The sequence below is a fragment of the Trachurus trachurus genome (assembly GCF_905171665.1).
Source record: "Trachurus trachurus genome assembly, chromosome: 15".
In the NCBI taxonomy this organism is placed as follows: domain Eukaryota; kingdom Metazoa; phylum Chordata; class Actinopteri; order Carangiformes; family Carangidae; genus Trachurus; species Trachurus trachurus.
Genome location: NC_139906.1, coordinates 4,672,659 through 4,816,837, shown reverse-complemented (window position 1 = coordinate 4,816,837; position 144,179 = coordinate 4,672,659).

The following is a 144,179-nucleotide window of genomic DNA, read 5'->3' as shown; positions in this document are numbered from 1 at the left end:
ATTGTTGCCCACGGTGCAGGAGACCCGGGTTCGAAACCCGCTCAGGGCAGGCAAGACAACATCGGTTACATGGTTAAAGCAGAAGTAAGCGGAATATTTGTGTTAATATAAGTCTTAAATAGTTCTATCTTCCGACAGCAATCACTTACATTGAGTGTTTGGTCCGAAACACGGGTCTGTCAGTCACTCTGCTCTGCTCTGAGCCGAGGAGAAAACTTTTATTTTATTTCCTTGTATCCTACAACCTTTTTCCAATGAGGAGAGAGAACGGCATAAAGGGGCGGTCCTCTCTGTGTGTGCAGCCAAGGGATGCGCGTGAATGTGGTGACGTAGGGACGAGGGCGGGGACTGCTAACTCCATCGGCTGACAGGAAGTTAGCCAAAACGACCGGATCGCTTACTTCTGCTTTAATGCAACTGTTCAAACCAAACAACTCATCCAAAGCACAGGACAGGACTGTCATTGTTCTGCAGCTCAGCACTGATGCTGCTTCACCACATATTTTGAGATCTCTCAGACTTCTGAGCTCAAAAGGAAACAGACGACCTTGTTGTTGTTGTTGATCAGAACGAACTCAATCTGTCCAAAAATTATACGTTTTTTCAGAAGATGGGCCAATCAGCTGCACCTCAGTGGACAGCACAATCAGGATCTGGGAGCTTCAATGGCATCAAAACGTTGAATTTTCTCAAAGTTTGCATTGAGATGTGTGAGACGCTGTCGCTCGTTGTGTTGATATTTCTGAAGTTCTGTCTGCTCCTTGAGTGTCTTTTGAAGCAGGAGTGTTTGCTTTCAAAAGCTCACGGTCCACAGCCGCATGAATCTGAGAAAGTGAAGAAAGCGTAGTGGGTGAGGCGGGGACGCTTTGGTTTGTTTCTCCGCTGCAGAGAGTTGTATCCTTGTTGCCACTCAATTGTGACTCTGAATGCTAAAGAAAGAGAAAAGCTAGCAGCCTTCACACTGCAGACTTTTCAATGTGTTTCTGCAGATTTCCCTGTTAGATTTTTAGATGTGTTTTCTTCCAGTGAAAGACTCCTATTGTTCTTCAGTCCACAGTCTAACTGAGGGAGTGGGCCTTGGACAGTGTGTACAACACAAAAGGCCCAAAAAAGAAAAGTAAATCACATTATCCGTGTAAAGAATTTACCTAAATGTGCCGAGGTTATAAATTCAGCTGTTACACAACATACCTCAGCATCTTAAAGTAGTTTTTTTCTTTTGCTTATTTGAATCAGTTGTGTTGCAGTTCTGTCAAAAGATGATTACTTTTAACTCAGTTTACATTTTTAATATTGAAACAAGTGTCTTTAAATGACACCAATGTTACATGCTTATTTGAATCAGTTTTGTTGCAGTTCTGTCTAGTGTTGTCACGATACCAACATTTTGGTGCCGGTATCGGTACCAACATGTTTTTCCGATACTTTTCGGTACTTTTCGGTACTTTTCGGTACTTTTCCAAATAAAAAGAGAACACAAAAAATATGCATCAGTAAATAATCAGTAAATCAGTAAACAGTTACTGCTGCTACAGGATTAAATTTCCATCTGTATTAATCTGATCTCTTCCTAAATTAAAACATTAGTGGTCTGTTTAAAAATGAATATCAACTTGTTTTCTTTGCATTATTTGAGGTCTGAAAACACTGCATCTTTTTTTGTTTTTTTGACCAGTTGTAATTTTTGGGAGAAATTGTTATCAGTAGTTTATAGAATGAAACAAACGTTCATTTTACTCAAACACACACCTATTGTTTCCCACACGTAGACCAAATTGATTCTGCCCCGACACCAATCTATAGCCTGGTTGGCACGACTTTCCAATGTTGATACTCAGCATTGGGTCTGGCCAAGACGTTAAGAGAATCCATTTCTCAAAGCGCATCCTTCAAACCTGGTCTACCCGCCCCCTTCAAATGCCTCAGTCTGCTATTGGTCGAAGCCAGAATAGGCGGTGTCGAAGCTTAAACCAATCACATCGCTCTTTCCTCTGTCCGCTGCTCCATGCTGCTGTTTACAATGAGGTTCCGGTCGCTGCTCACTTACTTGAACACGCCTCTACCCAGAGCCGTTGGAGAGGCTCGACGTTGATTGGCTCTCGAAAAAGAGGGTGGAGTTCCCGAAAATTCGGGAGACAGAAATCCAGTTAATAGCACGGTTGGCCAGACTAGAAGTCAGCAGCGCTTTTGCAAGGCGTGACGTCACTAGTGTGGGCGCGACCAGGCTAACCAATCTAGTACCGGTATACCGAACAACCCTAGTTCTGTCAAAAGATGATTACTTTTATCTCAGTTTACATTTTTAATATTGAAACAAGTGTCTTTAAATGACACCAATGTCACACAAAGGTAATGGTGGTTGCTGTTGTCTCGCAGTCCAAGTCATGTGCTGTTCGGTTTTATATTCAGTCTAATAATGAGGCAACCTGTAGCAATGTTACCGCAGAGCAATAAGGCATCGCTCCGTCCGACTCGGGGCGACGCCTTTCAACTTCCTCAGAGGTGAATTCTTACATAATCCTCCCTCCAGCAGGATCCAGGAGTCCTCATTATGGTCACACGGAGCAGTGGATACGGAGACGAGGATCATTTGTTGATCGCTGCGAGTGAGATAACACTGCAAGTGGGATGCAGTGTAAGAAACGACAACCTTGCTTCATGTTACTTTAATTCTCCTTCTCTGTTTTTTACTTTTTGGGTCTACTGCTGGTTTTTTTTTGTGTGAGTGAGTGTGCTCTGAACCCATCTGTGTGAGCAGCTGGTGTTCTTGCAGGACGACGTTGCCCCTGAGCAGCTCTCAGCTCCTCAGTAGCACTTTTTCAAGATGTTTTTCACATGTTCAGCCCACCCACTGTGATTGGACAGTGTCCTTGAGTTTGAAAAAAAATGTTATTTAAAAAAAAAAAAAAACTTGTTTACTCTATCCAGCTGTCAAATTACATCACATTTGGTGTGGAGAAGGTGTTATTTCTTAAATGTCATCTCTTGCTGCCATTTGCAGCAGCGAAACAAGGTGAATATATTTTCCATTTCGTGATTGTCACACATCTCCGCTTTGAAAACAAAAAGGCCCGGCGTGTTTGCTGTTGTCGTTTAAGCAGCCACAAATCATTTGTGTGCATGCATTCGCATAGCTTTGAAGATAAAAGACTTTCATCTTGCAAGCAACAAAGTCATTCTCACAGGGCTTAAAACACTGCCAGTGTGATGCAGCACTCTCTTCCCCCAGAAGAGGTCTGCACAAGGTCACGCGTTCAGCAGCAGCAGAACAGAGGCTGGCGCCGGCGATGGAACAACCGACGGTAGCGGTGCCACGGACTGAACCCGCGTTGCTGTCACACCTTATCAAAACAGACAGGTGGTCACAGCTTGTCATGAAATTCTGCCTTTGTAGTAGAAAGGCTGCAGGTTGGACCCAACACGACCTCCAACCCCAAACGGCCCGACTGGTTGTTTGTCTCCGCTCCAGGATCAAAACAATGGGAACCAACTGTCAGTCATAAAAGTGGCTCAGGTGGTGGGAAATAACCAACCATGATTTTAACTTATGAAACAAAATGTCACTCTGGTGTCATCATCTTGTATCATCATCTTGTATCATCTTCTTGGGTTTAGCTCCTAGATGAGTCCAGTGGTCTTGGGACAAGGGACAGTCGAGCTTCTGTGGTGGCGACAACAGGGCGTAGGTGACCTGGGAGTCCAGAAACCGTCATCTTTTTAAAGCAGAAGTAAGCGGAATGTTTGTGTTAATATAAGTCTTAAATAGTTATATCTTCCGACAGCAATCACTTACATAGAGTGTTTGGTCTGAAACACGGGTCTGTCAGTCACTCTGCTCTGCTGTAAGCCAAGGAGAAAACTTTCCTTGTATCCTACAACCTTTATCCAATGAGGAGAGAGAACGGCATAAAGGGGCGGTCCTCTCTGTCTGTGCAGCCAAGGGATGCGCGTGAATGTGGTGACGTAGGGACGAGGGCGGGGACTGCTAACTCCATCGGCTGACAGGAAGTTAGCCAAAACAACCGGATCGCTTACTTCTGCTTTAAGTTTCAAGTTTAAAATGGTAGTGGTGGCAGCTCTGGTGAGTGCAGGTGTGACCGATGTTGTCTGGTCTGCCCTGAGTGAGTTTCTAACTCGGGTCTCCCGCACTGCGGACGACACTGCAAACCGTTTCGCCAAGAGGTCAATGACCACTTGGCAAGTGGGTTTGCACGTCTTTTGAGTGAGTTTAACTTCAGTACCGCTAACCACCACACGTCGTCACTTCTCCTCATGGTACCTCGTGACTGTGGCTATACCCACGGACCTCCATTACACAGGTATCAGGAGGCAGTGGCGGACTGGGACAGAAAATAGGCCCTGGCATTTTTGACAGAGAGAGGCCACACATTATATATATATATATATATATATATATATATATATATATATATATATATATATATATATATATATATATATATATATATATATATATATATATATATGTATAGCTTGAAATAACAGCAATATGAATGGAAAGCATAAGGAACATCCAGATCTGGACGTTTCTTATGCTTTCCATTCATGGTATTTAAAAATCAGCTGACAGAGGGAGAGCAGCCTCGTTTGGTGATAAGAAAAACAGGTTCTTTAGGAACATGAGAAAAAAAATGCAGGTTTTCTGTAACATTATAAGACTGCGCCACCTCCCCTCCCCCTCTCATCTCCCTACCCAGGCTGAATGAACAGGCGATTGGGGAAAAAAACAAACAAAAACAATTGCTAGTCGAAGCGGTAAAAGCGTTAAAAGCATTTTGCGTTAACGCGTTAACTTTGACAGAGTGATCATAATGATGAGGAAAGAAAATGGATTATCCAAACTCAGACGGTTATGGAGGGATTCGATCCCACACAGGAGCAAGATTTTTGAACTCAAAGCTAGGTGCTCTACCAGTTGAGCTACATGTTACACTCACTTCTCAGAGCAAGCTTACGCATCTATGGGCAGGCGCATTGTTGCCACCTATTGGTCTGGACATGGAACAACAGTAGATGATAAGCAAGAGAAAAAAAAACTGTGACGGCTGCGCAGCGGCCCGCGGCGGCCGTCCTGCCGCACCGGCCGTTCTGGTATTCTCCAGAACGTCCAGATGGCCAGTCCGCCCCTGTCAGGAGGTACAGGCTAACACCAGGCAAGACGCAGACTTGGTTCTTAATCAAGGGGCTTCATCAGTTCGCAATGCATTGTCGGACTAGTCCTCACTAGTCAGACTGACGCGTTGCAAACTGATGAAGCCCCTTGGATAAGAGGCAAAATGTTTTCCTAGACAAATCCAAGTCCAGTTGCCTTCGACTCAATTTGTTGCCCAGAGATACTTGCTTGTTTGCTAGCTACAATGCTAAAAACTGTGTTTGTGGTATGCTAGCAGCTAGGTTGTCTTTAGCCAGTATGCAAGGGTGATTTAAAACTTAACTATGAGAACGCATAGGGTTCAAACAAACAGTATCTAAAAGAGTACGATAAAACTCAAAGTTAAAACTGGTTAAATATGGCACTTTTTGACAGAGCTTAAGGCTGGATCAGAGTTTGGTTTGGATTGTTTTGTACACTGCTTTCAGCCTTTGGGCTTTTTTCCCCTTCTTTTTTAGCCTACTTTTTAACACTTTGGCCAGAAAAAGCAAAAAAAGACCTTCAGTGAATATGCCATGAAAACACAATAAAGTGAAAATTTCTTGCAGCTGTAGCCTATAGTGTTGGGTGATAAGTCTCTAGTTTATCTCTAAAGCAAAGTCTGCCTTGATTCTGGTAAGAGAAGAAGTGGCTGCTCTCTTAGATTGTGTGTGCACTAGACTAGCCTATAAAGTACAAGTAGCTCAGCCAGTTCAGTGAATGTGTTGGATTCTGGTCAGCATGGGGCCTTCAACTTTACTGACGCTAATGCTCACACCCATTACTGTGTCAGTATGTTGAACGTCCTTAACAGTCTGTAGACAAATCCACAGGTGCTCCTTAAATTCACATCATTTCCGGCTCCCTCAGCAGCTCCCGTCTCACCTCTCCTAACATTTACTTTCACCACCAATGTCAAACTCCCTCCTCCTGCACGTTCGCAGCTTCTCACAGAGCCTTTAGGTGGGCTGCGCTGTTGACTCGGGATGAATTTTAAATCCAAATCCAAAGAGCTAAAAACTAAGAGCAACATACAGATTTTGTTTGATGCACACTAACTTTTTACTGCTTCTGTTGTGCATGTAGATCATATAAACCAACATGAGGTGGTAAAAAAAAAAAAAAGATACAGATTTGTTAGCATTACTTTAAAAGTACAATACAAAAACTTAATTAAATTCAGTGCCTTGTTACGTAGCATTTGACTTTTCAAACTCTTTCATACCCAGGAATAGTGCTGCTGCTGTGACCTTGTTAAATTGAAGATAATAATTAGATTTCACTGCCTGGTTCCCCCTCTCTGTTAAAAAAAAAACGAAAAAAAAAAACCTCAAGACAGATTCAGATTCACGGGATCCTCTGAGGTCGGCTTTATTTAAACTCCCAAGGCAGCTGAGGAGCCTCCTGCAGAGAAACATCAGAAATGTTCCAGCAGCCTCCGTGGGTACAGTGGCAGCCGTGCCCTTAACAAAACTGTGATTTGGAGTCTAGCTTGATTTTTTTTCTTTCTCTTTTTTTTTTCTTCTTCCCTTTCTCTCATTATATCCCTGTGTGACTTTTTTTTCTTTTCTTTTCTTTTCTTTTAACTTGTCTCCTCTGTGCTTCTTTCTTGTGTGAACTTACTTTCACTCCCTCTGTGTCCTCTTCATTTAAAACCTAAGAACGTCACAATCTGTTTAACATGACAGGAGGTTTTTGTTTGCTGTTAATCTGCAGCTATTTTTTGCCTTTCTTTTTCCAGCAGATTTTGTGAGATTTCAAAGATGCCACCACCACAGACCGAGGCCTCTGGCTGAGGAACTTCCTGACCTTAATCACTCTGTGACACTTTAATTAATCAAAGCACACAAGTCCATATGGCTGTTTGCCTGCCTGCCTGCATGCCTGTCTGTGCAGGGAATAGACGGTTGTTTTCAAGTCATTGTTCAACCAACAGAATGAAGCTTTTTCTCCTCTGGTTTCTTGAACCCTGACCGGTGTGGTTGCTGCCTGATGTTGGATCAGTCATTTTGTCCTGCAAGACAAAGAACAGAGGTGTGTTGAACATCTGGATTTCATGATGCTGAGCCCAACAAAGACGCTGATTCTCCACCTGCAGCAGCAACGGGACACGTCGTTAACTGGACTTGGCCAAAAATACATTGAAATGATGACATGTCTGTTTTTCAGTCTAATGCAATATTTAATTGTTTATTTATTTAAAAATTAAATTAGAGGGGGAAACCCCTTGAGATGAGAGTCCTCATACATGAAACAAACAATCAGCAAACATTAAACGACAGCAGACAAGATCGAAATACATGAATAATAGTAATTAAATCAACATAACATCAACAGGACCTGCACATAAGGGTCAAACTACACCTACTACAGCAGTTACACATGTCAGCAGAAGGAAAAGAGAGAAATATAAATATCCAATTTTGAGTGATTTTGCACAAAATGATATGTATTCAAGTTACTTGTAATTTAATGCAATGTATTCACCTTGCAGACAGATGGTGAGCAACAAATAAGCAATGTCGTCAACCAGATAAACTGCCTCATGAGTCATGACATTTAAAATATCTGAACAATGTGTTTTTTAAATTAAATAATGAAAAAATATAAAGAGGTCGGAAAAGTGTATAAGCTCTGTGATGTCGACTGTGTCACCAAACAAACTGGAACAACAAGCTGAGATCAGACTAGTGAAACAAAAAATACTTTAACAAACTAAAAGCATCTTGATATTTAAGTTTTATTTTCCCGTTGTTTGTGTTACTTTGTCAAAGAATCTACTGTATTTGTGAAACTTTTTTTCTTTTACATGCAGAGCACACAACAAGCTGTGGCAGAATAAATGAACAGACTTGGCTGCATGAGTCTTTTTTATGAAGTAAAGGTTAGACATGTTAACATCATAATTACAGAAATCTGACACTCTGACATTATTCTCTGTGGCTTTTGTGAATTCAATTGCAGAACTTAACTACAGTACCTACTATTGTGCTGCTAATGGGTCAAGGGAACAATGCACAGCGAGTGGACTGGACCGGGGGCTTTTTTACAGAGTGACAGCGTTTCAACAGTTGGCCCCATATGCACAGAGCGGCCGACACTTTAAGGTGCTCTTACTTCACCTTCGCCGACAGCTGACAGCTTCAGAGGAGCTGGATGGAGAGGCCGTAACCTCTGGAACGTTCTCCAGCTGAGCGCCGCTCTGACCTTGTTCACTTTTAGACGGTAATTAATTAAACCACATGATTCCTGACTTACCTGCCAGTGTGTGTGTGTGTATGTGTGTGTGTGTGTGTGAGAGAGAGAAAGAGGAAGGATGCTGCCGTCTGAACTTGAGTGTGTGCAGGAAAGACTTTGAGATAAAGTGCGAGTGAGTGAGTGAGTGTGTGTTAGAGTTGCATCAGACTGAGTGATATATGAGGATGTCAGAGTACAGCAGGGCATCATCTGACAACTAGGTCTCTCCCACACACACACATAAACACTCACATACACACACACACTCACACAGAGAGCTAGGTCAGCAGTGAGGGGCCTCTGAGCCAGCAGTAGGTTAAAGTCTTAATGACGGACATTTCTCTCCGGTAACTTCTTTCCATATGTTACGGGGAGCTCCCTCAAATCATCATTTTTCACCTTGTTAGAGGTTTCGGCTTAAGACAGCAAGAAACAGATGAGGAGGAGGAGAAGGAGGAGGAGGAGGCGATGCGACAACAGAAGGGGTGAGTAACAAAAGTGCAAGGAGGAGATGAGAGAGTTGTTTTTTTTGTTTTCACAACCTGTGATTCTTTGCTTTGTCCTCCACACAGATGAAAGGACAAAAAGGTTTTCAGAATTCGCACAAAGAAACATTTTCTTGATCCTTGGCTGGAGTGAAAAAAGTCAGAAAAACAGAGGGATGGAAGGAGGAAGAGGAGGAGGTACAGCTCCTCCTGGTTTTAATCTATATTTTAGCTGCTGTTTCTTTCCGTCTCTCTTTCTTTCTGTTGGGAGCATCGCTGCGTCTCCTCTGCACCTCAGACAGGATTATTCTGACGGATGACGCATCAGAGCATAACACCTGTCACAGAAACAGCTCATCTGACAAAAGCTCATCTGCACAGAGACTGGATCTAACCTGCTGCAGGCTGATCCGCTTGCACACACACAAGGGAGCGCTTTAAGAAAAGAAAAATAATCATGATAATAACACACACACGCGCATACTTTTTCAATTTTATCTCCATGTGTTTGTATAAGTTCACCAAAAAAGAATTGGCGGTGTTCGCTCGCTGCGTCTGGTTGGCAGGTTTTATTCATCCCAGCAAAATCCGGCGCTTGATGATGCAAGCTAGGCCAAAAAAGTGGCAAGAAGGAGACGGTCTCAGCCCCGAGACGTCGAATCATTCTCTTTACCAGAAAACACTGTCACTTTGAAACCAGGGCAATAAAAAAAAGAAAAAAAAAGAAGAAAAGAACTTGATTTGACTGTTTGCTTTCTCATCGGCCCGCGACACGTTCAAAACCAATAATGTCACGCTTTGAGAAGTGCTGAAGAAAGCTGCAGAGGGTAATGTGGAGGATTTATTGGCTCGGTTAAATGGGCTGCAAGAGGAGGAGGAGGAGGAGAAGGAAGAAGAGGAGGGTTTTAGGGTTTTATTTTAGAACGGCGGAGCAGAGCCGTGAGCTGCTCAGAGCTACGCTACGGAGGCTAATGGGATTTCTTGGTTTCCCTCATCAAACTCATCAAATACACAATCCAACAACTCCACAACGCTCTGGTGGACAAGTTGTGACCTGCACATTCACCACGCTATGAGATAATAACACAACGTTACCAGACAGAGTTGTTTTAGAGGTAAATACTGAGACTGCTTGATGAAAAACTGCCCCCGACAGGAATGTGCATCAGCGGTTTTGCATGAATTTCCCTCTAAAACAACTCTGTCTGGTAACGTTGTGTTATTATCTCATAGCGTGGTGAATGTGCAGGTCACAACTTGTCCACCAGAGCGTTTTGGAGTTGTTGGATTGTGTATTTGATGAGTTTGATGAGGGAAACCAAGAAATCCCATTAGCCTCTGTAGCGTAGCTCTGAGCAGCTCGCGGCTCTGCTCCACCGTTCTAAAAACAGCTTGCACCGACAATAAAGGTAACAAACCTACTCCTAAAACTGGTATTGGGCCAATCTGCCAAAATGTTTAACTATCCCTTTAAATCCTTGCATGAAGTTTTTATCTTTGGCCACCAGGGAGTTCAGTGACCCCAAACCAACACATAACCATGTCTGTGGTGTGAACAGATTGATTGAAGATTCATTGAGGACACATTTGAAATTGTATTAGTCAGATCAGTCTGTCCACATTCCCAAATATGTCCTGACCACACTATCTCATTATCAACCAAAACTATTTATTATTACTATTTCAAATGGCTTAAACTTTATTTCTCATTGACAAAAAAGCTGTCTACTGTATCTATTGGCTGAGAACAACATCAACGACACACTTGCTCATTTGCATATAGAGCACGGAGTGAGATCCAAGTTAAAGTGGTCAAATTGAGATGCCATTTAAAGTCTCTCTATGGAAGAAACAACAAACAAAAACATTAGTGTCATGCATCAATGTTTTTTAACAACATTTTATTTCATGCTAAAAGTTCTGGGTCTGATTTAAAGCTGCACCCTGCAGTTATTTTGGGTCCAAGGCCTCAAACACACAGATGGTTACAGTCACTCCGACTCATCACATCCCAACTCAGGCTGAAGCGAGGTGGATATACTGAGGTGGGTATATCTTGGGAACGAGGTGTTGTCTCAAAAGCGGAGCGTGAGAGAGATGTCAATCAAGCCCGGTCGGTCGGTCGGTACACTCCCACACAGTCCTGCAGAGGAAAAGTCTAATTAGGCAACTGAAGTGAAAAAAACACCTGCGTGGGAAGACGGCGAGGTGGGTGACGGCTGTGAGAAATCAACTTGGATGAAGTCACTGATGATTCCTCATTAGGTTTTAGCAGGAAAAAGTTCCTCAAAATACGTGTCAGTCACCTCTGATGTGAAAAACTGATATCATTACTGTCAGGTGAGAAAGTTTTATCATTATATCACTTTAAGTTTGTTTTATTTTGAAGGATTTCACCATTTTGTTTCAGTTCAAGTCTACTAATTATCAATAACACTAAGTGAACCACAAACATTACTTTACGCAGAACAAACAGTCAGACTGAACTCTGCAGCTCTGACCAGGCGAAGCTCAACAAGTCATTCTTTACAAGCAGCTGTTAGAAGGACACACAAAGTGAAGTAAAGTGAAGTTGTTGCTAATTACATCCTTTCACATTAAAATGTGTTTTGTTGTTGTTTTTTTTAAACAAATTGCTCATCAACAGGGTTTAACCTTGAGAAAATCAGCTGTGCACTCAAAACACACACATTCTCTCTCTCTTTTGGATTCATATTAATTGGTTTTAGAAAAAAGAAAGCAAAAAACGAACTCTTGGACACTTCCAAATCGTGTTTTTACCTGAAATTTCAGCAGAGGTCGACTGCTCATGTAGCCTACTGTAGTCAAATCCTGCAGAAAACCCTAAGAGGAGGAGGAGGAGGAAGCAGATCTGTGCAGTAAACAAGAAAACCAGGCGATAATGGAGCAAACACTATCTCCAAATGTTCCCGTGGCCTCTCCAGCAGCGAGGGAGACAAAGTGAAGGCAGAGAATATTATTTTGATGAATTGCCAGTGTTTAATTCCCGAGCACTCTGGTCATGCTTTACTGTACTCAGAGAGATTTCTGGGATGACCCTGATACAGAGCAAAATAAATAAATAACTAGCAAGCCAGAGAGAGAGGACTGTGCGGATTGTGTCTCCCTCTGTGTGTGTTTTGGCCCACACACAACATGTTTGAAAAATAGCCACGATATCATCTTTCTGTGTTAGTTTGCGTGTCACCGAGTCTTTTTCTGCAACAGTGGTGAGAAAGAGAGAAAAAAAAAGAAAAGAGTCTATGAACCCTGAGAATGAGCTGGTTTTCTGCAGCAACTGGTCATGAAACGTGATCTGAGCTCACAGATGTAGAAAAACACAGCGTCGCTAAGCTGATGTTACAGATGCAGTCATGATGCTTTATGTCCTTAGAGGACATTCAGAGGGTCAAACATCCATAGTGCTGCAGGGAAGAGTGCACAACTCAAACCAACATCTCCAGGTTCTGCTCATCAGAACATCCGTGCAGTTCTGCATGCTCGTGTGTTTCCAGTACAAACAGGAAGCTACACTGCAAAAACTCAAAATCTTACCAAGAATATTTGTCTTATTTCTAGTTAGAATGTCGTTTCTAGTCAAAACAAATCTAATTATACTAAAAATAAGACTCATCACATTAAAAAGTAGCTTGTTTTTAGACACTTTTAACTTTTTTCAAGCATATTTTCACTTGAAATAAGTAGAAAAATCTGATAGTGGAGCAAGTTTTTCTTTCTTATAACAAGCACAAAAAACCTGCTTTCATTGGCAGATTTTTCTACTTATTTCAACTGAAAATTTGCTTGAAAAAAGTGAGAACTGTCTAAAAACAAGTACATTTTAAGTGACAAGTCTTATTTTAAGTGGAAAGAGATTAGTTTTGACTAAAATTGAGACATTTTGACAAGAAATAAGACAAATATTCTTGGAAAGATTTTGAGTTTTTACAGTGTAGGGAGGGACAATCACGTTGAATGTACTGTACGTTAAGCTTCATCTCTCTCACCTTCGCACACGCCTGTGGACCTCGGTGATGATGGACTAAGATGATGCTGTCATGGTGACCAACAGGATTTATATTTCAGGGACAGGATGTACAAAAAAAAAACACACAAAAAAAACATTTAGGAATGCCCTCGAGTGCAGGATGAGTCATCAAACGTCTGAAGTCGTTTCACAAGAAGATAAAATACATCAACTTAGATGAAACAATACTCAGATAAAAAACTTTCTGAAAAATTAACATGTGTAAACAAGATTAAAGCTGGGAAATACAATTTTGATTTCATGGAGTCTTTAACTCATTGGCTGCCAGCCATTTTCAGAACAGAGAGCCCCATACTGCCAGCCGTTTTAGAGCATTTTGAACGATCTTATAAGACCCACAGAATATTGTGTTATTGTATGTATGTAAACACCGAAACTACCAAGAGAAAGAGTAGACTCTCTTCGTTCAATAGGAAAAAAAAGTTTGTTTCTACCTTTTTCCGTTCTTTTGTAAACAGCAGTAGAACGTAGGCTGGTTTCGCCAAAAACACCAGTTTTTGACCAAAACACTGAGAAAACAAGCTTTTTGTGGAAAGAAACGTGTCAAGCAGAACAGTGACTTTGACGTTGATATTTTTTGCTTTAGTGACACCTCACACATCTGAACAGTGTTCTCCTTCTATAAAACAACAAAACAACACAGAGAAAGGACTTTTGATGGCAAAATAATAATTTATTTACAAATATCAGTAAAAATATTATAAAAAATATATAAAAACTTTTTTGTACGTTTGTAGCTGTCACATGAACTCTGCCCCATGGTCGACCACTGCTTGATCCACGACCTGTAAATTATAGAAATATATATAATTACCATAAAAATACATCTCTTATAGTTGTAGTCAAGTGTGATGTGGAGTTTTTTTTTTTTAAGCTTTCCGCCGGCGATCAAAGCGATCCGCCCTTCTAGCAGTAAAAGTTAGCTCGCTAGCAAGTTAGTTTATTTTATTTTTTTTACCATTGATGTATTATATTATTACCTTCATGTCTTTCTGGAGCGTGGGGACGGGTCTCTGCTGCTCCTGGTTGATCCGGACGGAACCGCTCATCTGACGAATCCGGGTCACCGAGCCGTCAGCTGCTGACTCTCTCACCGGCCGCTCGGCCCGGCTTGATCGCCGGTGTCCAGCGTCGGTGTCGGTCGTCTGTGTCTTTTTCAATGATCTCCGTCGTTTTCTCACGATCGCGACCCTCTTCCTCTCCGAACTACCGCGACACATACGGTACATAATGTGCCAACGTGCGGAACACATAGGCTCCGATAAGTTTCTTATATCTCTTGTCATCTCGCTTCTTCTCATAATCAATGCTGATCTCTCATCCAAAGAGGGCACTGCTGCCACCTACAGGACAGCTACACGTCTTTACACTAGTTTACAAGCCTGATATTGATGGACAAGCTCCACCAGACCATCCTCCAGCCCCTCCCGTTGAAAAACGCAATTGACGTCTATCGACGTCAATGGCAGTGAACGGTTGTAATTAGATTGACGTCTATAGACGTCAATGGCAGCCAATGAGTTAATGTGTGAAGAATCTGAGTGGACTTTTATTTGCTTTGATGCTTATCATCAATGCCCTGCTGCATCTCCAGATCTAAATTATTATAACCTTTATTTAGACTCAGAAATATATTGAGGTACATTCTGAAAAGACAATCAACATATCAGGCACACATTATTAAATAAAAGCGAAAGTAACAGAAGATCACATTAGAAACAAATTAACAATCAGCAAGATGAGTCAATTGGAAACAGGAGCAGTTGGAAGTAAAATTAAATAAGATTAGGGATTTCAATTTCCCTAATGAAGAGATAAGTTTTATTCATTCTGCATACTGTTCCAAATTGCAGGTACACAGTATAAAAAAACTGGATTTTTAATAATCATGAAAGTTACACAGATCTCCATTATCTGAACTCTCTGACCCTCCATCTTTCTACAAATAATCAGTTTTTGATTATTTTAAGATCCATGTTGTGAGGCCTGGTTGGCTCTAACTCACAACACTAATCTGGTTTCATTTCAACCTCTCGGTTTAAGGCGTTAATACAAACTTTTTTCCAACCTTATTCAATAATGATTTCAATACTGCTTCATTACTTCTCCAACCTTCTTGCTGGCGTAGCTGTTTTCTATGTTTTTCATGTTGAAACTGAACCATCCACCTCTCACAAGCTTCATACAAAACGATTATGGTGGCGTATTCTGTGACGCAACAAACAATTTCTATCACGGTTGAATAGCAACAATAAACACCTCTTGAGGAGGAAAAAAAAAAAACTTGATTGGATTCTGAATCGTAGAGTTTTATTGCCTTATATGCAAATTGGGAGAAGGAGAGCGAGGATGAGAGCAATTCATAATTCAGAGCTCCATCAGACGTCCTGTTGATTGATTCCGCCTGATGGATTCTTGTTTGTTTCACTTCTGACCAGAGTTCAATTATCCCCCTCTCCTTGTAACCGTGACAGTCTTCATTTAGACTTGTTTACTTTCCCCGGCTTGCATTTTCATTCAGCTGACAAACTGCGTTAAACCAGTTTGATTTACATATGGAGGGAAAATGCACCAAAAAAAAGTTAATTAACCAGCAACGTGTACCTCAGAAGCCGCTGTCCTGTGTTGTCACCTCTGTCAGAAAAAGAACAAAATTGAATTATTTGTTTTTGCTCTGCTCCTACTGTTTTGCCAGATACTGTCGTGAGTTTTCTTCTTGTAGGAGTGTGAGGAGTTCAGGTGGATCTGGGTACGGTTCTTCAGTCCACATACACACTCAGAAAAAGCCTCAGTCCACACGGAGATGGATTTAGTTTACCAAAAGTTTAGTTTTGGAAACAGTGTTTTGAGAGCCTTAAAGGGATAGTTCACTCAAAATTGAAATTTCACTCATTATCTACTCACCCTCATGTGGACTAAGGGCTGGGAGAAGTTTCAGAGTCCTCCGTGGCTTCTCTGAGTTACAGGGGGTCTCGGCGTAGCAGTGCATGTCCATATAACGGTTGCAAATGGATACCAACTGTCTTTGTAACAAAAAGACACACCAAAAAACATCCAAATACCTCCATGCTGCTCGTCTGTAATGTCCGTCTTGTATTGATGCCCCGAAATGCGAAATTGTCCCGAAAAAAATTAAATAAGTCTATATTTCAAGCTTGTTTTGTAGCGGAAGCTTCTCGAAGCTCCTCTTCTGTGTCTTTTTGTTACGAAGACAGTTGGTATCCATTTGCAACCGTTAGTTGGACATGCAGTGCTACACCGAGACCCCCTGTAACTCAGAGAAGCCACGGAGGACTCTGAAACTTCTCCTAGCCCTTAGTCGACATGAGGGTGAGTAGATAATGAGTGAAATTTCAATTTTGGGTGAACTATCCCTTTAAAATACTATTTTTTGAAAATGGGTCCCTGAGTGAACAAATCTCCAAACGCCAAGCTAGCATTTTCGTGTAGACAACAAAAAAAGCATCTTCTATGAAACGATGATGTCATAGCCTCACCTCTCTAACCTCAGCCACAGCCCTGGACGTCACGTAACAACAACATCAACAATGGCGGACAAAAGGCTTGTGTTTGTGCTGCAGAATCTACACAGCCTATCAGGAGCATTTCTGATATTCATAACAAACCAAACTGTTTGAAAATTGTAGATTTAGTAGAACATGCAGCATGCATGCACATTCAAGCTTTATGCTGTTCTTCTCTGTTTTTGATGTAATTTTGTGGCAGTGTTACATCGCTGTACATCGCAAACAACTCAATCGTATTTTTCCTGCTGCATTCACATGAAATTGGGCAGACGGCAGGTGAATGCAGCATCAGTGTAACGCTCCATTCCTCCTCACTGCGTTACGCCAGACGCCACCTCGACCTGAGCCGACAGCTCCGGTATATCGGCTTTACAAACAAAGCTGCCCTGCCATATGAACTGCTTATCCTTAAATCTATTTATGGGGATGGACTTAACTATGAACAGTGGTTATTTGCATAGTGTTTAAGTTTCCATCCATCACTTGTAATCTGTTTTCATTCAATATTAGCTCTGATGCACCCTCCGATTTTTCAGACTTCTGCTTTGAATCTAAACAAACTAACTAACAATGGCCACTACATTACCAACGAGTAGCTTCAGTGTCACCAGCTTCCAGAAGCATCTATTTAGTGCGGTTGTGTAAATCAATTTCACTGTGCTGCTGTCTGGGCACTAAAAGACAAGACAAGCCTGTCGCTCTGACACTGTGCAGTAAAAAAAAAGAAAAGAGGGAACGCATCCAGGAAACTGGCTTTTGCTGCCAAACAACAGTTGTGGAAATAAGTCTTTTAAAGATAATGACTTGCAGTAGCTTCATAACATGAGAAGGGGGGGTTTGGTGTTAACACAAAACTAAATGGTTTCTTAAGCTCTTTCTTGTACTCTGCAGAGCATTAAATCCCCTTTAACCTCTTTAACCTCTTGGCTCATCATCTGCAGAGCAGCTCCACACTCATCCTCTCTCTTCTTCCTCTCCTCTCTTCCTCCACCTTCTCTTCTTGCAGCTGAACCCATCCATTGATCTCCATTTGTCTAATCAGAGAAACCACACACACACACACACACACTCTTACACACACTCAGCACTCTGCTCACACACGTAAACTCCCTCTGGTGTGCGGCGGTGATAAATTAACACAATTGTACAATCGACATAATTGAACCATTTATTTGTGTCCATGTGTTTTCTGAAGATGTGCATTTGCATATAAACGTGGAGGGAGTGTGTGTATGTGTATTCAAACAGAACAAATGCAGGTTTGAAAGTATGCATGCATGTGTGTGTGTGTGTTATGAGTTATAGGTGCTCTGTGGCTACAGGTTGTGTCGCAGTGGAATCACACAGTTTAATATGCACAGGCACACCTACACTCAGACAGCCAATTTAATCCATGTAGCAGCACAGTCAGGCGTCTGTAATTTATTGAAATTTATGACAGTATGTTATTTTTGTTTACAGGTCGCCTTTGTTCCATCTGTCACTTCTGCCGTTTGCGGCTTATCAGCAATGAAGTGAATTGACAAAGAAAAATAAAACAAATAAAATGGAAAATGTCTCTGAAGTGCTGCTGCCTGTGCAGACCACTGGGCCAAAACTGGCCTTTGTCTCTGACAGCATGTTTTGTTTTTTAAGGCTGCAAGAGGATATTGACAAGACATCCTGCAGAACAGATGCTTGTCTGCAGCGATGTGCTGATTTGATGTCCGTACATTTTTATGTTGGTCTATCTCTAATTATATAACACCTGCTCTATATGGAGGAGGATGGATGGATCTTTCATGTCGTAATGGCTGCATATGTATATGTACAGGATCCCTGACTTTATGAATGCGCTAACAACAAGTGTAATTGAATTGCAGTTCCTCTAATGGCCACTCGAGGCTGGCTCCATAACCAAGCCAGTCCCCATAATTAAGGGAGTACTGCGTATGTTTGTCACAAGCCAGGGTGCAGTGGAGTCTTGGCTCCACTTAGGCCCCGCCCCTTTTTGGATTAGCCAGAATTGAGGCGGTGTCAGGGACTGGAAAGATTAAGATGGAGTGGGAGCTCACTCAAAGCTAACCTTCAAAATATATGTGTGCCATAATGGAGGCTATGTCTAGTCTGATGTTTAGCCTTTATGTTTTTCTTGCTGTTGTTTTTGAATGTATTTTATCTCTTTGTGTTAATTTCTGTAGTAAACCTGCATAAAAGTTAGCCTCAGCAGTTAAAGATACTCATTGTGTCTTTGGGTAAGATGAGAGCTTCACTGATCATCATAGCACAGAAGTCTCTTTCTTTATGGAAATATTTAGACATTCAGATATGCAAATTTCGGTTCAGGTATAGAACATTTTACATTTTTCTAATTGTGCTATCGGGCCACGATCTGCATGTTAACAGGTATAAAGCTGCTAAATTCATAAATCCTTCCCAGGCTGCTCACATACAAACATTTAAAAAAAAACCAGCGTGCATCCAGATGGTAGCTGTTTTCATTAATATGAAGATATTCTGCTGATTGTGTACATCTGTTACTGACATATTCATGTTGTCTACTATACCCAAATAAATCAAAAATCTCTTTTTTTCTTCTTATTCTAAAACCTTAGTGAAAATGAGGTTGTATGAGCGAGCTTCAGTCTTCAGAGCTTCATGTTGATGATATTGCTTTGGGCGCTGCTAACAGCGCTGCTGAAACTACACAGCTGTCTTATTCCTGGCTTATAATGAATTATGCAAATCTCTGCCTTTTGGGCACATAATGGTATTATCAGCGATGCACTTTGACATGTGTATATACTGCTGCTATAAGGTTCAGCATCCAGAGCTGCTGTTTTACAGGGATGATCTGCTTGCAGGAGGTATTTCGTTGATCACTGACGGTAAAGAAGTAGAATCTTTTTAGATTTTGTTGTACATTATGTCGAGCAGAGGCTTCTTGATATCCCCCTGGAATGTTTAAAGTTCTCTAAAATAGTCTGCAATAGTCTTTAATTCACCTAAAGAAGAAATCTGGACCGGGAAAAACATACATTTTTACCACTGCTTTTTACCACATATTTGACATTAACTTTGTGTTGTGTATTATATTACAAAAAAGCAACATTAAGGCATAAGCTTAACAGGTTCAGCCTATACCCTTTTGATCATTCAAATAAAAAAAGCTAATGAATGTATACATCTGCTTGTATTATTTTGCACATATGATCAAATAAATGAAATGAAAGCAACATTAGAAGACGTGTTAACAAGGTTCGTTGATTTCTACCTTTAAAGCGTTAATAGAGAGAAAGCCATCTCCCTCCTTTCTTTACAATTAGCTTAAATATTTACAGAAACATCTATGGGTTTGGTGCCTGCTGCTGTTGAAGCTGCTGCTGCTGCTGCTGCTGTACAGTGTATCTGGCACATGTGTGACCAGTGGCAGCCAGCGGGGAAAATTATGTACTGGACATAATCTCCCAAAGTCACTCCCAGTGCACTGCTGATGGAACAAAACCATTCAGATGATTGTTCAGTCGTTCAAAAGCCAAAGCGAGGAAAGGTGGCAGCTGCCAAGCGCTGGACAGGAAGGAGAGTTTCAGCCTCTGTGATGAAGTAAAGTCTGATTTTAACGGGACTGATTTTAAATAAAAACCTCAGAACCTGCAGGACGCGTCAAAAGGCAGAAGATAAAAATCAGTCCGACTCACTTCTGAAAGTTTATTTTAGCTTATGTGTTATTTCAAGTCCAAGTCTAACAGCTGTTAATGCGTTCTCAAATGTCAAACACGCTAAGACAGCAAAGGAGGGAAATAATTACTGTGTCACCTCGGTGTCTTTGGAGGCTGTTTCTATGCATTTTAAAATAGAACATCTCTAATTGCAGAAAGAAAAGTGGAACTTGTCATTTTCATTCTTTTATTTACCTGCTCTGCAGCTTTTTTTTTTGAGAGTTGACGGATGATTAAATCCACCTTCTCGTGGGCAGAAATGGAAATACGAGGTGTAGAAATTAATTCAGAATCCTACAATTTCTTGTATTTGTGATAAATGTGAGAGGGAACATTTCATTTACTTGCCATCCTGCCTTTTTAATTTCACCATATTTTCCACCGAGTCGTGAGTGCGCGTATGTGTGTGTGTGTACGTATGTGTGTCGCTGCTTTGATATCCCAGAGAACGGGCCGTCCCGCTCAGCTATTCCCCCGCTGTGCACTGAGCTCGAATGTGTGAGTGTGCGTGCAATGCATGTGTGTGTGTCTCCATATGTAAGACTGCTGACACAAGGATGGATATACGTGTCTGTGTGTGTCGGTTCAATGTGATGTCCTGGGGGACGAGTCACTGTGCTTTCCAATTTCATGTTTATATGTCAGTAAATGCAGAACGGGAGAGGAGAAGGAGAGAGGACGGCCTGGAGGAGGAAACAGGGACACGGAGGCTGAGGAAGATGGTTGGATGCATGCAGAAGGAAAAAAAAAATGTTCCCATGATCCTGTGCAAAAAAAAAAAAGAAGGTTGGATGGAAACCAGAAATCAGGTTAAAGCTACAATGCTACAATGAATGTTTCCATGTTAAAGCTGCAGTGGAACACTGACACTCTTATACAAACAGATACAGACAGTCATGGTTTTCATAATGTCATATAACCAATGTACCAATCATAAATCACCTGTTAGTGGGCGGGGCCAAAGTCGGATCCAGAGTTTCTCTATAAGGAAGTACAAAGATCATCTGCTTCAAGCCCAGAACAAAAGTATGCATCATATTTCATTGTCTTGGTAACTCTGCATCAGGAAAACAAAAAGAGATGGAGGCTGCAGATTCTGTGCGTCATAGTCGACCTCAGTGACCTTGACTAAGTTTCTGAATGTGAATCAACTTAAAAACTCAAAAAACAACAACAAAAAATCATCTAACATGTTCTTGAGGAAATGCAATTAGCAGGTCACTCATAACATTACACGTCCATCGCTGCGTTCTACGGTCCGTTATTTCTGTATAATGACCGTCGTCAAGTATAACAGACTGTTGCTAGGGACACCGCTCTGATCAGCGTAGCACAGAAAAGAGAAACTATGCAGGATATTTACCTTATGTTTCATTTTTACCGTCAGATTCGCTAAATGATCGACGAGTGTCGTATTTTGATCAACATTATGTTTCAGATTAATCATTTCACTCGTAAACCGTGTAATAAGCGTGATAATGTATAGTTGTATGAAACCATACAACCTGTCGGGTTTTATTTCTCCATAACAACCTCTGAACTATACTGTACATTATTCCTCACATAGCCTGTCTCTCAGCTCCAAATCCTGTTCACCTGTTGTTTAAAAAAGAAGGAAGACCAAACTAATATAAGAATGAAGTCTTTTCTCATTGTCCCGTTTAGTTTCAGGTTCATTAAAGTTTAAACTCACATCAGCTTTACAGGCTGCAACCAGTCGGCTGTTGACCACGGCTGCATCTCTACAGTCACCTTCACCTCTACCATCAGTCACAGAGAGAGAGAGGTATTCAAGGTGATGCCTGACATCGTCATGACAACGACGCGAGTCAAATCTGCATCATGTTATTCGAGTGTTCAGCTGCTTTAGTCTTAACCTTTGTTTCACACTCACTTCTTGTGAAGGAGACAAGCCTGTGTTTGTGTGTGTGTGTGTGTGTGTGTGTGTGTGTGTGTGTGTGTGTGTGTGTGTGTGTGTGTGTTTAAGTGGGGGGGTTGGCAGACTGTCAGAGCAGGAAAACGTGGCAAGACAAATGAGGGGATTGTGGGTTCGAGCCCTGGGCAGCGCACAAGCCTGATAGATGGTGAAGACTGACTCACAACGTCTGGGTTATTGATGGTTGCCCGCCGGCGCTAAAAATACAGTAGATTGTAGCACTGACCTGAGCACACACACACACACACACACACACTAGAAAACATGGAAAAGTCCTGTGAACTGTTTCTTGCTTCTACAACTTGAACTTTAAAACGTTTTGAACCTGCTCATGTGATTTAACGTTACACTTTGTGTGTTTGTTTCCCCTCTTCACTTTGTTCCGGCGTATTTTTTTATTAATTATATAATTTAATTTAAGTCTTAATCCTTAATACTGTTGTGTTATAGTAATGTCACCACATTAATCTAATTATTATACACAATACATGACCGTGAGTTCAGCTCCAACATCTGAGACCATAATAAATATTTCTTTACTCTGGTGATGGTAATTATCTGTCATTATTAATAATATTTACTGTTGCTCTTATTGTTCAGCTGATTTTTTATTTTTTATGGTTTAATTGCAGTGAAATGCAATGCCTTAATAAACTCAAACTGTGAATAATGTTTAAAAAAAAGTAGAAATATATTTCAGTTTATTTTCCTGCTCTGTTCCTCTGCACCAAACTATGCACAACCGAGGTAAACAATGATTGCAATGATTACTGAAACTGAACCGAACATGAAGCTCTTTAGAAACAGCTGGATAGATGTGATTATGTTGGTGATTGGTGATGGAATATACATAACTGTCCTTAAATGCACCATAGAAGAATAACAGTGTAGAGACAAACAGTAAAAGTCTGACAGGAACAGAAACCGAAACAGACTGAATTGATTCTGTGTTTTTAGCCTAGAGACACTAAAGTTTGATACCTGACAAAAGTTGAAAACGCTCCACATAAAACACAAAGATGAAAATTAATAACAACCACAACAAAGGAATGGAAGATAGAAATATGAAGAAGAAAACAAAAAGACAAAGAACGGCTTCTTCCATCATGGAGGACGATAATTAAACAGTCGCAGGTGATGTGGGGATGTGAAAAGTGGAGTTTAGTTTGCTTTGACTCTTTGTGACAGGACGTGAATAGAAACAACCGTCACTGAGGTGAAATAAAAAAAACAGAGGAAATTATGAGAAAAAATAATTAAAACAGAAGAAAACAACAATAGAAAAAAGAGAATCAGAGACACAAAAGTGACTTTTTTCCAAGTTTCCAAAGTTTCAAAGGACTCGTGTTTAGAAAACAGGTTTGTTCTGATGCAAAGTTAGAACGACAGGAAACATCTGTATAGATATATGTCTATACATGACCAGCAGTCTATATATAAATATATAAAGTCTCACCTTCTGCACCAGCATGCTTCTATCTTAATATCTGTAATCTGAATAAAACTCTGTTGCTATGACCTAAGCTTTAATATCCAACAGCTTATATTAATCAGCTTTTAAAGCGGCACAGCTTTTAATCTGGCACAAAAAGCAGTGATTATTAGCTTTACCTCAGCACTGACATCTCTATTCATCTATCTGAGAGTGGTGGGCTGTTAGCGGGAGAAGCTAATTGTTAAATGAAAAATAAAGGGAAATCAAAATTTAACATGCAGAGTGCGACCGTTGAGCTTTTTTTTATTTTTTATTTGAAATGTTTCTGGGACACAAAATCACAACCCAGATCATGATGTGAAGGAAGGAACACACACACACACACACACATACACACTTATTAATGGAATCATTTCCCAGTCAGAAGAATTATGGTGTTTTGTGATTTCTCCATCTGACTCGGAGCCTTATTAAGTTATTGGTATTAAGTGGGTCGAAGTGTCGTGGCTAAGAAAGCCAATTATCTCTCCTCGTCCTCTGAGGCCTGTCTTTAATTATCAACTTTTTATAACTCAGGTCTCAGCGATATAGCCGACGGTGTCTCCGACTCACTATTGTGTCTCTGAGCATGTGTGTGTGTGTGTGTGAGAGAGAGAGGTTTGATAACTCTTTTTATCTGACACTATAACCTTATTTTAACATCCCGTGTCTCTACTTCTGCCTGTGCAATCAAAGAAACTGATACCAGCCCCTCGAAAAAAAGAAAAAGAAAAAAGAATTAAAATCATCCTGATAAATAACCAATTTTTTATCAGAGGATATTACTGAAATGTGTTTCTGACTGGAATATTTGTTTCCCTGAAACTACAGGAAGCTGATTTTAAATAACACGGATCGCATAAATTAGCGTTTATAGCCACAGTCATGCTCAATTAAATGTGATTTCCAAAATAATGCCTAATGCGAGCTGCAATTACCCAATTCATTTTGATGGGAATTTGTCACATAATAGAAATACTCTATTTATTTGGATGGTTTGTCTCTCTGTCTATGTATATGTGTGTGTGTATGTGTGCGAACATTTAATCATTTGTTTGCATTTTTCTGCATCCAGCTGTGCGCCAGCTTTAATGTGAACTGTCTCTCTGTGAACTTCCATTACCATGTTCATTTCTGCAGAGATACATCTTCTCTTGTAAACTGTTTTCATCTCTACCTACACAGTGATTCAAAGAACATGACAGAAATGAATAAGAAAACCTTGCTGTCTACTTCCTTCAACGTTTATTCCCTCAAGACATGCTGTAAAATAGGAATATGAACAGAATCAAATTAAACAGAATCACAAAGTGACATATGAATCAATCACTAATGAACATAATATTTCATTAAAGACAAATCAAAAGACAGAGTGTCATGCTTATTGAATAATGTCTGGAAATTAAATACTATTGTAATTTGATTTAAAGGTCACATACAGTATAAAGGTAGATATTTGGCTCCATACATCATAAAGGTAGATGTTTGTGTTAAAGCTCCATACAGTATAAAGGTAGATGTTTGTGTTAAAGCTCCATACAGTATAAAGGTAGATGTTTGTATTAAAGCTCCATACAGTATAAAGGTAGATGTTTGTGTTAAAGCTCCATACAGTATAAAGGTAGATGTTTGTGTTAAAGCTCCATACAGTATAAAGGTAGATGTTTGTATTAAAGCTCCATACAGTATAAAGGTAGATGTTTCTGTTAAAGCTCCATACAGTATAAAGGTAGATGTTTGTGTTAAAGCTCCATACAGTATAAAGGTAGATGTCCATGTGTAGTGTGATTATAAAGCAGCTCTAGGTTCTATATTAATACTGTGAAAGTATCAAAGCCTCAGTCCACAGAGAAATGCACACAGCCTGTATTATATTCAGAAACTGAGCCTTAAAACCAGCCGTCAGGACTTCCTGTCACTTTATGATGTCACAACAAAGCAGTCACACTAAGCCCCGCCCACCACCTGGACCCACAGTCCAACCAACAACTTAGAGGGTTTGGTTTCTTTGAGTGTTTCTGCAAGAAATCTGATCTATTTTTACAGAGAAAAGTTCACTGAGAGGGTTTTTGGTTTTTTCAAACTCCAAACATATCGTCTTATAGAAGTGTCGATTATAAGACCTTCAATTCTTGTAAGGCCTTCAGCTTCATCGTCAATACAGCTTGTAGGATGAAAATTTAAAATCAAAACCGATCTGTTTGGTCAAAGGGAACAAGAATCAGAATCAATACTTCACATCTTTATGATTGAGTCAATTTATTCCAGCTAATATGATCATAAATAGGAAAATGAACTGGTACCTGAGCTACTGACTCCATAAACAATGCTAACGTCACAGGATGACCAGTCAGTGTTGATGTGGCCTGAAACATTTCTGGATGATTTTCTGACATTTTCAAAACAACATCTCCCTCATCATTTTCTTAACTCGCTCTCAGCGTTGCACACGACAGATGACGGCGAGTGGCCTTTTGCTATTTATGTTAGAAACCAGCCAAGCAAACAGCAGAAGGAGTCGTATGTTGCCAACGAGAGCGTTCAACAACGACCAACGTTGTGAGATGTTGCAGTGATTCACCGCCGCTCAATCTGTGTCGAGGATAATCAGCTGGGATCTGTAGCTACGGAACAGGAAACAGAATAGCAGGAAAGGTCGGAGAGGTCGGCCGATTTAGTCTTCCAGCAATTTTCCACATTTAAAGAGCCATGCCGGCATTTATCAGCCAGAAACCAGCGCAGCACGCCCGGACAACCATTGACTGAAATGTTTCCAGACAATGAAACGTAGTGGGTTAACGTGCTGAAATCATCCCCTGGGTTCTGTCACCGTGACGACTGAAGGCAGCCTGCCATCCCACCACCTCATTTCCTGGCAACTGGGGCTAAATCTATCTTGGCAATAAGGAGTGGCGATGTAATCAAAGTGTACTTAGACATCTGGACGGCGCGAGGCGACACATGGAGAACAGTCACTTAACCGGGGGTTTTGATTCGTCGTTATCCGTCTGATGCTGATCAGCTATTGTGGTTCACACTGACACGTCCCGTTTGTTTCAGTCGGACTTTAAAGCTCTTTGGCGCGCAGAATTTTTTTTTTTTTTTTTTCCCTGACACGTTGCCCACGTTTTGCACCTTTCAAGTCGAACGCCAGGAAAATCCTGTGTTCACCCACCAAGCTTCTCTGCCTGCTCTGCCTGTCTGTCTGTGGACAAGAACATGGACTAAATCATTTACATGGCCCTGGAAATGTCACAGATAATTGTAGTGATTTGAAATTTCTTTTTAATGTAATATTTACATACATTTAAAATGCATGGACTATATCTCATTAAATGCAATTACCGTCACTTAAAGGTATAATTCATCTCCATATGTAAATATTTAAAATGGACTGGACCGATGTTACTGTATGTTTCTTTGAGTTGTTGCCAAATGTTTCCACAACCGTTCAAACGTATGAGACATCTGTGGGTTTGCATGGGTTAATATCTAGTTATTACGCAAATTAAACATTTGCATTTAAAATTGTTAGAGAAAAAAAATCATTTGGAGGAGACATCTGTAGATGATTCAACTCCATGTAAAAACCTCCTGAATACTTAAAAAAACAAAATGCTGCTGAACAACTCCCATGCTTTTACATGACATCATCTAATGCCACCGCTGTTGATTTAGTCAGGAGGTTTCACACTCAAAACAAACTAAAATAAGCCAAATAAGCCTTCTGCTTCATATTCCTTTTCTGATAGATTTCAACAGATTATCAATGTGTATTAATGTTCTTATATTGACTTCTAAGCAGGTGTATTATTTGAAATACTTTTGTTATCTTAGTTTTATCACTATGTTATCAGAGAACCGGGGTTACATGAGTGGCCTGATGTTTTATCATTATGTTTTCTAATTTTGTTTTTCCCTTGATTGTTTTATTTGATCTATTTCAATGTATTTCTTCTTGTTTAAAGCAGAAGTAAGCGATCATTTTGGCTAACTTCTTGTCAGCCGATGGAGTTAGCAGTCCCCGCCCTCGTCCCTACGTCACCACATTCACGCGCATCCCTTGGCTGCACACACTGCATCTTTATGCTGTTCTCTCTCCTCATTGGATAAAGGTTGTAGGATACAAGGAAAGTTTTCTCCTGGGCTTACAGCAGAGCAGAGTGACTGACAGACCCGTGTTTCAGACCAAACACTCTATATACGTAAGTGATTCCCGTCGGAAGATATAAGTATTTAAAGGGACAACGAGGAGTTTCGGAAAAGCGAAGCGTTTTCACACTACATTTATGAGCCTCCGCGCGCACCGTACATTTCTTTGACCGGGCGCAAGACGGACTCATGTTTTCATTCATCAATAATTAAAGTCAGAGGTTAAAAGAGGTTCACCTACCACCGTAGTTCCGACCATAAACGGCGATGCGGCTGCGTTATTTTCATGATTCGCCACGAAGGAAACGCTGGTCGGCTCGACCAGCATTTCCGCCACCACTAATAATAACAAAATAACGATAGAGACAGAACGATGTATTTATCGAAAATGGGCCCATTAACAAGTGTGGGTAGCGGAGATTCATCCACATTAACGTGAGACTTTTTTATAACCGAATAGAAACTCCTCGTTGTCCCTTTAAGACTTATATTAACACAAATATTCCGCTTACTTCTGCTTTAATGTGCTCATATTGACTTCTAATCAGGTGTATTTTTTGAAATACTTTTGTTATCTTTTATCATAGTAGTTTTACCACTATGTTATCAGAGAACCGGGGTTATGTGAGTAACCTAATGTTTTATTATTATGTTTTCTAATTTTGTTTTTCCCTTGATTGTTTCATTTCATCTATTTCAATGTATTTCTTCCTGTTTAATCAGTTATTGACTCCTTTATAAGAATAAGATCGTTGCTCAACTGTGATAGGGAATTAAAAACAATACTCTATTTTATTTTACATGACAAACTGGATGAAACAATGTGAACCAGTTACTGCAGGGAATATAATCAAAGCACAACACAGTCTGATCATGTGCTGCAGTTGTATCAAGGGAACAAATGTGTAACTGAATCATGAATGAAACCCTGAGCTGCATCATGTATGAACACGGTTAGTTGAAGCTTTATCTATTACTGACCGCTGAGGACTCGGCCATTCCCCCCCCCCACACAGCTTCAAACTTCTTCTTATTTGGCTTCTGTCTCAACTCGTCTGTGCACCTCTTCCTTCCTCTCTTTCTCTCCCTCTCTCTGCTCGCTGCAGCCTAACGGCGTCCAGCTGCTCTCACTGTCTCCTGTTCGAGCCGCCTCCAGTGGCGTCGCCGGCTCTCAGACGGCCCTGAGGAAGCTCTTTGGCCCCGCAGCCTTGACATTACATGATGATATGTGTCAGTCTCTGCGCTGCCCCGGCCCCCTCCCTCCCTCTGCAGCTCCCCGGCTCCGTCCTGCACAAGGAAATGACTGAGAGATTATTCATTGCTGGGTAACGACGCTACAACAGCACAAGTGCCAAAGGCTGCTGATAGACTGCCAGACATCAGTGTGTGTGTGTGTGTGTGTGTGTGTGTGTGTGTGTGTCTTGTGCAGAATGACTGTCTGAAAGAGTTGGAAGTGTCTCTGGCTGCACTCGAACATGATTTGGAGCTCATTCAGACTCAATTTGCTGCAGAGCGAGAGAGAGAGAGAAAGGGAGCGAGGGAAGGAGCGAGACAAAATGTCAGATAAAGAGGAGACAGAGGAGGAAGGTGGATTTAAAAGAAAAAAATCTTTCGTATGCGACTGATTAAACAGAAGCAGCACCGATCAGAGTCAGATACATCACCTTTTAACAGTGTGTTGAAATAACAGTGACCCTCCGTCTCTTCTCTCCAGGTGATAGAACTGGACGAGGAGCTTCTCTTCTTCATTTTGCAGAGTTCAAGATTTCAAGTGTGGGATTGTTTTCCTCCTGATTCGTAAACACACAGACAAACAGTGGTGGAATGATAAATACTGACACACACGGGTCATCTGCATCATTATAGATCAGCTCTGGTGAACCATTGACTCCATATCATCACTCCAAAAGTCACAAGGTGCGGATGAATCCTGCAACGAGAGGCCGGGCAGTTTATTTTGCCCCTTCTTTGGCCGAGTGGTGAAGGTGATGGACTGCTCATCCATTGTGCTCTGCACGCGTGGGTTCGAATCCCATCCTCGTCGGGACGGAGTTCCCTTTAGCAAGATGTGCTCTTCATTATCATCGATGCAGTGTCACTGTATTTGGAAAGAAATCAGAGAGGGGAGAGCATAAGTCTTGTCAGTGTTGTCAGGATGCGTTCAGGTTCACACTGCTAAAGGAAAGTGGATACATGTGAATCTAATAGAGATGATGCTATATGGAAGATGCAGTTTATACTGTACATTCCTGGGCTGATAAATCAAATAAAAGCAGAATATATTGAAAAACAAGCAGCGTTTGTACCACACTCTCCTCTGGGTGTTGGGTGTTTCCTGTTCTGCTGTTTTCAGGATCTCTGAGAAACTCCAGCACATAAAACTTCTCTCTTCTCCTTCTTCTTATTTGCAGTCCAGTCTGGGCTCTTCTAATAAATCCTGCCGAAATGCCACCGGACACAGCTCGCAGAGGTCAGTGTGTTTGGAGATTTTGATTTAATGAAGTCCACGTTTGGGCCAAAATATCAAGGTGGAGCTCCCCCCTCTCTCTTTCTCTCTCTTGGAGAATATAAGGTCAGTTATGTGGGTGTTTCTCCCTCTTGATGCTGTGCACTGCAAAAAAAACTGTACAGAGAAACCTGCTCTGATGGAGTCTAATCTGCTCTGTGAGAAATTCTGCTCGATTTCGTTTTTGTTCTTAAGAGAGAAGTTAGAGTTGTAATGGAGGAGCTCTCTGGTCTCTGTGCTGCAGAACAAAGGGCAACGCTTAAGCTCAATTTATGGTTTTTACATCCACATGGCTGCAGAGATCTGTGTGTGTCTCTCTGTGTGTGTCATACATTTCATCATGTGTGCACGTCCTTGTGCTGCAGCCAAAACATGTTGTGCAAACACCGCCACATGCACATGCACATGCACGTCCCACACCGACACCACGTTCTCATTGTGCATTAGTCACATGTGCAGCAGATGTTGCGAGGATGCACACAAACGCACACCAACTGTCACACACTCTGTCCTTGTTCTGCCGCCCTGCTGAGTGTGTGACGAGTATAAATAATAAACGGGGGATAATGTGCGGTAAGAGAAACATCTGACCAGGCCTCTCCAGCCTCGCTCTTTCCATTCTTCTCTTCTTGTCTTTATCTCTGCTGCTCTGACACCGGCGCTGTGTCTCTGTGTCTCCACGCCTCCTTTCATATTCTTTCTTCGTCCTCTCACCTTTATCTTTATCTGTTTCCCCTCCTCTCCCCTCTTGCGCTCTCTCCCCCTCTCTCAGTGGGAGGGTAGAGGGTGAATGTAGTGACATCACCTCCTTCAACCCCTAAGCAACCCCATGTTGCCTCCTTATCTTTTCATACAACACACACTGCATTATTTATATACTACATACACACACACACAGTGGAGAGTGGAGACAAGAGCAAGAAGCAGATGGAGGAAGAAGAGGAGGACAAAGGGAAAGAAAAAGGAAATGTGGCTTTGGTTGTAGTTGTAGTCCTATGTCCTGTATATACACACACACACACACACACACACACACACACACACACACACACACACACACATCCTTGTAATGCTATATCTTTGTGAGGACACTTAACGTATTCCCTATAGCCCCTTATACCCTAACCATAACCACCCAAACCTTAAAGGGATAGTTCAACATTTTATGATGAGATAATAACTGAACTTTACCAAGTGTTTTAGAGGTAAATACAGAGACTGCTGCTGAAAAACTGTCCCTGAAGGCAACACGCATCAGTTGTTTTGCATGAATTTACCTAATAATGTAATGAACCTACTACTATGACTATAGCGATTATGGCAATGGGCCAATTTGCCAAGATGTTGAACTATCCCTTTAACCATTACTCTTAACCTAATATAAACCTATAACCTAAAGTCTTAACCCTCAAACAGCCCTTGGAAAAAGTGAGAACCGGCCAAAATGTCCTCACTCTGTTGGTTAAAAACTCTTGCCGGTCCTCACAACGTAGTAAGGACAAGAACACACACACACATACATACAACATGATATATACTGTATTTGTGGTCCTGTGCATACACTCAACACAACATCACAGTTTAATTATGCAGCACATACATGACGTGTGTGGCTTTACCCACATCATGTACATTAAAAAAGACTTTAGACCACCACACACACACACACACACACACACACACACACACACACACACACACACACACACACACACACACACACACACACAGGGTTACTGAGGACATGACAGATACAGGAGAACCACAGTCAATGTCAGAGAACAAACAAAGACTATTGAGGTTAAAAAAACCTAGAATTTACATCTCCAGTTCCCAGGTGCATCATCTAAAATATGAAGCATGTGTGAAATGTCCGTCATAATTGCAGTGTGAGATCTTATTTATAGCTAAAAACAGGTTTGTTTTGTTACAGAGATCTTGACCTTTGACTACAAATCATCCTGTCGATCTTAGTGTGTTAAATGTGAATGGACTGAGGAGTTCTTCACATATTGTGTCAACACTGTGTTTTGTAAGGCCTCCTTGACCTTTGAACCGCAAAATCTAATTGGTTTGTACCATTTATAACAAATAAACAGAACACAGCTACAAACAAACCAATCAGAGCATGGTTACGGGCCAATGGATCAGAAAAAAAGAGAGCTATAAATCAATCAACCAATCAGAATATGGCTGCAAACCAATCAATCAAAATACAACCACAAACCAACTAACCAGACAAAATGCACCTATAAATTTAACCATCCAATCAGAATATGGTTACAAAAGTGTGCCGCTCCTGAGATGTTGCGTTCACATACCTGCATCTAAATCATAGTTTGTCACTGACCTGTTAAGGTTGTGTTGAAGTGGATCACAGATGTAGTGATTAAAGAGTTGGTCTCATGGATCTGAAATACTGAGCACAACAGAAAAATATGTAAAATGATGATTGATTAGACACCAAATCACCATAAACGCACATGAAAATAATTAATGACCTTAAATGCATCACTGTCAACACTGTCAGTTACTCATCAGACACTAAACTCTGCTGCATCGATTACACTTCCTTCCTTGAGCGACATTTCTCCTCCTGTCTCATCATGAAAATGACATTTTCCCTGGTTCATACATGACGTGGAGACTAAACAGTTCCCATGAGAAACATCGTGACCAGTTTGAGCCTCGTTAACCTAACGATGAGTTATCAGGAGTCAAACAGTCAGGGACAATTTCGCATTTCGGGGCTTCAATACAAGAGGGACATTACATACGAGCAGCATGGAGGTATTTGGATGTTTTTAGGTGTGTCTTTTTGTTACAAAGACAGTTGGTATCCATTTGCAACCGTAATATGGACATGCACTGCTACGCCGAGACCCCCTGTAACTCAGAGAAGGAACAGAAAACTCTGAAACTTCTCCCGGCCCTTAGTCGACATGAGGGTGAGTAGATAATGAGTGCAATTCAATTTTGGGTGAACTATCCCTTTAAGTGAAAAAAGTTTGTCAGGTTCGGTTTTGTAATTTTTATGTATTTGCGTTTTTCTAAATCCACTCAGTGCAGGACTGTTGGTGCAGGTCGTGCCGTGCTGCTGGATTTTCATTTCATGTGAGTTTCATTCTGAGTCTGGCCCCTCAGACTGGAGCCGAACCTGTGTTTGTCTGCACCTCTATTGTTGCTGGATTCTGGATAATGCAACTGAAAATCCATTTTTTTATTTTTATTTTTTTTAGCAGCACTCTGTAAATTAAACCTCATGTTCCCTTCAGTGTAAAAACAAAATGTATTAACACCATACTGCGACAGCATTAAACCCAACTCATTAAGATGAGCCGTTCTTTTCAGTATCTTATTTTATACATTAAATGCTTTTAGCACATTTCTGTACATCGACATTTCCATTGCTCTGGTTTTCATTTGATTTGCGAGGCACTTTGTGACGTCTGCTTCTGCACTGTAATACATAAATAAATCTACTTTGATCACCCTCGAGGAATCCTTCCAAATGCATAAATTCATCATACATTACATGTAGCCTAGTTGTACACAGAGGTTGTTCAAGGCAAACACAAACCTCCCGCGTCCTGGAGTAAACCCACAGTCTGACTCTGCTGCTCGGAGAGGCCGGCGGTGGTCGATACTAAATAACACGGCTCCTTTGTGTAAACTCACTTTGTAAATTAACATACTCCTCCTCCTCCACCTCGGCAGTTGGACAGGATCTTTTTTTCCAGCCGGCGGATCAGATAAGAGATTGGCAGGACGGCATGTGAGCGCTGCTGGGTGTGTGGTCGTGGGAGTCAAGCTGAGTGAGGAGCAGCTGCTGAATGTTAAGTGTCAGTCTGTGGAGAGTGACCAGCGGTTACATCAGCATCCATTTTATCCTGTGTTAAACTGTATAATATACTGTGTTAAAATAGAGGAAGTGTTAGAGGCCGCGCATCCACATGAGGTCACTGTGACGCACACGAGGCAAAACATGTCCACTCTCCACTGGTTCAAACAGAATGAGACGACTGCAGAGGAGACACATCGACCTTCAAATCTGCTGCAAGTCCCAAAAAACTAAATAATTCCCAATAACACACAGAAACTCCAGCCCTGTACGAAGAAACAAGTGGATAATACATCACAGGTAGGAAACAGGAAGTTCTAATCTCATTAATAGGCTAATAACCTTTATTAATATAGCACCTTTCTTAAAGGAGAATTCCGGTCATTTTCTAAGTAATGCTCTACAGCTCTAGGTCCCCGAGTGCGGCCACAGGAAAAGACCCGAGAAATGTATGTGCAGCCCGGACCTAGCTCTCCTCCTGCTAGCTGCGCTACGTTGCAGTTAAACAGCAAAGTAATGAGAAGGGTCTGGCTGCGGACAGGGGCGTTCCCGTCATGACACGGGAACGCCTATGGGCGTTCCTGGCTGGTAGCCTTTCATGTGACGTACTTCCGGTTGAAGTAGCATTCTAGCGAGCGGCTAGCTGCTGCTAAACTCTGTAAATATATAACTTTAGCAACATTTGAAACATTTTCAGGCGAGAAAGTGGTCGTTTAGATCCCCACTGTGTTGAAAATCTGACAAAATACCCGCTGTTTACAAATTTGTTCCGACGAAGTCGGCGTTCTCTGGCGCTAGTAAAACTAGCCGTAGTGAGCACTTCCGGTTATTTTCACAAAATAAAATACCCGTTGCCTTTTATCGCTTAGGTGCTTTTACTTTGTAAACAGGAAATGAACCTACCCTCGCTGTAGCTAGCTTGGAGCTGCCGTTTTGACTGCTCTCTCGTCCCGTTAACGGCATTTAATCGTTCAATATGCCACCGGAGAGTCTTGCCAGCTCTGAGACAGGCCTGGTTCGTTTTAAAGTATTTATTTATTTATGTAAATGTGGTGTTTTCTGTGCGTAGACTGACCCCAAGGCAGCACTGCTACTGTCCAACCATGGTTTTTTATTCAAACAAACTTCTGCTACTGCCACAGTTGTTAGATTTCATCAAAGAGACCAACATTTATTCCCTAAAAGAAGTTAAACCAGCCGGTGGTAAACCTCTAAAAGCCATCGGGTAAGTTAATTAGCAGTCGTTTTCTCCCCGGGGTGACGATTGCAGGCTGGCCGGCGGAGCACGTCAGGAGCCGGGCTGCTGCCTCTGTGATGCCGCGGTCACTGCTCGGACCTGGAGCTTCGCTTCGAGGTTAACTTCTAAACAGCCGTCGTTTGGATAAAATAAATATTGGATAAATATGAGCTGTGACCGGGACATCACAGAGGCAGCAACCCCGTCTCCTGACGTGCTCAACCGGCCAGACTACTCCGTCACCTCGCGGGGGAAAACGACTGTTAATGAACTTATCCGTAGGTTTTTAGAGGTAAACCACCGGCTGGTTTAACTCTTTTTAGGAGATAAATGCTGGTTTCATTGATGAAATCTTATTGTGGCAGTTGCATTAGTTTATTTGAATGAAAAGTGAAGCTTCATGTGTGCAGCGTTATGGACACAGCAAGCCTCTATGTAAACAAGTGGTCCGTCTGCAGGAGGCAAAACAATACACGTGACAATATGTTGTATGTCGTATTATTGACCTGACCCACGTTTTACCGTCTTTCTCTCGACTTATGTGACTAAAATGACATTTGGTTTGTTATCAACAGCCGTCTTTCTGACTGCACCACAATGCAGCATTCACTTGCAGTCCTCACTGCACTGTGGTGACCTTTCAGCAGCGAGCTTACCAGCTCCATGTAAATGGTATGAACAGCAAATTCAGAGCTTTCAGAACACTTCAGTTTGTTAATGGGTGTGATTATTGATGAATGAAAAAATATGAACTCTTGGAATACTGTCAAAAAATACTTTTGAATGAAATAAATGATGTTGTGTTTTCAAAACGTGGAGAAATAAACTCTTGAAATGAAATACTGTTTTAAAACAACTTTATTTTCAGTAAGTTACTTATACTGTACAGCTGTTACTGTTGTAACGAATGTGAGCTGGAAAGACTGAAATGCCAACCTGGGAGGAAAGGAAGGTAAATGGAGGTAAGATAGTTGAACAGATGGGTCAAAAGGAAGGATGAAGGAAAGGAAAGAAAAACATGGAGGAGGATCAAAAGAGGACAGAACGAGTAGCCTAGTCAAGACGAAGGGAACAGATTCGGTCAATTTAATCCATTAGGTTAAATCAAGTTAAAAAAAAATCTCGATCGTAATCAAACTGACTATGTAAATCAAACGAAAGATTAAATTAAAATTAACGTTCTTTATCTTGCTTAGCTTACTAATGGTAGCTCTACGCTACCTGTCGTATAAACTGACTAGCGGATGTGGATGTTGACAAGCGCGGGTAGACGAAGAAGAAGGGGAGAGGGGGGGGGGCGTTCCTGGCTGCGAAGGGGGCGTTCCTGGCCTCGACAACGGGGCGACAGTAACGTCCATTTGTGTCCGCAGCCGGACGATATTGAAAGTAATGGGGGCAGAACTTTAAAACCGGGACTTTGGCCTCTATTATGCTCAAAATATCAGTACACATGCTTTGCAACATCCACCAGTTCCTTACCACACAACACTGAGTCTGCATAAACTCTGTCAATATGAGAGAGCAGTGCTACATGTGTGTTTTTGTCGCGTAGCTCTGTTCATGCTAGCATCCTGGATAGACCTCACTAGTCGACTGTCGAGCGTGTCGGTGCAGAAAGTGGAAGAAGGAGAATATGTCCAGATCCGATGTTGAAGAATTGGAAGAACATTTTTAATTTGATGGTCGTGCGTGTTTATTCGAACCATAATATACAGATGAGGAGCAGTCTTCACAGATATGGAAACAGTCCCGAGCCCGACAGTCGACTAGTAAGGTCTACCAAAGAAGCTAGCATGAACAGAGCTACGTGACAAAAACACACATGTAGCACTGCTCTCTCATATTAACTGAGTTTATGCACAGTCAGTGTTGTGTGGTAAGGAACTGGTGGATGTTGCAAAGCATGTGTAGTGATATTTTGAGCATAATAGAGGCCAAAGTCACGGTTTTTAAGTTCTGCCCCCATTACTTTGCTGTTTAACTGCAGTGTAGCACAGCTAGCAGGAGGAGAGCTTGGTCCGGGCTGCATATACATTTCTCTGGTCTTTTCCTACGGTCGCACTCGGGGACTTATTTCGAAAATGACCGTAATTTTCCTTTAACATAGTTACAAAGTGCTTGAAAAGATAAAAAATAACTAATGACAGAATAAAACCCAAGAGAAATCAGTGACAAACAAACTACACAACCAATGAAAAGTATAATAAAAGTTAAATCCTGTGGCCAATTGTGTTTATAACCAAAAGCTTACAGCAGTGATTCTCAAACTGTGGTACGCGTACCACTAGTGGTACGTGGGCTCCCTCTAGGTGGTACGCAAAAGACTCACCGAATTAAACATAAATAAAATGAAATACATTTCAGATGCATCAAAAAATCAGGCAACCGCATATTTTCGGCCGAAGATGACCAAAAATGCATTTGCAGGATGTTGTGACGATACCATAGAATAGAGACTGTATAAATACAAGCAAAAACCTGCCGAAAATGCCGACATCATTATCAGCAAACAAGTCCAGGCACCGCTCCGACCACACGTGTATCTGTTTACCTGTTAGCTCCGTAGCTCCGTTAGCTCTGTTAGCTCGGCTACAGTCCAACTGGAGCGGCTCGTTGAGCAGCGCTTCAAATAACCTGCGTACTTGTGCACTGCGTACGTGTGTCTGTGATGTTAAAGTTTAGTGTTACTTCTCAGAGTTTTATTTTTTACGATCGGGGGTCATATAAACATGAGGCACTGCTAATCTTTTCCGGCCAGTCGTCATGGAAACATGACGCTCTGTCAGTGCTGTGGCTTTTGGACCTGAGTGAAAACAAACGTGTATGAGCTGAAAAATGAAACGACGTATCATTGTATACCACCATTATAATTAGTAATTAGTAGGCTAATTATTATTATTATTAGGGAAGACTGGGGATGGTTGTAACAGCATCACTTTCACCAATAAGGGATAACAGTGTGTAAATGTGCTCAATACCCACTCCCTCCCTGACATTGCATGTGAATTTACATGGCTGTGTCAGTGTGTAGGTTTTACAGCTCAAAAACATTTTTTTTTAGGTCAGAAACTAATATATTTTTTTCAAGCCTAAATTTTGACTAGTATTGATACCGTTTAAGTTTAAATTAAGTAACTTGTATAAGATGAAAGAGCAGGTTTTTGGGTGAAATATGAGTCATTTCTTACATATGAATATATGAATATGATCTTTAAGACAGCTTTCTAATGTTAGGATACACACCACCACCCCCCCCCCCGACTTGGTGGTACTTGGAGAGGCAAGTATTTTCTGGGGTGGTACTCGGTGTAAAAAGTTTGAGAACCACTGGCTTACAGTATAAAAGAGATAAAACCATATAAAATAGGTGCACCACTGGTCATCTAAGGGGTTAAAACCTGAAATATTAGCGCCGCCTTAAGAGAAATGAGCTTTGAAGTGCATGGTCCGGTCAACTCAACGCAGGAGCAGAGTGAAAACACTTGATTTTACCCATGAGCACTTGCTGTAACCCATCCTAACTTTGCCTTATGTGCTTGTTCAGGTTGGAGAACCCATTTCTTTTCTTCCCGTTATTTCTTGGCTGACGACATCTTTGCTCAGGTTCACGTTCGGAGGAGCTGCTGAAAATCTTATCACAGAAGTCAATGTAGAGAGATCCCAATCTGCTCCTACATCCTGATTCTTCAGGTTACCAAGGGAAACCGTGTGATTTCTGTCAGAGCCCCTGAACTCTCTATATATGTTAACAAACTCAGTGTAAATCACTCCTACAGGAAGTCACAGTTTTCAGTCACTTATTATAGACTCTCTATTCCATCAAGTCCTATAGCTACTCTGCGTTTTTATTTGTCTCTTAGTTTTATCTCACTCTGTGCTTTCACTGGATTCTTGTTTGTATTCCTTATTATTACTTTAGTATTTTATCTTCTCCTATAAAACACTTTGTACCTATATGTTTTGAGTTAACGTGCTATACAAATAAAGTTATTACTGTTATTATTACCATCTCAATGCACAGAAGGAGAGTTAGGGAGATACCAATTAAACATCCTCTACAGTGCTGCAGAGGTGTAATCAGTCAGAAACACAGTTTCTCTGCTGTGTGGGATCTTTAAACACACTGCTGGGATGGATCCATCTCTCAGGGACAGAAAATACCTGGTGGGCAGCACAACAGCAACTGGCAGAGTGTTAAAAAATAGAGTAAACATCCAGGAGCTGCCTGGATGGAGGTGCTGTAACACTATAGCGGTAACACAAGTCATAGAAGTCATCATATAAATAGATCAGAGTGAATGTTGCTCCGTCAAATCTGTGCAGGGGAGATAAAACAGCTCCAAACACCAACACGTCCAGGTCCAGCTACCAGCTCTGCTTCCTTCAGGGAACAGAGCGTGTGTTGTAAATCTCAGCGTTCTCCCCCAGAGTTGGTTGACTTCTTGCCCCGACACTTGTCACTCAGTTTGATGAGAACAATGAGCCCGAGGCAACTAATCGGCCATGAAAGAAACAGAGCTAAACACACAGAGGGGTCTGCAGGTCTGAGACCCCACTCACTCAGCTCACTGTTTTACCGACTGCTGCTGCTGCTGCACTATGCTGAGTTATTATCTGATAGGATATTCCTCTAACTCTGCACTGCTGATCATGCCGGTATGAAATATTCAATTTATCCAAATGTATCAAACATCAGAAAAGCCAGCTCAAATCAAACAGGAGGAAAATGTGAATATTTTTTGGCTTGAAATGTCAAAAAAAATTCATGTGGAGAATAAAACAGGTTTGGCATTAAGTCAAAGACGTGTGTGTGCGGCACTGAAGAGCTGTCTCCAGAGGTTAGCATGCTATGAGATTATACAACAGTGTACTACTACCTACTTAGGCTAACACTTGATGCACTATGGGCGTATGAGTGTTTATTCTCATACTAAGAGTTCACAATACAGTACTCTCATGCATACACTTGTGTACTCTCACACATAAATTAGTATTCTCCTACATACACTATACTCTCTAGTATACTCTAATATTATACTCATACATACACACGTTTAATCTCCCACATACACTGCTATACTCTAATACAGTGGTTCTCAGACTTTTTTACATCAAGGACCCCTAAAGTGACACAAATTAGACCACAGACCCCCATTGGACAACATTTTGAAGCAAACACCAGAAATACGCAAATATTTGTTCTGAGACCGAAGAAAATTACTTTTTTAGTAAATGTATGTTCAAATTAGGGCCATTGGCGGGAATTTTTGGAAATATTGTAGGGACATTTTTAGAAATTTGTAAGATAAAAAAAAAAAAAGTTAAAAATTGTCTAGAAAAAAGTGTTAAAATTTCTCAAAATAAAGTTTAAAAAAAATTCTAGAAAAAGTTGTAAAATTTCTAAAAAAAATAAATTAATTAATAATAATAAAAAAAAATGAATAATTTCAAAAAAAAAAAAAAAAAAAAAAGTTTTTTAAATTCTAGAAGAAAGTGGTAAAATTTCAAGAAAAAGTTGGGGAACTCCTTGAACCACTGCTCTAATACAACCAGTAGTATACTCTCATACTCTCACTCTCACACATACATCTGTAAAATTAGATACAATGCTTTTACACATGAACTCGTATACTCTCATACTACGTAGCCTATACACTACTATACTCCCACACATATAGGTCTACTTACTCCTAAAAAACTCTCATACATACACTATACTCACATGCATAAACTAGTATCTCATAAAGTAGTGTTTGTGTGAGTAAGATAGCCTATTACATGTGAAAGCAAGTATGAATCATCTCTAATAGTATGGTGGCAGTTCTACAGACATAAACATCCTATGGAGGATAAAGCTATTCATGATTACAACATTACAGGTTTAAGTTTAATGTGTCTCTTTAGATCAGCGCCTATGAGCGATGCCGTGACATTTTAAAAGGCTTCAAAAAGTCAGTCTCACATTTATATTTAATGGATACACACAGTTTAGATGTGTAAATCTACAGATCTGAGCTCAGACAGAAAACGTGTTATGTTCACAGTGATTACACTGCACCTCACTGAGCGACTGCAGCGCATGAATATGGAGCTTATGTTTAATATCACCATCCCCTTTGATTCAAAGTGTGTATGAGCGCCGATAAGAAAGTGATATTTTAACGGGAAGATCTCTGGGCTTTACGTGGGAGCTTCTCCCAGATATCTACTGTACTGTACACTGGTGTAATTCCGACATGTGGAATTCAATGCATCCCTGTGAACTCGCACGACTTGAAAACCGAGGCTTACTTTTAGCAGAGAAAACCACTGAAAAGACCAAAAAAAAAAGACAGAAATCCCAGTGCAGTATATCCCCCTGCAGATCCTCCAGCCCCTCACAAGCTCCATCTTCTGCAAGATCCAAGATGGATCAAACAGCAGCAGAAGCAGAGAGACGCCCTCACCCTGTCTGACTAATGAAAGCTCTGCCATCCTCTTCCTCTCTCTCTTAGTGAGCCGCCATCAAGCAGGAGGTAATACCGTTGTGTGCGTGCATGTGTGTGTTTTTGACGTGTGTGTGTCTTTCTTTTTCTGTGTGTGTGTGTCCCAGATAATGCCGTAGCAGCAGGTTGTTCAACCTAAAGTGGCTCAACTGTCAAACAACAAGACCCAGCTGCGTATGTATGTATGTGTGTGTGTGAGCATGTGTGTGTTAAGTGATGATGAAACATGGGCAGGGTGCTGCTCCCTTCCACTCCAAATCCCACCAACGCCACACACACACACACACACACACACTCACACACACACACACACACAGCGAGCCTAATTGCTGTCTCTTTCCTGCAGGGTGAGAAAATAGGCTACCTGAAGGCATCTCTCACCCACTCATTTCCTCCCACCTCCTCTTCTTCCTCTCCTCCTGCCACATTCCCCCTCTCTCCTCGCCGATTCTCGCATCGTGCTCCTCGTTTCCTCCTCTCCTCTTGTCTCATTACTCCGACTCTTCTCTCGTCTCCTTTCATACTTTCTCCTCCCTCAGGTTTGCTCGATTTGTCTTTCCTCCACCTCCTCCTCCTGCTCCTCTTCGTCGTCCTCTCTTCCTCCCCTTCCTTCGCTGCCACTTGCCTTCCACCAGAGGATAAATTGAAAAAGATGCAGAGAAAGGAAGGGAAGAAGAGGATGCCTGTCATTGACTCATCAGAAAGTCAAATAAACCCTGAGTTTCAGAGATGACAAAGGAAACAAGGGAGGAAAGGAGGAATTTATTATCTGTTCCTCTTCATCGTCTTCTCTCTTCATCAATTTTTCTCCCTCTTTGCTTCTTATTTTAAAAGTGTTTGAGGAATTAAACCGATATGACAACAAATATAAAAGCATCACCTGCCATTCAATTACTCAACATCATTTGTTCCCTCACATGTTGATTAAGTCGTTGTTTTTCTTTCATTAGCATCAATGTCTTTAGGGATTAAAGTCTTTAATCAGCGTGCATCCTCTCAAACACTATATTTAATATTTAATAAACTCTGCTTCCATCCATGCACCTCCTGCTGGGTCGAAGAAACAACACAATTTCATGTCTATGCCCCCGAAAAAATAATGACATTTCCACAATATCTGCAGAAAATTAGAAAACAAAACTAAATCTTCCAATGGACTACAGTATGAATGAGATATTGACATCATGTTGTTGTTTTTTTTAGTATGGCCAATGTCAGTATACTTGCCATTTCCTGTCGAAATGTGAGCAAATACTCTTCTTCTATGGCAAGCCATTTTAACATTTAAAAGCTAAGTTTGACTGTCCGGAATTAACATTGTAGATATCAACAACGTCTTTCTGACTATTTGTAATTACATTTTGAATAGTTGGATTTTTTATTCAAGATATCTGTAATTCAGTTTTGCCTCGTCAAAAAGAACATTTCAGATATCCACAACTACGTTCTTCCTAGGACAAATGACGTCACTTTTGCCATTCATGTGTATGGGGTTTGTCATTACAGATATCTACAATTCAGTTGCGGATATCCGCTATGTGAATTACGGATATCTGTAACTGAATTACGACTAGTACGAATTCCAGTTTGAGATATCTACAACGTCATTTGGACTAGTCATAATTCCAGTTACAGATATCTACAACGTCATTTCACCTAAGTCAAAACTTAATTTAAGATATCCGAAAAGGGACATGTAGATATCTTAAATTGAGGTGAATTAAAGATATCTTAAACTGGAATTATGACTAGTCAGAATCAAATTGTAGATATCTCAAACTGGAATTCGTACTAGTCGTAATTCAGTTACAGATATCTGTAATTCACATTGCGGATATCTGCAACTGAATTGTAGATATCTGTAATGACAAACCCCATACACATGAATGGCAAAAGTGACGTCATTTGTCCTAGGAAAAATGTAGTTGCAGATATCTGAAATGTTCTTTTTGACGAGGCAAAACTGAATTACAGATATCTACAACACATATCCAGTCTGGCTTTTAAATGTTAAAATGGCTTGCCATATTCTTCCTCTTCTTCACCATGACAACACACACAGAGCGGCTTCAACCTGCAACAACAGAGCTTTTTTGAGCTCAGACTCGTCCCGATGCTGCTGCTGATTACAGCCGAGTGTCACCAGTTAACACCGACTCTTCAGATGTGACGCTTCGTCCTCACTCTGCTTCATATTCAGCTCACACTGACTGTATCTCTCCCTCTCTCTCCTGTCCCGCCGTGCTCTACATTAGTTTTATACTTTGAGAAAGAGAAAAGGAAAGATAGAAGGTTCAGAGGGCTGCCCTCAGGACTACACACACACTGACGTACAGACACACACACACATACACAGGTTATCTCAACTCCCATGCTGGTTTATTTGCTTTGTGGAGTTCATATTCACACAGTCTGTCATCTGACTGATGTAACAAGACGGCAGCAAAAAAAAAGAAAAAAAAAAAAAAAGAGTTTCCTAACTTTTCTTTAGTTGCAAAAAAAAAAAAGTGAAATATTAATTATAATTCCAAAAGAAAACTAAGAAAAATAATAATTACTTATTCTTTGAGATATGTATGAATGTCAAGATTTGAATAATGAGGTCGTCGAGCTCCGCTAAAAACAAACCGACACATGTGAGAAACTTCAGAATAAATTGAAGTCGAGACATTTTAGCAACAAACTTTATAGTTAGAACAACTCAGCTCCTCAGAAGCTGCAACAATGGGCCACAGCGGTACAGTAAAAGTCGACTTTCCCCATTTTCCCCCACTCTCGTGTCTCATTTAAAGCTCTGAGGTGATGGACCACTGCTTCCTTTCACAGAGCCCAGCAGCAACAACAGGAGCATTCAGGGGTCGTGACACCGCGGAGCTACAGTAGAAATGAATGGACGCAGCAACAGAAACGCCCTCGGGTCGTCCCACAGACATGAAACACTCGCAATGTAAAAAGTCTGATTGAAATTCACAGGAAGCCGGATCTCAGAGGGGCGGACATGACTCTCCAACAGCGGAGGAGCAGGTTCGGGCAGGTTTCAGGGGAACGGGCTCAAATACAGAGCAGAACCACTTCAATGCTAAATAATCATTTCAAAGCAAAGCCAAATATGTTTGTCCTGAATCCTAATTAGATGCCTATTTGTTTATTTCAGTGGTTACTGTGAGGTGCGGGTGCATACGCACAGGTATACATACGTAAATAAAATACAAATATCAACTGCAAGAGTGGAGCTGGTTCAGGATCATTCTCTGACTCTTTTTTAAAAGTCTTTAGTTTCGAAATAATTTCATATTTTCTGATAACCTTTATGATAACTTGTGTCTGCATGTCTGCAAAAAAAATTGTGACATTTCCCCATTCGGTAACACTTTACTTGACGCCTATCTCTATAACACATTATAACCATACTTATAATGAGTTAATGCAGTTATAGCACTGTATAACTATAGTTAGAAACACTCATAAATTATCATAATGCTTTATAACAATAATCATAACACACTATAAAGCATTTTATCATGACTTATAAGGCCAGATATTATAATACGTTATAACTGTTAATAACTAGCTGACAATGCCCGGGGTCATTCCTATGTTCCCACAGCCTTATGTTCCCACATTTCTAACTTTTGTTGTCACTGAAAATTAGGCCCTATGTTCCCACAGCACTTTGGTCCCACCATTGGTTGGGTTTAGGCAATGAAGAAAAGAGTTGGTTAAGTTTAGTAAAAAGACCCGGTAGAGGCTAGACAGGCCAGATAGATAGAGTCCAGATAGGTAGAGAGAGTCCAGTGGGAACATAGGGCCCAATTTTGAGAAGAATCTTAGAACTGTGGGAACATAGGGCTGTGGGAACATAAAGCTGTGGGAAAATAGGTATGGACCCCAATGCCCATATCGATAATGCATTATAAATATAGTTACAATGTGTTATAATTGGCTTATAAACGTGTAGAACTATCATTATAATCACTCGTAAATTACCATGAGGCTTTATAACAGTAAGCATAACACATTCTCGACTTTCACTTTCACTTTGACTACGATACTAAAAACAAAGTGCTTCATCTCTCTCCTCCACAGATGTCAGACTCTGTGACTCTGTTGGACATTTTCATGCAGATACGACAGAAGAGACTGAAGGAAATATTCCCTTGGTTGAATTATTGATGCCAACAGGGAGCCTGGGTCCCAGGATACCAAGGTGCATGTATGTATACATCTTAACAGGAATAAGACCCTCAGTGGGACCGTGGGCAGTAGCTGAGTAACTCTGCATGCAACGATAAAACCAGAGTGAGAAACATGGAGGCTTCAGACCTTGTCAACATGCATTACTGATTGAATAGAAGGACATTCAACATGCACACACACACACACACACACACACATACACACACAAACACATAAGTCTGCACTGAATTGACACTATGTAAATGTGAGGGAATGACAGTAAATCCCAGAGAAGAGGAGGAGGAGGAGGAGGAGGAAGACAGACCAAGGCAGAGAGCAGAAGAAAAAGAAGAAAAAAGATGAAGAATGACTCAACATGTTCTTTTCTGTGACTCATCACATTGGTTGGCATGTCCCGCTGTGGGATCCAATCAAAGGATCCGAAAACCAAAAATATTCACAGTTGTCACAGAAAAGCAGGACTTTTTTTTTCTTTTTTCTCTCACCACATCAGCGCTCGGTGACAGCTGTCAATATCAAGAATGAGGAAGAGGAGGAAGAAGAGGAGGAGGTGTGGTGATGGGAGGAGAAGGACAGATGGTTGGAGACTGTTACATCACTGATGCTATGGGACAGCTGTCAATAAAGAGAAGAAATGGGGACGACTGTAGGGGAGGAGGAGGAGGAAGAGGAGGGAAGGCGGCAGCGGTAGACAAGGACAAAGAGTCAGTTACCGAGAGGCAGAAAAGAAAGTGATGAAAGACGAAGAGACGAAGAGATGTAAAAAAACAAAGTTGAGAAAGTCAGTGGAACGTGGTGGTGATGTTATTGTCGCTGTCAGTGACGGGGAGGAGAAGGAAGACAGTGACGTATTTGTCAGACAGCGACAGGTTTTCTGCTCTAACGGCAGCGAAACACTCTGCCAACAAGTACACTCAGCACCGCACAGAGGGAGGACAACTCATACAAATGTGTGTTTGTGCATTTATGAAACTTGTCTACCCCCCCCCAAAAAAAAGCTGGACACTTCCTCATGCCGTTTTGTTGAAAGCTTCATACCTTTCTGAAGGCATGCACTTATTTGAAAAGCACGACTTAACAACAGCCATTTGGTCTCAAATGATTTTTCACTTGAGTCAGTAGTGAATTGATTCGTCCATTGACTTGTCAAGCTATAACGTGGGTTAACTGCACATTTGAACAGTTTCCTTTTGCTTTCTCTTTTTAAAAACTTTGTGGCCACTTAAAGGAATAGTTCAACATTTTGGCAAATTGGCCCATTGCCATAATCCCTATAGTCATAACAGGTTTGTTATATATTTAATTGTCGGTGTAAGCTATTTTGAGAACGGCAGAGCAGAGCCGCAAGCTGCTCAGAGCTACGCTACGGAAGCTAATGTCTCCGTGTCTAATCTTGGTTTCCCTCATCAAACTCATCAAATACACAATCCAACAACTCCACAATGCTCTGGTGGACAAGTTGTGACCTGCACATTCACCACGCTATGAGATAATAACAGAACGTTACCAGACAGAGTTGTTTTAGAGGGAAATACAGAGACCGCTTGATGAAAAACTGTCCCTGAAGGCAACGTGCATCAGCGGCTTTGCATGAATTTCCCTCTAAAACAACTCTGTCTGGTAACGTTGTGTTATTATCTCATAGCGTGGTGAATGTGCAGGTCACAACTTGTCCACCAGAGCGTTTTGGAGTTGTTGGATTGTGTATTTGATGATTTAATGAGGGAAACCAAGAAATCCCATTAGCCTAGTGTAGCTCTGAGCAGCTCACGGCTCTGCTCCACCGTTCTAAAAATAGCTTGCACCGACAATTAAAGGTAACGAACCTACTCCTAAAACTACATAGGGATTATGGAACTATCCCTTTAAAGGAGCAAAACCTTCAACCATCACTGAGTTTAAGAGAATGCTGCTACAGTGACTCGGTATCGGAAAATCCACATGGGCCATAGTTAGGGAAGTTACTAAAGCAGCCAACAGAGCTGGAGCTAGCTGATTAGCATTTTATCAATGCTAATGTTGGCTATGTAACAATGGGGAAAGTTTCCTAATAGCTCATTAAAGAACTTCACAACCGTCTAAAAATGAATAGTTGTGATATTATCAGTTTTTTTGGACACTAGATGTTCACCTCTCCTCACAAAACAGATGCTAACTTCTCTACATCTCCGTGCTAAGTGCATCATATATTAGGTTTATTAGACGTTTGTAACTGAAAACAGCTGCTGCTGGAAGTGAGGATGATTAGTGCGGTGAGACTGAACAATACAGTAACACACAACGTCCACCACACACACTGCAGCAGCTGGAGATGATTCACTGCGACTCTACCCAGTGTGTGAACGTCCATCAGGTCCGTGAGTCATGTATCTCATCTCCCTGCTCTGCTGCCTTAATGTGCAAGCTCTCTGGTTGCCAAAGTGGCTCATATCTCTGAAGCGTGGTATTTTCTTTAGGATGCATATAAACATACTATATATACAGATACAGACCGGTGAGAAATTGAATAAATGAGTCGAGAAACACAACAAATGAAGATGCATCTGCACACATCAACATCATCCAGTCATGCATTGTGGCCTGTTTTCAAAGCTGAACAGGCTATGATTATTCTGCACTTATAGAAGGAAAGAAAATCAGAAATTGTGGTGGATAATTAACACTTGGTGACCATAATGCTTGTGCCTCCCGGTCCAACCTATGCCTGGGTTCTCTGCACTGAGTCTGGCCTCACCCACATGTGGGCGTATTCCAGCTGTTCAGACAGATGTGGACGCAGCTTCTCCTACTCTTCCTCAGGTGATTGGGAATGGCGATCCAGTGCATCCAATTTTACATGGTTTATAGTGTGTCTTTCTGCTGCATATTATTATTTCATTGATTAATTCATTGATAATTTATTATTCTGCCTGCCTGGTATTTTATTCATTCTTTGTTAGGATCACTATGACCGCTGAGACCGGAGTGCTCTGTTTCATTCTTTTTGTTTTACATGGCCAGAATGACAAAAAAAAAATCATTGAATCTTTGAATATTATGGGGTTTTGCAGATCCTATCCTGCTCATTACAAAGACTAGTGCATGTTTCTACCTACGAGTGATTTCTATGACTCTCTTGTCTTGTCTTGTCTCTCTTGGAGTTCAGCCATACTGAGATTTAAAACGAGCGGAGACGGAGAAAGTTAGACGGTTATGTTCAAGTGCAGCCACGACGAGTCAAAACTACCTAAAAAAAATAACAACAAAAAAACTTTCACCATCATGTAAAACATCAGAAAAAGTGGCGGAAACAGAAGCTCGTGTCCGGACGGAGGCATGAAACTAAAACCTGAAGCTGTTGTGTTGGACCTAGGGTTGCAAAATTCTTGGAATTTTCAAAGTTGGAAGTTTTCCATGGGAATAAACGGGAATATATGGGAATAAACAGGAATAAATCCGAAATTTACAAAATTGAAGGTTGGCCCTTAACAGGGAACTTGCGGGGGGGTGGAGGGGGGGTAACATTTTACTCAAAATTCATGTTTTTGTTGTTTAGTAAAATAATTGATTGTTCACACAACAATTAAAACTTGATAAAGTTCTACTCACAAATAAATCTGTTGAAATATCATGTTTTTTAATTGTATTATTTTGCATGGATGTCTGCTTATGACAACACAAAAATTTACATTTATGTTTAGATATGATACAGTTTGTTTAAATTACCCCCAATGTCCAGTTAATTCCCATAATTCCCATAGAAAGTTTCCAATTTGGAATATTTCCAAAATTCCCCAGCTTAACTTCCCACGGAAAGTTTCTGGAAATTTACTGGAAATTTTCCGCCCCTTTGCAACCCTAGATACGACACAGTTTGTTTAAATTACCCCCAATTTCCAGTTAATTCCTATAAATTCCCAATAATTCCCATAGGAAGTTTCCAATTTTGAGTATTTCCAAAATTCCCCAGTTAAACTTCCCATGGAAAGTTTCTGGAAATTTACTGGAAAATTTCCACCCCTTTGCAACCCTTTTTGGACCGCACTCACAACGCACATTGTGATATGAACCATTGTTAACATAAACAACATTGAGGCTGTGACGTCATTATCCGTTAATTATATGTGGCGTTCTTCCCCTAACGACGCTGCTTTTGTTCTGATCCCGGTCCGTCACAGCTGCAGCTCCAACAGCTGACACAGCAGTCGTCAATATTTCATTTGCCGACGCATTTTCTGCCTGTTAACATTGATGGGGCATTCAGTGACTCGTCAGAAACGGCCCTTCATGTTCGCAACAACAATCATCGACAACAACTCTGAATGCATTGAACCAGTGTTTTGCCACTTATCTCTTCGGGGGGAAACTAAAATAAATTGATTTGGAGCCATGTCGTGGCCTCACATGACAGTCTACAATGGGGTGCGGAGCAGACCACCTCCTACGCTGCACCTCCTCATCATCACCAGCCCCCCAACCCCCCCCCCCCTCACACACACACACACACTCTGTGGCTCTCTCTCCAGGGATGAGAGGCTTCATTTTAATAAAAGCTGCTGCTGCGTTACTGGAAGTCTACAGAGAGAGAGATAGAGGAGTGTCGGGATAAACCTGCAGAAACTGGGTCACCTCCCATGACCCTCCACATGCACAATCCATTCATTCACTCACACTCACACTTATAACCCACATTTAAATGTGTTTGATTCATTCAGGTGTTACCCTTCTTTTCTTCTTCCTGTTGAAGGATAATTACTGTTTTCTTTTTTTTACAATCTGGACCTTATTTCTAGCATAAAATACGATCATTTGCTCACCCAGATAACTTTGGTGTCATTACAAGTCGCTCCGACAAAATTAGCTCCAGCCGAGAGCTGCGTATATCCATATAATGGGAGTCAGCTGAATGTAGCCTCTAAATAACACATTATCTGCAGAGAAACTCCTTCATTTCACCAATATTTAGTTCTGATAGGCTAGTGCTATTCCCCTCTGAGTCCGGGGTTAGCTGTTATCAACATCCGGGGTCTGTAGGTTGACCTACGGACCTCTGACCTGGATGATGTCATCTCTGAGCGCTGCGCGGCTCATTCTGATAATAATCATTCCGCTTCGGCATTCGGGTCCATTTTTATCTCAACTAGCCGGAGCTTTAGTGAGTCCAGGTTGAGGAGAGGAAGCCTGTGGAAGCTGAACTTCATCCAGCTGCTCATTTTGTTCTGACAAGTCGGAAACACGCAGAAACGAACCGTAGCATTAGCGGTAGCAACAAGCCGCGCCACACGACGCTCAGAGATGACATCATCCAGGTCAGAGGTCAGTAGGTCAACCTACAGACCCCGGATGTTGATAACAGCTAACCCCGGACTCAGAGGGGAATATAGCACTAGCCTATCAGAACTAAATATTGGTGAAATGAATGAGTTTCTCTACAGATAATGTGTTATTTAGAGGCTGCATTCTGCTGCCCTGTACACTCATTATTTGGATATACGCGGCTCTCGGCTGGAGCTCATTTCGTCAGAACGACTTGTATTGACACCAAAGTTATCTGGGTGAGTAAATGATCATATTTGATGCTAGAAATAAGGTCCAGATTGTAAAAAAAAACTGTAATTATCCTTTAAGGTAGGAGACTCTTCATCAATTCATTTAGATTATATTGTATAAGTCGAGTGGCACATTTAAATGTGTTTGATTCATTCAGGTGTTACCCTTCTTTTCTTCTTCCTGTTGAAGGATAATTACAGGTTTTTTTTTTTTTTTTACAACCTGGACCTTACTTCTAGCATAAAATACAATAATTTACTCACCCAGATAACTTTGGTGTCATTACAAGTCGCTCCGACAAAATTAGATCCAGCCGAGAGCCGAGTATATCCATATAATGTGAGTCTACAGGGCAGCAGAATGCAGCCTCTAAATAACACATTATCTGCAGAGAAACTCCTTCATTTCAGCAATATTTAGTTATGATATGCTAGTGCTATTCCCCTCTGAGTCCGGGGTTACCTGTTATCAACATCCGGGGTCCGGCGACGCTCAGAGATGACATCATCCAGGTCAGAGGTCAGTAGGTCAAACTACAGACCCCGGATGTTGATAACAGCTAACCCCGGAGCTAATTTCGAACGACTCGTAATGACACCAAAGTTATCTGGGTGAGTAAATGATCGTATTTGATGCTAGAAATAAGGTCCAGATTGTAAAACCTACCTTTAAGGTAGGCGGCTCTTCATCAATTCATTTATGTTATATAAGTTGAGTGGCACATCTCATCTCGCCCCGCCACACCTCACTCTCCTGCTCCTGTTATGAACGTTTTTCACTCACCTAATGGTTGTGCATTTGAACGCCTCCATTAAGCCGTCACAGAACATAATGAGCGATGGGACGACTGTTTACCGCAGAGTGCGTTTTGTGCCGGCGTTAAGAAGAGGAAGAATCAGTGAGAGTGTCTCCTTGTGCATGTGTGTGTGTGTGTGTGTGTGTGTGTCTGTGGTGGAAAATTAACCCAAGATCCAATTAAATTGATTGCAATCCAATTACCAGTCCATGTGCGGAGTTGATCACATTTAACAAGGTATAAGCCATTTTAATCAACATGTGGCAACTTTGTTAAAGGAGATGAAATCTCTCTGCAGCAGAGTCGAGTTGTTTTGTGTTGTTTTGTGTTTGTTGTGTTGTGTTTACCTTCTCTTTGGTGAAAGTTACTCAGACTTGCAGAAAAGTGATGATGTGGATGTGGCTTCTGGCTTGATTGCGAACGACATCAACTAAAACCAGGCGAGCAGCTGTTGCCTGCAGTAAAGCTGCTTCCAGACTGACGTAGCTGCGACGGTGGGATGATCTCATAAAACACAGAGATAAGATGCTGACAGTGGGTCGCCTGTAGTTAACATAAAAACACAACAAGAAGCAGAAGCAGCTTGGGTTTAAATCAGGACAGAACAGAACCGGCCAAAGCATTTACAGAGAAAAATAAAAAATAAATGGTGCTATTAGCTCATCACAGGCAGCAGCGTGAGTGTTTGTCGCCGGAGCTGAAGACAAGAGTCTGACTCAGAGACCAAACAAAAAAAATAAGTGCTTTTTTTCTCTTTCATCTCAGGTCGTGACCTGTTAAAATCCAGGAATACTATAAAAATAAAGAAACACAGCTACGATCTCAGACCTGTGACATGGACTTAACCCAAAGTACTCCAAGCTCCACTTGAAAAGTGCTCAGTCAAGACTTTGAGACTTGACTTGCACTCGTATTAAACGCCTCGCAGCCTTAGTGGTCGGCCGCTTGTCTCACCTCACAAACACCTCGGCTCAGACTGTCACAGTGTCGGTAATAAAACAAGGTTCACAAGCTGCAGCCACAAAACTTTTGTTGACCTGTAGACTCTGCAGTTTATGGCTATTGTGGGACCCGAAGTAACAAAACAACAGTAGATACGACTTTTTACTGCTTTGGGGAATAGGTTTGTTTGGTTGTACTTTGATATATCTTCATTGTTCAACAACTTTATTTTTCTGGAGGTTAAACATCTCATTAAGGTATCTTAGGCAGCTTAAGGGAGGTCCAGATGTGTGAATAATGCAAATATGTGATGTATATCTGAGTTTGCAAGTGTAATGATGAAGAGATCGACTGCAGAGCAACTGTAGCCTGCTAAAAAATATATAAGATAAGACTTTTAGATTTACTTGTCACAGTAGCAGAGTATTAAAGAGGAGGTATAAGAGCCAGAATATAAAAACAGAACAATAAGAGGGCATACTGTGTAGTTTTATACAAAGCATCAATAAAATAAATATATAGTGCTGACTGTGTAAGGCTAAAGATTAAAAGCTGGAGATACTGCACAGGTTGAGGATATTGTACAGGGAATAAATATACAGCCTGTTTACAGAATAATACAAAGAAAAAAATAGATAAAGGTAAAAAAAATACAACTTGTTGGAGTGTGATTTGAAAAGAAAACGTGCATAAATGCCAGGTGATTAATGCAAAAATACAAAGATATGGAAGGTCGTACACAGACATGCTGTGATGATGTACGTATGTTTATGTATTTCCAGTATTTACAGAAAAATAAATAAGTGTGCAGCACCGGGACAGACGGATTTATGGAAATGGGATCGTAGACTCTCCTAATGGATGCGTGTCTGTAACACTGTATCTTTGGTTTGTGTTACGGAGGTGAGCGGGGATTATGGGATGAATCAAACGCACCACAACACAAGAAAAACACAAAAGATTTAACAAAAAAAAAAAAACGGTGCAGCGCCGGCATCATTTTCCCAACAAACTTCTCCACTTTTCCGCCTCTGTTTCCACTTCCCACCGAACGGAGATGTGTCGAGACGCTTTTCATTCCATGTCAAATTTCATAGGGAACAAGCTGAGAGGAATCAAGCGCACAATGTGTGTGTTTGACTGTGTGTGTGTGTGTGTGTGTGTGTGTGTGTGTGTGTGTGTGTGTGTGTGTGTGTGTGTGTGTGTGTGTGTGTGTGTGTGTGTGTGTGAGAGAGAGAGAGAGTCGCAGCACTGTGGGTTAGAAATAGCAGAATATGCCCGTGAGCTCTTTCATCCTGAGGCATGTGTCTAGTTTGGGGCAATTCTTCTTCTGATTGACTCCGGAGGTGGCATGTGTGTGCATGTGTGTGCGTGTGTGTGTGTGTGCATTTATCCTAGTCTTCAATTGACTCCATAGGAGACGGCACACACCGCGAGTGTGAATATCAGAGTGTGTGTTTGACCTATTTTGCAGCCGTTTCAGTGTTTTGGAGTGTTTAGTCAGGTTGAGTGGCTGCTGCTGCCGTTGGGTGTCTCTGTTTCCCTCCTGTTGTCTCTCAGCCTCTGTTTGTCTCCTCCACTATCTGCCTCTCCTTTCCCACTCTTTATTTTTATTTATTTATTTATTTATTTCTGGAACACTTCTTTTTTTTCTAGCTCTTAACTTCCTGCCTCTCGCTGTCAGACTCAGGTTTCATTACACATTAAGTCGTCTCCGTACCTGTCAGACACGACAAACTCTCTGCTGAAGAATCTTCTTTAAAAAAAACGTTGCTTTTCTAGACATCTAAACTGGATCATGATTATTTTTGATTGATTGTGTTATTTCGTTTACTGACATATATGTAATCAAAGCAAACCAAGATTAATATTGCGAGCAGTGAAAGTTAATGTTAATATATTTCCAGCTAGAGACAGCTTGCATGTATATTTTACTTAAGAACATGTTGATGATTGAGACATCTGTTGATTTATCGCAAAGGATTCTGGCATACATCCAATGAAAAATTAGAGGTTTTCCTTATTTGTGTCAATCCACCAGCAAATAATAAATATATAGCCTAAATGTAATGTGTAGGCTAGTAGTTCCACATTACGAAAAGGATGATCACCTGCCAGTGCTGTATGGCTGTGGTCACACATGCGACAACCAATTTGGAATATTCTTATTCACTTCCAGTCTACAGTGAAGGGTTGAAGCTAATCCGCATATCAAAGTCAACGTTGGTAAACTTTGACCAGCAAAGTGGACCGCAAACAAGTAGCCTAACATGGATGTCCGATATGTCACATCCTGACCTGGACTGCCATTCAATTCAAAAAACATTAAAGCAGTACTAAAGAACTTTCAGTTTTGGTTGAGTTTGGCGGCGCCTGTGGACCAAAGCGGTAGTGTTTTGCCTGAAGGAAGACTCCATTTCCCATGAACACTAGCGTGAAGCCCTGTAAATATCCTGCATTAAAATTAACAAAAGACATCAAAACTAAGTTTCTGTTTCCAGTGGATCATTTCAAAGTGAAAACACAAACATAATCCATTGCTAAAGTGCTGTTTTGCCTGTTCCCTCCTTGTTGTGACTCGCAAAAGTGAAAGTGAAGGAAGACTCCATTTCCCATGAACACTAGCGTGAGAGCAGGGTTCCTACCATGCTCCTCAAAGCTGCTTAGTGCCAGAGAAAGAGATACAGACCTCCTCAGGCCATGACAGAGGTGTCATTCAACTTGTTGTAAGTCGATGTATCATCACAAAAGTTATGAAAATATTTTATGAAGGTTGAAAAGTTCCTTAGTGTTGGTTTAAAAACAACAAATAGACTATTGAAAAATGAATGAGAGATTTGTGGAGTTAATCAGTAAAGGTTAGACACTAATAATAGGCTTCTCTAGCTACTGCATTCGAGACAACTCAGAACTCGTAATCTCCCAGTTGAAACTGGTTTCTGACTTCAAAGCGTTTGAGACACACCACGCCAGAATAACCAAAAACATGCCAGACCAGGACAAACTTTGCATTCAAAGTGCTTCCCACATTCCCACAAACATTAGGCTACATAGAGCACAAAAACTATTAAAGAAGCATTTGAAAATAATGTGACAGACCATTTCAAATAGAGACATAGAATAAAGAGAAATAACAACATGAATTCACTGTGTTCCACGACATGAGTAGCTAACTGTACCTGCTAACTGTAGGTAAATATTGTATATTTTATCTATTACATCCGGTTTGCCTGTTCACCTGCTGGCTTTAATAGACATCCCTTGTTCTCTTTTAGTTTTTTAGTATGTTTTTATTTGAACTTGTTTTCTGAGTATTTTAAACTATTTATTGCACTCTCCGCATTTTCTCTCTTTTTTCTCTCTTTTCTTTTCTCTCTTGGATAGGCTATGTGTGCCAAACTTGCTAATGTAATGTATGGATTGTGTAAGTATGTTTTACAAGTACAAAGCAGCTGTATTATGCCCAAGACGAATTTCCCTCCCGGGACAAATAAAGTTTATTTGATTTGATATTTTCCCGAGTGGGAGCTCTGACATGAGGTGGCGTTCATTGCACTTTTTCAAGTAGCTAGGAAGTTGGAAAAACCTGCGTTCCGAGTTGTCTCGAACGCAGCAGCTCACGCCCTCAACACACCTCCAGCACGAGCCAATGGCGTGCCCACAACAATACACGCCTTCTTTTTCAAAATTGTGCCGTTAGAGCCAAGATGGCGGATCACCGTACTGGAGTAGCAGCAGCAGTGTCTCGTCTCCCGCCGTACGCTCATCTCTTCAGCTCCGTGCTGATCCTCAACTTTTGAACAAAGTCGTGTGGGATCAATCATGACGTCCTCACCTCATCCTGTGGATTATAAAGTCTCTGGACCCACATCGGGACATTGGAGCTACACCGGGATCGAAAATCTCCCGAGGAAGGTGCAAACTAGCGGCCCGCGTTAAGGTAAGTCCATAAACTGTCGGAGAGAGCCGTTAAATCAAAGATCCTATGATTTGTTTTGTGTGTGTGTGAAGATGAGTTACTCGAACAAGGAAAAAAAAAACTTACTGACCCCAAGATTTTCTTTTGAGGAAGAGGGGACACTTTGAGCAGTTTCATTTGTCTGAGATAAACTGAACTGTTTTTTGTTATTTATTGTTGGTGTGGGACATTTTGAACATTTTGCTTTTTTTTTTTTTGCCTGAAACAACAGGCATTTTATTTGGTGTTGTTTTATGCTTCAATTTCATTCCACTTAACTGTGTTGTCAAGTGGCTTGTTTGCTTGTCATTTTCATGCCCTGTCTTGGTGGTTTGAACAAAGTGATACTGAGTTGGGCATCCTGCTGCTGAGACTATGTGACCCAAAAATAGCAGAGATGGATAATAAACAAAGACAAACTTGATTTTATATTGAAGTTCTGTGAGCCGTGGCTCCATGCTTCCACCTCAGGAATCAGATTTTGTTGCTGTAAATGATGTTGTCACATTCAGGCAAAGGTTGAAAAGGAAATTTTGTTGTTGTTTCTCAGTTGTTGGTGCCACAGTTAGCAGAAGTTGGAGCTCAGAATGACACCATCTCCTAGTTAAGCACTTTCCAGTTGAAAAACAAAGACAAGTTGGAGAAATGTAATTTAATGAAAATAATAATAATAATAATAATAATAATAATACATTTTATTTGGAGGCGCCTTTCAAGTCACCCAAGGTCACCTTACAAAAAAGGAGTGGCAAACAAAAGACAAAAAAATATAACAATTTTATACTCCATATGTACTCCATTGCCAGAGGTTACCTTACAAATTGGCAGTCAGACCTGTGTTTATGTCTACAGCAGCCATCTTGGATTTGGAGGTTATGGTTGGTGAGTTTCTTACAACTTTCTGAGTGGGAAATCTGATGTTCCAGTTGAAATCTCTGACTAGGAGCTCATGTATCCTGACTTACTGGTTTAAATGGAAAACACCATGCAATGTGTATTTAGGTTGTGCTAGCCTAATTGTTTCTGGTGTTTGTTCTTGGTTCCCACGCCATTGGGATATTGCTGTAGCCTATCATATTGTGGCAATCTAGGGTTCTAAGTTATAGCAAACTCAAACAAAGACTACTTCTAGCTTTATCTGCAGCTCCTGTGCCCCATACACTGCTCGACTCCAGGAGATGCCACTTTATTATGCTCTGAACACAGAAAACACATGAATGAAGGGAGGTCTCTAACCACACACATAACCTCACTTATGGTGTCAAGGTGATTTCCTAAAAGTAATTATAACTAAATAGATCAATGAATTAGAACTTAAACAATAAGACAGTAACACTGAAAGTTGCAAAACTGCAAAAGATAACATTTATGGTCGTTTAAAACAGAGGTAACACTAACTTAAACTCACAGACACACTGTCACAAAGCATGCTGGGAAACCCCTACATCTACCCTCCCCAGCACGCTACAATATCTTCAATTAACCAAATACTGAAAACAATATTGGTTGGGCCATTCATTAAAAATGTAAGGCTAATTTTATTCAGGAACCATTCTTCAACATGTTGTCATCAGTTATTTGCTGTGGGGCCTTGAGAGAGAAGAGGCGATCCACCTGTGTGAATGTCAAGCAGTGTTTTTCTTAAACAATTAAGCTTAGTGAATACTCTCCATGTGAATGAAACATAAAAAAACGGGAGTCGACATGCTGGTTGTGTTAAAGTAGGTTACAAACTCAAAATGCGCAGCATCTTTTGACTTGTGTTGGCATAAATATAGACGCTACAAGAAATTCATTTTAGCTGAATCCCATGAGATAATTAAGTCCTCCGCTACTCATTTCTCATGTATGACGTTTTTTACTTATAAATGAATAAACAGCACTCTTATTTGGGGCAATAATTATGAGTTTCCGCACATCGTCAGTAGTTTGCCGAGATGCCGTGCTGCCCTGTGGAAACTCTAAATAGGTTTTAGAGCAGCCGTCAGCGAGACGGAGGTGAAAAATGTGTCCAGACAAGAACTAAATTAGCTAATCTAATTTTGTGTGTGTGCGTGCTCCTACATGTGTGTGTCCTGTCCATGCACATTTGCTGCTGTGTATATTTGCCCCGTGCATCAGCCAATGTGTGCTCGTGCTTTGGCGTACGCCCGTTTCTGCACTTTGTGTGCTGTAATTGAGCCATCGCTTGGCGGATGTTGCTCGAGCACACAACAGCTTTCTAGCGAGCTAAACAGCCGCTATAATTGAAATTAAAAGGTAACCACATTCATCATGCTGAGCCCGGGTTTAATTGAAATGTGTGTTTTGTTTGTGTGTGTGCATGCGTGCATCTGACAGAGGCAGCGGAGAACAAAAGGGAGGGAAAATGGAAGGAGGCAAAGTTGCTGTGAATGTGTATGAGTGTGTGTGTGTGTGTGTGTGCTTGAAAAGGAGAGTGAATGTGTAATGAGGCTGGGAAGCTAAGACTCCATATCTGTACCTGTCTCAGTGATAAATAACACGGGAGACAGATAGCATCCACAAACACCTCCCTCCTCCCCTCCTCCACCTTTTCTTTCACTCTTCACTTTAAAACATTTCTCTGTTTATGTCAAACTTTTCTGCCTCTGCTCTTATATATTTTCCCCTTCTCACCTCAGGTCACATACACAATTCAACATCTGTCATTTTTTTCAAAACACGAGCAGTGTCCCAATTCAGGAGCTGCATCCTTCAGGGGACGCAGTCTAAGGAGCAGGGATGTACCCGAACCCGAACCTGAATACGTTATTCGGAAGTAGCTACACAATAATGCTTTGATCCAGAATAGTTTTTCTGTCCGAAGTTTCTCCTCTTTATTCGAGAGCTTTTTTCTAAAGAAAAAGAAACGTTTGGATGCGTGTTTTGAGCATGAGTTTGAGCCAACTACAAGAGATTAAAACAAAACGGAACAAAAAAACATGTTGGTGCATGTTTTGAAAGCATAGCATGTTTTGAGCCAATCACATCCATTGGTGAAGAGAGCCCTCGGGCTCAGTCCCTTACCTTATCGCAGAGGAGCAACAGCACATAACCACGTTTGCGTTACAGCATGCCCACTTCCAGTTTCTTTCCGAATATGAATAACAAATCTGAATTTTTTTTTTTTTTAAAAGCCCGAATCCAAACCCAAATACAAATAGTGCACTGGCTGTACACGCCTACTAAGGAAGCAACATCTTCTTAAATGAGACGGTCTAGCCTTCGGACCATTTCCACATTGTGTCCGAATGCAATCAACATTAAACATTAGAGAGTGGCAGCTTTTTTTACACTTCCTCAGCTCCTCGCCTCGGGCTGTGCAGCCAGCAGAGCCCTGCTCAGTGCTCAAACTACGCTAGGTGGCTAATAATTCATGGTACATAAAGGATCTTGGGATACAGGAAGCCACGAAGTATTGGTGTGGTGGTGTGTCCTCCTAGAACAGGTGAGAGAAAGCCGGATTTGTCGGCCTCATTTATTTCGAATTGGGACAGGCTTCAACGCTGTGACGTAATCAGCCTTTAAAAGTGTCCTCTGAAGGATGCAGCCGCTTGAATTGAGACACATTTACAGTATTAGTGTTTATTTGTCTTATTTTGAATAATAATACTGTACAGACCGCTGTTGCTGCCTTTTTTTTTTAAACCCTCCTGTGTTCTCTAAACAATGTGATTGACATTTGAGCTGCAGGTGGCACAGAGGGAGACATGAGGTGTTGAGTGAACGTCTAATTTTGTTGTTTGTAGGAATATTTTTAGACTTAATTTGATTGCTGATTAGCTAATTAGGTAACCTGTAAACAGATATTTTGTGCCATTTTTATCTGGTGTTTCTTTAGTAAGTTTTTCAGACACAAGATGAGTTCATTTTTACTAGAAAACAAGGTAAAGTGATTTTGTGGGTTCAGTGGTTAGCACTGTCACGATTCTGGGTTCAGTTGGTTTAAAGGCCTATAAATAGGTGGGTATGACTTTTTTTTTTTTTTTTACAATAACCTGAGCAAGGCGTTCTAGGAAAGTGTAGAAAAGTGTTAGGTTGTGGCGTCCACTTAAAGTAGCTCAAGGTCAAACGGTGAGTTGAGAGTCAAACCTGCAGCATCACATTCAGCCATGTGATGTTGATTCATCACTCAGTGTCACCGTGCTCTCCGGCTCAGGGCTGAGCTGCTGCTGCTGCTGCTGCTGCTGCTGCTTCGGCTCTTTGACAAGACGCCGCTCTCAACTTCATTGACCTTACTTCTTTACTTTCCAAGGCCCGGGCCTCTGACAGCTGTCACTTATACTTTCCTGCTTTTCTTTTCAGAGCCTCGCTTTTATATATAACCACTTTTTTTTATTTTCTTTTTTCACAGGCTTTCATACAGACAGAATACTATGCACTGAAAAACCACCGACACTTTAGCCATGGTTAGCTTCCAGAGCATTCAGCGAGGCAGATAAATGGCTGCAGCCAGAAAAAGGACATTTTGAACAGACGACACAAAAGGTAGTTAAAGGGCCACACAAGTTAGCAATGTGGTATGATAAACTGCTATCAATTGTTCCTTATGAAAGACTAGTCTCATGTGGTGCAAGGAATCTTAGATGAATTTGTTAAAGAGTGGACGCCCCTGAGTATGTTTTTTGGGTGCGAGTGGCCATCAATAATAAGTGTGGTGTAAATTAAGATAACCCCCCCCCACACACACACACACACACACACACACTCACATTTTCTTTTTCTTTTTTTGTTTGTTTTTTCTTTCTTGTCTTTTACATATATTTGTGCTTTTGGTTTTTATTATATTATGTAGTATTATTTTGTGTTGTATGTTGTGTTTCATGACAGCGGAAGGCTTTGAGTTTGTGGTATTTTTCTGATGAGCTTGTCTTGCTGTCAATGTAAATCAAAAATTAAAAAGAAAGTAAAAAAAAAAAAAAAAGGGCCACATCACCATTTTTTTAAACACATAAATTCAATGTGGAGTATGACTCAGCCTGTCAAAGCAGTTATAATGTAATTGTCTACCATGACCCATCAGTGGCATCTCTACTGTGTTAACCGGTTTGATTCAATTACACACATTGACTTAAAAATAATTGAAAAATATTATTTTTAATGATAAAATTGTAAGATACAGGTTGGACACTGTACTGTAACGCTACACTGACCTGATCGCCATCAATCTTCCTCCGTCTCTTCTTCCCATTTCACTATATTCAGATTATTACCATGCATGAGTTGTCACAGGAAAGTTTTCCCTCCCTAATTTTCATGCAGACTCACTCCGTTGATTATATTTAAGATTTATCTACTGACAAACTCTGTGAAATCCACTTTAGGCAGCGACATGCGAGTTCTTAAATTTCCAACATGCTCCTAAACGGTGAAGACAGATTGTGTTTTCTGTGTAGTGTGCCGTCAAGGGACCTGGATGTGCTTTACATTATTTTCATCTCTGCTGTTTAGTCATCAGTTTTCTAATCTCTCAGTAAACTGCCAGCATGTAATGAAGAACAGGAGGGAACACGGTTGTTTAAATTGAATTATATTCAATCTGAAAACTCTCACCTTCTAAGCTGAATGACTTTTCTTTCATTTACAGTCTCATGAATAATGATGAGAAGCAAAGCCATCAGTGAAATGATTTGAGGGTGACTGTACTTTTGTCTGCCGGTTCTTTTGTCTCCACAAATTAGATACTAAATTTTTTTTTTTGCATCTTGTTACTTCTTGTGCAGCCACATCAGCTAGTATACTGTACACTGTGTTTTGTATTTATTTTAAGAACCTGAATGTGCTTTATCAACCTGTCCTCAGAGTTTTTGGTCTTTATATGAGCATTGGATGAGACTCAGCATGTTATACTTAGAAATGCAAGTCACAGAGCCATACCAGGTGTCGGTAGTAAAACATTATGGCCACCATGAAGCAGTGACAGTATACCATAAATGTAAAATTCACGTCATTGAACAGTGTGACCAACAATAAAGTAGCTTGGATGTGCTCCAAACAGCTACTCACTGTAGAAAAATATAGAAGAGCTATGTGTAAGCTTTCCAATTACAATATATTAAGTTTGCATTAAAGGGATGGTTCACCCAAAATTGAAATTTCACTCATTATCTACTCACCCTCATGTGGACTAAGGGCTGGGAGAAGTTTCAGAGTCCTCCGTGGCTTCTCTGAGTTACAGGGGGTCTCGGTGTAGCAGTGCATGTCCATATAACGGTTGCAAATGGATACCAACTGTCTTCGTAACAAAAAGACACACCAAAAACATCTAAATACCTCCATGCTGCTTGTATGTAATGTCCATCTTGTATTGAAGGCCCGAAATGTGAAATTGTCCCGAAAAAAATTAAATAAGTCTATATTTCAAGCTTATTTTGTAGCGGAAGCTTCTCGAAGCTCCTCTTCCTGGTTCGTCCAATTTGGACGAACTGGGAAGAGGACAGACCCTGGTCGTCCAAATTTGACGAACATTACGAGCAGCATGGAGGTATTTGGATGTTTTTTGGTGTGTCTTTTTGTTACGAAGACAGTTGGTATCCATTTGCAACCGTTATATGGACATGCACTGCTACGCCGAGACTCCCTGTAACTCAGAGAAGTCACGGAGGACTCTGAAACTTCTCCCAGCCCTTAGTCCACATGAGGGTGAGTAGATAATGAGTGAAATTTCAATTTTGGGTGAACTATCCCTTTAACAACTGTAAAATGGAAGCCTTACCAAGAACGTCAGCCACAAGAGGATTTAAGACGTCCCCTGAGCAGCGCTGCTTTATCAGGCCTGACGCTACTGTGACTCGGTATCGGAAAGGGATGGACTGGTTAGGCCGGTGCATATTCTCATTTGTCCAGGTCATAGTATTTCAAAGGAGGTTAAATCGAAAGCAACTGGACTTAGTTATTTGTAATATAACTAAGTCCAGTTGCTTTCGATTTAACCTCCTTTGAAAAAAAAAAAAAATGGACTGGTTAGCAAAGGCCAGAGCTAGCTGGTTAGCATGCTAACTTCAGTAGAAGAGAAGAAATCAAAATAACAGGGTTGCTTTTGCTTTCAACAGCTGGAAACAGCTCCTGGTAAAAAAAAAGAACAAAGTTTGATGCTGAAATTGCAATGTCTCTTCTTGACAGATGTGTTTACAAGTTAGTTAGTGCACTCAAACAGCAAATCTCTAATGACCTGGTGCTGAAGACCTGCAGGCAAAGCTACATGCACCTTCAAAGATGGATCTAAAGTTCTGCCTTCAGTTCAGCTTGTGCAGCTGTTGGATTGATGCATCCCCGAATCTGAAACCACACAGAGGAGAAAACATGTCGAAGGATCAAAAACTGGTTGCATTTACTTCCATAGTATCTGATGCAAGAGGAGAAACACGCTCAAGAAAGCCGCCGACATTTTCTCTGTCGAGTAACAAACATCTATCAAAGGCATCTCCATTGCAAACCCTCTGCCCCTTGTGATTGTGATTCTTTATCACAAAATGAGTGGATGAATTTAACCATGGTTATTGCAGGACCTTGATTAAAGCACCGTTTGGCCTGACCGTGTACAATAGAGCTGTCTAGTTTTGCAGTGGTGCTGCTAATGGAAATCTGACGGTGACCTATAAATAAAAAAAAACCAAGGCTATCTACAAGGGACTGATGTTAACACCCTTTCAAGTATAAATCCAGCTTTATGACTCACCTTTGTGACCAAGCTCAGGACAAAAGATCAGTTTCTTTTCTTAAGTTTTTACTTTTTTCCCACTTTAGCCCAGGAAGCACATGAAAGTGCATTGAAAAGGGCGGTAAAGAGGGGAAAAGGTGCAAGGGGTCAGAGAAATATGTGGCAGGCTCTCAGATGTCTCAAGAGCAGTGTTTCAGTGTGGCTGCAGCAGGGGGGCAAGAGGATGAAAAGAAGTCTGAAAGAAATGCTGATGCAGTTGATGGTATCTTCAGCCGAGATGGCATTTTGATATGAAAGAATTGTGTAACACCCGACACGACACGAGTGGCTTGTCGTCTTTACACTGGAGCTTCACATGCAACATGCAAACAAAAAATCAAGATGAAAGCGTCTTTTGTTGCTTTTGAAAAACACATAATGTGAGGGGATTTTTTTTTTACTTTTGATAGCAAAAAAAAAAAAAAATTGTCAGACTTCAAGAGCATATCTAAAGCTGAGTGACAGTGTGAGTGGAAATGGTTCAGCAATCTCCAAATCTATCACCTAGGCTACTGTATAGGATGATCAAAGAATATTTCCATCCACTTTTTGGATGTATATTGAATCGGCAATGATTACATTTTAAGACTCTGGGATTGGTGAAGACAATTAGTAGTAGTTATTGGTAAGTTTTGATACTGCTAGCCAAGAGCACACATTGACATTGATCATGCAACAGATGCATGTGTAACGGAAGTCCGCTGGTATACGCTACAGTCACGAGGTACCAGTGAGGAGAAGTGACAACGTGTGGCGGTTAGCGGTACTGTAGTTAAACTCACTCACCCATAAAAGATGTGCAAACCCACTTGCCAAGTGGTCATTGACCTCTTGGCGAAACGGTTAGCATCGTCGCACATGCAAAGTTAGCATGTTAACCAGCTGGTGCCAGCCCTTGTTCTGATACTGTCTCAGTAAAACCATAAAGACGTATTGCTCCTCATAGGAATTAAATGCAACAACAGCTAGTCCACTTTGCAAACAATTGACCTCTGGCTAAGCCCCGCCCCCTCTCGGACAAACAGTCAACATTCGGTGACAGGCGCCATGGCAGCTGTCACAGTAGGAGACATTTCACAGGAGGCAATTTATGATTTTTGGAGACAGAAAGATTAAAGGAGCATTATCGCAAATACAGCAGTAATAGCATAAAATAAGCTGAAATATGCAAAAGATGGGTCGGGGGGAGCCATAAGTAAATTTACAAAAAAAATCGCCAACAGTATAGTGTCCGTGGGGCAAATGCAGCATTTGTCTTTGTTATGATCCAAGCCGGCCCGGCGCTTGCTGCGTTAAAATGCACTCGGAACTCGCAAATCCGACCTCCGAACCGGACAAATATGCAACAGTAAGTAATGTAGCAGTGTTAGGGTGCTCACAGTCACTGAATCGCTGGTTGAACACTTTGTCTCCACGTCCCTGTGTCTTTCTTCAGCTGTCCTCTCAGCGTTATTAAGGAGGAGGACGTTTCAGTTGTTGTTGTTGTGGTTGTGCACGACGTAGAGCTGCCGCTTCCACTAGCGAGTTTTCTTTTTCCCGCGATTGCACGTTCATACAGCCTGGTGAGGGGGGAGGAGGGGGGAGGGAGAAGGAGGGGGGGCGGGGGGGACTAAACGAGGCTGCTCTCTCTCTCTGACAGCTGCCCACTTGTTTATATCTGATAAGCTCCGCCTGGCTCCATCTAGTGGCCGAATTTTGCGATAATACTCCTTTAAATATAATCTCGAAGTCACCAAAATTTAACTTAGCTTTACTGCTGTGGCTGTCGGTTGCCGCGAAACGCTGATAGCGACGGGCTAATTTCTGTTAGCCTGTCTATGGAGTTTTACATTATACGTTAGCATTAGTTGTGATACTGGCTAACATCTAAACATCTCTGACAATATGTTGCCTCAAATACATTGTTGACTTAACTTAGAACAGATGTAGACATCCTTGTTAATTTTATCCACGTTTAGTTGGTGTTGCAGGTCTACCACATAACTTTATCCAGAGCAGACACTTCTCTCGGTTGAGATGTGGCTTGGGAAAAGGTAAAAAAAAAAAAATACACCCCGTCACCCAGCCTCTCGGGATACCTAGTGTCAGAGTTGCATGTACCCCATGCACACCGTTTGACCATTTTAAACTTAAAATGTCAAGAAAAAACATATAAAAAAGAATGAAAACTGAATAACTGCAATGCATTTCAATGAACGTGGAAGCAGAGAATGTCTGAGTGTATGGGCTAGCTATGCGCACTGTGATTGGCTCATCGCGTTTGGGGGCGTGACTTAGCCATAGGTCAATTGTTCATGCCAATACTAGCTATGTAGCAATAGCAAAACTTACTTGTAGATTCTTTAATTAAAAAAAAGGTCATTTTGACCATGTTTTCTAACTTGAAACCCTAATATCGGATTAATTGAATGGCGGTTTAAATACTAGTCACGGTTTGTAGCTAACAATCCAAATGGTGAAGAGAGAAGAAACTTCAATTAAAAATCTCAGTTCCCTTCAATGTGTCCATGAATTCTTCTGGACTGACAGCTGGGTTTTAGCTAAATCAAATCACTCTGTGTGTGATTGCTTTTCTTATTTATTTTAAATCACAGCCACATGTTTACCAGTTTCTCCCTCAGGATATCTGTCTCAGACTCACACATAGCTATACATACAGATGTAGAAAATAATCCAACACAGACACATGTAAGAACAAGTAGATGCACAAAAGGACTTAAACACACACAGATGCACACACAGCACCCTCTCTGTGTTAACATTACTGTGTTTCTGTGACGAGTCGCCGAGCGGCAGAAACAACAGAAGGACAGAATTCAATAAGGAATAAAAGCAATACTGACAGGCATTGCCCTCACTACACTTCACAGCCATTTGTCAATAAAGAAGCAATTACTAAAATGTAGCAGCCATTTGTCCGCTGCCTGGGGACGGGGAGGGGAGGAAGGCCTCTATAGATTAGTTGTGCACAGAAAGAAAACAAACACACACACACACACACATCAAAGGAAGCAAATACACTTTTGACACAAAGGTGCAAATGATAAGTAAATGCAAACCAACAACACACACATCATACTTACAGGGATAGTTCAACATTTTGGCAAATTGGCCCATTGCCATAATCCCTATAGTCATAGCAGTAGGTTTGTTACCTTGTCGGTTAATTGTCGGTGCAAGCTATTTTTAGAACGGCGGAGCAGAGCGGCGAGCTGCTCAGAGCTACGCTACGGAGGCTCATGGGATTTCTTGGTTTCCCTCATGTGACCTGCACATTCACCACGCTATGAGATAATAACGAGGCAAAGGCAGAGACTGCTTGACATAAAACTGTCCCCGACCAGAACATGCATCAGCAGTGCACCGACAATTAAAGGTAATGAACCTACTACTGCTATGACTATAAGGATTATGGCAATGGGCCAATTTGCCAAAATGTTGAACTATCCCTTTAAAACTATCAATACAGACTACCGATGCATGCACACTTGGGACTGGTGCTCAGGGCTAGATATCAATTTAACAAATGAAGGCAGCAGAGGTTGATCAATACACGACGGTGCCTTTGACCAATCACCATGTTTGTCTCCTTAGAGTTGTCCCTTGCTTCAGGGACTTGAGGTCCAATCTCAGTCATTGTTCACAATAAGAGCCTGTAAGCACCTATGGATACTAAAGTGTGTGTGTGCGTTTAAAGACTTATTAAGGTGTGTACTTGTGTTAAAAAAAAAAAAAAAGGTTTCGACACCCTTCACTACTCACACATCAAATGAAGCAATTTCCAGCCAATTTCAAGAGTCAAACACAAATCAAAACTCATTTCGACTCACTGTTGTACACCTCTGTTATTCACCCGTCTGTTCTTTCTCCTGTTTACTACAACACACTTGACAACCATGGTTTTTTTTTCCACATTATTCTCATTAAACCCAAAACACCGTTCTGCATGAGCGACTCTGGACAGCAGTTATTAAAGAGAAGCTGAACCTGGCACAGCTGCCACCCAAACTCACAATGAGACTTTCTTTTTTTCTGTTTTAGCTTCTCTTCATCTTTTTAGCAGAAGTTCATAACGTCTGTTCACAACATTACATTAGCTGCACCGCTCACTGTCTCCTGCAGCACTACAACTGTTGAAACGTGGCATTTCAGGACTGTTGGGAAAAACATGATTCTCTCTCACAGCAGCTGAGTGTCCACTTTCCAATATTGTTGATATTTGTATCACGTTACTTTAAAGTCACAGTGGAATAGAAATAAGAGATTTTTCACAACATATTTGTGACTGAGAGAAATGGAAAAGTTGGACCGGTTTTAGTTACACGGAGGATTTGGTCAGATTGAATTGGAGCAAATAGACATGAAAAATAAAATCATTGTCAAATTGAGGAGGAGGACAAACTCATTTTGTCGCAGCAATTTCAACAGTTCAGCTACAGACTTTCAAACAGACTTTCAAAATAAAAGACAACTGACATTTAGACTCTGTGGGACTAGTAGTGGTGGATAAATGTGAGATATCACATTTCTATGGATACATGAAGATGTTAACAAAACACATTTGGCTTCAGAAATTAGACAAAAAGCTGCATCTTCCAGTAAAAACGTAACCTGCAGTGAAAATTGATTCAAATTTGATTTAAAAGTCGTTATAAAACAATTTCAAGGAGCTGATTTTCAAAATAAAGGTCTTTGAGGAGGAGAAAGTTCTCATCCTTTCCTTGAGTGACGGATGTTGAGAGGAAACATGTGTGTTTGTGTGTGTGTGAGAGAGTGTTTACTGATTGATGCTTCACTGACAGTGTTCGTGGGGGCTCTCTGCCTGATTGGACACAAACGGAAACAGCAACAACAACACTCACACACATAAATACACGGACGTGCCCACAACAGTGTCCGCGGGGGTTCTCTCCATGATTAGAGACAAAGACATCCTCGGCTGATTGCTCCTTCCTTGGTGATTACTCACCTCGCACATTTTCTGCACACACAAACAAAAAGGTGAACATTAAAGTGACATGAAGTGCTGCTCCGACGCCACAACCCAGTTTTTAAAAAGTTCAGTCTTAACATTTCTGAAGTGAAGGTTGTTTTTTCCATAACTAAACTATGTTTTTTTTTTCTTTTGTCCTTCACTCCACGCTGTCTCATAATGTGTTTTTAATAGTTTTATAAACTTTCTATATTATGTATTTTAAAGATGATTTAAATGTAAATGTCCTGACGGATGCATATACATATAAATTCTTATCATTGTCTATACTTGATGTATGCAAATACATACATGTTTATTACATTCTACTGTGTACATTTTGCTCATTTGTATGCATTTGTATTGCATATTTGTATATACAATACATACGTAATGCATTTTGCAAATTTACAGTCTGTGCACATACAGTAAAGCCCTTTTAAATGCACACACAGATACACACATAGAGAATGGGCACTGCGTTCATTTAAACAACTTTAAATTAGAGGTCAAATAAAGCTGGACATGTTTTTTAACACAAACAATAAAACACATAAACACATTAGAGCTAATGAATAAGGCTTCAAAGCTCCTCTCCGTGTGCAGCTTCCTGCAAAGTGGCATGTGTTAATGAAGCAGCTACAGGTTGTTGGCTGCGTGCCTCGCTCTGTCACAGGACGTTAGCCGTATGAAAATGATGTTTTACAGGTACATGACACGAGCTCACACAAACACCACTGCTGCACCGTGTCCACATTTGCAAGTACATTCACACACACACCACAAACACACACACACACACACAATATCCCAGAGACAAATACCTTGTCGTGGGCTAGTAAAGAGCTGCCAGGTTATGAGGCCCCAATAAACATGTCAGACTCACCAGATGGTCAAATAAAGCAGCTTTACCGCCGCTGTGTTTGTGCGTGTGTGTGTGTGTGTTGACATGTTTACTTCTGCAGGAGTTTGTAGGGTGTGTATTTATCAGTGGCCACACAAAGCCAAAAAAGTTTCCCTCAGGCGTCTGTTGTGCACGCAGGCGTGAAGATATACAATGCCTGACCTACACTTAAGAACTGTGTGTGTGTGTGTGTGTGTGTGTGTGTGTGTGTGGAGACACCTTTAAAACCACTTTGTAGAGTTTCTTGCCCACTGGAGTTGCTGCTGATGACCAAGTGAGTTTATTTACTGTTTGTATCATGTGTTCATCATCACAACATTTGCTGTCTGGTTGTCAGTGCACAGGGCAGTAGTTTACTGTAAAAACAATCTCAGTGTGGGTAAAGCCAGCGATTTCATTTCACTTTGCAGATCTGTCTGGAGAAAAAAGTCTTTGAGGCCGACTTTCACATCCAGCTTATGATCACATGCAACATGGCGGATAACGTTAGATCCGGGGGGCAACCGCCATTCCGACATCCCACCAGTCCGACATACATGTAGGCCTCTAATTGTCTAAATGGCAACACTTAATTTTCTATCAAATGTCCCATGCATCATTCCGACAATTTTTGCCTCCTGGTCGGAATGACGGTATTTTTTTCCTTTTTTTAAACATCCTGCCTTTCCGACAATTCCTTTAGTAGTGTTTTTTTTCCCCAAAAGATTTTGCAGTGGTTGTGCTTTTGTATTCCTCTATCAGCATGTCTTAAAGAAGGGAGGCACCTGTTGAGTTATGCACATTTCCTTATATTGAAGCCTTGTCGGAATCGTGGGGCGATGGCATGTCGGAATAGTGGTATGTTGGAATGGTGGTATGTCGAAATGGTGGGATGTCGGAATGACAGCATGTAACTGTTAGATTCAGCTGTTGCTTCACTTTTAATAGTCTGTAACGTTGATTTTTCACTAACTGTGAACAAAAATAGCACTTGCATTATGTTTTAAGTTGCTCTGCAGACGTGATCTGGATCGTCGCTCCTATTGGTTGGAGGTCTGTCCAATTACAGGCAGAGGCATCTTGACCTATGTCTTTTGGTCATGCCTCTTGAAAGTAAATACACCTTCCCCAGAATAAAACGTATCTCATTTAAGTGAAAATCTGTCTCGCAGGCACAGGGTCGGTTGATCAGTTGATGGAAAAAGAAAAAAAGTTGTGCGTATAGTGTGATAACACTGGAGCACAGACAATTAAAAAAGAAAAGACAAAAAAACATTGCTCAAATCGGCAGCTCTACGTCGCACACAACAACCACCAACATGTGTACTACCCCCAGAAGTTCAATAGTGCTTAGGTCATTCATGCAAGGTTATAAAACAAAAAATTTGCCTTGTTTTATGACTCAGTTAAATCAAACAAGTCTGTTTTTCTAGTCATATATTTTGTCATTGTAGTTTTCTTAAACATAATGTTATAATATTGTGTGTCATCTCGTCTCGTTCTCATTCTTGTGAAACCAATATCATGTATCGTCACACCCCAAGGAAATAGCTTACCATTTGTTTTTATAATGAATTGGATTCAAAAGGTTATACTCAGGACCTTGAAACACACACACACACAGTGTATTGGTAAGAGAAACTGAAGGTTATTAATAATAATGAGTTCATTAAATGCTCAGAGTCAGAGACAGTGATTTCTTCTTTATATGCATTTTGCATTACAGATTATTCGTCCATTTAATTATTGTGTAACATAATCCATATGAACTGGGCACTCGTATTGATTCACATATGAGCTTGTGCTGTGCTTATTTTTCAGCCTGATTCTATTAAACTCAATTAGTTTTACCATGTGTAAGAGGCTGAGGGATGACATCACTCAGTCTGTAAATAGGTCACTGTGTAATAAACACATGTATTATGTGTTGACTCATGCAGCATGAGATGAATTCATATAGAAACGTATGATCTCCTCTCGCTGAATCTTATCAGACTGAAACATGTGCAGCGTTGATGGGTTTGATCACTTGTTGTGGTGCAGCTGTGTGATCGTACACGGTTATTAATGATCCTCTGTGCGTCTCTTACTCCTCACAGCTGGATCCAGTAAATTGCTGGGTTTAATCTTTATGGATTTACATAATCTTCCATGTAAAGTACGTTATAATCACCACCTGACGTTCTTTGATCTCCAGCAGCTTTTATCACAGACGCAGATACTGTACGTATCAATTATGATGTGTTGTGGTCTTCTGTAAATTACACTGTATTTGCACATCTGGAATAATGGGAATGATGCAGATTGTGCTGATCCTCCTTCCTGTCAAATGTATTGTACGTTCGACCGAGGATTTATTGATACATTCCTTCAATTCCCCTATCGACTGACCGATTGATTGACAGCCATTCTGCTGCTTTCATATCTGATCCATACAGATACATATATGGGTAACACTTTACAGTAAGGGTCCCTTAATTAACATTAGTTAGTACGTTATTAAGCATTAATTAACTGTTTACAGATATATTAACAATCATTATTATGTATTACTTAGGTTCAAGAAACACATTAATAAGCAGTTAATGTTTACTGCTCAAAGTTAGTTAATACATTTAAAAGTTTAATAATGTAATTAGTTATCATTATGTATGCATTACTCTGCATTAATGAACACATTAGTTTATATATAATGCTTAATGATGTACTAACTAACGTTAATTAAGGAACCCTTATTGTAAAGTGTTACCCATATATGGCTTAAAAGTTGCTTTAAAATATCTTTATCAAGACAAGACAAATAATAAAAACTACCAAGACGATAACTAAACATAATTATTAAACTAACTAATATTTAATGTTCATGTTTATGTGTAGATTATTAGTTTGGATAGATTTCGGGATTTCAGATTTATTGGTTTTTTTTAAAATGGAAACAGTACATATTGATGGACATTGACATGTAAATATGTGGGATTATAGCCAAGTGGCTAATTTCCATCCCATAGGTTTCCATAGGTCACGAGCGGTCATGCTTGTGACATTTTATTGTGATTATTCATGTTTATTCACACATGAAGCTCTGTTTGCAGCTTTTCTTTTCTTTTTTTTCCCTTTAAGTGCTTCCCTTCTTCTGCCCCCTGTCATTTGGAAAAATCAGAGTCATGAGCTGTGGGCGTTCATTAACTATGCTAAAACAACTCTGAAATTAGTCTGTCACAGAGACAGGAATAAGAAAGAGAGGGAAATGGCGATGGAGTGATAGAGAGGAGGGAGAAGGGAAAGAAAGAGAGAGAAAGTCAAGGCGGTATAGGGAGAATAATAATAATGATGATGATGATGGCGTGATAAAATGGAAGTAGACAAGAAAAGTTAGAAAATCGTGATGGTGTGATATAGAGGGAGAAAATGAACTCCTCCAAGGAAAGCTGATTTTCTTCCAATCTATCTTTCGGCCTAATAATAATTCCCTGAGTAATAATAGAGATATAAGTCTGACTGAGGACGGGGAGAAGGAGGGAGAGAGGAGAGCAGGTGTGTGGATCGAGAAGGGAAACAGAATAAAGAAAGTAATGAAGTTCTTATAAACGTCTAACGAAGGAGCCAGAGGCGGCGCTGAGATTAAATCTAACTGATTGACTGAGTAACATCAGTGGGAGAGCAAACTGTCCCATCGATTTTGTCCTAATCAATATCCCTGAAAGACAAGGGGATGAGCGAGAGCAGCCTGTGTCATGTCCCCCAACCCCCCCCCAACTCGTACACTAAAAACAAGCCCCTTAATTCACCCTAAAGTGATGCATTTGTAATTCATTTAAGTGATAAACGCTGCATTTGGGCTAATTTAGCCGCGCTGACGGAGCTGACAGGCTGCTCATTAAGTGGCAGCCTTTTAATCACAGTTTGGTTTAATTTTATTTGTGGCTTCGTTCGGGTGAGCGAGGATCCGCCGGTGTACGAACGAACGAACGAACGGGCTCGACAGGCATGGACGTCGTGGACACGGGGGCAGAAATGTGCGTTGATTAATAAAGACGGGGATGGTGGAAATGATGCGTTTTCGAGAGATTTGTGATTAAATATGAAGAATTGAGCAACCTTTACTGTCATCCGGCTGGCTGCTGTATATAAATGACACCCAGCCAGCAAGAGATGCGCTCCAACTTATCATCCCTTCTTTTAATGGTTGTTGTGTAATTAAGGAGGCAGCTGCAAAACTTTTGATCATGTGAAATGGTTGTGGAAATTGTTTTTGCTGCATGACCCATCAAATTTTAATGCTCAGTGGTGGAGAAAGAAAAAAACAATCCTGATTAATATTTGAATGACTGTGTAGTAAACGGATACTGCAGAGGATATTTTGGGGAAAATTCACCAAATTTGTGAGAAAAAAATGCAGATGAAGTGATGATACTAACTAGACAGAATAAATACTTTATAAAATGTTTCACTGTAAAAGATGATCAAAAATATAAGAATGTTCCCGTTGCAGTCGCAGCACAGATGGCCAGACCAAAATAATTCAGATTTATATGAGGAGAAAGGGACAGATACTGTAGATAGATAGTCCTTCTCTAATGGAAATAATAATAATTCAGTGAATCATTCATGAAGGTCTAAACTTCAAAATTCCAGTTGTATATACACAGAAAAAATAGTTTGAGCACCTTTTTGGTCCCAAATTAAACTTTTTATTTTTTAATTAAAATGATCCCTCAAATGATTGTCTCAATTCTGTTGAGTTAAAGGGGTAGTTCAACATTTTGGCAAATTGGCCTACTGCCATAATCCCTATAGCAGTAGGACCTTTTAATTGTCAGTGCAAGCTGTTTTTAGAATGGCGGAGCAGAATGGCGAGCTGCTCAGAGCTACGCTACGGAGGCTCATGGGATTTCTTGGTTTCCCTCATCAAACTCATCAAATACACAATCCAACAACTCCAAAACGCTCTGGTGGACAAGTTGTGACCTGCACATTCACCACGCTATGAGATAATAATGGGACGTTACGAGATGGAGTTGTTTTCGAGCAGCTTGCGGCTCGGCTGCGCCGATCTAAAAATAGCTTTCACCGACAATTAAAGGTAACAAACCTACTCCTAAAACTATAGGGATTATTTGCCAAAATGTTGAACTACCCCTTTAAAATGTTGATATTTTGAGGTGTCTTGAACATTTTGCTGACAGAAACCAAACCGTTGACAGAATTTCACCCCAACGAGAAACTGCCACAGGCTTGGTCACCATGTTGTTGTACAGTGGATTAAAAAGGCATTTATAAAGACAAGTGCATGTGCGCACACACACGCACACACACACACATTCACCTGCCGAGTTATCGAGCGGCAGGTAAACCCGCCGACCCAGGCCCCGTCCCGTCTTCTTATATCAACGCTGAGTCAGCAGATTGAGGGTTTTCGTGGGGCTCTGTACAGGAAATCAATGTCTCCTGTTTGTACACACAGTGTGATCAAAGGTGGTTAATAAGGCCGTCGTTCAATCCATCACAGACCGCCGCTGTTACAGCCGCTCGCTATAAAATAAGGCTGAGATCCCTCCCAGCTGGAAAGCTCACAGAATAAACCACCACAGCCTGTATACAGTCATTAAATTGCTGTTTGCTTTTTAAAGAAATATTGCTGAATGGGAGCTGTTTTGTCCTATAGAGTAAATAAGCAGTGTATAGGTCGAGGGTGTTTGGACACTTTCCAGATGAGAGTAATTAGCACGGTAAAGTTCTTATTTAAGCTCATATAATATAACAATATACAGCAGAATACCTTATTAGTGAGTCATGGAAATTAAACCGTCGCATGGTTGGCGCTAACAACGAAGCAACCTCCTATCAGACGTGCGCGTCATTAGCATTCTAGTCTAATATGAACTCTGCTTTTGGCTCTGGTTCGTAACTCTGGCTTTTAATCAGAGTTTGTTTACTAACTAAAACAGAAAAAGAAAAAAGAAAAAATCCGTCTGCAGCTCCTGCCAAAAATAAAGAGGCTAAAAAGCTGCTTTATGCACAGTACCTTACATTTACTTGTTATCAAACAGCTATGGATCAGTGGAGCCTCGAATAAATGTGATTTACATAGAGCTTTTCTGGTATGACGCTAAAACCAGCAGTGTTGAAATGAAAAAAAAAAGGAAAAGAAAAGAAAAAAGGTATCAAATCTCCACCTCTCTTTCTTCCCATCACCATGTTGGTCTTTCTTTGAGAGCTTTTCAAGTGGTGAAACTTTGCACCTTTCCCTCTTCCGTCTTTTTCCTCCTTTCCATCCTCCATCTCTTTTTATTTTTTTTCCTGCAGCCAATCTCTCTTCCACCATCTCTCCTCATCACTTTCACCCCATCGTGCCCCCTTTTCTGCTCTTTCATCGCTGCACTGTAGAGGCAAGGAGGCACATTTCCAGAGATGATTAGAAAAAAAAAGCGGAAAGTTTTGGGCCCTGATAGCAAAGTTCACTTGTGTTTCTCTCTCCCATCAGCGAGAGCTAATGGATTAGTTCAATGTGCTGATTTCTGCACAAAACTACCACTGCCTGTGTGTGTAGTGGAAAGTGTATAGAGGTTTCTCTCCCATGATTCATTTCTTACACGAGTGCATCACTTGTTGTATAGCCTTGGACTTTTTTTTATCTAGTGCGTCTTGTTGTGTGTATACGTACGTATGTGTGTGTTTAAGTGACAGATGTCTAGATATAGCAGCGCGGGAAAAGAGGCAACACTTTCCAGCTTTGTTCCATTACAGCAGAAACACACATCGGCGTTTTAATAATACATACATGTTACTGCCACCTTCCTCATTCTCTCAGAGCTCCAAAACAACAACAACAAAATGACAAAACAGGGATGAAAGGGGCAGAGAGGGATGACACACACAGACGCACACACACGCTGCTGCAGCACTCAGAGGAAACTGCTGACACTTCAAGATCGACTGATGGACGGAGCGGAGCCTTTTATGATCCTGATTTAGAAACAACTTTTCTTCCTTCGCCCTTTCAATATCTGTCCATTTTCTGTCAAATATAAAAGCAAATGGATTAAAGTTCACTTTGGTTTAGTTAGTTCATTTTCTGATGACTTGACAGTGTCATGAACTACAAGCAAAGAGCGGTGGTAAAGAGACAGGAAGAAATATTGTTGTAATATGTAATTTTTAATGTATTTAAAGGGATAGTAGCATTTTTTAAAAGTGGGGTTGTATGATCTACAAATAGCCCTTAAGTACTTTAATTGCAGTAGAAGACTCTCTGCGCTCCTCCCGTTAGCAACGCCAGCCCATAGCCCTGCCCAGAGATTTACAACATACAGTGTTGTGAATGGACCCAAAGAAACGGCCTATTTTTGTGGCCTAAAAGAGGTTTTACCTGAAAAAAAAATACACAGTTCCATTGTTCGCTATAATATAATTTTTTCCAGCCCTTCAAAGTGCAGGAAAAATGTATTTTTTATTTGAACCTAACCAACTCATGTATCCCTCCGCCCAGGGTTAGCGCCCGCCGATCAGCAGTTGGTTAGCTCCAAATAAAAACTGCGTTTTTCCTAAACTTTGAGGGGCTGGAAAAAATTATATTATAGCGAACAATGGAACTGTGTATTTTTTTTTCAGGTAAAACCTCTTTTAGGCCACAAAAATAGGCCGTTTCTTTGGGTCCATTCACAACAATGTATGTTGTAAATCTCTGGGCAGGGCTATGGGCTGGCGTTGCTAACGGGAGGAGTGCAGAGAGTCTGCTACTGCAATTAAAGTACTTAGGGGCTATTTGTAGATCATACAACCCCACTTTAAAAAAAAAAGCTACTATCCCTTTAATTACAGATAGTATGGTATGATCTAGTAAATTATAAATTTGTTCTCAGGTTTTAACAACTTTATGAAAAACTAAAAAGGCCTCATACAGACACAGATGAGGTTTACTCTGAGCTTCCTACAGCTGCAGATAAATATCTTCAATGACTTTTTGCAGTTCAGACTGAGAGCAGCTCACCTGGAGCTTCCAGGTTTATAGACTTCTGAACGTTTTCTTTTATTTATACCACCCATTGTCAACTAAACGGAGTTCCCCTTCTTTATTACCACACACTACTTACCTTCTCATTTGTGCCAAATTGTGATGATACCGATAATGATTATTGCTCCATCAATAAACAGAGACATATGCACAGTGATAAACATAACAAAGAAGAGCTGCAAAGACAGATGGTGTGAGATAGACGATCACAGGAAGGATGGACTATAAAAGCGCATTAAAGATTGTATTTTTTAATGAATACAGACGTTTAGACATCTTCTTCAAAATCTCCATGACAACCATGATGGGAAATTGAGGAATTGCTAAGGAGAGCAGCACATGAGGACCTCAAGGCCCTTGATGCCACATGGGGAGTTAAAGGGTCTGGGATATATCTTGGGGGCTGCAGAATTGACAAGTGAAACTCTGAAGATGACATGGAGCCAGTACCAAGATGAAAGCGCAGGTTTAATGTAGCTACTCTCATTTTCTGATCCCTGCTAAAAATCCTGGTGGCTCCATTAATTGCAAAGAGGAAAGATCCAGAGAGGGAGAAGACTGTTGCAATAATACAGCCGTGATGCAACGAAGCACAACTGACTATTCAAGGATTTTTGGTAGATTAATGGATGGATGAATTTTGGAAATTGAAAAGTTGAAAAAAGCACGACTGTATGGCAGATTTGACGCTGCTTTTCAAAGTGAGGTCGCTGTCAATTAAGACATCAAGGTTTCTGCACCGTGGAATATTGAAATGGGAGTATGCACTTTTGTAAATTCAGTGACAATCCTGGGGTCACAGCTGAGAGAAACCTGGGCGTCATCTGCATAAAAATGGAAAGTAATTTTGTGTAATCTACACCCAGTTTTAGCACGCATATGGTGCAGCTTCTGTGCTAAGATGAACACTAAAAGTTGCATTGGAACAATCTAGAATCTATTATTATTAAACTCTGAGTCTTGGTTGAACAAGAACATCATACATATGTACATACTTGCATTACCAAAGGAACAGAAGCAATTTAGAAATTGGAGCTCCAGAGAAAGGAAAACTTGCTCACAAAAAAAAATTAAAAGGAGAGAATGAAGAGAGGAAGAAAAGTTCATCTAGGTGAGAGTTTCTGCAAGTATAGGTTGAAAGAACCGACTGTGGAGCAAGTACTCAGGCTAGGCGAGATCATTAAATTAAATAAAAGGCTCTGCTTTGTGACATTTATGTTTTAGAGAGGTAAGGTCTTTATCGATCCATGTTTAGATTTTATGGCTCGATCAAGAACTTTCGTTGAGGAACAAAGTCGGAACAAACTAAAAATGATGATAATACCGGTTCAAGCTCATAAGGGAGAGTGTTAAAACTTCCCCCAAGCTATGAGTAGGGGCTAGACTATAAAACGCAAGCCATAATTGTGAGTGATTACCATTAAAAGAACCAAGTTTAAAGGATAATGTCTGGTAATCAGAAGCACAGTGATCACCTCACGTCAGATAATGTTAGACCATGAGATAAAACAAGATCAAGTCTGGCCCTGACAATGAGTGGGCCCAGTCGGGAGGGAGATAAATTAAAAGAATCAATCATGGATGAAAACTCAGCAATTAGACTGTTAGTGGTGCAGCAGACATGAATATTAAAATGTCTTAGAATTAAAATCCCGTCATATCTGGGTAGGATTGCTGACGGGAACACTGAAAACTCATTCATGAACAAGTCAAACGAAGATTTTGGGGATCTTTACACAACGAGGGCGCAGACAAAGACGTGTATCTTCCTTGAATACAAATGGAAAATGGAAAACAAACCTAAATCAATATGCGAGACATTGACATTATCTCTAAAATAACACAAGACATTACACAGCTTCTTCCTGGACTCTCAGTCGTATACAGCTCAGTGATATAATGTCCCGGTCCGGCTAAAGGCTGATCGTCTATGACGTCATTGATCCCGGCGTGTGTTATTACAGCGTGGACTCTGGACTCTGAAGGTCAATGATTGTTAAAATCCTCAATTTGTCCACCGCTGACACAAAATGTGTTGGCAGAAAGGATGGAGACGCCCAACGTCAAGATTGCTAGGTCATTTACCTCCATTGGTGATGGAGGAGGGGGGATGCTAGTTGCTAATGCTAAGCTGCATAATCATTTTCAGCAGATTCATATCAATCAATAAATCAGACTTTTATTTCAACAGAAAACCACCCAAACACACAAAAACAACATAGTGGATATTTAAAAGCAGGAACTGAACTGAATAAACACCATCGTTAGAGTGATATGATCAGAGGTAGTCTATAAAAATAAGTTGTGTAAAAGAAAATGACTAAAACTCAGGCATATTAAAGAAGTGAAACCATTAGAAAGGATAAAAAGAAAACAAGATAACATGAGTTTAAATAATAGAAGTAAATACACAAAGAACTAAATCAAATAAAAAGTGACTGCGGCATAGAGATAAAAAAAAATAATATTCTTTTTGTTTTTAAATTAGATTCAATTAAAGGTGAGAAGGTCTTTAGTTTACTTTTAAAGATGTGAACACTCTGCTGTCCTCAGGTCCTCGCCCATTCCACTGACCAGGGCCGTTGTATAGGGGAGAAAGGTGATGATAATTCTAGGGGCCCAGCGCCCATGGGGCCCATAAAAAACCCCAGTAGTCTAATCTTTGTATGACTGATTTATTCTGTGACTAATACTCATAGTACACTGTAGTACACTGTAAAAACTCAACATCTTTCCAAGAATATTTGTCTTATTTCTTGTCCAAATGTCTAATTTCTAGTCAAAACGAATCTCTTTACACTTAAAATAAGACTCATTACCTAAAAATTAACTTGTTTTTAGATAATTTTCACTTAAATTCACAATAAATAGAAAAATCTGCCAGTGAAAGTAAATAAACTAAATAAAAAACGATAATACATACGTAGTCTAAGAAAAAAAAAGGAAAAGTTAGGGGGAGGGGCCCACTTTAGTATTCTTTAAGGGGGCCCATAATTCCTAGCAACGGCCCTGCCACTGACGACAAAAAGTTTTGGGTTCTGGGGTTAAAAAGTTGATAATTCAGTATTTACCTAGGCTGATTTTCTGAGTACCAGTGTTAGGATAAAGCTGAAGCTGGCTGATCCAGGGAGGCCAGAAGGTCTTGGAGCAGTGACTGTCATTGGAGGATCTAACTTATAAGACTTGACTAGACTCTAACAATGGTAAACACCATCTGAGAGGTGGGTTAAGTCCATTTAAATTGCAGTCACCTCTTCTATCTTCAGTGCTCAAGTTGTGTCCTTAAAACTCCTCAAACAAGTCCTTGTTTGAAGAGTTTTAAGGACACGGCTTGAGGGGGAAATTGAGAGGTAAAAATCTGCAGTAAAAGCGCTGAGTCACGGAGCTGCAGTGACATATGTTACAAGTTTATCAGATAAATCAGGGGATGTAATTGTTCTGCATGTGTCGTCTGGTTCTGTGAATGGATTTTGAGACTCAATGAAACTGTTTTGTTGTTGGTTTTTTACAGCTCTCGCAGGGTTTAGGCATCTGTTCCTACTTCCAAATGTCAGTCTGTCCTTTTGGTTTCCTGAACTCTTCTTCAATCAGTTTAGAAAATCAACAGAAAATGAAAGGAACATTTTCTTGTTATAGTGAGAAGTGAATCAGTCCTGACTGCTGTGCTTCAAGGTTTCTATTCATAAATCTGGACTTTTTCTCTTTACTATCCACTGCTTCTATGTGGGAAGGAGTTTAGGAGAAGCAGTGTGTTTGGGGTTTAAGGCAGTCCACTATCATCCTGTTTCCTCCGTCACATCCTCCATTTAAAGGGACAGAAGGTGAAGGGAGTGAGTAGTAAGCTGTGTCTCAGTTCATTTCATTTATTTGAATCTCCATTAGCTTTGGCTAAGGCCATTGCTATTCTTCCTGGAGTCCACACCCAACACAATTATCTTTCCACTGCTGTACACAATCACAGAAAGACACATCACACAACAACAAAAAAACACACACAGGGGCACAATTCAGGGGCTGCATCCTGGATGGATTTGCATTTGAAGGCTGATTATATCACAGCATCTCAAAAGGCCCATCCCAAGTCGAAGGCTCCGACAAATGCTAGCTCTAGGAACGTTGAGGCGGCTCCCAATGTAGCCACGGTAACCCTACTCCGTTGAGGGCGGCTTGGAGGTGTGACTGGGCTCTGCTGGTTGCACAGCCCAATGCAAGGAGCTGAGGAGCCGTTGGAAGTGTAAAAAAAGCCACCACCACTTTCAAATGCTAAATGTTAGGACATTGATTCAGCTCCGAAGGCTAAAGCATCCCATTTAACGATAACTGACATAACCGTCGTAGGTGTCCCTGAATTGGGACACGGCTATTGTCATAGTTAGGGGTCACTCATGACAGCAAATTGAACGTTAAAGGTTTGGTAACACGTTACTTGAATAGGTATCATAAGATTGACATAACACTGTCATAACCATGACATAACAGCTGTCATAAACATCAATGAATACTTATGACAGCTGTCGTTAAGTTATGTCACTTTTAATGCAAAGTTGACATTGTTTGAGATGTTTTTGTTCTGACAACTTGACATAAAGACAGTTTAAACTGTCATAGCAGACCTAATTGCCAAACTTTAAAAATTATGTCAAGTTCTCATAACAAGGACATCTCAAATAATGTCAATTTTGCATCAAAAGTGACATAACTTACCAAATGACACTTAACGACAGCTGTCATAAGTATTCATTGATGTTTATGACAGCTGTTATGTCATGGTTATGACAGTTTTATGTCAATCTTGTGAATACCTATTCAAGTAAAGTGTTACCAAAGGTTTTCAATGGGTGATTTCTGAGTCTATCAAGGACAGGCACCTACTCTGATTATGTATACTTATGGCTACAACACCTCATGAGTCAAAACAACATATATAATCCCTGGTGCTTAGAGAGGACAGACATCATTTCCCCTGTAATGGATAGATAACATTTAGCATTCACAGCTCCGAGTGGGGACAGACATCTATATTTCATCCCACAGCGATGCGCAGCTGAGACACTTGGTAAGTGGTGGAGAGAAAGAAAAAAGGGGACATGCATTCATATTTCATCAGAGAGAGACACTTGGCTAAAACAACCGGTAAGTGGTTAAAAAAAAAGAAGAAGAGAAAGGGACAGAAAAGAGAAAGGACATGCATTCATATTTCATCACACAGAAATACACAGAGTTAATAAAACAGGAAAACAGTGGAGCAGAGGGGACAAGCCGGCGACTAACTGATAACTCCTGGGGACGTCAATAAATAGGCATGAGGGACGCTTTTAGAGAAGAAGGAGGGGTGAGACAGGACGAGGCACACATCCATATTTCATCAGAAAGAGGGGACTCAAATTGCCGGTAACAGGTGGGTATCAATATAGACGCATCAGGACCACTTACGACCCCGGGGAGGGACAGGCAGAGGCACACAGAGTGGTTTGCTGAGGCAGAGGCACATCTAAAAGCTGATAACTGCCTCTATGAATATATACACACATCCACACACTGACATTTATAGACAGCCATTAGAAGTTCAGGCTTTGTTGATGGTTTTAAGAAATCCATTCACCACACAGCGCTCGTTACTCTGTCTTCAGATGCTCGTCGCCGTCGGTCGAACGGGCGCCCGTGGGTTACAGCTGAAGTTTTATATGACGGATAAAAGCTGAAAAAACAAAGTCGAAGCTGGAAAAGTTAGATCTGAGATTATTAACAAGAACCGACTCCTTGTATTTTGACTGCACATATTATTTTGTATGTATTAATTTTCTGGTTGAGTTGAAATCCCTGTTGTGGTTAACAATATAAGTTGTATTATTACAACTTTTATAGCTTCGGCCCATCACTATGTAAGATTTAGTTGCCTTGAAATATATTACATCCTATTATTTACAACATTATGTTTTAAATATGTACATCTGTATGTTTTTTTTTTTTTTTAATTTCCGATCATTGACTTCCATCTAAGTCCTTCTTGCCTCTGATTGGTCAGTTTGGTGGCATGTGGCCTACAGACAGGATGTGGGATAAATTGCATCTTTTATGAAGACTGATACAATTAGAGTATAACTTTAACAATATAATTAGAATCGGAAATTAATTTATTACTAATCAGTTAAACATACAAATCATTTGTCTTATGAAGGTGCAAAAATAGTGAAAATATACGCACATCCTTTGCTTGGGGTGCTGGGCCAAATGGACAGTAGAAAATAGAAAAAATAGCCCGCACAACCTCGTTTTTGCTCCAGAATATTTTACTGACACAACGTTTCGGGCTCTCAGCCCTTCATCAGGTCATCATCATAATGTGTTTCACCCGTGTAACATCTATATGTAGACGCCCCCTGGTGACGTCATGAGACGTGGCGTCATTCACAAAAAAATAATCACACACAACATGGCAACATAGTAGCCTGTGTGAAGACAACTTACCAATGGGGAAACATTTGACATTCATACATCATACATTATATCTGAAAAGTCCAAGAATGACATCAGGTTAAACAAACATATATATACATATCTTGTCCCTCACATACATCACAAAAAATGACTGATAGGGAACTCTTCATTCATGCCTCTAGGAGACATTGTGCCCAAAGTGAATATCCAAAAGGATTCTCGTTGCAACAACAGTCTATTCGTATCACCTCCTCGTCTTGGTCGTTTAACATGTTCGATTCCCTGATACGTGAGGGATGCCACGTTGTGTTTCGCCTGCAGAAAGTGCATCGCTACTGGACTCTTTGGGTCCTGATTTCTTATACTGCATCTATGCTCTGCAATGCGTGTCTTTAATGCTCGATTCGTTTTCCCCACGTATCCTAAACCACACGGACATTTTAGTAAATATATAACATTGGTGGTGGTACACGTAATAATGTTTTTGATGTCAAAACGCTTCCCTGTAAGGGGATGCGTAAAAGTGTGGCTTTTACTGGTGAAATTACATTGCGCGCAATTGGCACATCTGTAATTGCCACCTGGGACCTGTGTGAACACAGTGTCCGGTCTCTGAGGGAGGAGGTCTGATTTTACCACAATTTGCCTGATGTTGGGGGGACGTTTGTATACAATTCTAGGTGTGTCCTTAAATGTTGTGGATAGCTTAGGATCACCGCTCAGGATATGCCAGTGTTTTTTTACAACTTGTTCGAATTCCCTTCCCAAATTAGAATATTGTAGGATGCATAACGGGCTGTTGTTGGAAGACTTATTCCCTGTGGCCTGCAGACACAGGTCCTGTGTTACATCAGTGAATTTGTCCCGTGCTTGTCTTAACCAGTCTTGTGGGTAGCGTCTTTCCTTGAAACGCATATCCAAAAGGTCTGCTTGATGTACATAGTCAACGTCTTCACTACATAATCTACGGATGCGGTTATATTGGCTGATGGGAAGGCTCCGTTTTAAAGAAAGTGGATGAAAACTGTCCGCTCTTAAGAGAGCATTTCTATCTGTGGGTTTTTTATATACTGTTGTTTTGAAACCTTTTTCTTCTCTTATAATCAGGATGTCGAGATAATTGATTTCATTCATGTTAAACGACATCGTAAATTTTAAAGATTGATTACAAGTATTAATCCATTGAAAGAAGTCATTAAGTTTTTGTTCACTTCCAGTCCACAACAGAAAAATATCATCCACATACCGTTTCCATATTTTAATGTGGGACAAAAAAGGATTTATGGGACTAAAAACCATGTCTTGTTCAAATAAACCCATAAATAGACCAGCGTAATTCGGAGCCATCCGGCTACCCATCGCTGTGCCACGCACTTGGAGAAAAAAGTCACTTTCAAACATGAAAAAATTCCTCGTGAGAACCAGTTCAGCCAACTCTCTAACACAGTGTGTGGAAGGTAAAGACTGTGGGGCACGTTTGTTTAAAAAATAAGTCAATGCTTGTAGTCCATCTTCATGGGGAATACAGGTGTATAGACTCTCGACATCCAGAGTGACCATGATGACCTCACCTTCAATATTGTCAATGTTCTTAAGAGTATTTATCATGTCCATAGAGTCTCTTACATAAGAAGGCAGCGAAAAAACATGGGGTTTTAAGTGAGAGTCCACATAGGTAGAGATTTTTTCTGTCAGTGACCCTATAGAGGCAACTATAGGTCTACCTGGGGGGGACTCCAGAGATTTGTGTATCTTTGGTAAAGTGTATATCACCGGAGTGACCGGGTTCTCAATTTTCATAAAATCCAAAGTCTTTTTGTCAAAATCTCCATTATCACAAAAATGCTGTAATTTAGAGTGAATCTCTGTTTTAAAGAGAGGAGTGGGATTTGACGACAACTTTCTGTAGAATGTGGCATCTTCAAGTTGTCTGAGAATCTCATTTTCATAATCCACCCGATTTTGCAGTACTATGGCCCCGCCCTTGTCTGCGGGCTTGACGACCACTGTATAATCATTTTTTAGTTCAATTAAAGCATTTCTTTGTTCTTTCGGGAGGTTGTTCATGGTTCTATATTCTCGTTTTTTATTCATGATTTGGATCACATCTTTTTCCACGAGACGACAATAAGTTTCTAAGGAGGGGTTTCTATTTCTAGGGGGGCAAAACGTAGATTTTGGCCGAAACAATGATTTTGTGTTAGTCTCGTTCACATTAGCGGAGGATAAGTGAATAGGCCCATCCGCAATCACATGTCTCATCGCTAAATCATTCGGACCACTGAGGGGGCTATAGAATTCCCTCAACCTCAGGGAGCGGAAAAATTTTTGAAAGTCAATGATGGTATTAAAGTCATTACATTGTGTAGTGGGGACGAATGACAAACCTTTGCTGAGGGCTGATTTGCAAGATGTGCTTATTGTCTTACTGGACAGGTTGATCACATTCAATGTTTCATCCTGCTCCGTGTGGGGTAGGGGGAGCGATGCCTTTCTCTTGCTCCTCCGGCATTTCCTCCAGGTCTTCTCCCTCCTCGTTCTCCTCGCCCTCGTTGTCCTCCACGGCTCCGGTTCACTTTGGGCACGATGTCTCCTAGAGGCATGAATGAAGAGTTCCCTATCAGTCATTTTTTGTGATGTATGTGAGGGACAAGATATGTATATATATGTTTGTTTAACCTGATGTCATTCTTGGACGTTTCAGATATAATGTATGATGTATGAATGTCAAATGTTTCCCCATTGGTAAGTTGTCTTCACACAGGCTACTATGTTGCCATGTTGTGTGTGATTATTTTTTTGTGAATGACGCCACGTCTCATGACGTCACCAGGGGGCGTCTACATATAGATGTTACACGGGTGAAACACATTATGATGATGACCTGATGAAGGGCTGAGAGCCCGAAACGTTGTGTCAGTAAAATATTCTGGAGCAAAAACGAGGTTGTGCGGGCTATTTTTTCTATTTTCTACTGTCCATTTGGCCCAGCACCCCAAGCAAAGGATGTGCGTATATTTTCACTATTTTTGATACCCTTTTTATACGGCACTCCGGACGAGACTCCACAAGAATTGTTTCAAGATGACACCAGGAGATAACCATGAACTTTCTAAAACATTAGACTTTTCCACAGAGGATTACAACAGGATTATGGTGAAAGACTCTCTTTTTGATGAAGCCACAGAAAGCCTTCAGACAAGTGAGGGCCTGGGCAAAAACTTGAGACGCCTCTATGATAGAGAAACGCGCCTACATCTACACGCCATGACACTCAGTGACTATCTACGAAAGAGACAAATCCCTCGAGGTTTGAGAATACAGAAAGCACCAACGATCGGCAAAATGAATGAGAAATTCTGCGACCAGTGGTGCCAAATTATGAACAAATGCTCATTCGATCTGATGGCGTTGGTGATCCAGGAAGTGTCTGAGCAGTTGTCTATGACACGAGAAGAGATCAACCATACGAGTGCGCAACTAAATGAGATGGTCACTGACAAAGATAAACTGTCCAAATTAGAAGGCGAACTCACACATTTCAAGACGGAGATGGAGACAAAACTGAGGTTTCAGAAAATCAAAAAGTTTGAACGTGACAGCAAGGATTACAAGGATGCCCAGGTGTACAGATGGAGAGGGTTTCCCCGGGACACACCCCCAGATACGTCACAGAGGATTCCCCGTGCCGGCGAAAGACGCACCTGGAGACGCAGAGTTCCTGATTATTCGGACACATCTTCCTTTGAGTCCGAGTTCAGCGATGGAGTTTATTCCCAACGGGGAAGTTTTTTAGAGAGAGGGAACCGGAGCCGTGGAGGACAACGAGGGCGAGGAGAACGAGGAGGGAGAAGACCTGGAGGAAATGCCGGAGGAGCAAGAGAAAGGCATCGCTCCCCCTACCCCACACGGAGCAGGATGAAACATTGAATGTGATCAACCTGTCCAGTAAGACAATAAGCACATCTTGCAAATCAGCCCTCAGCAAAGGTTTGTCATTCGTCCCCACTACACAATGTAATGACTTTAATACCATCATTGACTTTCAAAAATTTTTCCGCTCCCTGAGGTTGAGGGAATTCTATAGCCCCCTCAGTGGTCCGAATGATTTAGCGATGAGACATGTGATTGCGGATGGGCCTATTCACTTATCCTCCGCTAATGTGAACGAGACTAACACAAAATCATTGTTTCGGCCAAAATCTACGTTTTGCCCCCCTAGAAATAGAAACCCCTCCTTAGAAACTTATTGTCGTCTCGTGGAAAAAGATGTGATCCAAATCATGAATAAAAAACGAGAATATAGAACCATGAACAACCTCCCGAAAGAACAAAGAAATGCTTTAATTGAACTAAAAAATGATTATACAGTGGTCGTCAAGCCCGCAGACAAGGGCGGGGCCATAGTACTGCAAAATCGGGTGGATTATGAAAATGAGATTCTCAGACAACTTGAAGATGCCACATTCTACAGAAAGTTGTCGTCAAATCCCACTCCTCTCTTTAAAACAGAGATTCACTCTAAATTACAGCATTTTTGTGATAATGGAGATTTTGACAAAAAGACTTTGGATTTTATGAAAATTGAGAACCCGGTCACTCCGGTGATATACACTTTACCAAAGATACACAAATCTCTGGAGTCCCCCCCAGGTAGACCTATAGTTGCCTCTATAGGGTCACTGACAGAAAAAATCTCTACCTATGTGGACTCTCACTTAAAACCCCATGTTTTTTCGCTGCCTTCTTATGTAAGAGACTCTATGGACATGATAAATACTCTTAAGAACATTGACAATATTGAAGGTGAGGTCATCATGGTCACTCTGGATGTCGAGAGTCTATACACCTGTATTCCCCATGAAGATGGACTACAAGCATTGACTTATTTTTTAAACAAACGTGCCCCACAGTCTTTACCTTCCACACACTGTGTTAGAGAGTTGGCTGAACTGGTTCTCACGAGGAATTTTTTCATGTTTGAAAGTGACTTTTTTCTCCAAGTGCGTGGCACAGCGATGGGTAGCCGGATGGCTCCGAATTACGCTGGTCTATTTATGGGTTTATTTGAACAAGACATGGTTTTTAGTCCCATAAATCCTTTTTTGTCCCACATTAAAATATGGAAACGGTATGTGGATGATATTTTTCTGTTGTGGACTGGAAGTGAACAAAAACTTAATGACTTCTTTCAATGGATTAATACTTGTAATCAATCTTTAAAATTTACGATGTCGTTTAACATGAATGAAATCAATTATCTCGACATCCTGATTATAAGAGAAGAAAAAGGTTTCAAAACAACAGTATATAAAAAACCCACAGATAGAAATGCTCTCTTAAGAGCGGACAGTTTTCATCCACTTTCTTTAAAACGGAGCCTTCCCATCAGCCAATATAACCGCATCCGTAGATTATGTAGTGAAGACGTTGACTATGTACATCAAGCAGACCTTTTGGATATGCGTTTCAAGGAAAGACGCTACCCACAAGACTGGTTAAGACAAGCACGGGACAAATTCACTGATGTAACACAGGACCTGTGTCTGCAGGCCACAGGGAATAAGTCTTCCAACAACAGCCCGTTATGCATCCTACAATATTCTAATTTGGGAAGGGAATTCGAACAAGTTGTAAAAAAACACTGGCATATCCTGAGCGGTGATCCTAAGCTATCCACAACATTTAAGGACACACCTAGAATTGTATACAAACGTCCCCCCAACATCAGGCAAATTGTGGTAAAATCAGACCTCCTCCCTCAGAGACCGGACACTGTGTTCACACAGGTCCCAGGTGGCAATTACAGATGTGCCAATTGCGCGCAATGTAATTTCACCAGTAAAAGCCACACTTTTACGCATCCCCTTACAGGGAAGCGTTTTGACATCAAAAACATTATTACGTGTACCACCACCAATGTTATATATTTACTAAAATGTCCGTGTGGTTTAGGATACGTGGGGAAAACGAATCGAGCATTAAAGACACGCATTGCAGAGCATAGATGCAGTATAAGAAATCAGGACCCAAAGAGTCCAGTAGCGATGCACTTTCTGCAGGCGAAACACAACGTGGCATCCCTCACGTATCAGGGAATCGAACATGTTAAACGACCAAGACGAGGAGGTGATACGAATAGACTGTTGTTACAACGAGAATCCTTTTGGATATTCACTTTGGGCACAATGTCTCCTAGAGGCATGAATGAAGAGTTCCCTATCAGTCATTTTTTGAGATGTATGTGAGGGACAAGATATGTATATATATGTTTGTTTAACCTGATGTCATTCTTGGACGTTTCAGATATAATGTATGATGTATGAATGTCAAATGTTTCCCCATTGGTAAGTTGTCTTCACACAGGCTACTATGTTGCCATGTTGTGTGTGATTATTTTTTTGTGAATGACGCCACGTCTCATGACGTCACCAGGGGGCGTCTACATATAGATGTTACACGGGTGAAACACATTATGATGATGACCTGATGAAGGGCTGAGAGCCCGAAACGTTGTGTCAGTAAAATATTCTGGAGCAAAAACGAGGTTGTGCGGGCTATTTTTTCTATTTTCTTATGAAGGTGCAGAAATACATTAATAAACATAAACAACATAAACACAACTCCAAGACTTAAGCCATAAAAAGACACAGAAAAACTATTTACAGCAATAAAAAGTTCCTAAAATACTATTTACAGGAAAATATATAGTATGTATCTAAACATATGAACACAGTTTTAGTTTGTATTTAGTTTGAATTTCAACAGGAAATGTACTGTGCACCACGGCAATTGTTCAGATATCCAAAAAAAAAAAAAGTGAGAGTTCATCAGTTAACTAAAGTACCTGACCTTCAAGTCCAAATCTGTAGTGAAAGGCTCCGTTTGCAGTCTCCCATGTGAAGCTTCACTTTTTGCCATGCAGTGAAATCTTATTATGAATTCTGATTTTGCCTTCACCTAATAATAATAGTTTGTCACATAATGATCCATTTGAATCCTTTGTTGCAGGGGAGCTTTTCTCCTCCAGGAAAATTACACTTTATTCCAACTTTGGTTCAATTTTTGCACAAATCCCCCCCACCCCTCCTCCCACTGGGCGTCCAGCTGCACCGTGACCTGAATCTACTGTATACCTCTCCACTAAAAGCTGAGGGCAGCGGCTTCGCTCCGAGCTCTTTATTATAGGAGCGACCGTGAAACAGTAGAAACATTAACACAACCAGAGAGTCAGAGCAAAGGTGCAAAGTAGAGTAACAACAACAACAACAACAATCACAGACTAACCGTCTCTGAACCTCCGAGCAGCAGAATATAAAACAGTTAGCCTCCACTCCCAGCTCACTAATACTGTCGTCATAGAAACAGTTTTTGGGGGAGACTGGGATGTAAGCGGGAGAGTACCTGCAGATAACCGCTGCAACAAGGACGTTTGGGAGCAGAGATAAGAGAAGCTCGTCAATATTTACCTCTCACTCCTGACAGACACGGCGCTGGATGGAGCCGAGTCAGCTTCACTGAGAGGAGGCAACAGTTCCAGTGGATCAAGAAAAACTATTTATTTGTATTGAAGTGTTGTGATTTAATTTTAATGAGGCAGGTCAGAGTCAATAATATGTGATTTATCATGTCGGTTTACCGCCTCTGTGTTTTAGTTTACAACATCTCCAGTCATCAAAACTGACAGAACAAGAATAAAGCCGTATAGTAGTTGTAATAATAAAAATGAAGCTTTGCTCAGGGAGGCCTCTTTTCTTCTAAATGACAAAATACACAAGGTTCTTTCAAAATAAAGCGACATAACAGCCGTTTTATTTGGCTGCTTCACTGGTGAGGACTGTCTTCTTTTATAATGGTTTATATAATTCTTTATTTGTAGTTGCACAGAGGACGGACTGGCCCAGAATAGAAAATGATGACCTCATTCACCTTTACATGTTCCCTCACATGTTCCCTCACATGTTAGCCTCCTCTTCCTCCTCCTCCTCCTCCTCCTCCTCCTTCTCCTCCTCCTCCTCCTCCTCCTCCACACCCCTACAGCACCATCACCATGAAAGTCACACCTCTGCTTTCAGGCCAACAGATCCTCCTCCTCCTCCTCCTCCTCCTCCTCCTCCTCCTCCTCCTCCTCCTCCTCCTCCTCCTCCTCTCAGTCCAGTGTTTCCCAGCAGCAGGTTGAGTCGACCCGGCCGCGGGTGAAGTCGATGTTTAGACAAACGTTTAGCCTTTCACTGAGCTCCCAGGGTGCTAATGTACAGCCATTAACCCAGGTCCGACTGCTGACACACACACACACACACACACACACACACACACACACACACACACACACACACACACACACACACACACACACACACACACACACACACACACACACACACACACACACACACACACACACACACGAGGGAACACGCACGCACACACACAAATAAACACACCATATACTGTCAGTTATTTTTCCCTTGCTCCTTTCCTTCCTTCCCTTACTTCTTCTTCCTTCCTCTTTTGATCCAGTTGACCTGGTCTGTTCCCTCCCTCCATCTTTCTTTCCTTCCCTTTTCCCTTCCTTCTTTCCACAATCCTTTTTGCCTCCCTTCCTTCCTTCCCTTTGTCCTTAATACTTCCTTATTTTTTGACCCAATCTGTTCCCTCCCTCCATCTATCTTTCCTTCCTTTTTCCTTTCCTTCTTTCCTCCCATCGTTCCCTTTGTCCTTCCTTCGTTCCTTATTTCCCTTCATCCTTCCTGCCTTCTTTCTTTCCCTCCGCCCTTCCTTCCTTCCTTCCGTCCTTCTTTCCCTTTGTCTTTCCTTCCTTCCTTCCCTTCGTCTTTAATTCTTCCTTATTTTTTGACCCAATCTGTTCCCTTCCTCCATCTGTCTTTCCTTCCTTTTCGCTAACATCTTTCCCTTCATCCTTCCATCCTGCCTTCCTTCCTTCTTTCCCTTCGTCCTTCCTTCCTTCCTTCTTTCCCTTTTTCCTTCCTTCCTTCCGTCCTTCCTTCCTTGACCCAGGAGGATGACATTAAGGGTCTTATTCTGCTAAATAACAGAAAACACAAACACACACACAAAAGGAACATAAATGTGCAAGTACATGTGAAAGTCTTCTATCTCTTTTTCCTTTAACACACACACACACACACACACACACACACACACACACACACACACACACACACACAATCTCCAGTCCCCTGGAACCTGTGATTGCCTTCTCCACTCCAGTGCATTGTGGGTACAGGATTGACTAATCGTTGTGTCACGAGTAAACCATGCTGCATCTCTCTGCACCAATGTAATGGCTCCGTGGGTGCGTGTGTGTGCGTGCACGTGTGTGTTTGTTTTGTAACAGCCCTAGAAAGCAGCATGTGTCGCGTGTGTGCGAGAGTATTTGTCCAAATTTATATCCATTTATTTGTGTGTTTTTGTGTATAGGTGTGAGTGTGTGTGTGTGTGTGAGTGTGTGTATCATAGAGGGGGAAACGACGGCTCCTTATTTGGCCTGACAGGGCAATGAGCCGCTGAGATGAGATGAGCCTTATTTATTGGGCTGCAGGACGCTCTGTGTGTGTGTGTGTGTGTGTGTGTGTGTGTGTGTGTGTGTGTGTGTGTGTGTGTGTGTGTGTGTGTGTGTGTGTGTGTGTGTGTGTGTGTGTGTGTGTGTGTGTGTGTGTGTGTGTGTGTGTGTGTGTGTGTGTGTGTGTGTGTGTGTGTGTGTGTGTGCCCTCAGAGTTTCTGCCCCTCACACACTAAACTGATCACAGTGCTGCAGTAGTGTGCGCTCCCGTCACTGTGTGTGCTGACAACATAATTGGTTGGCCTGGCATTTCAATTCACCCACTGCTAGATTGCTGTGGGCTACTCCATTCTCTGCTCTGTTAGCCACCGCTGCTAATAATCCGAGAGGAGACGAGAAGGCGAAGGTTGCGGCGGCGGCGGCGGCGTTCACGGCTGTCCGGTCCGGACTCGGCGCTGAGGCTGATCTAATGTGAAGGGATATGAAATCTACATCTAATGCAGTTTTCACATCAGAACTTTTTCTTTCTTTCTTTATTCCTCTCCATCTCTCTCTCCACTGCTCCATGTCCTTGTTTCATTCATTCGCCACCTTCCTTCAAACGCAGGAAAGGAATCAAAGCCATGAAACCGTCTCTTAACAAGGCCGCCGTCGCCACGGAAGCAACAGCTTTTGCTTGTTTGTTCAAATGAGTAAGGTCTACTCTGCGTCTCTCTTGACAGCAGAGATGGAAGCGGTGTGATAATGTTTTATCGCCGCCGGTCTCTCGGGGAGGAGAGGAGGTCAGGGAGGAGAGTCGGGCCAAGTGTGTAAATTTAAACACCAAAGGCTGCGTTTCATGTCTGGTCTCCTGCTAACAGTCAGCGCCCGCCGGCTTCTTTTCAACCATGACTGCAGCTTTTTCTTGACCTGAGCTACGTATAGATTCAGGTGCATGAACCTAACTGCAGCTGCACGTCGCTCACCGATGAGGCTGTGCACAAAAAGACTCTTTAATGGTAGTTTTATGATTGGTTGACAGATTAAAGGGATAGTTCAATATTTTGGCAAATTGGCCCATTGCCATAATCCCTATAGTCATAGCAGTAGGTAGTTACCTTTAATTGTCGGTGCAAGCTCTTTTTAGAATGGTGGAGCAGAGCCGTGAGCTGCTCAGAGCTACGCTACGGAGGCTCATGGGATTTCTTGGTTTCCCTCATCAAACTCATCAAATACACAATCCAACAACTCCAAAACGCTCTGGTGGACAAGTTGTGACCTGCACATTCACCACGCTATGAGATAATAACACAATGTTACCAGACAGAGTTGTTTTAGAGGGAAATGCAGAGACTGTTTGATGAAAAACTGTCCCTGAAGGCAACGCACATCAGCTGTTTTGCATGAATTTACCTCTAAAACAACTCTGTCTGGTAACGTTCTGTTATTATCTCATAGCGTGGTGAATGTGCAGGTCACAACTTGTCCACCAAGCTTGCACCGACAATTAAAGGTAACAAACCTACTGCTATGACTATAGCAATTATGGCAATGGGCCAATTTGCCAAAAATGTTGAACTATCCCTTTAGCTCTGGGTGTGGACAAGGCCCTGCATCCTGCGTCTCTTTGCAGTTGTTTTAGTCGTTGAATGCCTTTTGTGCATCTCTTTGTGGCGTTTTTGCTTCTAGCTGAATCAGTTTTGCGCGTCCTTGTAGCTGCATTGTGTCCCATAAGTGGTTGTTTTTTTATTTATTTGAGCCTGTAACAACTCTCTTTTGAGTCTATTATCCTAAACCAGAGTAGAATAGAGTAAAATAGAAGAGAAAACCTTTCAGCTTCCTCTGAAGGTGCGTAACGCAACATACAGTACAAATAGACCCTGAGAAAAAATACTCTACAAATCTACAAATTGACATCGAGTTAAGAAAAATGAGAATATGCACAGGTTCAAATATTGTACTGAATAAAATATTTACAGTAAGGAGGTGGGAGGCAGAGTTAAATAGAGATGGATGTGATGAAGAGTGGATGCAAAACCTGGGAACAAGTTGTTTTATTAAAGATTGAATGAGACTTTTTTGGGCCAGTTTTTTTTTGGTTATTCTTATCCAATTTTTTCAGTTTCTCACGACACTGAAGCTATGATCAGTTAGAGAGGAAGGTGAGAGAGACGGAATAAAGATCGAGTGTTGACGACAGTGTTGCTATGCTGAAGGAAAGCACTTGTTGTGTGATATAACACACATACGTGCACTTAGTCACTCCCTCAGCACACACCCCTCCCACACACACACATACACTCACTCAACACAACCATAAACCCTCAGAGAGAGCGACGCGGGGCCGAGCCGTGGTCGTATTTTAACAGCAGCTCCGACACTTTCTTGACCTCGGCCGTCTCTGTCTCTTCTCCCTCTCTCCTGCAGAACCAAAATAAACACACAGAGTTTCTGAAAGACTGGACCAGAACTCCTTATCTCCTTATCTGACTGATGCATGGGCACACTGGGTACCGCTGTTCTTGTGCTGCATTGCTTCCCTCACACCTCCACAAGTGTCTTCAGAGGAATTTTCATGTCATAAATGCATCGTCCATATATTTTTAGTTGCATTTTTCCCACCTAAAATAATCTTGGTTCTCCACTCATGTTCAGTTAGGTTAGGTAAGGTTAGATTAGATTAGGTTAGGTAAGCTTTATTGTCCCCATAGTGTAATTATCTGTACAGCAGGGATCACATAAACACAAAAGCAGAACATAAAAAACGAAGCAATAATAAACAAATCACACAATCAATGCCAGCGAATGGACTTTCAAACTGAGTGCAAATCAATAATACACACTGAATAGAAAGAAAGAAAGTGGGTCAGATAAGTGCAAGGAAACAGTCGGCGCTGATTATTATTGAGCATATCAATCGCACTTCAGCTCTCAGCAACAGGGCGACACAAGAAGGTGTTTTAATGCAAAAGACGTGTTAACACAACATTGAAGAACAAAGCAAGAGAAGGAATTCATGCAGCCAAAGTATTTTTTTTAAACAGAAAGAGAGATAAAACTGCTAAAAACATGAATAAATAGCTACAAAATAGAAAAATGGTCTTTCAGTGCAGTGTAGAAATAAGAGCTTAATAAAAGTCTTCAGTCTTGATTTAAAGGCGCTGAGGGTTTTGGCAGACCTGCAGCTTTCTGGGAGTTTGTTCCAGATATTTTGGTGCAAAGGAACTAAATATGTTTCACCATGTTAACTCCTGACACTGGGTACAGGCCATCTTTACACTACACTACATGGTTTAAGTGACCCAATTCCAATATTTTCCCTCTAGGATCGGATCTGTAACATCAACATGTAAACAGGGAAAAGAAAATGCATGAAATTGGATGTTGTCAGATCAGATTCAGGCCTGTTTCCTATGTGGAAATAAATCAGATAGGAATACGCTATCTGCCATATGTTTTGTGCAATTTGATGATAGCCTAAGGCCTCACTTCTTTCTCCTCTGCTTTAACATGTGACCAATGTCCTGTGCAGCTCTACGAATGCTTCAGAAAAAAAAATAGCTTTATATATTTTGTCCATTTCATCAGCAGCACCTGTGTTGTGTAAATACAGATATGAGTCACTTCTAATAGAACTTGTAAACAGACAGTCAAGAAAAATCAGATATAGGCAACAATACCGGTAGAGTAAAGACAGCTCAGAGGTTTCCTGAGGCGCTGACTCATAAATGACAGAAAGGTTGGTGCTGGCACCTTCCAGAGATTATGCTGAGAGTCTTTCCACCACTTATAAACCACAATAAATATTATATAATAAACAATCTATATCATGTTAAATTAGTGAGTAGAAGTAAAACAATCCTCCATTATTTTTTCCACTCTGCTCTGATGCTTCTTTAACCCTATGTTGCCATTTGTATCAAATTTGATACATGAAAATACATGAGTTTTTCAGACCTCTACATCCTCACTGTGACTTTTTTTTTCCCTGAAAAAACTAATGTATACAATCAGATACATGTAATGATCAGACAAACCGCCAGAGTGCAGTTATTTATGCACCAGCAGGCCTTCACTTGGGACATCCAATATGGCCGCTGTCAGTCAGTGACCCAAATGTGTTTTCTCATGGATATCTTTGCCAATTTTGAAAAAGTTAACGTAAGAAAAACTTTTTTTTTTTTACTGAAACTTCAATAGGAAAAGTTACTGCATTGATGCAAAGTAAAACTACTTAATATTTCATAACTTATTTTAAAGTAGAACTGTGTTGAAAATGCATCAAAATAGATACAGCAGGTATGTAAGGTAATTTTCTATGCAAACCTCATATTAAAAAAAAAAAAAAAAAAATGTTATACATTTTTTTTGTCAGAAGGTCCAATAAAGGGTCCAATTTCAAAATTTTAGAATTTTCTGACAATTATTTCATGGTTCAGGCTTGGTCAAAGGTCACATAAACTCAGTCAGTTCCCACTGTTGGTCCTCAGTGCTTCGGCTTCTGTGTTATTGTTGTCAACACTGCTGGTTATCTGATTGGTCCAGTGAGTGTTTTAACATTTGTCTGGCTATATGCACTGTGTGTGTGTGCGTTTTATCTGATCACGTCTGATGGAGCGGCTTCACATTAATCTGTGCCACTCACGTCTCAACACCTCGATCTGACACCGGCTCTGAGTGGACCGGACTGGATCAGTGGCTGCTGCACTTTATCTGCAGCCCACAGTGTATCTGTGTGTGTGTGTGTGTGTGTGTGTGTGCTTACTTAGAGGAGGAGGCTCCTTCTCTTAAAAGCCTTCAGTGTTTGATACTGAGTAAATTATCTTAATGGCTTCCCATCACTCTGCACAATCTGTGTGTGTCCACTCACACACACTCAAAGCTGTGAAGGTGAATACGCCGCTGCTGCACAGACTCCAGATAAATCACAAATACAAGTCAGTTTGTTTGTAACAGAATAATCAATGCAAAGTATAACTCACCTGTATTATTACCAACAGGAGTGCAAAAGTAAATGATTTGTTATTTGAGATAAATCTCCCTCAGACGCCGTGTAGCTCATCAACCCATCGACAGAGAGAGAGAGAGCTGACGATGAGAAAAGAGCGGAGGAGGTGAATTAGAAGCAGAAGTAGGACAGCCGGAGCAGGCGTATCCCTGGGCAACCATGCGTGTCTTTGTGTACGCTGTAAAACACTGTAAAGCGCTGCAAAGTGTTGTAAAATTCATCAGGTTTGTGTTTGTGAACATGGCTGCCCCTTAACTCTGCCCGCTCGCCTCGGCCGCTCAATTATGTACAAGTGGAATTAGACATGAATATAGAATGACATGAGAACTGAATGCAGATGCTACACACACACAGAGTAAACAGGTGACCCACAATGAGACACCATAAAGAAATTACATCACAAAGTACGTTGAAATAGGGAAACACCAGGATGATATATTATATATGTTTAGTCCTTAATCATTACTATTATTATTATTTCTCACATCTACTGTTTGCAACACACTGACTGGGTTTAAATTCAAATTCAATTCAAATTCAAAACAACTTTATTAATCCCACAGGGGGTAATTCAGTTGTTCTCTCCCTTTTAGCCGGGCCAAACAACCATTTTCTAATATCAAATTGTACAATTATTCCCCTATAATTCAAATTACCCAACAGTGCAACGTATCTATCCTAAAATCATGAAAAAAAAGCTGTCCAATCAGATTTTTCTTTCTGTTGTCAGGTAACTCACTCGCTGGTTAGGAAATCATAACTGAAGCCTGAAACACTGCTTGTGTTTGATAGAAAGTGGCGGGGGAATGAATCAATCATATTATCATATTATTATATTTTGATTTACAGGAGCAACAATCACAACTCAGTCTTTGTGAAGGCGGAGTTATCACATTGGGAAATGGTCCTAAACTTTTCAAACAGGCTGCGTTCAAGCAAACTCAAACTGTTTCACGAAAATGTTGGTAAGAAGAATTTGTCCGACTGTCTGCACCGGTCCTCACATGACAATATTTAAAAGTTGGATTATATTCATGAAAAAAAAAACATTTTAAAAACCTTCTCTTCATAATGTGATGTGTCACATATTTAATTCTGGTCATTGTGAAACCAGCCAGAAGAAAGAAGTAGCTGATTGTTACTTATTAAACAGTAGTCGTACACTTATACCACGACTGAGATTAGCTCAGTATTTTATGTCAAAACTGTAAAAATAAGAATTAAGAGTCTGTATTTACAACAAAAGTAATCACTTGGCTCCCGGTGCATAAACCCACCTCATTTCTTCAAAATCTGTTAACATTTTTTTTTTTTTTTTTTTTTTCTGAGATTTATGTGCTAATGAACAAGTGGGACTCTAAACACAACCTACTTGGCACAGACCACTGTGCCAATTTGGTGTAAGTACACACACACACACACACACAATTCACTGGGATTAATTGTTCTCTTAATTCACTTTTGGCAGGAAACAGCCGTTCACTCACACGATGAAGAAATAAATGACTGAATTAATGACGGAAATTAGATCTGGATGAAAAATTTGGACAAGTCACCAACTGGGTGCCATCATGTCAACATAATTCTGTCTGTGTGTGTGTGTTTGTGTGAAATGGATAGCTGGTGTCAGCACAGACTAATATCAACTCCCACATGCACTGTTAATGCCAGACCAAGGACAGCATTCACACACACATACACACATGATCTCAGTCAGAGTATAAAGGCAGCAGATCATTAATCCACTCTGCTGTCTGTCTGTCTTTCTGTGTCGAGGCCATTTTTGATGGAAAAAGGGAGAGACAGTGTGAGAGGAAAAGAAAAAGATGGAGACAGAGGGAAACAAAGGAGCGAGACGACGGCGGAGACACTTTTAAAACACTAATGTAATGCACAGGAGTGTATTTACAGGGGATGGAGACAGACATCTCATGTGAATTTGGTTTACACACTGGAGTTAACTGAACTGCAGTAATATGATTTGATGAATGATGCACAGGTATTTGTTAGAGAACAGCAGTTGCACTTTTATTTTATATTATCAGCTGCTCAAGGCAAAGTAAATGTATTTGTATAGCACAATTCATACCGAGGGCAATGTAAAAGTGTTTTACAGAGGTAATTAAAATGGATAATGAAGGATTAAAACAACACTGTTAATGAAAAATGATTACAGTAATTAAAATGTTGGAACTAATTCATGGAAAGGCAGCAGAAACCAGTGTGTATGTATCTGGAAGGAAGTATCTGAGATGACCTCAGGTGTTCAGGAAGTTTGTTCCACAGGTGAAGGTAGAAGGATTGTTTGGTCCTGGTCCTGGTCCTGGGAACTCACAGTAAAATGATACGTCTAGTTGTTGTATTTTGATCCAGGACTGCTCTGAGTTTTTTAGTAAGATTTTAAAATTTCTCCTTTGACTCACAGGAAGTCCGTGTCATGATGTAAGGACTGGTGTGATATGGTCCAGTTTCCTGGTGTTTGTAATGACTCATTCTGCAAGACAGAGAAAGATACAGGAGCCTGGCCTGATTTGAGATTGATTATGGATCAGGGGAAGGTGTATTCACCTCCAAAGGGGCGTGACCAACGGACGTAGATCAAAATGTCTCTGTTTAGACGAGGTCATTCCTATGTTCCCACAGCCCTTTGGTCCCACCATTGGTTGGGTTTAGGCAATGAAGAAAGGAGTTGGTTAAGTTTAGTAAAAATACCAGGTAGAGGCTAGACAGGCCAGATAGATAGAGTCCAGATAGAGAGTCCAGTGGGAACATAGGGCTGAGGGAACATAGGCACGCTCCCCTGTAGACAATTGGAAAAACCCTCAAACCAATCAGAGCAGCGATCCAGATGACGTCTGCAGAGCGACAGAAAACGTGTCAGCGAATGTGGTTGTTGTGGTTTTGCAGCGTTGAAGGACTTCTGCTGGTTCTATAAAGAAAATCTGAGTGTCTGAATTGAACTGTAGCTGCTCTTCAGTAAATGGCAAATGCACATTAACACTTAAATACAGTATATAGTTCTTTTCTAGTCACTTGGACGACTCAAAGCGCTTTACACTGTATTGTGACACACACATTCATACAGCTCTATGCACAGACAGGCTTGGAGGCTAATCATTCATACATCCGATGATGATACAGTACATCGGAGGGCAAGTGTTGGCCCTCGATCCAGCCTCCTGAGCCACAGCCGCTCACAGTGGCCATACAAAAGCTGCTACTCTATGTGGCTTCTCTGTCGTCGTCATGTTAAGCCTGGTTATGCACAGTAAAAAACCTGGTTCCACAGTTTTTGGTGAAATTGGAAGTCGGCCTCAACGGCTTCCGCAAAGAGAAATAAAATCCCTGGCAGGTTCATGTGGGTTGATCCAGGATCAGATACAGATACAGTTTCCCTGTGCTGATATCACAAAGCAGCCAGCAAACTTCAAAACGTTTGTGCAAGAGTGAAGAAACCACACGGACGTGTTGCTGTCTCTTCAGTACGTTGAAATAAAACCCATCATTTACACAACATTAAATCCTCCTGCAGAGCGTGCTCGGTTATTCACTAACTATTTATTGGTAAATTGTAAATGGCCTGCACTTACACTGCCCTTTTACAGTCTCAGCCACCACTCACAGTGCTTTATAATGCATGGCTCATTCACCCATTCACACACACATACACTCGTACAATCATACAATCATGGTAGCTACAGTCATCAGTGCTGCTGATGCTGATTGGAGGTTCACTTTCAAACCACTGATGGTGTGATTAGCTCCTACATCCTGGACCACAACCAGCCCTGTTATTACCCATTATTATATTATGTCCAATAAACGCAGTGGGAGAAGATTCAACCAAGATGTAACCAGGTAAAAAACCTGACTGGGCCTCGTGGGTTTGTGTTTATATTGTTCGTTCTGCAGATTATCTTCTGACATGGAGCCGTGCATGTTTTTAATGAGCCTAGGTCACAGGGTGAGATTAAATGTACTCGGCTTGAGTCCTCAGATGATAAAAATTTATGACCCTTGCCACGGATATTAGAGCTAAAACTTTAAATGAGTTTGGTCCCAGGGTGCAGAGTCCAAATTTATTGTCATAGGGCAAAGTTTTAATAAGACTTTTAGCAGCTTTGTGTTTCTATAACAAGATCAGCGTCAATGTTTTTTATCAAATCATCAGTGCACCAACAGAAAACTTACTTTGCCCGACGCTCTGAAACACCTCCGTTCCACCCACACAGGTGTTTTCACCTTCACCTGGTTCAAACCTCTCTGGACCATGTGGGTGTGTGCAAACATCCTGATTCTCATCTCCACCACTCGCTCCAAAATTTCACCTGTTAGGACGTCGACAGCTGACAAACCTCTGTTGCTATCGGAGCTGTGAAACATCCCGTGGAGCGCAGGTGGAGTGTTTTGGCAGCAGGTCTGATGTCGGATCGGCTGATAAGGAAACAGCAGCACCTGGGAGCAGAGATGTCGTGCACTTCAGTTTAATCTTTTCGCAGCTTCCATTTCCTGTTGGACTCACTCACAGCAAACCATGTGACATTAGTGTTTATGAGTAGCTATGTGTTGTTGTTGTTGTTGTTGTTGTTGTTGTTGCCGGTAGTTGTTGCATTTGCTCTTTGCAGCAGCATCAGGCTTCATGAGACAATTTTTAAAATGTGTAAATAGCAGCAGGTCTGACTCATAGCATCAGTGGTATTTGCAACAATAAAAGCATTAACAGTGATTTTGTGTTTGTACAATAAACAGGACAATGAAACTAAAGCTCTAAATGCAACTATTGTTAGTTATATATCATGTACTCGACCTCAGTGACTCTGACCAGAGCAGAGCTTTAACCAAAGTAACGAAGAGATGCTCCCATATCAATCCAGTTTGGATATTGTTTGTTTATAAAGGCTATGATTAGCCTGTTAGCAATGCCAGCTCCTCATGTTTTACAGATTGACCTGTGCTGTTTTCTGGTCTGGTAATTTTTCTCATTGACACTTAAAATCCCCATGAAATTAGAAATGTATTTTCCGGCTCTAACCCTGCATCCACATGTTAATTGTTCATTTATCTATTGACATGTCAGGAAAATTGTTATCCAAGTATTTTTACATCAAAATCGATGTATTTTGTCTTCCTGTAAAACAATTTCATACATTTGATGACTCATCCCGCACTGGGGGAGGTGCTAATTTCGCCTCCAATTAAAATAGTTTCTTGAACTTTTTTGTCCCTCCCCTGAAATATGAATCTGGTCAGTCACCGTGACAACCTCCGAGCTGTAACGATAACTGCTACGCTAACGTGACTCAAAAGTGTGTTGGGTAAGAATACTAGAAGAAAAGAAAAACTCTTGATACGTCGATGCTAAACTCACATCCGGTCGGTTTGCCGACGACCGTCTGCCTGACTGCACCTGAATGCAACACCAGTGCCTCCGTCCTTCCTCACGCTACACAGTGGTGACAGTTTTAACAGGCCGAGCCCACAGCTCCGCTGAGTTTCCATGGTTACCTACGGTCACGCTGCCACTCAACGTAAAAAATGGCGATGCAACATGGCCGCCTCGGTTCGGTGCGTCGCCCACTTATGTATTTGTAACGACTTGTAATAACTCATCTAAGGTACAAGAAAGCTTTCATTTGTATGCGGGTGTGATTCCACTTCAGTGAAATACGTATTTATGAAAGACATATTTGCTATTTTTGCTAATAAAAAGCCAGATAAGTTACATACTGGGGCTTTAATGTTAGCTAATAACGATAGCAAAACAATAGTAAGTAGCTCTTCTAACAAAGTGCTGTCATTCAACACCGATGAGAGACACACAATACCAACTACTAATCCATCTGCTTAACTCACCTAAAAACAAAACATTGTGAGATTAATGACAAACTATGAAAAGAAACGAGTGGAAGATTTTATTCAAATTAGCATAATAACATCTGAGTGTCCTGATGAAACACAGCATCAGTTGAAACTTTGTTGAACTTCCCTGTCTTTCTTCACGTTTGCAGAACTCATCTGTTTCCTTTTAAGACTCCTATGTCAACATAATAAGATGTAGAGTGTAATGCATCAGACGTTACTGCTCTCCTTTGTTGTTTTACACATTTGTTCACTTAGTCTTAAGCAGCGCTGTGAATGCAAACATCTACAAATGACTGAGAGCTGCTCAGCTGTGCATGGAGAAAGATATATTTACCGTTTGTTTGCTTTGTTTTTATTACTTTTTGTGTAATGAGGGATTACACTCTTCAAATATGTTTACAAGTTGTTCTTTCTTTCTTTTCTTTCTTTCTTTTTTTTGCTATTCATGGTACGAACAGGAAAAATTAGTGCCATGAAAATAATTTTTGCGTTTCTATTAGTGCAGAGTCACGTCGCAAAAACAAATCCACATCACATCTACGCTCTAATGGCATCGTCAATTTCACAAAGTTTGAATAGAAAACTTTGTTTCTTTTTTTTAAAGTCAATTAGTAATCATACACACGCACAGGCAACCAACACATATTTCAAACACACATACTATGATTTCACAGCTTTGATGTGACTCATTAGCTCCACAACACCTAAGTGAGAGAAAAATGAATCATGAAGAAACAGAGCACCGGGCCGTGAGCATGTACAGACACACATTTTTTTTTTTTTCATTTTATATGTGATATGGTAATTTACTTCCCAACAATCTCTAAATCCAAGTCTCGAACTGAGGACCGAGCACAACGCTCATAAACGTCTTTGATGAACTCACTCTGGTCCTCACTAATTTACTCACAAGTTCAGAAAGAGCCAGATCACACAAACACACACACAACATGCACAAACATAAACCCACACAAGCACGTGTCTCACACACAGAGTCATTAGAGCAGCTCCTAGGACATTGGGTTGTTAACTTGTTGAAATCAAAGCAATTCTTTTCTAATTAAACTTAAATGAAAAGCTGATTCAAATGTGCAAATTTTCACCACGCAATAGTTTTGGTAACTCCGGCCGTCTCCTCATAGCAGCAGCAGCAGCAGCAGCAGTGTCAACATTCAGCTTTTCTTCATTAGCAGTTCCAAAGGCATCGATTCCTGCAGAGAAATAAAGACGTGGAAGTGTAGAAGTCACTTTTTGCCTCGTAGATATTGACTTAAGATTGTTTCATGTTGTTTTCAGGGTAAAGGACAGTGTTGACTCTAAACTATGGGGGGACTACATGTGTCACAATTCTGTCAATGTCAGATTAAATTAGATTGTATAATTTACTGACGGTCCCTGAATGCCTCTCCTATATGGTAAGTGTAGACGCTGGCCACTGCAGCAGCTATAGTTTCACTGTGAAAAACTTTAATTATGACTCAGAGGGAACAGACAGACTTCAGATCGACAGCTTGACTGTCTTAAATTGGACTTTGGTGCAGTGAATTCTGGGTAAATCAAGAATTTAAGATACAAAATGGCTGATTGAGAAACCACAACCCACCGCTCAGACAGTGTTTGTCTTTGGAAAGAATTCAGCGACTATAAGGATGATTTATTTTGTAATTTAGTGATGTGTGAAAAGGTAAAATCACTGCAGCCTCTTAAAATTTCACTGTTAGCAACCCAGAAATTGTGAGCCATGTTTTTTAGTTTGTCCTGTTCAGCCGATGGACTAATCTTAAATCTAAAAATCTGCCTAATTCGTAGAGCATACTTTGATCAGACAAATTGCACTGTGCAAAAAAAAGAGAAGAAAAAAAAAGCAAAAACAAAAAAACAAGAAATTTTTGTATCATATCTGCATTTCATCCACATGGATTCAGCATTACGGGAACCTTAAACACAAAATGCCACCTTGGTGTTTGCATGTGTACAACCAATACGCAACTTTTGGGAAACAATGAGCACAACTTGTCTAACGTCAGCCCCTCTGCTAAACATCACGGATCAACAAATGACAACAATGGCAGACTACAGGCTTGTGTTTATTCTGCAGAAGTTACTGAGTCTATCAGAGGTTACTGTCTTCTATAGTGTTTAGATTTTCTTTACAGTGTGCAAGCTTTACACACACGCTCCACGTCATCTTCTCTGGTTTTGGTGTGTTTCTGTAGCAGCATTTAGGGTTGTTTTGCTGTGTACGCAGACACAACACCGTATTTACTGAAAAGTTTTTTAGTACAAAAAAGAAAAAAGGTAGTTTAGGGAAGGCTCTGTGGTGTGGGGGCAGCAGCAGTGCACAGTATTGATCTTTAATGGGAGATTTAAAGGGGTTATAGTCTCTGCATAATGTGTCAATACGAGGTGGCATCAGGCTCCAGTTTTTCTCCCTGGGAGCCTGAAACATTTGTCTGTTTGTTCCTCTTTTTACTGCGGTCGTCTCCCCAACACAACACAACACCTCCTCTGGACGACTCCAGCAGGAAGAATCAGACGTCACCGTTGCTTTTCGGGGTCACTGAGTTGAACATTTTCACTGGGATTATTATTTCTCCACATGCGAAAAAACATATTTAAGAACGACTCTATTAATCAAAAACATTCCCATGTTGTAGTGGCTTTAAATAATTCCCACACTGGGATTCCTTTAGGCAAAATCCAGGTTACCACCTGAGAAAAAGTGCTTACGACGCCGGTGCCCCAGTGCTACATATAGCTGCACCTAACGTCACCTCCACTGTCATACATACCCCCACCCCAACCCCCTCCTCCAACAGTAACCACTAACACAGCACTTTCAACCACAGTGTGTTTCCTCTATAACTCTGGTCCAGTCATGTCTTCCTGTAGTCTGTGCTGTGTTGTTGTGCTGTTGTTTGCCTACACACCTGCCTCCCATTACTCACCTGCTTTACCCATCCCCCTCCTCTTCTCCTGCGTTCACCCCATCCTTAAATCATCCTCTGTGCTGCCTCAGCTTCCTCACCTTTGTTTTTGTTTTGTCCTGCTCTGTGTTTTTAACCTGTGAGTCCTGAGGTAGCCGACCTGCTTCCTGACCCTGTCTGCTTCTCTGACTGCCGCTCTGTTAATGAGTGTGTTCTGATCCTCCTGACCAGGTTAAAGACCGACCGGAGACCTGAGTCCTGAGACCTGAGACCTGAGACCTAAGACCTTGCGACACCGCTGTTTCTTTTTTTTTCTCAGCTGTGTTTTTGAAATCCTAGCCTCACGTCACCAGGCTCTTCAGAGAGAGGAGAAGAGCCTGGTGTCTATTAACTCCGAATTTTGTCTACATTCTGGTTCCGGTCTGAGAGCGGATACAGAAATCACCAAATTCACCAAAGTAAAAGTGTTCACTAACATAAAACTTAATAAAATAGACATTAATACAGTAAAAGCAAAAGGTTAACTTAATGACTCGGGGACTTTCTTGTAAATTATATTCCTTAACCTTTCTCTGTATTCGAGTCACCAGTGACCGGTTTTCAGGTTTTAAATGCATACAAGTGCCAAATAAATTTGTTTATAGTATCAAGGCTTTTTGACTTTTTCAGGAACCTCAATTTAAACAAAATAAAACAAACAAAAAAAAATTACAAAATTCCAAAATGCTCTGGTTAAAATTACGGTTAAAATTAGGGTCAATTTGGACCCGGTTATAACCATAAGAACAATAATGAGAGTTAAAACTGAAATCATAAATAACAACATTTTCATGGATAAGTAAGTCTAACAATGTAACCAAGAGATGAGAAACAAATGGGACGATAAATAATTGTTTTAGTGTGTTTTACAGCTGATTTAAGACTTGGGTCAAAACCGACCCAAACACCATTGATGACAGTAGAAAGCTCCCACAAGACGAAGGTTAAAATAAAAAGTTTCACCGCATTTTATTAGCTTGGTGCTTTTATTTTGATGGAAAGGTCTCTGTCTCTGTCGCCCTGCATCCAGTTACTTACCAGAACAGCGAGTCAACGGCCCCAGACTAGGGAAATCCAAACACACACTCACACACACACACACGAAGGAAGGAAGCTGGGAGTTATTATGTTGTCAAGAGGACGTTATTACATCGGTACCCGACCACCACTACGCCAATGCGCCCACTCCTGCTCTTATTGCACTAATTACAACCATCAGCAATGAACACAGCTAATGGATCTCGACTAATCCACTTGACACTCATTTCTTCTGGTTTGCACTGAATGGTTTAATCTTTTACTTCGTTTTTCTTTTTTCAGGCCGTCGCTTTAATGCTGTTTTGTTTTGCAGGATTCAGAGCTCAGTCAGTCAGCCAGTCAGTCAGTGTGTCTGTGGTGCTGTTGTTGTTGTTGTTGTTGGTGCTCTCCACCTCTCAATGATTGGAGCAGAAATAGTTCTCTGGCTCCAGCACAAGTCGATGAGAACTTCCACAACTCCCCAGCGAGGCTTTGAAGTGATAATAGCCGCTGTCCAAAGTCTCTCCTCCTCCCTCAGCGCGGCGCGGCCGGCTACAGGTATATGGACTCTGTGGCAGGTCATTTGTTATCAAAATTGCTCTCACATCTCGCTCTTCTCTTTCCACCTCCTCCTCCACTTTCTGTCCCTTTGCCTTTTCTTTTCTTTTCTTTTCTCTCTCTGCTTGGCCCACCTTCCTCCTCCTCCTCCTCCTCCTCTGGTCTCTCAGCATCCTGCCCTCTCAGCTTCCTCCTCCACCTGTCTCTGTTGTGAGTCGCACTGGGATGTGGCTTTGTGTCAGGTCATGCGTTATCGACCACACACACACACACAAACAGACACACGCACACACACACACACACACCAACCATCCTGCAGAGTGTTTTTGGTTTTCTCTGGATGTGGAAATTAACATGAATAACGAAAAAGATGCTAGAACTATTAAATGAAGCTATAATAATGAAATAATAAATGCATTATAATAAATTAATAATAATGATTTTTATTAAATTTAAAGAGATAGTTCAACATTTTGGCAAATCGGCCCATTGCCATAATCCCTATAGTCATGGCAGTAGGTTCGTTACCTTTAATTGTCGGTGCAAGCTATTTTTAGAACGGCGGAGCAGAGCTGCGAGCTGCTCAGAGCTACGCTACGGAGGCTCATGGGATTTCTTGGTTTCCCTCATCAAACTCATCAAATACACAATCCAACAACTCCAAAACGCTCTGGTGGACAAGTTGTGACCTGCACATTCACCACGCTATGAGATAATAACACAACGTTACCACACAGAGTTGTTGTAGAGGGAAATGCAGAGACTGCTTGATGAAAAACTGTCCCTGAAGGAAACGTGCATCAGCGGTTTTGCATGAATTTCCCTCTAAAACAACTCTGTGTGGTAACGTTCTGTTATTATCTCATAGCGTGGTGAATGTGCAGGTCACAACTTGTCCACCAGAGCGTTGTGGAGTTGTTGGATTGTGTATTTGATGAGTTTGATGAGGAAAACCAAGAAATCCCTTGAGCCTCCGTAAGCGTAGCTCTGAGCAGCTCACGGCTCTGCTCCGCCGTTCTAAAAGTAGCTTGCACCGACAATTAAAGGAAACAAACCTACTCCTAAAATTATAGGGATTATGGCCATGGGCCAATTTGCCAAAAAATGTTGAACTATCCCTTTAAATTTAATACAAATCTTATTTTTGAGACTCAGAATTAAGAAACAATCGTGCTTTAGACAAATCTATGAGCAAAATGATCAAATTCCTCATCCTCCCTTTAAAAAAAAAAAAAAAAAATCCCATAATAGTATTTTGTGCTTTCACATTGACTCCTTTAATGTCTTTGACCTCTTCACCTCTGTCGCTGCAGCTCAGTGGGATCAGACCTCACCACCTCTCTCTCATCCCCCCATTCCTACCTGTCCTCTCTGGATCAGTGCTTCTCTCCTACACACACACACACACACACATGCACACACACCACACACTAAGGCATCTTTGAAGTCCTGCGAGTGTGTGTGAGTGTGGGTCTCCTGTGGTCTGAGCCATCAAAGTTTCCATTTATTGGTGCCTTTGTGACAGACTTCTCAATCTGACACACTTTCTCTCTCTAACACACACACACACACACACATTCATGTTCACACACACACACAGACACTTTCCCATATGAATTACACTGTAACTTTGACCTTCAACACTTCACTGCAAACCTCAATGCGCCTCATCCCAGGACAAAGTTTCCTGACGACAGTGTCAAAGAGGAGAAAACTTTTGAACGAGGTCTCACTCTGACATTAAAGATTTGCTCTTTTGGGACCAACACTTCTTTTTAATGCCACATGCTGACGCTGCACTTATGTTTGAGTTTTTTTTTTCTCTCTCTCTTTTTTCTGGCAGGTGACCAGTTGCTGATAACATAGAAAAAAAACCCTTTTATACTGTAATCATGTGAGCAGTGTCATATTAATTATAAATGCCCACCAAAAATGACAGAAATTCACGGCCAAACCCGTCACAAGCTGCCTGGTTTTCACTCCGAGGCCAAAATCTTTGAGACAGAAAATCCACATCTTATGTTGTTTTCTTGAATCTGTTTCCTTTTCCTTTTTCTTTTTTTCCATGAATGAATTCCATCTCTTGAATAATGAGCTACAGAGAGCACATTTGTTTCCCAAAAGCCTCCAAGAGACAAAAAAAAAAGAAAGAAAGATGGCAGGATGGGAGAATGAATAGGCAAGGCAAGGCAAGGCAATTTTATTTGTATAGCCCGTTTTTACAAACAGTTTGTCTCAAAGGGCTTTACATGGCATCGTAACAACATCCTCTGTCCTTAGACCCTCACATCGACTGAGGAAAAACTCCATGGAAACCCTTTTAACAGGGAAAAACAGGAGAAACCTCAGGGTGAGCAACAGAGGAGGGATCCCTCACCCAGGACGGACAGACGTGCAATAGATGTTGTTACAGACAAGAAAACAGTTTACAGTTTGTCACAGAATGTGCGGAATATGGAAAATGTGGAAATAGAACAGCATAACACTTCCAGAGCTCGGTCGGCGCTGCTTAATTAGCGGACGCCGGCGTTGGCTTCGGAGACTCGACCACGTGGTTTTTCTCTGGTCTCATTTCACGCTGTGGAAATGGAGAAGAAAAAGACACTCGCAGATGTCTGGGATTCATGGAAAGCTAATTGTCTTTCACACTTTGTTGGCTTGTTAGGCCTTTGATTCTCTCTCAGACTTGTATCTCCGCTTTTTGCTTCATATCCTTCCTTCCTTCTCCTTTTCTTCTTTCTTTTCTTTCCTTCCTCATTTCTTTCCTCCTCTGGCTGCGATATCAGAGAAGAAAATCGACATCACTGTCATTGTTTTTCCAGGCCTGTTTAATAGCTGTTGACTTGACAGCACATGTAATGATTTCTGCCTTATTTAATAGCTGCAGCTGTAATCATTTCTATGTGTGTGTGTGTGTGTGTGTGTGTGTGTGTTAAAGCAGTAGACTTGCTGTAGATGTAATCAGAGACTTAATGATGTGTGAGGTTGTCTGTCGAATGGCTGCTGCTTCATTTTTAGAACAATCGAGGATGGGCTTTAATTAATAGGCTGAAAGAAAGAAAAAGAAGTCTGACAGAGCCTGAATGCAAATCCTGTTGTCGCCGTCTTTCTTTGTCTCCGTTTGTCTTTTCTCGGATTCTGTCTTTGTACGTGATTATTTTACTTCTCGTCTTTTTCTATTCTGTTTTTTTTTTTTTTTGTTCAGTCTCTGTCTCTGTGTCTACATTTCTTTCCTCTGTCTTTTCTATTTTTCATTCCTTTCCATGTCTCCTTCACCTCTTCCTTCTTTCTGTGTTTAGGTTTTTTATTTCCATTATGAACAGATCATTAGCTCCGTCTCTGACAAATGGAACCGCACTTAACATTTTGAATTAAAGGCAATATCTTTGTTATTAAAATGTCTTGTATTCATGCAGCCCACCTGTGTTTGTGTTGTGAGGTGAGTGGGCTGATGCATGTGCAACCTCAGACAGAGAGAAATAGCTATTTAAATGTTTGTCTATGTGACAGAATTAATAAATATTCATTAGTTTTCTTTTACTTTCATTCAGACAAACATCCGTGGTTCACTTTTTTTTCTTCTTTTTCCTGCTTTACATTCTGCACACGTTCAACATGAACATGGACCAAAATCACGTCACTGACCGTGGAGGTTGCGTTCAAGGACATCCTTTTTTGTTGGAGAAAAAGAAGTAGAAACCTCTTTTTTTTTTAGAAATTTACATAACGGGGTCATAATTTTTAAAAAACAATGTCACAGGTTGGAGTGAATGGTTGCAGCTCTGCAGCTTTTAGAGATCATTCCTCCACACAATCCTCTGTAATGACTTGTAAGAGCACAATACAGTTCGTCAGTGACATCTCATCATCTCGCTCTTTGTTTAAATGTCACAAACACAGAAGCAGAAGTGTGAGATAACAACGTGTTGGAGCGTCTCCCTGCAGCAAACACACAAACTATACCATTAACCTCAGCTAATGAACTTTATGACCCCTGATCAAATCGATGTTTCATACTAATGAAGTTGTCAGAGGAAACGGAGATAAGTTAACAACAGCGGCCGTGTGTTGTGTGATGTGCGATGTGCTATAATGAAAACAGGAAATAACAATGACCTTGTATATACAGATTTAAAAATAGCGCTCGCTGGAGCCTGGAATGAAACGATAGCACTCGGTTCATTACACTTATTCATAAACTGATGTTTGAGGTGGGAGGGTGGGATTAAAATACTGAATTAGACCAGGAACCAGGGTCATCTCAGAAGGAAAAGTAAATCCAACCCACATGCTTCTTTTACTTCTGACCCACGGCCCAAATACGGCCCATGTACGGCACAACTAAGACGCTGCTGCTGGACCGATGTGCCAGACTTGGGCCGAGGACTCAGGCACACATTGGGTCAGATGTTTTCTTTAGATATTTGGGATTTAGTGCACAAACTGACCTATGAACAATACATTACAAAAAAACTGTTAAAAGATTAAAATCTAAGTTCTTAAGGACATTTATTGTCATTTATCATAATAAAACATGAGGGATCTAAATACGTTAATCAGGTCCGGCAGCATTTAGGATAATAACATTAAAAAAATAGACCCTATAATGATAATAATCAAAGGAATGCATAGTTAAACCAAGCAGCAGAGGACAGACTTGAGTTTAGCCTCACTGTTTTGGCTTTGAGGCTGCATAACCTTCGACCTAGAACATAATAATTACATGCATATGCTGCATACACATGCAAATATTCAAATGTTGCATGCTGTATTATACATAATGCATGGGAAATACATGTACATTTAGATCAAAAACCACCAACTTGAATCTGATATGATGTTCTTTTGGCTGATTTAGGTGTTTATGATGAATAGTAATGTCATAGTCATGTCCATCATATCAGTGTGTTCTTGGCAGTGAACTACATGTGAGCTCAGAGTAACCTAACTTCACACTGACTGTGAAGAGACTGGATGAGTCACTCGGCTCATCACACCTGGTTTGTTCTGAAATAAAATGCAAAACTTTGGAATTACAGGTGCGAACGCAGCCTCCGTGTTTTGGACACATTCATGTGAGCGGGTAATTTGCTGCTTCATTTAACCGTCATTTACTATAGTTAGCTCATTTAAACGCACAAACAAATCCCTGTCAGTGATCATAATTATACAGTCAATCATTAGATCCGGGGTCAGGCGCCGGAGAAACAACAGAATTAACTTGTTAAAACGCAAACGTCATCGTCAGGCGGTGAAAAAAAAAAAAACAACAAACAGACAGGAAGTGACTAAGACATGAGGAGCTGCTTCCAATCCCACGGAGTCATGGGCGGTAGTTTGCACCAGTGGGATTGCACATTTAGGTGTTGAGGCAGGTTGAAGCAGAGCGTCTGATATCTGATGTGAGGCAGAGCCAGTCGAGTGTCTTTCTTCAGGCAGGATGCCAGCAGATGGTGAGCCACCACCTGCACCTCCAGGAAAGCAATCGAGACCGGCAACACACCGCCGTTTAGGCCACCCACACACACAGACACACACACAGAGACACAGAGACACACTCGGTCCCTCAGAGACTCTCTAGAAAGCTGAGGGTCAACTACTGGCTGCATCCTCGGTGGAGCGTCCTGGGAAAACGTGGAGAGCTGGCAGGGGGAAGAGAGCAGCGGCAATCTGTCAACATCAGGTGAATGTATGGCGGCTCGATGCGGAACAACCGTCCCTCAGGAGATATATCCCATCATGCCTTTCACTTGTCTTTTGAAAAGAAAATCCATTTAAAAGCAGCAGCACCTCCACAGTTTCTGTCTGTGGGAACAGAAAGAACATCTGAGCCGCCTCTCTGATCCGACTCAGTTTGTACTTTAATTAAAAACCACAATTCAAACTCAATCTCCTCTGTTATGATGATGATGATGATGATGAAGTCAACACTTTGGCTCCACGGCAGCTTTTTAAAAAAGTGTTTAAAGGGATAGTTCACCCAAAATTGAAATTTCATTATCTCATTATCTAGCCTACTCACCCTCATGTGGACTAAGGGCTGGGAGAAGTTTCAGAGTCCTCCGTGGCTTCTCTGAGTTACAGGGGGTCTCGGCGTAGCAGTGCATGTCCATATGACGGTTGCAAATGAATACCAACTGTCTTCGTAACAAAAAGACACACCAAAAAGCTCCTCTTCCTGGTTCGTCAAATTTGGACGAACTGGGAAGAGGAGCTTCGAGAAGCTTCCACTACAAAACAAGCTTGAAATATAGACTTTTTTAATTTTTTCGGGACAATTTCGCATTTCAGGGCTTCAATACAAGACAGACATTACATACGAGCAGCATGGAGGAATTTGGATGTTTTTTGGTGTGTCTTTACAAAGATTTCAATTTTGGGTGAACTATCCCTTTAACGTGCGACAGTCCAGCTGCACCATTGCCTCTTCCTCCTCCTCCTCCTCCTCCTCCTCCTCCTCTTCCTCCTCCACCAGCGTCCATACAGAGGTGGGGATGTAATTAGGTGCAGGTGCGTACGCCTCATTAACCGGCCGCGGCGCTCCCGGCTCCGTCCTTCCCGTCGCTCCGTCACCTCTCCCGCTGTAATCCACCTTCATCTCGTGCTGCCATTCAGACGCTCTGCGAGTTAATTTAAACACTATCTCCTTAACGAACTGGGAGTTATTAAGCTGCCAAGGTGGAATCTGACAAGAAATATGAGGTCATATAGACGAACACGTATGTGTGCGGTCGGTCATATACATGCAGAAATGTGAACGGGTTTAAATAAAGATGTGGACAAATGTCGCCCAGGAACGTGTAACTTCATTATCTTTCATGCAATATTCATAATATTGGTAATTATCCAAGTGGAAAGACCCATGATATTATTAAAAAGTCATTCTGTAAAATATTCCTGCAGACAGAGAGTTCTCCACTTACACTTTTACACATTGTATCACATAAATCATCACTAATATTTTTTTTTTGTGATCAAATGTTTATTTAAAGCAGAAGTGAGTGATATATTTGTGTTAATATAAGTCTTAAATAGTTATATCTTCCGACAGCAATCACTTACATAGAGTGTTTGGACTGAAACACGGGTCTCTCAGTCCCTCTGCTCTGCTCTGAGCCGAAGAGAAAACATTTATCGTATCCTACAGTTTTTATCCAATGAGGAGAGAGAACGGCATGCAGGGCTGTGTGTGCAGCCAAGGAACGCCGTGAATGTGGTGACGTAGCGACGAGGACTGTTATGGTGCGTTCAAGGAAACTCGTATTTTTCCGACCGTGAAGTGGTACCAGTTCGATCTGGTACGAGTTCACCGGTCGGAAGTTACGAGTGGCCGTTATAGTGACTTTCACCGGTAAAACAGGTCAGAAAAACACAAGTGGGTTGCCTGGAACGCTACAAAGTCGTAAGTTGTGACTTGAAGCTGTAATTTACGATTTCAAAAGCCGGCCTGGAACGCAGCATTAGCGAAAACGACCGGATCACTTACTTCTGCTTTAACAAGAATACAAGTTACAACCAAGAAACATGACTCATTAATTGACAATAGAGACAGTACAAAACCAAATCGCAAAATAATAATAGTGATAGTGTAACCTTGCACTTCAATAAGGTGCAAGAAAAAAACCAAAACAAATGTGCATAAAAATGATTAAAAAAAATAAAAAAATAAAATTAAAATAAAATACATTTTAAAAAAAGAGAGAGAGAAAAAGAAAAGAAAAAGGAAAATGGGCACCACCCCCCCGCCCCCCAATCATCACTAATATTATATATTTAGAGTTTTCCAGCAGCATCAAGAGTGACGTTTTTGTCTTTTCGGAGGGAAACTGCAAGAACAATCGGACGCAGAAATAATTTCTGTTTGCCGCGAGGAAATCTGGAAAGATGCTGCATCACGACGTGTAGCTATTACGCCTACATCGTTACCACGGCAACCTGTGCAACCAGAGCAAAAAAAAATGTGAGTCTGATTTACTTGAACAGGAGAGAGAGAGAAGCTGCCAGTGAACAAAGCTCAGGGCCCGTAGTACTGTAATAAGATGTTTGCACGTTTAATAAATTATACATACTTGACGTAGCTACTGTAGCTGCTACCGTTGTAAAACAACCCAGAAACATTGATCTTCTGAAGAGGCGACGCTTCCTTTACCAAACATCCAACACACACACACACTCTGCAGTCGGTTATAAACCCATTTACTGTTTTAGCTCGTTCGCTGCCTGCGCTGATGGATTTAGAAACAGAGTTTTCAGGGCTTCTCTTGTTGTTGCTCTGGCAGACGGCTCTGAAGCCTCCAGTCGTGCTCAGCGCTGCGATTATTTTTACAACATGTTGCCTTAATATCGATACATTACATGTTTATATTCATGTTTATAACCTCTCGGAGCGCTGGCAGTCTGTCTGTGAAGCTGCACCGTGCTCTGGTGCCGTGTGGGCGGTGAAAGGTGAACTCACCTTTATAATGTCGACGCTTTGTAAAAAAAAAAAAAAAAAAATGAGTGGAACTTTTCTTTGTCTAACATCTGATACGTCTAAAAACAGCTCGACTCAGAGCCGTCACGCCGAGGCTGGAGAAAGTTTTCTCCGTCCTACCTTTTTTTCCTACACACACATGCACTCTCTGACTTGAGGCGTGTACGAGCAGAAGGTCAACAACGTGCTGACCTCACAACGAGGAAGCGTGGTCCAGGCCACAAACCCACCCACAAGATGGTATTGATTGTAAATACCATAGCAATTTATCTAATGAGCAGATAAACTCTCTGTAAGGCAAAATTAACCTCATAATATTCAGTATTAGTGTAATAATCCACCTGAAAATACATGATAATAGAAAAATAAAGATAGTGTAGGCCCAGTGTATTCAGACGAAGCAATTTAGGTTCATTTTTGTAGGTTTTTCCTTTTTTTTAGACTCCTCCTCTGAAGTTTGAGTCTTTAACCACCCGGAGATTGTGAGAATCGCTGAGGGTCAGAACCGACTTCAGTGAATAAATGGAGTCTTTGACTGTGGAGCGTTGATGTGGAACAATCTGTTTCTCTTTACTTCTCTCTGCACAGACAGAGTCTGCACATAAATCCTTAATACACCAGCGACACGTCTGTAGTTATATCTTCTTCTTCTTCTTTTTTTTAAAGTGTAATAAAATCCTGGAACGGCTGAATCTCTGTGGCTTTCTACAGATGTTATACAAGTTGGTGCATGTAAGATAAACATTTATGAAACATTCCTGTAGATATTTATCTGAACAAAGGATCAGGTGGGTGGTCCTAGGTCTAGGGTCACATATTAATGACTAATTAAACTCAGAATATGATCTAACTAATACAAGATAAACTACCTAACTATTTTACTTATTTGTTCAACTTAAAACCTTCTGAAGGATTTGTTATGCCCTGGCCGAGGGGAAACCAGGCCTATACTCCCAAGGATGACCAGTACCACCGCAGAAAACACAGAAAATTTATTTATTCAGTGTATAGGAGCGGTAAATGGGCTTCAGGCTGAGCTGCGCTGAAATAACAAACAAAACAATCTGCACAGTCATTCTCAACCTTCTGCCCAAAGAAACACAAAATAAAATACAGGTATCTGACCTGAGTCCCGAAACACAACCAGGAGAAAACAAGAGCACAAAATAATAATAATAATAATAAAAAACTGCTCACACATACAATATACAAGGATTGCTTTAGTTCAAAGTCAAGGTCAAGGTAACTTTATTTATACCCGTTGGTAGATTCAGTTTACAATGCAGTGAGTCGGCCTCAAATATATGTAGACAAAACAGATAGGAACCGAGGTACAAAAAAAAAAAAAAAAAAATGTTGTACCATCGTCAAATGGTAAGATCACTAAGATCACTGTCAGACCTGTGTGAGAAAATGATGTAAGTTCAAGCTAAGTAGTAAAGTTTAGAATAAGTATTTTTGTATTTCTTTTACACATTTTTATGAATATTCCGTTAACTCTATCTGATTTTATATTTTATATATGTAGTACACTTTTTGGGAAAAATTATTGACGTCAAAAGTCGAACCATACAGTATATTGCAACTTTATTGACATTAAAAAGTTGGAAAAAGTTTTTTAAAAAGTGAAAAACTATTTTAATATCATCCAGAAATGGTATGTGGTGGAAATTTAAAAAGATAAAAAAAAATCTTCCATCTGCTGCAGCCAACGCTCACACAACCTCCACTGCAAGAGAGACCTTCAGAAAATGGTGCCATCCTTTGGTAGGGAGGCCATATTACTGTAAACATATTAAAGCAGAAGTAAGCAGAATATTTGTGTTAATATAAGTCTTAAATAGTTACTATATCTTCCGACAGCAATCACTTATATAGAGTGTTTGGTCTGAAACACGGGTCTGTCAGTCACTCTGCTCTGCTGTAAGCCGAGGAGAAAACTTTCCTTGTATCCTACAACCTTCATCCAATGAGGAGAGAGAACGGCATAAAGGGGCGGTCCTCTCTGTGTGTGCAGCCAAGGGATGTGCGTGAATGTGGTGACGTAGGGACGAGGGCGGGGACTGCTAACTCCATCAGCTGACAGGAAGTTAGCCAAAATGACCGGATCGCTTACTTCTGCTTTAAAAAACATAGTAAAGGGGGCATATTATGGAAATATCACTTTTTGAAGGCTCTTTAACATATATTTGGGTGTTTGTCTTGCCTTTCGGCCTTCAAAATGTGAGAATTGATATTAAAAAAAACTATAATGTGCAGACTCCATGTGGTTTCCATGTGGTTTTACAAGCTGTTGTCTTTCAGTGATGTAACTAGGATTCGAATTTGCAAAACCCCACCCCTACCTGGTACCGGTAGAAGGGGGCGGGGCAAGCAGTGGTTAATTTGAATTCAAAGGGACAGACACTGAAACCAGCCGTTGTGAACAGGGCTGTTTAGAGAGGATGAAAAGAGCTGTGATGTTTGATCCTTGGGGAATTTTGACTTTTTTTGACACAGACCTCTCTTTAAGACACCTGGGAACTATTTTAATATGTGGAAAGGGGCAGAATATGTCTCCTTTAAAGCTCAAAATAGGTGATGCACAGATTGCGGACCAGATAAATATGGACGACAACATGAGATCTGTTGTGTCAGTAACAGTGAAACTCACCTCATACCAATTCGCCCTATTTCTTATTATGAATGATTGTATATGACCTATACAGTGTGTATGATTAAGATATGCACGTTGCTTATTTATGTCTAATAAGAAATTGGGGATTTCTCAGAGTCGGCTCTGAGTCGCTCTCGGACATCTGGTGCAGAATCCCTGTTTTTCATGGGTGTAGCTGGGCCAAAGAACCGACCCCAGTAGTCATGTTTGATACCTCTCCCAATACACACCATTACTAGTGGGATTAACAGGATTGTGGTTTAACGCGCAGAGGGTTAGAGAGGCAGAGTGAGACAAGAGGCTCTGGCAGCAGCAGACGAGTCTGATGCCAGAGAAACACTTCGAAATGAAAGAGGCAAAAAAATAGGGCACAGAAAAGGCAACGAGAGACAAAAGAGGAAAGGAAACGGGGAAGAACAAGGACGAGACAAGTTGGATGACAAACGGCAAAAGCTGGAGTCAAACCCACAACATCTTGAGTACATGGTGTATCTCAGCCCTCTGCACCGCGGAGCATCCGACTGTGTCTAACACGCTTTGGTTTCAGTCCATTTGGAAACAAATTCAAAGTGCGAAGACCCAGGCGGCCCAGTTCTGAGGGGAGAGGAGGTGTGTGTGTGTCTGTGTGTGTGTGTGTGTGTGTGTGTGTGTGTGTGTGTGTGTGTGTGTGTGTGTGTGTGTGTGTGTGTGTGTGTGTGTGTGTGTGTGTGTGTGTATCTTTATTCAACAACCGTGCAGCTCTTGTAGGTGAACTCTTCTCTCTCCTTCTCTTTGTTCCACATGTGTGATGATGATCCTGTGTGGATTCCTCGATGCTTCACATGTGCATAAATCTCTTTATACGCGGCAGAAAGCCGTGACAGAGCTGTGACATGTAAAGTGAACTTTGTGCGACCCAGATATAAAATAAAACAACGTTTCCTGGAAAAAAGTCGCATGAGCTGCAGTCGGTCACGGCAGCAGAGGCTCAGGGTGAAAGAACTGTTACAGCTGAGAGAGCTTATTACTCCTTACCAGGGTTACTGTACTGTGGATGCAAACAGATGTTCTATTTTTTATTTTAACAGATGTGATAGTCAGATGACTCTACAGGTAACATACATTTCCTCTTGTTCATTGACATTTAAGGGAGAATAATTAACCTAATTATGAAATACCAACTGGAGACCAGCCCAATAAGTCAATGAAAACACCTGACAGACCCTACTCAGCCTGCAGTAGTTTGTAAAACTATATTTCTACCCCTGGAGAAATGTAGTTTGTAAATCTACAGCTAAAAAAAGTAGCATTAGCAACTACTTATACTCATTATACTCATTTAACTCAGCGTTAAATAAATCAACATGTGGTGTATATGAAACAAAATATAATAGCAAAATACAAAAAAATTCACATGCCAGCAGAAATATGCCTCTCATCTCAGTTTTTTTTTTTTTTTTTAAGAAAAAAAGTTGACATTTTTGGTCGACATACTGTAGGTTCACCATAGACATGTTGGGTAAATTAAAGAGAAAATGAAAATCCGACCCGATACCCACTTGTAAATCAGAAATGTGAATCAGTCAACAAAAAACCTAATAAAAAATACAAAGTAAAATCCCATGAGCCTCCATTGCATTAGCTGAGCAGCTTACGTCTCTGCTCCGCCGTTCTAAAAACAGCTTGCACCGTCAATTAAAGGTAACGAACCTCCTCCTAAAACTATAGGGATTATGGCAATAGGCGAATTTGCCAAAATGTTGAAATATCCCTTTAAGCTACAGTATGTAGTTCAACTGCGTGTTGTTTAAGTCTCCCCAACACTGGTACTTACACAGTGACACTGAACTGAACATGACAACACTGCCACACAAAACACAAACTATATCTTGTATATTAAGTTAAGTTAAAGGGATATTCCGGTATAAATTCAACCCATGGTCTAACACACCATGACACCGACACCCTTTCTTTTTGGTGGTCTAGTTTTAATTCTCATCTGTCTTTCAGCGCCCGTCTCTGTTCTCTTTCTCTTCCTCCTCGTTTTCCCAAATGAAAAGAAGATTTTTCTTCTTTTTTTTTCCAGAAGCTTTCACCTTCCTCACTTCAAAAGACCTGATGAAGAAGAACATTGTGTGAAACGTCTCGTATTCAAACTAAATCCCACTGTGGTGTTCGCCCTGGTCAGTCCAATCAGCCCCGACTGCTGCTACACACACACACACACACACACACACACACACACACACACACACACACTGGAGTGAGCTTCTTCTGATTTTAATATTGATAGACGCAGAAACACTTTGTGTGAGTGAAAGTGCACGTGTTGCAAAAGTGTCTCAACAGCAAAGCATGAAAACCTACAACTAATTGGTTCTCTGTGGGCCGCGGCTGACAGGCCCAAACATTAGGGTTATACAGGGGAGGGAGACACAGAGGGGGGGAGGAGGGGGGGAGCGAGAGATGAGAAAGAGAGATGGAAAAACAGAAACAGACAGGAGGAGAGAGATGAAGAAAGAGGGTCACATGATGTCAAAGCAGAGCGACACAGGACAAAGACAGAAGGACAGAGGTTTTATAAGCTGTTTTTTTTTTTGTATGAGCTCTTTTCTTCTTTGACCTTTTCCCGTTTTTGTCATTTCAGTTTGCAATTTAACAAAAACCTGCAGCGACAGATGAAGCAGAGATCAGACGAGGAAACATTTGACAGCCTGTGAAAAGAAGATGTCAAGAATTCCCCGATTGGCTCTAAACGCCTCGCAAGCAAACCTTAAATATCTTGTGTAGCGCCGAATGTATTACCTTTGTATTACTTTTTTTTGTGTGTGTGTGTGTACACGTGTTGTGTCACTTCCTGTCATCTCATAGTCCTCGCACGTGTTTCTGCAGAGATCCTGGTTGTGATTCAGTGTGTTGCCGCCGACGCAGCACATTCCTCAGCCTCACTGCCGGTCGACGAAGTCCAACCTGTAACAACCTCCAATAGAAACATCATCACAGCAAACACATGCGTCCAACATGTCCACATTGAAGCTGCAGCAACGTACGTCAGCTGGTTCAGAAGGTCTGCAGACTCCTTCACCTGGGTTTCAGGTAAAAACAGGAAGCTATTAGGGAGGGACATGTCACAGGTATTGATTGATGTCTACAGTAGCCAATCACGTTGCATGTACATTAAAGCAGAAGTAAGCGATCCGGTGGTTTTGGCTAACTTCCTGTCAGCCGATGGAGTTAGCAGTCCCCGCCCTCGTCCCTACGTCACCACATTCAGGCGCATCCCTTGGCTGCACACACAGAGAGGACCGCCCCTTTATGCCGTTCTCTCTCCTCATTGGATAAAGGTTGTATAGGATACAAGGAAAGTGTTCTCCTCGGCTTACAGCAGAGCAGAGTGACTGACAGACCCGTGTTTCAGACCAAACACTCTATAGAAGTGATTGCTGTCGGAAGATAGAACTATTAAAGACTCATATTAACACAAACATTTCGCTTACTTCTGCTTTAAAGGGGAATCGCCGTTTTTTTACAATCTGGACCTTATTTCTAGCATAAAATACGATAATTTCCTCCCCCAGATAACTTTGGTGTCATTACAAGTCGTTCCGACAAAATGAGCTCCAGCCGAGAGCCACGTATATCCGTATAATGGAGTCTACAGGGCAGCAGAATGCAGCCTCTAATTAACACATTATCTGCAGAGAAACTCGTTCATTTCACCAATATTTAGTTATGATAGGCTAGTGCTATTCCCCTCTGAGTCCGGGGTTAGCTGTTATCAACATCCGGGGTCTGTAGGTTGACCTACTGACCTCTGACCTGGATGATGTCATCTCTGAGCGCTGCATTGCGCGGCTTGTTGCTACCGCTAATGCTACAGTTCGTTTCTGCATGTTTCCGACAAAATGAGCAGCTGGATGAAGTTCAGCTTCCACAGGCTTCCTCTCCTCAACCTGGACTCACTAAAGCTCCGGCTAGTTGTGCTATAAAAGGACCTGGATGTTGATAACAGCTAACCCCGGACTCAGAGGGGAATAGCACTAGCGTATCATAACAAAATATTGGTGAAATGAACGAGTTTCGCGGCAGATAATGTGTTATTTAGAGGCTGCATTGCGCTGCCCTGTAGACTCACATAATACGGATATATACGCGGCTCTCGGTTGGAGCTAATTTGGTCGAAACTGGGTGAGTATTTTACGCTAGAAATAAGGTCCAGATTGTAAAAAAAACGGCAATTCCCCTTTAAGCACCAGCTGTGGGAGTGTCACCTTCACACACACACCTGTGGACCTCGGTGATGACGGACTGAGCCCATGCAGACTGTCAGCAGTGATGCAGGTTCAGCTCCCTTCTTCCAGCTCTACAGGATCTATATTTTAGGGGAGGCGACGTAAAAATGCTAGAAATTAATTTAATTGGACGCCAAATTAGGACAGAATGAGTCATCAGACATCTGAGATCGTTATAGGAACAGAAAATACATCGATTTAGATGTAAAAATACTCAGATAATAACTTTCAGAAATAAATGAACAGTTAACATGTGGATAAAGATAAAGCTTAGAAAATAAACCTCTCTAGCTCTGCAAATTATGGTCTGGTCCACATATTTGCTACCATTGCACTGCAATTCACAGCTATTGCCACATAGCATCCTTCCAACACCTGTCTTATCTTTACAGAAACCTGAGATTTAGATTTTCGGGCGCAAACGGAGCTGAAATCCAGTACTTACATATAAATAAGTATAATCCTTGGGTTGTTTGCTATCATTACAGTCATGCAGTGAATCATGGGATAGACTCAGATTCAGAAATACTGCACAGCATCAGAGGATCAGCACCTTATTCTGCATCATGCTCTCTGCTGCTGCTGCTGCTGCCAGGACTCTTAGCTTAACAGGAGGTAGTTTATGTATTTCACACTATTTTACAACCACATCCATTAAAGTAATAAAAGCTTATGCACTTCAGCATTTAAACAACCACATTTTGCCACATGTATGACTAAAAGTGAGGCAGAATACATTTTAAATGTGCAATTTTGGTTGTCACCAGATCAGAAATTAAACAAACCATGATGCATTTCTGTCCTAATGAGTTTAATTATAAGCCAGATGTCATTGGTCGATTTTGAAGCTAAACTGAACAGTCTCTCAAAGTTTGTTAGATTGCAGCATAGCTTAACAGGATGTAATTTACGTATTTCACACTATTTTACAACTACATTCATTTAAAGTAATAAAAGCTTGTGCAGTTCAGCATTTTAAACAACCACATTTTGCCACATTTATGACTAAAAGTGAGGCAGAATACATTTTAAATGTGCAATTTTGGTTGTCACCAGATCAGAAAAAACAAACCACGATGCATTTCTGTCCCAATGAGTTTAATTATCAAGCCAGATGTCATTGGTAGATTTCAGCGTCTTATTGGCTGCATCTCTGGACTTTGTGGAAGTTTTACATCATTGCAGAAGAGAAGACGGTTACATCTGTTCACTTGTGGACTTCTCTCTTCTTTATGCTGCTTCACCTTCTCTCAGTTTGTGCTGCAGTTTACCAACCAGGCAAATAAATTGTCGACATCCACCTCCAGAACCTGAATTCCCTCCTGATATGAACACACACTACTAAGACGATCCTCGGTGCCAGCAGCCAGAAGACTCCTCAGCTTTCAGCCTTCAGCCTTCAGGATCTGTAGAAACCTTCACCACGACTCCTCCTCACATCTCTGTGCTCCACAGTAATCTATCTGACATCTGGCTGCACCGGTTCCTGATCGTTTTCTGCCTGTAGCTCATGGATCGGGCTCGTTCATACATCTCTGTGTGACCTTGTTCCTAAAATATATATTCCAATACAAATAACAATGATGCATCTCAGAGAGGAGGAGGAATACATGTGCTTTTATTTTGAAATGCACTGTCATCTTGGATAATATTCATGTGTATCTTCACTTTGAAGCTGCTTAATTAATGTTAATGTAAATATTTAGCAAAGAGGCTTTATTTATGTTGTTTATAAAGGCAGAATGGTGATATTTGATGTTTCTGCAGAAATGGTTCCAACATTTTTCAACATTATACTTTCTTGCTTGCTTTTGAGCTACAGTTTACTTTCTCGTATAGTCTTATAGACTTTTTATGTTTGGTTTTTAGTTTATTTTAATGTGCGATTTATTTTACCATTTAAATTCACACATTCACCACGCTATGAGATAATAACGGGACAAGACAGAGTCGTTTTAGAGGTAAATTCATGCAAAACCGCTGATGCGTGTTGCCTTCAGGGACAGTTTTTCAGCAAGCAGTCTCTGTATTTCCCTCTAAAACAACTCTGTCTGGTAACGTTCTGTTATTATCTCATAGCGTGGTGAATGTGCAGGTCACAGCTTGTCCACCAGAGCGTTTTGGAGTTGTTGGATTGTGTATTTCATTTCATTTCATAACCTTTATTTAAACTCAGAGATATATTGAGGAGTAACCTCATTTACAATATAGCCGAGATGAAACACAAAACATATAAGGACAGAAGACAAGACATTTGAAACATACAAAAACATAACAGAATACCAGAATTTAAAGATGACTAGGGTAAATTGAAACATAGTTTGATGAGGGAAACCAAGAAATCCCATGAGCCTCCGTAGCTCTGAGCAGCTCGCGGCTCTGCTCTGCCATTCTAAAAATAGCTTGCACCGACAATTAAAGGTAACGAACCTACTGCTATGACTATAGCGATGATGGCAATGGGCCGATTTGCCAAAATGTTGAACTATCCATTTAACTACTGTGACGGCCTATTGCCTGTAGGGCCTGTCTTGTTGCTGTGCCTTGTCCCTGTGCTTTGTGATCTACAGGTTGGCGTGGGAGTGGCTGTGACGCCACTGGGCCGTCATAAACCGGACGTGTCGTCTCTCTCGCTCTCTCTTTGCGGCTCACCTGGTTCCGGAGGGAGAGCTGCTCGGCTGCAGCCCCTCGTGTTTTCTTTTGTTCTTTTGTTGGTTTGGTTGAGTTGACCGTTGTTTATGTTAAATAAATTATCATTCTTATCATTTTACCCGTGCGTTTCAGTTTATTTGTCCGACCGAGAGCCGGGTCGTGACAAATGTGGGGGCTCGTCTCGTTTTCCGTGTGCGCTGGTGGGAGGCCAGTGTTTGTGAATGAACTCGGAACTTGTGAATGGAAGTCGGCGTTACTATAGTGTAGCGTGGGAACCGGGAGCCGCGTAGGCGTTTGTGTGTGTGTTACGCGCCGCGGTTTGGTCTGATTTGTACGGGTAAGTTTGAGCCATACTGAGCATTTTCTCTGGGGCACTTTACTTTTGGTTGCTGCTTAAAGATAGTGTTTGCACAGTTTTGTCCGGGGCATCCTGATCAGCTTAGCCGGCGGGCGAGCAGAACTTGCCACTTTATTATTTTGCCTTTTTTGTTTTGGTTGGTAATCCTGAGGAGGGGGCGCGCTAGTCTTGGTTTATTGCAGCTGGCCAGTCACGGTCAATTGTGATATTCTGGGGTTGGTGTTGCCTCGAGCTCGGCAGGCCAACGAAGACTAGGTGAGGTTTTTGGAAGAATTGTGGTTAGGTAGTCAGGAGTTGGGGTGTCTCGGCTCGTGTTGCTCCTCGTGTGGGAGTTATCTGGTAGCGGCAGCACGAGTGAGTGTCCTGGGGTTTGTGTTAAGTGCATAGAGCAGGGGTGGCCAACCCGCGGCTCTCGAGCCACATGCGGCTCTTCGGCTGATTTCATGCGGCTCTTCATCATGCGGCTCTTCAGGAGCTTTCACATGACAAGCGTCAAAAATGCTTGGCTGGCGCTGCCATTCATTCCCCCTAGGTGGCGCGCTGACCGGGGGAGCCGGTTTGAATTGAAAAGAAGAAGAAGAATAATAACGTCTGATGTGATGTCAAACGCGCGAGATGATTTGAGTTGTAAATAATTTGTAAGTTCGCTCTCAAAATGGCAGGGAAAAAAAGCACAGCCAAACGAAAATATGAAGAAGAACACAGGACGTTTTTAACAGAGTGGGAGAGTTTATATTTTTTTGTTGAACGTAATGGCAAGCCATTCTGCCTTATATGTCAGGCATCATTGGCGCATTTCAAAGCTTCAAATCTTCAGCGTCACTTCAGCTCAATCCATCCTAACATCGACCAGGAATTTCCAAAAGGGACTGAACTTCGCAAGCAGAGGTTGGTCACTTTGAAAAGTCAGGCAGAAAAGCAGATGCAGTTTTTCCAAAAATTTACAAAACACTCAGAGACCATAACGCTTGCATCCTATCAGCTGGCTTGGAACATCGCACAGGCTAAAAAGCCATACAACGAAGGGGACTTCATTAAAAAATGCCTCATTAACGCTGTTGAAATCTTGTCTCCTGAAGACGACAAACTAAAACGAAGCATATCAGATGTCCAACTCTCCCGCCACACTGTTGAACGCAGAATATCGGACATTAACACTGCTATTGAATCACAGTTGCACTCTGACCTTCAAGCATGTGAGTATTTTAGTGTGGCATTGGATGAGAGTTGTGACATACAAGACAAGCCTCAGTTGGCAATATTTGCACGGTCTGTGTCAAACGAATGTATGATCAAAGAAGAACTCCTTGATATTGTGCCATTAAAAGACAGAACCCGTGGCATAGATGTGAAAGAAACAATGATGGCTGCATTTGCAAAAGCAAACCTGCCCATAGCAAAACTAACTGCAATAGCCACGGATGGAGCGCCAGCCATGATCGGATCCGTGAAAGGGCTTGTGGGGCTGTGTAAAACTGACCAAACATTTCCCGACTTTTGGAATTTCCATTGCATCATCCACAGGGAGCAACTCGTGTCTAAATCATTGAATTTAGACAACGTCATGAAGCCTGTGATGGAAATCGTCAACTACATCCGCACACATGCGCTTAACCACAGGCAATTCAGGAATCTCATCGCGGAGCTGGACCAAGGGCTTCCAGGTGACCTGCCGCTGCACTGCACTGTGAGGTGGCTGTCAAAAGGCAAAGTACTCTCTCGCTTCTTTGAGCTTTTGGATGCCGTGAAACTGTTCATGGAAGAGAAGGGCAAGGACTATCCCGAGCTCTCGGACCTCGCGTGGATTATGGATCTGGCATTTTTGGTCGACATGCTGTGTCACTTGGACAGACTGAACCTGACCCTGCAGGGCAAGTTAAAAATGCTGCCTGACCTCGTGCAATGTGTGTTTGCGTTTATCAACAAACTGAAGCTGTTCAAGGCGCATATTCAAAAGGGAGATTTAACGCATTTTCCCACTCTGCTAAAAGCCAGTGAACAAGTCACCAGCGCCGCCCTGAAAAAGAAAAGAGACAGATATGCAACACTGGTTGAAAACCTGCACGAAAGCTTTGTGACCCGGTTCTGTGATCTACAACTGAAAAGACCACAGATTACGTTCCTTATCGACCCATTTAATGCGGAGATGGACTGTTTGAAAACCCCGCTCGTCACAGATGAGGCTGCGGCGGAGTTGGAGATGATCGATCTTTGTGAGGAGGATCAACTGAAAGCTGTTTTCAGGGAAGGGACCATTGAGTTCTGGAAACGTGTGCCAATGGAAAAATACCCCAACATCAAACGGGCTGCGCTAAAGATCCTGTCGATGTTTGGGTCAACGTACGTCTGCGAGTCTGTGTTTTCAACCCTGAAACATGTGAAATCAAAGCATCGATCTGTTCTGACTGACACTCATGTGAAAGAGTTGCTTCGAGTGGCAACAACGGAATACAAGCCAGATTTGAGGAGGATTGTTCAGGACAAGGAATGCCAGAAATCCCACTAAGCAGCATAGTAAGAGAAAAACGTTATTGAAAATTGTTAGGCCTATATTTTTGTTTGTGGACTTGCTTGAACTGAGAGTTTATGTGTGTGTGAGACAGTGCACACAATGTTAACTGTTGAAAAAATAACTGTCATTATCTTGGTGTGGGACATTTTCAATAAATCTGGCTGAGCAGAGGCCTGTGTGTGTCTGTCTCTCTCTCTGTGTGTGTGTGTGTGTGTGTGTGTGTGTGTGTGTGTGTGTGTGTGTGTGTGTGTGTGTGTGTGTGTGTGTGTGTGTGTGTGTGTGCGCGCGCATACATGATTAAGGCATGGAATGATGTTCATGTGTGCCCATGTGTATGATGTGGCTCTTTGCAGTAACACAGTAAAAAAAGTGGCTCTTAGTCTCTGACTGGTTGGCCACCCCTGGCATAGAGGATGGCTGATGTGGCTGATTTTGTTAAAGCTCCGTCGGAGGAGTGGTTGGATGGTTGCACGCGAGAGCAGCTGTTTAAATTAGCAGAGGTGTACCGTATTGAGATCCCTGATAGGAGAGTCAAGGATGCGACTATTCAAAATATTGTGTACGCGGCTTTGTGTGAGTCTGGTGTGCTCACAGGTGGTGCGGGACCTGGCCCGGCCAAGGTGGAGAGTTTGGCTCCACCGGTTGGCTCCAGTAACCTTACGTTTGAGCAACAGAGTACCTTGTTGGCGCAGCAGAGGGAGTTAGTGGTGTTGCAATTGGAGTACGCTAAGATGATGAAATCAGTTGACGTGGAAGAGCAGCGGAGTGCAGGCTGTTTTGATGTGCTTGGTAATCTGCGGTTATTGCCTAAATTCAATGAAAGGGACCCAGATTCGTTTTTTTCTCTGTTTGAGCGCGTGGCTACAGCAAGGAGCTGGCCTGAGTCTGCACGCACAGTGATGCTCCAGTGTGCGCTGACTGGCCGTGCACAGGAGGCGTATTCTGCGTTGTCAGTGGCTGAGAGCCGGAGTTATGAGTGTGTAAAGTCTGCGGTGTTGAAAGTGTATGAACTCGTGCCCGAGGCTTATCGTCAGCGCTTTCGGTCGTGGAAGAAAGGCGAGAAGCAAACGCACCTCGAGTTTGCTCGTGACCTGACGGGTCATTTTGCACGTTGGTGTGCAGCGTTAAAGGTGGAGACGTTTGATGATTTGGCTGAGTTGATTGTGTTGGAGCAATTTAAAAATTCTGTGCCCGACAGTATTGCACAGCACATTAATGATCTTAAAGTGAAACGTGTGTCTGAGGCTGCTTCTGTGGCAGATGACTATGTGTTGTCGCATAAACGCTCTTTTGGTGAGTGGCGCGCACGTAGTGACAGCCGTGATGGACCGTTTGCAGAGCGCGCAGAGGCGGCTCTGGGGACTTATGTTGGTCGCTCGGGTAGGCCTGACGCTAGAGAACGCAACTCGAGGGGTTTTGAGAAAACCTGCAGTTACTGCCACAAAAGAGGGCATGTGAGAGCTGACTGTTACGCACTTAAAGCCAGGGTTTCCCAGGGGGGTCCCATGGCGCAGCCAATGGGTGCTTGCTGCGCTGTCTCGTTGCCTCGCGCACCAGTGGTGAGTGAGGTGGGCGTGCCAGCTCGGGTTGAGTGCGTGTCTCCGGGGTTGGCATCTTTTTTGCCGTTCATTTCTGATGGTCATGTTTCTTTGGTGGGGGGCAGTGTGAAAGTGCCAGTTAAAATACTGCGCGACACAGCGTCCTTTGATTCCTTCATTCAGGCTTCTGTGCTGCCTTTTTCCGCCGAGACTCACACAGGTTGTTGGGTGCCTGTTGTAGGTATGGAAATGAATGTTTTGCAAGTCCCTCTGCACAAAATCACATTACACTCTGATCTCTTCCAGGGCGAGATAGCTGTGGGTGTGAGGCCGGCGCTGCCTGTTGAGGGGGTCACTCTGATCCTAGGTAACGGTGCTGCAGGTGAGCGTGTGTGGGGTGATGTGGCCCCGTCTCCAGTGGTTTCCTCAGTTCCCCTGGTGAGGAAGCAGTCTGATGAGGATGAAATAAGTTTCCCCGAAGTGTTCACAGCGTGTGCGGTGACGCGGTCTATGTCCCAACGTTCTCCACCAGAGCCGCCTGAGTGTGGCGTGGGTGATGGTGAGGCGGTAGATGGGTTGTGTTTCTCCCTGTCTGATGTTTCCCTTTCAGTTACGCAGGAAGAGTTGGGGAGTGAGCAGCGAGCCGACGCGTCCCTGAAGGGACTGTTTGACATGGTGTTGCCTGCGTCGGAGGTAAAGAACGACTCTCACTGTTACTTTCTGTTGAAGGGATTGCTCATGAGAAAATGGGTGCCTCACGGGGACGATTTTGTAGGGGATCCTGTCCTCCAGATTGTCCTGCCTTCTAAGCTCCGTGAGACGGTGCTTCGCCGGGCCCATGATGACTCGGGTCACTGGGGGGTGAGAAAAACATACAACCGAGTGCTGAAACATTTTTTTTGGCCTAAATTAAAGAGGGATGTGTCTGAGTATGTGAAAACCTGTCATACCTGTCAACTTGCGGGGAAGCCCAATCAGGTGATTAAACCAGCTCCTCTGTTTCCGATTCCGGCTGTGGGTCAGCGTAAAGTCCGTCCCGTTGCAGAAAAAATAAGAGCTGTTCAGTCCTATCCTCCACCTACTACCAAGAAAGAGTTGATGCGGTTCCTGGGGTTGGTTGGATATTACAGGGGGTTCTGCCGTAATTTTTCAGATGTTGTAGCTCCATTAACTGACTTGCTTAACCCTAGAACACTAACGTTACAAAAAGTAACACCATCACTAACGCCGGGTATTTTTTACCCGATATAATATACCCATAAAAAAATATTTCTCACCAAAGTATATTAAAATACAACAATACATGGCAAATTGAAGTACACTTCCTTAATTTTCCACTGTACAATGTTTCACAAAATTAAAAAAAGGTATCATGGTGACCCTATAAAAAAATGTCCAAAATTTGTGAATTTTTTTTGTTTTTTTAACAAAAACTTCCTTAAAAAAAAACTAATGGAGCTGGGACTTTGTCCTTCAGACCACCCATTTGTGGGACATTTGAGCCTTATTTGGTGGAGTAAAAAGAAAAAAGAAGAATTTTCAGCATCACCAGAAATGGTCGCCAGATTTAGATACATAAACACTAACGTCGGGTGAAATCCACCCGAACATGTGCCTGCTGAAAAAACTAGGGATGGGAGCAGGGTAACATGCCTACCTTCAATGACGTCAGTGAGCAGTATGAAGCTACCCAGGGACCCACGAAACTCAGACAACAGCAACATAATGAAAATTATGAAACAATAATTTCATGGGTGAAAATCACCCGACGTTAGTGTTCTAGGGTTAAACTGCGTGTTTCATTCGTTTGGTCCCCTCTCTGTCAGCAGGCGTTCGAACGTGTTAAGTCGCTTCTGTGTGAAGCCCCCGTCCTCGCCGCCCCGAGGTTTGATCGTCCTTTTGCTCTTCAAGTGGACGCTAGTCATGTGGGAGTGGGGGCAGTTCTCCTACAAACAGATGATTTGGGTTTGGAAAAGCCAGTGAGTTTTTTCTCGAAAAAATTTAATTCCTATCAGTTAAACTATTCGACTATTGAAAAGGAGGCACTGGCCTTAGTTTGGGCTCTGAGGTATTTTGAAGTGTACTTGGGTTCTGGTGCGGTACCGGTAGTGGTTTATACCGACCACAACCCACTCACTTTCTTGAACTCGTTGCAGTGTCCAAATCAGCGTTTAATTCGCTGGTCGTTATTTTTACAGTCACATTGGCTTGATAATAGACACATCAAGGGCACTGAAAATGTTGTAGCGGATGCGCTTTCCCGCGCTCCTCAGGATTGAGGCTAAGCTATGTCTGTTTTTGCTGAGTGTTGTTCTCTCGCCCTGCTTTCTGTCTTCTCCCCTCTTCTCCTCTTAAATTGCTTCCCATGGTACCAGGTTGCTGAGGTGGGAGAGTGTGGTGGAGATGCAAGGTCGTGTGTGGGTCCCCAACGTCAGCTGGGTGGTGTTCCTGCTGCCCTTGTGGGTGTGCCTTTGATGTATGTATGCCTTGTGTGAAGGGCGGGTAAATTCTATGCACGTAAAGAAGAAAAAACAATAATTTGAAAAAAAAAAAAAATATTAGGAAAAATAGAAAAATTAAAATGAATGTGTATATATTTGAATAAGAGAAGGAAAATAAAATGAATTTGTGTAGCCTATATGGAGAAGAAGAACAAGGTAAAGACCATATATATGTAAAAAAAAAAAAAAAAAAAAAAAAAAGTTGTTTATGTTATAGGTATATTTAAATCTGAGTCCAGGGTTGGGCCCCGTTTTTCAGTGGGGGGGGTGTGACGGCCTATTGCCTGTAGGGCCTGTCTTGTTGCTGTGCCTTGTCCCTGTGCTTTGTGATCTACAGGTTGGCGTGGGAGTGGCTGTGACGCCACTGGGCCGTCATAAACCGGACGTGTCGTCTCTCTCGCTCTCTCTTTGCGGCTCACCTGGTTCCGGAGGGAGAGCTGCTCGGCTGCAGCCCCTCGTGTTTTCTTTTGTTCTTTTGTTGGTTTGGTTGAGTTGACCGTTGTTTATGTTAAATAAATTATCATTCTTATCATTTTACCCGTGCGTTTCAGTTTATTTGTCCGACCGAGAGCCGGGTCGTGACACTACACTAAACTACACTTAATGAACTGTATTGACATCTAGTGTAGGATTTTCTTTCATTCAGATTCTCTTCTGGAGAAAATTCAGTTTTTCCTCCACCTCTTGTTTTGAAGCTACATTGACCCACTTTGCTTTACCTCCCTCTCTCCTGTCTCTTTGTCTCTGGGTGTCTTCCTGTCTCTGCCTCTTGTTCTCAGCATGGCAGCTCAGGACTTATCTGCCACACGGCCTGTTTGATAACTTTTTTCTTTTTTGTCTCCAGATTTTTCTCTTTCTCACTGACACACTGTGTCTTCTTCTTCCTCTTCTTCTTCTTCTCATGGCTCTGCTCTCCCTCCATCCTCCTGACTCGTCTTTTTTTTTTTTCCAGCGCTGAACCTCCTGCCCTCGGTCCCACCATCACCAAGCCTCTCAAAATGTCACTCCTCAGTGGAGCAGCAGGCAAAACAAAGTAGACATGATTGTTCCCTCTGTGTGTGTGTGTGTGTGTGTGTGTGTGTGTGTGTGTCTGCATGTGTGGGTGGGTGAAGTGTACGTGCATCGATCTGCTTAAACAGACAGACTGGTGGTGTGTGTGTGTGTGTGTGACCGATTTGCCTGTGTTTCTGTTGATTGTCACTTCTTGTGTGTGTGCGTCTGTGTGAGTGTGTGTGTGTGTGTGTGTGTGTGTGTTTTCCATGTAATTCCTTGAATGTCAGGTCAAGAGAAAAATAAACTTCCTTCATGTTGCTGCGTCCATTTATTGATAAGAGATAAAAAAAAAAAGATGGAGATCAATCAAAGGAAGGAAGAACAGTGTGTGTGTGTGTGTGTGTGTGTGGTCTCAAGACAGTGGGGAAGCCCTGAGCCCATTAAGTACCTGTCCATCACCGTTTCCTTGACGACGAAGTGGATATTCCTTGACGACAGGACGCTTTGCATCGTTGAACTTCTGTGCTTATGTTTGTGCGTGGAGCTCTGCATCACTCAGTTGTGTGTCTGTAATTGACTGTGTGTGTGGATACAAGTGTGTGTGTGTGTGTGTACTGTATGAGTTTGTGTGTGTGTGTAGGTGAGAGGTTTTGTGTACCCGCTGTGTGAGTGTGTAAGTCACGACTCGAGCAGCTGCTGTCAAATTACCCTGCAAAATCACAAAATCGAGTCTTTGTAAAACTGCTTCTGCACACATGCCAGACAAGTGTGGTTGTGCATGTTTGCATGTGTGCAGGTGTGTGTGTGTGTGTGTGTGTGTGTGTGTGTGTGTGTGTGTGTGTGTGTGTGTGTGTGTGTGTGTGTGCATGAGGAACAGCTTCACCTGTGAAGTGAGTGCCAATGTTTGCTCATTCCCTGGCAGCCTTAAAAAACCACAAACCCCCTAAAATACTGGTTGATTTCACACTAAAAAGATCACATTGACTCAGTTTTCATACATGGGAGACGTCAGACGAGCAGACTGTTTCCTGCGCTGCGTTCTGACAACCCCACTAACGGATATTTTTTTTAATTTTTTTTCCCTTTTCTTTTTAAGGATGCTGCAAAAACACCCAATTAACACACAGCCGTGAACGCACAACACTGCAGCTGAAAATCAGCACTCAGACTGGAACATGCTTTATATGCGGCACAGTCCACAGTCTGGAAGCTTCATTAAGCAGTATTACTGGAATTAGCTTTACATGAAATGTGTCTGTGTAATGGGAAGTGATTGTTTGTAAGTGAGGATCACGTCTTTGGTTTATTTCTATTTACTGAAGATGCTGAATAATTAAGATTTTTGTGTTCTTTTTATTTTCTTCTAAGTTTGATGGTGCAGCTCGCCAGCTCCTCTGGGATAAAAATGTAGTCATGGGCTCAAACACAAAACGTCAGGTTACTTTTATGTTTTGTTTTTTCATGTTTGACAATAATCCTCCATCCTAATCGTTTTTTTTGATACTGTTCATTTGAAGGTGGCAAAGGATGAATGGGACACAGGAGCCAGAACAGACTAATTGTTAGGATTTTTTTTTTTTTTTTTTTGCCAAAGGTGAACAATTTAGATTCTGGTCGCCAATTTCTGACCTTTGACCTTTAGCCCACAGAAACACTTCAAAAAACACATCCATGTCCTCTTCACCTGGAGAACATTTCATCAGGTTTGGTTCAAACATTCACCTGGATACTTATTTATTCATTTGAATGTAACAGTGCACATTAATGGACATAAGAACATGTAAATATGCTGGATTATAGCAAGATGCTAGTTTCCGTACAGTATATGGTTGTGTCAGCTGTGGTTTCCTGTCTATAGACTAAATAGACATTTTTCTCCACTACTACTCTGTATTCTGCTTTATGGGTCCAGATTTATAAAAAAAGATAAATGTATATGTTGAAAATAGCACAGATTACATCTTTCATAATAGTCAATATTGTCATTTCAACCATAGTACTGACTACTAGATGATGGTCATTGATGATAACTCAGCTGTAGCTGTTTACTCAAAGGTGGAAAAGGATAAATGGGCCACAAGTGTCAGGACAAACTCAAACATTGTTGTGATTTTTTTTTCTTTTTGCCAAGGATGAGTAATTTAGGATTTAGTGGCCAATTGCTGACCTTTGACCTTTAGTCCACCAAAACACCTCACAAAACACATAACTGGCCTCTTCACCTGGAAGACTTTTCCTCAGATTTGCTAGAAACATTCACCTGCACACAAGGATGAGCAGTTTGTCGAAGTTTCCTGTTTACAGTATATCTTCACTTCTTCACCTCATCACCGGCCCAATCACCTTACATCTTCACAGACTTAATAAAACATAATTTTTCCACTGCTACTCTGTTCTGCTTTATGGATCCAGATTTATATATAAAAAAAATATTACACCTTACTGGATTTCTGTGACAAAAAACAGTAGGCTACATACCACATCTCCATCATTTTAACCCCACTCCTGACTAGACAACCGTCATTGATGAAAACTCAGTGTTTATTCAGAATTACAGATGTAAAGTTATTTAGATTATGTGTCATTTGAAATAATGTGTGTCCTGATAAAGCAGGAAGAGGATGGAGGAAGAGAGATGCAATGGTGTAAAAGCTAAAAAGAAAAAAAAAGAGAGAGCTCTTGTCTGGCCTCCATTTAAATCCACCAGATGATTTGAAATATTCTAAACAGTTCAAGTCATCGTGTTCCCAGTCACATGGGCTCAACAGTTTCCAAAGCTGCATATCAAAGAGTCTGATGAGGTGTAAAGCAGGCGTAAAGAAGAGAAAGAGGAGACGTATCATGACACAGACAGAGGGTTTAGACGAGGACAGGAGTGAAAAAAGCAGAGAGAGGAAACGTCTTGACAATCTGTTGAATCTCAGTCTCGTTCAATGTGCAACACAACAGATGACAGTGAATCAAATCCACTCTGTTCTCTCTCTCTTTTTTTATTTATTTCATTGAAAGCCTCCCCTGCTGTTTGTCCTTTGTCCCTGCCATCTGTATCCAACATAATGTGGAGACGAGCCGTCACAAAGGTCTGCTCCTCCCATCAAAACCAGCTAAACACCTCAGGATCAAGGTTTTCTGAAGCTGACAGGAATCAGACGACGGCAAAATGCTGCTTCAATTAAAACAAAATGTCTGTTTTTTTTTGTTTTTTTTTTCTATTTCGTTGTTTGTGTAGAAAAGCAGAGACTGGAAGTAGGGAGGAGAAGTGTGTTTTTTGTTTTAAAGTTGGACAGTAATTCACTTATTTAAATGTCAAAACATGCCTCCAGTTTTATATGTTAATTCCCTCTGCAACTGAAACTCGTTCATAAGCAACGACATCCAGGGAGATGTTACAAAGTAAATATTTAAGTTACAGTGTCAGTGTCGCACCACGATAGTCTATACCTGTACCTGTAGTGATGTAACATGGCATGTGTGTGTGTGCGTGAGAGAGACTGTGTGTGAAGCCTGCTGTATGTTTCTTAAGACACGGTTGAGTTTAGACTCCTTTTCTAACAACAGGTGCAAAATTCAGAAGTGAAACACAGTTGAGGAAGAAGACACACAGACACATGCACACACCATACTTCCTCCAGACTCTCCCCCACTCTGTTTTCCAGATTAATCAGTGAATATTACATATTTTAATCTTAATATTTTATCATTTTCATTTTGCTATTCCATATTATATGTTTTATTCATATATTATTCACTAATTATGTCTAAATAATGTATCATTATTACATTTTAGAACACGGCTCTCTTGAATACTCGATTCTGATTGGTCAATCACCAATATTCTGCGGTGTTTATTTCTCGATAGACCACCGCTGAGCGGACCGTTGCTATACTAGGGACTCCATAGCAACGGCCGACTCTGCATGTCCGGTCACGGCCGCTGTTTTGCTGCCTCCCGTTCATGCATTTGAAGCCTTTGATAATCAATCAGTGGATCGATGGATTACCACACACGTTACGATGTATTTTGTGTAGTCGTATCTGTCATAAACAAGAGATTATGGGGTGCGTTTGTGTCGCGGAGTCGTGGTGCTACAGAGAGGAGAGGAGCTGTGACACGGGTCAGAGGCTTTGATGCAAGTTTACTTTTCAGCCACAATGTGGAAATAAGGAGACTCCGGCCTCCACTCTCCCTGTAACAGGTTACAAGTCGTTTATCTAACATCACAATTAGTCCGAAGCTGTTTAATGACGGTAAAAATGAAACATAAGGTATCCTGCATAGTTTCTCTTTTCTGTGCTGCGCTGATCAGAGCCGCGTCCCTAGCAACGGCATAATTTTACACAAATAAAAGTAAGGGATAATGTATAGTTCGGAGGTTGTTATGGAGAAATAAACCCCGACAGGTTGTATGGAGGTTTATTTCTCCATAACAACCGACCAACTATACATTATCCCGCTTAGAACACGGCCTACAACTAAATCATTCAATAATGTAACACAAAATAATGATTAAAATATATTTTATTTGTGTAAAATTATGCCGTTGCTAGGGATCATACAATGCTGTTCTTGTGTGCTCTGTTACTGTGATTTGTATCATATGCAGCGCTTATATGTAAATAAAAAAAAATCTTCACATAATATATGCATATAAAGTAATAAATTGTACATATCACACCACAGTGACACATTGTTTAGACAGCGTTCTATATCGTTGAACTATTAATAAACTATTAGTACATTTCCTGCCATGTGATTTTGCTCTTGGATAGGTTTTTTTTTTCATTTTCTTCTATTATTAAGCTTAAATTATAATTATATTTCATATCTTAATTCATAAAAATATATATTTGTATTTTTAAAATCTCCTCTCTCAGCCTCCTCCAGTAACAGGTCAGTGATAGCCAATCAGAAGAGAGGAGGCTCTGATCCTCTCCTCTGATTGGCTACATGTTTTTTGACTGATCAAGTAATCAATGGAATAGTGATAAGGGAGATTTTATGTAAAAAGAAGAAGAAAAAAACTAACTAAAAGAAACCGAATTTTACAAAGAGCTGGATGGTGGGTCCTGGTGGGCGGGGCTTGGTGATTGCTTCGTTGTGACATCACAAAGTGACAGGAAGTCCTGACGTCTGGTTTAAAGGCTCAGTCCACAGAGAAATGCACACAGCCTGTATTCAGAAACTGAGGCTTTGATACTTTAACAGTATTAATATAGAACCTAGAGCTGTTTTATAATTATAAAGACATGGACGTGTCACTTCATACAATAAGTGACCTTTAAGGACATATTATAACAACCTCAGTCATTAATTTCCGACAGTGCCGTTTCCATAACAAAGTGAAAACATCTGTTCCCAAGCTGCCTTCATCTACTCTATGTAGTTATTAAAATGAGGGAAAAAAATGGCTCAGACAATAGAAATGTTGATTAAATTGTTGATACCACACTTATAAAACAATTTTTTTTCATAGATCATACCATGATATTTTCACTGCTGCACTGTGGCCACAGCTCTATTATGCTTTTATTGCTGAAATGAGCGGTTGTGTGACAAATTAATTAGATATTAGGTGATCGTGTCTTTCACATTTCGCACATGTTGCCATGGAGACGTCAGAGAGAGGTTTTCATTTTACTGGCTCATTGTTAGTTAAATAGACCATTACTTGAATATATGTTCAAAGATGATTGTGAAAATGACTCACAATGGGAAAAAAAGAAGGAATAATAATAAAATGTTGAACGCAAGCTTTTTATATTTAAACGGCTGCATTGATTTTTGCTCTGCTGCTTTTCAGGTTTTTTTTTTAAAGATTATTCATAACTCCTCCTTTTGAAGTGTGAGATATCAACACTGAGAACAAGAGGTGTGAGAAAAGTTAACTTCCTGTTTCCTAATGACAGTTTAACAGTGAGAACTCACTCTGATGAAGTCTTCCTTTTTCCTTCTTCTTCGTCTTCTCTTCCTCCTCCCTTTCTCCTCTCTCTCAGAAATTATCTGCTCTGTCTGCCTCCTCACTTTCCAATTTTCCACAGATTTCTTTCGTTTTCCTCATCTTCGCTCGTCATTATTTCAGGCTCTTTCTTGATCTCTCTAAATCTTTCCTCTTTAACTCTCATTTTCTTCCACCTCTCTCCCTGCTACGCTCTTCTCTGTGAAGTATATATGAAGTCATAAATGATACGACACCATTGATCGTGTGGTTCAACAGGCCAAGACACATTTTTTTAGAGTAATGAACAAGTGATCCCTTGGAGCTATTACACATGTTTTTTTTTATAGTGCTACATAGCTAACATGAACAATAGCGGCTGATTACCTGTTGTCATTCATACTTCATTTTCTTTCTCACCAACAGCTGGATCCAACTGTGAAAAGCAACACCAATGTAGCAATGCTAACCAGCCCATCTTTCCATTTTCTGATAGTGAGTCTTCCCAACTTCCCATGGTGGTGACACCATGAAATGTGACAATGCTTATGATTAAGCAGGTCAAAGTCTTTACATATTGGTAAAGTATAAAATGTATTGAAGATATAAATGACAATTTTGACTTTTTATCTTACAATTTCATTTTTTACCTCATAATTATGACTTTTTACCTTATCATTTAGACTTTTTTTTATCTCATAATTATGACTTACCTCATCATTTTTACTTTTTACCTCATCATTTCAACTTTTTACCTCATAAGTATGACGTTTTATCTCATAATCACGATTTTTAACCTTATCACAGAATTATGACTTTATCTCTTTTTTAAAATCATTTTTTTCTCTTAAGTATGACTCTTTATCTCATAATTACGACTTTTACCTCATACCTGTTTACTTTGTCTCATAAATATGACTTTTCACCTCATAATTTCAACTTTTTATCTTAAAATGATGACTTTTTATCTAATAATTCTGAGTTTTTACCACATAATTCCAACTTTTTAAAAATCTCATAGTTACCTGATACCTACCTTTGAAATTAGTTTTCTCTCTTTGCTTCCATGAGATCTGACCTCTTGGAGAACGTCCTTTCTTCAACCTAAGCCACTGGAGCTCATCATGGAAACCACTGGCAAATAATGTGTATTTTATACAGTCCATGTATTTCCTGTTCTTTCTTATTTTTTATTTTTCTGCATTGCTGCATTGTTGAAGTTATTATCTAATGTATGTTTGAAGTGTAACACTTTTAAATGGTCGGTGTAAAATGTGTTAATTACATATTATATATATGCCTGAAAGCACAGAAAGCTGTAACACCTCCATGTTTGTTTGTTTTTTATTGTTATTACAGCCTCTGGTTTTGTTCCCACTTGGGCCTCGAGTACAGTCTGTACCCTACAACTGACTCAATCAACAAGTCCAAACACCGACTACATACAAATCAGACTGAATTATGACGCTCTTTAATATTCATTTCTTTTCTTTTTTTTCTCTCACTGAGGTGCTAATGGACCGTGGTGGGTTGTGTCTGCTGCACATAAAGCACATAACACTGCAGTGTGGAGGCAGAACAGGCGGTGCTGAGGGGGAAACCAGGATATCAAAATAGTTTTAAGTTCAAGCCAAGTGCTTGGAGAATCATCCATCAGCTCACATGTTTGCAAACTTCTTTTTTGTGTTGATCCCCTCCTGAAGATGAAATGTTTGGTTTGCCCTGCACCAGGGGAAGGTCAGCAGCTCTGGGCAGGAGTCAAGTGTGAAGACGAATGAAGACACAGCTCAGAAGTCAGATTGAAGGACGGTCCCATAATCACAAACAAATTAAACCACTCTGCCAAATAAAAAAAACCTGCAGCAGCGCACAACTCACCATACAAAATGATTTTATTCTTATTTCACCTGTGGACCGAGCTGCTGCTGCAAACACCTTCAAACATCTGAATACGTGACTCAGAGGTCATTTCTGACACATGCAGCTGAGTGTGAGTTTTTATAGATATTCACCATCTGAACAGATCAGATGGCACTCTTCAAAATGAAATCATTTGAATTTTCATTTCGCTGCACTACCTCTCTTCATCTTCTCTCTTTTAAACTCTGTTAGTGCTGCGTTATCCAAACGTATAGGTCCATTTTCTAGTCTCCTATCTGTCTCTGTTGCC